Source organism: Labeo rohita, chromosome 22, assembly GCF_022985175.1.
Source record: "Labeo rohita strain BAU-BD-2019 chromosome 22, IGBB_LRoh.1.0, whole genome shotgun sequence".
Taxonomy (NCBI): Eukaryota; Metazoa; Chordata; class Actinopteri; order Cypriniformes; family Cyprinidae; genus Labeo; species Labeo rohita.
The window spans coordinates 59767246-59896543 of record NC_066890.1 but is presented as its reverse complement, the minus strand read 5'-3'; the positions used below and the strand labels follow the sequence as shown (position 1 = coordinate 59896543).

Here is a 129298-nt window from a genome sequence, read left to right as displayed (position 1 = left end):
GTATGCAGTAGAAGCTGAATGAGCAGTGGTTTTGAATGGAGCCCGAAATGCTGCAACAATTGTATTTTATGTGGTGAAGCACCTGAATGTGGTCAAGTGTCTCAGCGGGTCTCGAAACCCTCATAAAAATATGCATTGTAATTTGAATATTTGTACATATATTCGAGTGAAGGAGAAAACAGTGTTGTCTTGGTCTCTGTTGCACACTTAAGACAGTGCCAAACATAATTAGAAACTGGAAATGGATGAAATTACAGAGTTTAGCTGCAATGCTTGAAGTGGATGCAGAATGCATATATTTTTATATAAATGATGTGTCCTGCTCCTATAGTTTTGAGTTAAAAATGCTGGAAGGGTATTTTTATCGAATGTGCTGAAAAATCTATGTGTTCTGACAGGTACTGGCAAGACTAAGTGTCCTGTTTACAATAGGTGATGCAGTTTTGGTTTTTCATTTCAGCATTTTTTTTATTTTTTTTTTCGTCTTGGGGAATTTGATGTGTGGAGAAAGTAAACATGGAAGGGTTTGGTCTTAAATGCATCAGCACATAAGGGTTTGCTGAGTGGTTTATGAATGTACCGTTTCAGTGGTGTGTGAAATAAATTGCTTTTAAAAAGCTTCACTGGAGTCTCCAATTGGATACTGTTGCATATATTACTGGTTTCATTTAATATTAATGGATCCATAAACTCCCCATATGCATCTGAAGTTCTATGGTAGTAAGAGATTCCCATATACATATACAGTGAATATTACCGTATGTACCAAGTGTAAGTTCAAGTGGCCAACTACTGGGCACATGTTCAGGTCACTCCTCGTTAGTATAGTGGTAAGTATCCCCGCCTGTCACGCGGGAGACCGGGGTTCGATTCCCCGACGGGGAGGATGCCAACCTTTTAAAAACCCATTTTATTTTCAATGGGTTTGAGACCAATTTTTTATCAAGCAAGACATAGGTACTTGTGCTACAGCTTAGGAACAAAAAAGCTTTAGTTAGGTTTACGTGGAAAATCAGGACGTTCCTCCACCTGACATCAATGTCGCCCCTGACATAGTGCTCCAGGCGGAAGAGGATTTTTTTCTGAACCCTGAGCATTTGGCCCAGCTGAGTCCTTACTTCCAAGCCTTATTTTTTTGCGGCACTGACAAGATAATCCTTCAAAATTCCCAAAAGTAATAAATATTCAAAGTAATATACTCCACATATAAGTTAGACATGTTCATTTGTCCAACATCTACCCCTTGTGGTTTGTTGCGGTATTGACTTGGACAAAACAAAGAGAAGGTTCTTATGACCAGAGCTTGGGAACTGAGAAAGATTAGTTGAGGAGGATCAGGAAGCTGTTAATGTCGCTCCTGACGTAGTGCTCCAGGTTTCTTTATAAAACGTGAGCCATCGGCCCAGCTGAGTCCCTACTGCTGAGCCTGGATGTCCATGAAAGACATTAGGATCACATTAAGTTGAATGCAGCACAAATGGAGTTCACAAAACATTTTAAAAACCAATGTTATGTGAACCCATGTGTAAGTTCATGAGGCCATCTATTGGGCACATGAACAGCTCACTCCTCGTTAGTATAGTGGTAAGTATCCCCGCCTGTCACGCGGGAGACCGGGGTTCGATTCCCCGACGGGGAGGACTGTAATTTTTTTAAAAATGCACTTCATTTTCAATGGGTTTTTAAGCAAGAAGTTGGCACTTGTTACCAGAACCTAAGCACTGAGAAAGATCAGGATATTGTCAATGTCACTCCTGATGCAGTGCTCCAGATGTAGAAAGAGTTGCTGTTTGTGACCTATGAGCATTTGAACTTCAAACTTCATTATTCTTGTATGCAAACATTGCAATATGCAACTAAATAATGAATGCAAGGTTATACCCAGAGTGTAGGCCATCCTTGTGCAACTGTTTGAAAGATATGTCTGGTTTTAAGAGCCAGTTGACAATAAAGAGATTATAAATCTTCAGTTGTCCAACAGCTACCACTTGTGGTCTCTTGTGGTATTGACTCGACAAATCTTGCACACAGAGAGATGGTCCACACAGCAGAACACAAGATCCAGGGGGCAAGGATCCAAATTCAACTCCTCCCACCTTACATATACCTAAACCTACCCGTCTCCACCCCCGATCCCTAAATCCACCCATCTCCACCCCTAAGATGTGGAACCAACCCCACCCCCTTGTGTAGAGAGGGGCTACTGCACACAGATATTATAAGCCTTGATGTGAAAACTGATGTCAGCCTTTAAGTGTAACTCAATAAACCTAGAAAGATATGAGCTAAACATTTACGAAAGCCTTTCTGTTTGCTTTTTGAAATTTGGTCTCTCTGGCACTTTAACTGAGATATATTTAGCCCTTGTTTTTGTTTGCTCGCTGACCCCATTCCCATGCTGAGTGGGTGACAGGCTAGAGCAAGGATAGAACGGTCACATGACACACTTTAGCAGAGAAGAGTTGGGAGGGGGAGTGCACAGTCATGGCTTGTGCAAAGCAAGACATAGCTACTTATGACCGGAGCTTAGGAACTGAGAAAGATTCAGCTGAGGAAGATCAGGATGCTGTCAATGTCGCTCCTGACGTAGTGCTCCAGGTGTAGGGGGAGTTGTTCTTTGTAAACCGTGAGCGCTTGGCTCAACTAAGTCCCTACTTCCGAGCCTTGTTTTTTGGCGGTGGTCGGGAGAGCACCAAGAAGCACATAGAAATTAAGGGAGTTGGACTGCAGCAGTTCCACATACTGATGGAGTTCACAAAGAACCTGAAGCTGAACTTGGACTGCAAGAACGTCCTTGACATTTTGGAGGCTGCAGACTTTCTCCAGTTGGACAGGGCTCGGTTACTCTGCTGCAAGTTCTTGGAAAGGCAACTACATATTAGTAACTGCTTGGGAATGATGGCCTATGCTTGGCAGCTTGGCTGCCTGAACCTCTACGCTGCAGCAAGGGATGTAGTCTTGACCCACCTACCTGCCTTAGCCTCCGAAAAGGACTTTATGTTCCTTCCGAAGGAGAGCATTGCTGACCTCCTTGCTAGTGACAACTTAAGCATTCCCAAGGAAGACTCGGCTCTTGACGTGGCCCTTCGCTGGGCAACGTTTGACCCAAGTCGGGAAAAGGACTTCATGGAACTGGTGGGTCTGGTTAGGCCTGAGTGCTTAAGTCTTCCCTACATTACTGATCTTCTGTCCAAGATAAACAGTTCAGACCCACGTGCTAAGCTCATTTGTAGACTGAACGATAACTTGCCCAGCAGTTGGACTATGGGCAGGTCCATGCCTAGAGCCCGCTCAAGGGAAACTCTGTTTGTTCTCGGTGGAGCGCATGAGGAAGAGACGCAGCTGCTGTATCAGTTTCACCCCTACAGTGGAAGGTGGCAATCCCATCCACCCCTGCAAAAGAAGTGTCTCACACAGTACTCTGTGGCTGCAGTAGGTAACAACCTATGCATTTTATTCTGCCACAAGTTGTTAGCATAATTCCCTACATGCTTGTCAGGTGTTGCATGCCCTTTCAGGCGTGCCGAATCCGGTCCCTGGAGATCTGCTTGGTTCAGGTGTGTCTGATTAGGATTCAAGCTAAATTTGAAGGTAGATCTCCAGAAAGAGAATTGGGCATTTTGCCTTTGTTGTCTACCAGTCCACACCATCTAAAACAGGGGTGCCCAAACTCGGTCCTGGAGGGCTGGTGTCCTGCAGAGTTTAGCTCCAACTTGCCCTAACACACCTGCCAGGAAGTTTCTAGTATGCCTAGTAAGAGCTTAATTAGCTGGTTCAGGTGTGTCTAATTAGGGTTGGAGCTAAACTCTGCAGGACACCAGCCCTCCAGGACAGAGTTCAGACACCCCAATCTAAAATATTATTTCTTACTCTAAGGGGACAACATAGTAGTGACTGGAGGCTACTTCCGGGACGTGTTATGGTATAGCGTGGACTGGGTGAGCATTTACGAGCATGGCAACAAGCGATGGGTGGATGGCCCAGCGATGCAGAAGTCCAGACACAGCCACTGCTCAGCGGCTCTGGAGTTCCAGCTGTTTGTGTTTGGCGGTAGCATGGACGAGGGGCCTGTGGCCGACGTCGAGAGGCTGGTTTTGGGAGCCGAGGAATGGGACACCGTCAGCCCCATGGTGCAGGCTGTGGAAAGGGCAGCCATTGTCACTTTGGGGACTAGTATTTACATCGCCTGTGGTCTGGATGAGAATGGGGATGTATACAGTGGGATTCAAAGGTACAAGCCGGAGACTGATCAATGGGACGTGGTGTCCTATTCTCCATTCCCACGGTGAGTAAACGGAAATTGTGTCTAATTTGTTTTGAGCCAGGCTTGGGCAATTCTGGCTCTCAAGGTTCAATGCCTTGCAGATTTTAGCTCCAAGCAAATACATAAATGTTTTCAGGATTATTTGAAAATTGTAAGATCATGAGTTTTGCTCGAACCCTAATTAGGAGTTGCCTACCCCTGCTCTCCACAAATAGTCAATCATATATACTTGGTAAACCCAAGTGTACTTCTTTTCCAGTTACGACCTTCTTGCAACTGAGCTCAATGGTGCCCTCTACCTGCTGGGAGGACAGACTCTGCGCTTAGACATCGACACGGACGAGTGGACAGTTCTTCAAGAGGACTGTCTGGACAACAAATTCTTCACAGGCTGTGCCACAGTGAATGGGCAGATTTACATACTGAGTGAGAGGAAGATAAACAAAACGTACCCCAATATGATTCTACTGGACCCTTACATTGACAGTTGCTTGGAAATTGACAATAAAATACCCTGTCCTGTCCCCATTAGAGGTTGCATCACGATGCATGTCAATACTTTCTAAAGCCATAATGTCAACACAAAGTTTTGTGGTGAGCAAAGTCAGCCATAATCATATTCTAAAACATTTTTATTGTTATTCAAAAGGTCACAGAGAAAAATGGTGGATGACTGTGCAACATTAACAGTATTGAAGATTATAAGAATATATCCCTCTTCTGTCATCATTATATAACAGCTACAAAATGTTGCATTAAACTTGGTAAATCCCAATAAAAAGAGGAAAATTCATACAAAAACAATCACAGGTCTTTCATAAGTTAAAACAGTGTAAGACAAACGCACAGGTCAGTTATGGCTACTGTGCAAATAAACTTTCCAGAACCATCTAGAACAACAAAAACACTTTGCCTTTGGCCCTTGGAGCAGATTCAAGAAATCAAGGGCCCTACATAGGCGTCCTCAACTGTTTTCAAGATTTCGAGGCACATGCACTGGTGAGAAATCTCAACTGGTGATTTCTCTTCTTGTAAGGCAATGTGCAACAAGAAGTGGCAACTTACAAACACAACAAGCTCCAGTAGTTCCTTGCAACAGTCTTTCAGTAGCAGAATCACAAAGACGAGAGGACATCTCACCACTAGATGGCGTGCTAAGTCTTTCCTAGTGGTGCACCAGTGCTCATTTTGAAAACAACATCCACTGCAGGAAGTTCACACATTTTCACACAACTTAGAAGACTATCTATACATTTTGTTCTACAAAAGTATTTAAAAAGAACACATTTAAATGAGGGTCTGACTCTTTTTTACATATCACCTTTTCGTAATGAACATCTGTAGCAAATTAGTAGCCTAATTTAAACAGTTCAAAACTTTAATACTTAAAATGTCTGTTTCTATTTTAATGTACGCTAAGTATTCTGAGTTTAAGTGCTACTCAGCCAATGCGCTATACTTAATTAAACTGTAAACAAAGTTGAACCTATTTCAAATATACTCCAATGGTAACGTAATAATACAAGTAGTATTTTTTATTTTACGCAATCTACCGACTACGTTTTTCATCAGCAGCCTGAAATTACAGTAGGACCTTGACAAACGAGATAAGCCAAGAAGGTTGGAGATGATTCAACGTTTAAATACATAAAGTAGCACTACTATCTGGCTTTCGGCATTCTACTATTTATTTTTCGCCTCTGATTTGTTAAATTGTTCAGAACGCAGTTATTAGCCAACGACGCCAATTTCGAGTTAAGGGCACCCTTTTTCTGCTCCCAGCTGCGTTCTTCTTCTCCACCTTCATCTTCTTCATCAGCCTCACTTTCTTCATCGCTCCGTTCATCACGATCCACCTTAAAACAAGTTTTAATACTTAGAAAACAGAGGCGATAACCTCATACATGAACTTACAGCTGAAGATACTCACTTTGCCTAAAAAGACAAATTTGTGAACCATTCGAAGAATCAGCCAAGCCCAGAAGATGTGCAGAGCTTGAAGAACCAGCAACAAGCCGTTCAGGAAATAATAACCAGGGTACGGAGGAAAGACGTCCAACGAATCCACCACAGCTGTGTAGACGATTCTGGAATGTAACCAAAGTATGGTTCATAAGCAACGTTTTGGCTGAACATCTTAATGTATTCATAATCATCTGAAATCAGAATTAAATGAAAAATTAAGGCTAAAGAAGTTATTACCTGCATGGGAAAACCACAAGGCGAGTTACTAGGAATACGGCGGCGAAAACGACAAACAAGGCATCACAGGTTTTTCTCCAACCACCATAATTGAACATCTTGGCAGACTGCAAATCAACAGTCACACATGAGTTATTTATTTATATATTCAGTCAAAATAATGTGTGCTTTTTCTGTTTCAACCTTGTATTTATTAACCCCTGAAGCAAAAAAGAACAAAACAACTTCTAAAATAAATTCCACAAGAGTGAAACTCTCAGAATCTGTTTTTTTTTTTTCCAGTATTTATTTGTTAAAAACTCTCACAATGAAGTCTGATTACCTTGCCTGGACTTTGCGAATGTGAGATCAAAAAGGAGCATAAACAAACAATAAACATAACAAAAAAAAAGGTTTAAATTTCATTTGATTAATGGATAAATGGAAATAAATTTCATTCATTTACAGAAATAAATTTGAATACACAACACGTAACTTCTTTTTTTTTTTAATTTAAATTACATTTTTTACATTTAAATTAAGTTTTTATGAATGTATTTAATTAGACATCCTTTCTGATCATTAAAATTTAATTAAACCCTTAAATTGGAATCCAAAAAAAAAAAATTAATTGGTAAAAAATAAACAGAATAAATGTGTATTTCATAGGGCCCTTAAAATTACATTTTTGTTCAACTTTAAATAAATTGTTCTTAAATGATATAAGTTTCATTATTTTAACTAATTAGTCATGCGTTTTCATTACTAACATTTAATTTAACCATTAAAAATGAGTCCAGAAAGATTAACATTTTATTTGGCAAAAAGATTAATTTAATTAATGGATAAATACATTTCATTCATTTACAGAAAAAAATTTAAATGCACAACACATAATTTCAGAAAAAAAAAAAAAAATTATGTATATATATATATATATATATATATATTATTAATTAATTTATAAAACAATTATAAAATAATTTAAATTTGTCATTTCTTATAAGTATTACATTTCAAATTATTTTTTTAGATTTAAATTATATTACGTTTTTATGTATTTATGTAATTAGACATTTTCTGATCATTAATCTGATCATAAAAAAATTTAAATGCACAACAATTTCTGAAAAAAATGAAAAAATAAATAAATTATATATATATATATATATATATATATAAAACAATAATTTAAAACCAATAATTTAAATAATTAAACTAATTTATATATATATAATTAAATAATAAAATTAATTAAAAATATTTCATTTTTTCATATTTTATAATAATAATATTTTCAAATTAAATTAAGTTTTGATGTATTTACATTAAACATTTACATTTAAATTTAACCATTAAAACAGATTCCATAAAGATAAACATGAAAAAATGATGTCATAATGGAAGCACGCAGAGCGGCCAATCAGATTCTGAGATTTACCTCCAACAGGAAGTCCGAAGAATCGTGGACGAGCATCACCAGGGTTCCCACGCGCACGTAGTTGGCGCAGTACGAGAACGCGATGAGGAAAATGGTGGCGATGTGGTGAATGATCTGCTCTTTGAAGTCCTACACAACCCAAACAAACACGTAAGCATCTTAAGATCTTACGAAGGAAATTTTACATCGAACGAAACTTACTTTGCGCTTTATGTCCACCGATACGCAGAGCAGAAGCGAGAGGTAGAAGGACAACTCCACTATATAATACCAGTACTGAGCTTCAGCTACACCCTGCAGGTGAAATCACAAATTATTTTTATTTCATAATTAACTCAAGTGAAAGGTAAAAAGGTATAAATATGTCAACAGAAATGCTTAATTTTTACAATTCACTTATTACTTAAAACACATGAAACATGAACAGTTTGTATTGTAAGATCATGCAGATGATTCGATATATTTTTCTGGCTCTGGTGAGGTGAGTCATGACTGTTTTGATCAGATGGTGGGGTGCGGCGCTCACTAGTTCCTCCGATTTCTCACTAATCTCGAGTTCCTGGGATTGTTCAGCAGGAAGTGAATGTGTGCGGAGAGCCGTTTGTTACGGACCTGTCTTGGGTATCCGCGCCAGCATTCCCGGTGATCCCAAAACCAAGGAGTCTGGAAAACATCATTTGACAAAAATTATTACATGTGAACGTATATGTTTGAATGTTCCAGTTTTCATGAAGGAAAAATATAATTTAAAAAAATAATAAAAAACATATATTATATTTAAATATTAAGATAAATATTACAATAATATAAGTAATAATAAACACATATTTTAAGATAAATATTAAATATTAAAAAATGTAATATAATATATAATTACACAATTACATATTAATAATTGTATAATTAAAAATATATTAAAATAAATATTTACTTTTTTAAATATTTACCTTTTTACTTAAAAATAAAAATCTATTTTATGAGCCTTCTGACTTAATTACATGTTTATAAATATTTTACTTTAAATAAAATAAACATTTATGCAAAAACATAAATATAATCAAATAATGTTTTTTTTATTTAGGAGTACACATTTTTGTTTTAATACAGGACTGCTCATTTTTGTGTAGTAAGTGTATTAGATATTATTAAGATTTATTAAAAATAAAATTTTATTTTTGATTTATTAATCAAATGTTTTCCTAAAAAGTAATTATTTTTATTATATCCTGATATTTCATTTTGAATAAAATAAATATTAAAGCAAAACAACTGTATCAAAATGAATTATTATTATTATTATTATATTTTTTTTTACTTTGGAGTAACAGGCACATTTTTGTGCTAAATATAGGACTTTCTTAATAAGTGTACTAGATATTAAGAATTAATCTATTACTTAATCTATAATCTAAATATATTTTATAATATTATACCTCTATAAATATTTTATTTAAAAAAACTAAATATTTAAGTAGCATGTTATTATATATAGACATTATTAAGAAATAATAAAAATCTATTATTATCATTATTATTATTATTATTATAAAATCTATTGTCTAATATTATTATAATATTGTTATTATTATTATTATTATTATTATTATGTTTTGTTTTTGGAGTAACATGTACCAATTTTTCATACATAAGACTCTTTTTGTGTGTAAAATATATTAAATAATATAAAGAATTAATAAAAGTGTTATTTACTTTTGTTGTAATTCTACATAAATGTTTTTTATTATTATTATAAAGTCTGATTCTGTTGCAGAGAACAAAATAAAAATAATATATTATATATATAGATTTAATATTATTATATTTTCTGTCCAATTTTATTGTGTTATTTTCAGCAAAAATGTGATTATTTTATTGGCTTGTGTTTTTAAATTTTTAGTAAATTATTGAGTTAAATTAAAAAATCTTACAAAATGATGTTCTATTAATTACTAAAATAGTATATAATTCTTACAAAGCATTTTCGGGTTTTGGCCAAGTACATCCAGAATTTTTGGTTTCGGCCCAGAAAAAAAAAAAAATTAATTATATGAAATGAAATGAAATTAATAAATAAATATATATATAAAATGCTAAAAATATAAACCTTTTTTTTCTGTGAACATCTCAATCTTTGATTACAAATGTGATCATGATGCTGAGGAGAGTATTATGAGAGCGGCTGCAGATACTCACATAAAGGAGCGAGACAAGACCAGCTGAGAAGGCGATGAGATAAAACACAAACCTCCACCTGAGAAACCACACAGAAATGCTCACGTTAATCAAACGCAAACACAATGAATCACAGATGTCTGGCGTGCCCTACTTTTGGCACATTTTAGAGGAAGTACTCGTGTCGACTTACGAGGCTTCGCAAAACTTCCTGGTGTTGCTGGGTCGGTCCTGGTTTCGGCGCTGACGCAGCCACGCCTGGATCTGACGCTGATTGAGACCGCACTGTTTCTCCAGAAGCAGCAAATCATTCTGAACAAACAAACAAACACACACACGGGTAAACTGATCGAGCCCTTCACAAAACAACACGCCTGGGTTTTTTTACCCTGACATACACTAACACAACATGAAGAAAAAAATAGCATTTCTTTGTATACAATTATTTGATGTATCAAATTATTATTTATTTATTTTTATTAATTTTTAAAATTAAATCACTGTACAATTATGACATGAACCGTTATAATGTATATAATTATATATATATATAAATAATCATTTTTATATTTTATTATAATTCATTTATTTATATTTATATTTATTTTACATTTAAAAAAAAATATTTAAACGTAATTTTACATTTTAAAAATTATTTAAACTTAATTATTTGTCTTTTTTTAACTGTTTAATAAACTGTAATAACTATAACCCTGAAAATGTAATGCTAAATGAATGTTACTTGAAGGAAATATTAATCCAATTATAAAAAATAAATATTAACCCTGAAAATGAAATGTCACAAGCTCTTGCTTTAAATCAATATTTATTAAAAAATAAATAAATAAATAGGAAAGCAAACTATTGCTAACTAACGTATAATTATTTAAATGTATTTATGGCTTTTTATAGTAAACGTATCTGATATAATAAAATATAACTACATATATATATAAAGATGATGGAAGAGTCAAGAAGATTTTTAATTATTACTGTAATAATATTATAATAAAATAATGTAAATAATGTAATACATTTAATTAATAATTTTTTTTTTACAAATATTCTAATAATAAAAAATTAATAATGTAAAAGTGTAAATAATGTAATAAAATTAACAAAACATATTGTAATAATAAAAAATGAAATTGTAATAATATTGAAATAATACCTAATAAAAGAGTGTAAATAATGTAATAAAAATGTTTTTTTAAAAAATGGAAAAATGAAAAAAAGATGATGGAAGAATCAAGATCAATTCTAATTAATTTTGTAATAATATTATAATAAAATAGTGTAAATAATGTAATAAATTTTTAAAAATATACTGTAATAATGAAAAAAATTAATATAGAAAAGCCAAAGGAACTTTTATATGTTGTAATAAAATAATAATTGTAAATAATGTAATAAAATTTTAAAAAATATATTGTAATAATGAAGAGTCAAGAAAATTCTAATTAATACTGTAATAATAAAACACTCCAAATAATGTAATGTGTAAAAATATTGTAATGTAAGTAATAAGTATTAATAAAACAGTCCCATTTAATTTAAAAGGGCTATTGTTGTGAATATTTCAGTGCTCAGCAGCTGTCCATGTAGATTTAGTGGTGTGGACGTACAGTATTGAATCACACGTCACAGACGGCTGGTACAGGTGCTCATGTGACTCACTAACCTGGGACGGCTGCTGCTTCTTCTGCAGGTAAAACGCCTCCAGCTTTGGGACGGGCGTGACACGCACCCGAACTCTGTCCCGTACTCCCAACTGCCAGCTGAGCGGCAGCGCCACAACCCTGAACACACACACACACAACGGCTTTGTTATGACAGCGACAGATGTGACTCAACGAGGGTGCGACACACAACACGCGCATCTGACCGAAACCTGACACGTCTGTAACGCAACATCTGTAATCAAGCGCAAGTTGTGAGTCACTTTTTATGAGTAAACATCAAGAAAGAGCCACTTGATAAACAGCTGGCGTTGTAGGGTGCGACATTTACGGCAGGTCTGCACTTGACTCGCTCGTCCGGACCGGCAAAGCAACTTCATAACTGGAGTATGAACGTCAATGTCACATAACCAACTGAAATAACACGACGTTATCAACTGGATGTTTGGTTGACAGGCATAATGCTGCGTAGCTCCGCCCACCACAGAATTTCATTGGTCCAAATTGTGCTTCTTGCGAAGGAGCATTAAATATTAAATATCTTCTGATTGGCTGTCATCGTGTCATGTTGCACAGCAGTTTCATGGCTACTGCATTACACTGCTCTTGGTTAAAAAAAATTGTGATGGAAGAGTCAAGAGAAATTCTAATTAATACTGTAGTAATTTAATAAAATTGTGAAAATAATGTAATAAAATTGTAAAAATACTGTAATAATATTAATATAATACTATAAAAATAAAATATATTTTTAAAAATATGTATTTTAAATATTATTAATAATATTATTACTATAACAACAATAAAAATATATATTGTAATAATGAAAAAGGATGATGGAAGAGTCAAGAATAATTCTAAATAATATGATAATTATGTAATAAAATTTTAAAAAATGTAAAAATTAAAAAAGTTAATGAAGGAGTCAAGAAAATATCTAATTAACATTGTAGTAATAACATTTTTAAAAAATACTGTAATAATGAAAAAAAAAAAAAAAAAAAATATATATATATATATATATATATATATATATATATATTTTTTTTTTTTTTTATATATATATATGTAAATATTTTAAAATATTATTATTATTTAATAATAATTATTATTATTACAACAATAATACAATATACAAATATATATATTGTAATGAAAAAAGATGATGAAGGGTCAAGAGAAATTCAAATTAATATTGTAATAATATTGTAATAAAAATGCGTAAATAATGCAATAAAATAAAAAATACTGTAATAATGAAAAATAATGAAAATACAATTAAAAATAATATTATTAGTATTAAAATTATTATTATTATTAATATTATTAAAACAATAATAATAAACAGTATTGTATATATTAAATATAAATAAACTATAAAAATATATTTTTATATTATAATATACTGTAATATGATAAGATAAACATATCCCTGCAAATGGAAAAAAAGTCACAAGCTTGTGCTTAAATGAAAAAACAAATAAAAAAATTAAAATTAAAAATGAAAGCAAACTAATGCAAAAATAGGATAATAATTTAATTAAAAAAAAAATTATTTAACTACATAATTAATAATGAAAATATGTATGTATATGTATATTGTTTAATTATTTAATATTGGATTTCTATTTCTGCTTTTTATAAATGTGTTGTTGTCATAAATTATATATACATATTTATATAGATAAACAGATACATATAGCTATATTTTTGTGCAGGATAACTTCCTACATCTTTCATTTGATTTGACCATAAAAAATGAACGCAGAATAAACAAACAGCTCTTTAGCAGACAAAATAAACAAGTGCATTGAGTATCCAGTCGCTGCACAAAAACAAAGGCGTCAGTGTAAAAATAGCAGCCCGCCCTGCACCCGTGGTTTTCGTTACAAGGAAATATTGACAACAAAACCATGTGAAAACAATGCTCCACTTTAATTCGGTCAGAGCTGACACACTAAACTAGAGCTTGATATCCTCATTTCAATCATTCCAAGACAAACTGCTGAATAATACATCCAAGCTAAAGTTAGAAAGCGTCTTAAGTGCACTGGAGAGAAATTCATCTCAGGAGAAACCAAACCGCGCATTAGTTATCTAATCCTCTACTGTTTACAGTAACGTCCATCCTGATGGAGCAATTAGAGTTTGCGCCTGTTTATTTTAAAATAATGTGAATATAGATGTAATACTGATATGCACCTTTCGAAAACAAAACGCAGTGCGATGAAACCTAGAGCCAAAGGCAGGGAGATGAGCAGGTCGCGGGGCACGGGATGCCGACCTCCGTCCGCCGTCCCCTCAGCGATGTCTTTCCACGTGACGCCGGGAGGAAGCCAGAAATCCTGCCGCCAAAACCACTGGTTTACAAGTTCCTCTAATCTATAGGAGAAAGTTGGAGAGGACAGATCAACCATCAACAGATAAAACTCAGTCAAAATTCATTCAAAATGTCAATTTTGAGCACTTGCTGTGTGAGAAATATAGCTCTCTGACAGGTGAGTTTAAACAAAATAGATAATATTTTCATAAATGTGTCATTTTAAGTGTAATTTAGGCCCGTGAAAGGGTTAAACGGCCTCAGTTGATTAGCAATGGCAGTTTTCAGGCCGAATATTTACAATAAATCAGACTATACTGCATTGAAATGCTGTATAAATGTCAAATATTAGTCGTAAAACAAAACGTAAACACATTATCTGGTTGATTCATCTATAAAACACTTCAAAAAATTAAAATTACATTTAAAATTTGCAATTCACAGTCAATTTTTGACAACTACCGCGTGAAAATGTCAATTTTGAGCACTTCTAACACAGCCCCATGTGAGAAATACAGCACTCTGACAGGAGAATTTATTTAAAACATATAAAATAGACAATACCATAGACATTACCAATACATGTTTTTTTCTAAGGCCCACGAAATGGTTAAACTGACTCCTCAGAAATTAGCGATCGCAGTTTTCAGGCCGAATATTTACAACAAATCAAGCTAAATGGCAATAAAACTATGTATAGATGTCACATATTAGTCGTAAAACAAAATGTAAACACATAATCTGGCTGATTCATCTATAAACACCTCAAAAAATTAAAATTATATTTACAATTTGCAATTCACAGTCAATTTTTGACAACTACCGCGTTAAAATGTCAATTTTGAGCACTTCTAACAAAGCGCTATGTAAGAAATACAGCACTCTGACAGGAATTTTTATGTAAAACATATAAAATAGACAACATCACCAATAAATGTTTTTTCTTAGGCCTGCGAAAGGGTTAAACAGCCTTCATGATGACATGACTCCTCAGAAATTAGCAATAGCAGTTTTCAGGCCAAATATTTACAACAAATCAAGCTAAATGGCAATAAAACTATGTATAGATGTCACATATTAGTCATAAAACAAAATGTAAACACATTATCTGGCTGATTATTTTATAAAACACATCAAAAAATTATATTTAAAATTTACAATTCACAGTCAATTTTTGACTGAATTTTGAGCACTTCTAACATAGTGCTATGTGAGAAATACAGCACTCTGACAGGTGAATTTATTTAAAACAAATAAAATAAGACAATATTACCAATAAATGTTTTTTTCTAAGGCCCGCGAAAGGGTTAAACAGCCTCCGTGACGTGGCGACTCCTCAGAGATTACCTACTGCAGTTTTCAGAGCGAACATTTACAACAAACCAAGCTAAATGGCAATAAAACTATGCTTTGACACCACATATTAGTCGTAAAACAAAGTGTAAACAAATCAACTGGCTTACTAATTTATAAAACACATAAAAAATTAAAAACTCCAATCATATAATGACAGAATTACAATTTTTAACTGAACTACTGCGTTAAAATGTAAATTTTAAGCACTTCGAACATATAGCAGTATGTGAGAAAACATACAAAATAGACAATATTACCAATAAATGTTTTTTCTTAGGCCCGCGAAAGGGTTAAACAGTCTTCGTGACGTCACGACTCCTCAAAGATTAGCGATCGGAGTTTTCAGAGCAGGCATTTCAGGCTAAATGGCGATAAAACTATGCTTTGACACCACATAGTAGTTGTAAAACAAAATGTAAACAAACAAACTCGCTCATATTTAATCTAGAAAATCGTCAAAAATGTCAAATTATGTTTAAAAAATACCACAATACCACAAACTCACAATGACATATTTGTCAGTTTTGGCTGAGCTGCTGCTTTAAAATGTAGATTTTGAAGACATTCTGACAGGTGTTTTTTTTTTTTTTTTTTTAAACATGGGCCTATATAAAATAAGACAATATTACCAGAAATGTGTTTCTAAAATTAAAAGCCCGCGAAAGGGTTGACACACCTCCGTGACGTGACGAGATAACTCGATTGCAGTTCTCAGGCAGAATATTTACAACAAAGCAGGCTAAATGGCAATAAAACTATGTTTTGACGCCACATATTAGTGGTAAAACAAAATGTAAACAAACCAACGCGCTCATTAATCTTGAAAAGACATAAAAATGTAAAATATAAAACAATACTCACATAATACCCAATACAAACTCATTTTCTAATGACATAATTGTCCATTTTGGCTAAACTACTGCTTCAAAATGTCAATTTTGAGGACTTGCTGTTTATGAAATACAGCACTCTGACAGGTGAGTTTAAATAAAATAAGATAAAACAGATAATATTTCCAGAAATGTGTTTTTTAAAATTTAATGCAGGCCCGCGAAAGGGTTAAACGGCCTCCGTGACATCATCATGACTCCAGTGTGAAAAATACAGCACTCTTACAGGAGAATTTATTTAAAACGTAAACTGACATAATGACATAATTGTCACTTTTGGCTGAACTACTGCTTTAAAATGTTCGTTTTGACAGAAATGTGTTTTCTAAACTTTAATTCATGCCCGCAAAAGGGTTAAGTTAACGTTAACAGGCCTCCCTGACCGCAGTTTTCAGGCAGAATATGTACAACAAATCACGAAATCAGACTAAAACGCAAGAAAATTATTGATAGATGCCAAATATTAGTCATAAAACAAAATGTAAACAAATATGCTCGCTGATAGATTCAGAAAATACGTCAGAAATCGACTAAATCACAAATAATTTGATTTGTGACCATCATTTAAGAATAAGAATGTTCAGTGCATTAAGTTACAAGGAAAAAAATAACGAAAAAATACCGACCTTACACGCCCCCCTCAAAAATAACCTAATTATTATGTCAGCGAAGAATGACTGTACAGTAATATTTACATACATAATGATATCTATAATTTAAAACGTTGTTATTACCTGTCCATGCTTTAGTGGTGGAGAAGCGATGATGGATGTCGATTAAAGCAGGACACAGGCCTCGTCTACGCGTCTTTCTGTTTTTTATTCCCGCTCTTCGTTATAAACATCCAGCATCGCTCAAAATCTAAATGAAAACAAACCCTCGCGTTGATTCTTCCGGCGAATATTCGGAGGAATGCGCACCACCCGCTTCTGATGTCGACATCAACTTACATAAACCACACCAACCTCTGATTTCAAGTCTTTTAAGGGCATCCAAAAGTAAAACAGGTCCTGCATTTATGAAATTATCCCAGAGCCGCGAAAGTCCATGAAAACACCGGAGAAACGGACGCTTTCTGCAGCAGCATCTCCTCCGTCTTTCTCTCCATCAGGGAAACATGTTGTAAGGTGCTTTGCTTTGCACAAACTCCGGTATAGACGCCCCCTATTGACCATAGAATGAACATAAGACATCTATCTATCTTAATAAACTTGTATATCTGTCAGTTGAACATAAATGAGACTAGAATTGTGCGTTATATCAGGTTTCTACATTATTATGAAATCGAAAGTCTCAATGGCACGTATTACTTTCCCATTTTCCTGTTATATGTCTTTGCCAAGAAAAATGACTGACAGGTGTTAAGAAGGTCTGCCAACTTACAATACCATTTTAAAGAGGAATGTACGTCAGTCCCGTCTTTCTGGCTCCTTACAATGAATCTACAGTCTGTTTTCCTGCCAGTGGGGATTTCAAGCGGAACAACCCTTATGTTTATTGATTGTTTTTCACTGATTATTTCAGCGTATTGTGAACAGCACAGAAAAACACTATTTGCACGGATCATTTCTTCTTGTCTATGTTCCATCTAATGACAGTCCTGTAAAATGCATTGTATGTGTTTTGTTTGGCTTTTAACATTAATGTTTCCCCAGACCGCAGCGCATTAAATCTAAACACTAAATATGTGGCTAAAAGCCAATGTATACATTACAAATGTTGAGGACAGGTTTAATGTTGCACATAATATATTCACTGTATGCAAGTTTCCATGATGGCAGCTGTGTTTAGCCTTATAATGCCAATCACTGCATGTTCTCTCTGCTATTCTAAACTTATATATCTGATTTATCAATGTAATGTGAATAAACCAGTCAAAATGGTCTAGAAACTGTGTAGCAACCATCCAAAATACTCTAGCAACACCCTAGCAACCAGTCAAAACAGCCAAGAAATCACTTAGAACCTACCAACCAGCCAAAGCACTTGAGCAACTCCTTAGCAGCTGGCTGAAACACTCGAGAAACTGCCTTGCAACCCACCAGAACCACCTTGAAACGAGCCAAATTACTTTAGCAACTGCCTAGTGACTAATCCAAAGCACTCTAAAAACTGCCTAGCAATGAGCCAGAACACTCTATCGACCAGTCAAAACACCTGAGAAGCCACCTTAAACAACCGAGCAACCAGCCAAAGCACTTTAGACTAGCAACCGTGGAAAATACTTTAACAACTGCCTAGCAACCAGTCAAAAAGTTTTACCAACTGCCCAGCAACCAGCCAAAACATTGAGGCAACTTCTTAGCAACCAGTGATAACACTCTAGCAACACTATTGTAAACAGTTAAAACAACTGAGAAATCACCTAGAACAACTTAGCAACCAGCCAAAGTACTCTCACAAATGCCTAGCGATGAGCCAAAAACCAGTCACTTTAGCAACTGCCTAGTAACCATTTCAAAACACTCTAGAAACTGCCTAGCAACCAGCCAGAATACAGCTATTTAGTAACTGCCAAGTCCTCAATCCAAAACTGTCTAGAAACTGCCTGCAACCAGCCAGAACACTCTTGCAAGTGCCTAGAAACCAGCCAAAAAACAGCCACTTTAACAACTGCCTAGTAACCAATTCAAAACACTCTCAAGTTCCTAGCAACCAGTCAAAACCCAGCTATTTAGCAACTGCCTAGTGATGAATCCAAAACACACAAGCAACTCTCTATTAGCCAGCACAAACACTCACAACAGTGCCTAGCAACCAGCCAAAATCCAGCCATTTAGCAACTGTCTAGTGACCAATCCAAAACATTCTAGAACTTCATAGGAACCAGCCAAAACACTCTAAGTGCCTAGCAACCAGCCACAATCCAGCCATTTAACAACTGCCTATTCTAGTGACCAATCAAAAACACTCTAGAAACTGCCTGGCAACCAGCCAAAACACTCTCGCAAGTGCCTAGCAACCAGCCAAAATGCTCAAAGTGCCTTTAGAAACCAATTCTAAACACTCACAAGTGCATAGCAACCAGCCAGAATCCAGCTATTTAGCAACTGCCTAGTGACCAATCCAAAACACTCTAGAAACTACCTAGCAACCAGCCAAAACACACTAGCAAGTGCTTAGCAACCAGCCAGAAAACAGCCACTTTAGCAACTGCCTAGTAACCAATTCAAATAACTCCTGCAAGTGCCTAGCAGCCAGCCAAAATACAACCATTTAGCAACTCCCTAATGTCCAATTCAAATCACTCTAGAAACTGCCTAGCAATCAACCAAAACACTCTAGCAAGTGCCTAGCAACCAGCCAAAAATAGTCAATTTAGCAACTACCTAGTAACCAATTCAAAACACTCTCACCAGTGCCTAGCAACCAGCCACTTAGCAACTTTAAGGTAGTGACCAATCCAAAACACTCTAGAGAGTGCCTAGCGACCAGCCAAAAACCAGTCACTTTAGCAACTGCCTAGTAACCAATTCAAAACACTCTCACAATTGCCTAGCAACCAGCCATTTAGCAGCTGCCTAGTGACCAATCCAAAACACTCTAGCAACTCCCTAGCAACCAGGCAAAACTCTACCTAGAGCAACAAACCATTCAAAGCACTTTAGCAACTCCTGAGCAACGAGCCAAACTACTCTAGCAACTGCCTAGCAACCAGTCAAAACACTTTAGCAACTTCTCAGCAACCAGCCAACACATTTTAGCAGCTTAGCAACCACTCAGTACACCCTAGCATCTGCTTAGATACATGATAAGCTCTCAGAACCACCTTAAACCTCCAGGTGTGGGTTTGAACAGGCAGATCTGGTTTGTTGGATAGTTCAGTATAGTATAAGCTGTAGGCCTATGCATTATGGAAAGAATGACTTATGAGCTTACAAAAATGAAACGTTTGGTCACTCAGCTTAATAGTACAAAGCAAAAGGGCCTTTCGTGTTTTCTCTTTCTGTCAATTCCACCGCAGTTCAGTTCATGTGTCTGAGCTCTAATTGAGAGAATGAGAGATAAAGCGTGTTACAGAAGTCACGAGTGCTATAAAGCAGGGAGCTGGACGTGTGCCGGACTGAACCTCTAATAGTGCCAGCAATCCGACCCCAGAGGCCAAAGCGCTCGGCTGTGGTCTCCCTCACAGTGCCCTTCTGAGGGCCAACAACAACAGAAGCAGGGCAGCAGGGACCACGGCCAGGGACGCCATATTTCAGTGTAGCGAGGGACAGCGCAGGAGATTTTCCCATGGGATTCACTCGTGAAATCACATTTGACCCAATTTACTTTCCCAGTGCACTACTCATTCAGAACGAGCTGTTTAATTTCACGTGTGGCCCTAGAAACCACCTAGAACAACATGACAACCAGACAAAATACTCTAGCAACTGCTTCAGAAACATTCCAAAACACTCTAGAAACTGCCTAGCAACCAGCTGAACACTCTAGCAACATCCTGGCAACCAACTAAAACACTCTAGCAACTTCCTCGTTAACATTCCAAAACACTCTAGAAACTGCCTAGCAACCACCCAAAACACTCTAGCAACTGCCTGGCAACCAGCCAAAACACTCTACAAACTACCTAGCAACCAGCCAAAACACTCTACCAACATCCTGGCAACCAGCCAAAACACTTCACCAACAACCTGGCACCCAACGAAAACAATAGCAAATCTCCCGTGAACATTCCAAACGACTCTAGAAACTTCCTAGCAACCAGCTGAAACACTCCAGCAACTGCCTGGCAACCAATCAAAAAACACAATAAATAGTTCCTGGGTGGTTCTGGCTGGTTACTAGGTTGTTGCTAGAGTGTTTTAGTTTTAGTTGGTTGCTAGTTTGTTCTTGGGATCCCTGGCTGGTTGCTAGGCAATTGCTAAAATGTTTTAGCTGGTTACTATGTTGTTCCAGGTGGTTTCTAGGTTTTTTTCTTTGTGTGGTTTCTCGACCAATGCATGTTTGACCACAGCAGTTGCTTGGGTGTTTTGGCTATAGTTGTTAGGCAGTTACTATAGTGTTTTGTCTGGTTGCTAGGTGGTTTTTGATGGTTTTTGGGGTGTTCTAGTTCGAGCTGGTTGCTAGGCAGTTACTAACATGTTTTGTGTGGTTGCTAAGTGGTTCTAGATGGTTTCTGGGGTGTTCTGGGTGGATGGTAGGTTGTTCTATGTTGTTTCTGGGATGTGCCCAGCATATTTGACTACTGTAGTTGCTAGGTTGCGCTAGGTGGTTTCTGAAGTTCTCTGGCTAGTTGCTAGGCAGTTGCTAGAGTGTTTCAGCTGGTTACTATGCTGCTCCAGGTGGTTTCTATGGTCTATTTTTCATCTGGTTTCTAGATTGTCTCTAGCATGTTTACCTACAGCAGTTGCTTGAGTGTTCTGGTTAGTTTTTAGGCAGTTACTAGAGTGTTTTATCTGGTTGCTAGGTGGATCTCTAATGTTTTTGGGGTCCTCTAGTTTGAGCTGGCTGCTAGGCAGTTACTAACATGTTTTCTGTGGTTGCTAAGTGGTTCCAGATGGTTCTTGGGGTGTTCCTGGGTGGATGCTAGGTTGTTTCTAGAGTGTTTTGGCTGGTTACTAGGGAGTTGCTACAATGTTTTGGTTGGTTGTTAGGTTGTTGTAGATGGTTGCTGGAGTTCTGTAGCTGGTTGCTAGGCAGTTGCTAAAGTATTTTGGCTGGTTACCAAGTTGTTCTAGGAGGTTTCTTGGGTTTTTGTCTTTTTTAGGCTGTCTAAAGTATTTGATTAAAGTAGTGTTTAGACTGTTTTAGTTGGTTGCTAGGTTGTTCTTGGGATCCTTGGCTGGTTGCTAGGCAGTTGCTAGAGTGTTTTGGCTTATTGTTCTAGGTTGTTTCCAGGGTTTTTTGTCTGGTTTCTAGGATATCTCAAGAATACAGTAGTTGATAGAGTGTTTTGGTTGGTTGCTAGGTTGTTCTAGGTGATTTCTGAAGTTCTCTGGCTAGTTGCTAGGCAGTTGCTAAAGTGTTTTGGGTGGTTACTATGCTGCTCCACATGGTTTCTATGGTCTATTTTTCATCGGGTTTCTAGACCGTCTCAGCATGTTTAACTACAGCAGTTGCTTGAGTGTTCTAGTTGTTAGGCAGCTACTAGAGTGTTTTGTCTGGTTGCTAGGTGGTGCTCAAAGGTTTTTGGGGTGTTCTAGTAAGAGCTGGTTGCAAGGCAGTTACAAACATGTTTTGTGTGGCTGCTAGATGGTTTCTGGGGTGTTCTGGGTGGATGGTAGGTTGTTCTAGGTTGTTTCTAGGATGTTCTGGCTGGTTACTAGGGAGCTGCTAGAGTGTTTTGACTGGTTGCCAAGTTGAAGTAGTTTTGGTTACTAGGTTGTTCCAGGTTGTTTATTTATTTATTTATTTTTGGTCTGGTTAGACTATAGTACTTGCTAGAATGTTTTGGTTGGTTGCTAGGATATTATAGGTGGTTTCTAGGGGGTTTTGACTAATTTCTAGATCTGGATCTAGATCTAGATCTAGACTTGTTAGGCAGTTTCTATAATGTTTTGTCTGGTTGCTAGGTGGTTTTAGGACGGGGATGTTCTAGATCTAGCTGGTTGCTAGGCAGTTACTAACATATTTTGTGTGGTTGCTAGGTGCTTTTGGGAGGTTTCTGGGATAATCTGGGTGGATGATAAGTCTGCTAGAATATTTTGTCTGGTTTCTAGGCCCTTTCTGGAGTGTTGGGCTACAGTAGTTGCTAGAATGTTGGTTTCTGGAGTTCTCTAGCTGGTCGCTGGTGATTAAGTTGTTCTAAGTGGTGTCTGGTTTCGAGGCGTCTCTGAAATGCTTGAAATGCTACAGTTACTGGAGTGTTTTGTATGGTTGCTGGATTGTTCAAAATGGTTTTTGGTTGTAAGTTATTCAAAATTGTTTCTACAGTGTTCTAGCTGGTTTCTAAACAGTTGCTAGAGTGTTTTGGCTAGTTGCTAGGTTGTTCTGGGTGGTTATTAGGGTATTGCTAGATTGTTTTTGGCAGCTTTATCATTTTTAGCTGCTTGTATTTAAATTCATCATTGGACATTAGATTGTTTCAGTATGTTATGCTTAATCAGTTTCATACAGAACATTTTCTTACTTTGCACAGCAAATGCACTACTAAAACAGTGTGAGTAGTGTGGTGTCATGCTTTTCTGAACAAAGCCACAGATTAATTCTTCAGGTCTGCAGGTCTGCTTTAGTGTCAGCAGAGGGCGCAATGTCACATTTGTTAAGTCACGTTTCTTTGTTAGCAGTTGCAATCACAGCATGAAGGGTTTGAAAGACCCTGTTGTTTGGCTGTTTAGGTTATGATGCTAGTTTATAACACAAAAACAAACAATCTTTCCGCCCTGAGCCATGTATGTATCTGTAATGTTATGCCAAAGCAACGTCTCTGATTGTCAGACTTATTTGGTTTGTAGAAAAACAAACAAAGAGACCAAAGAGGAGAAATCGATTTCATATTTTTGGTCTTTTCTCCATCAAGGAATTCGTTTGGACACAGTCTAAACTGATATGACCCAGTCTGTCTTGAATAAAAGGTCTTTCAGACCAGTCCACCCTCTCACGATATTGAGCAAATATTTCCATGTCTTATCCTCTCTGCGGAGGCACCAAATGTCTTGTGGAGGTGTTGAAGAGAAACAGGGACAGGGAGGTGAAGCTAATGGTACTTCTGTGCCAAAAAAATTAACCATACTAAAACAATCCAACGTTCAGTTATTAAATAAGACAAAATGAAAAGCAAAAAACTTAAACACCTCATAGAAACACGCAGAAACCAGTCAAAACATTCTAGCAACTGCCTAACAACCAGCTAGAACAACCTAGCAACCAGACAAAACATAGCAACTGCCTAGCAGCCATCCAAAGCACTCTGCTAAATGCCTACCCAGCTAACAGGGAACATTCTCACAACATTATTTAATGATTTTTAAAAGTTTTATAAATGTTAGGAAAAATGTTTTTACATTTATGAAACTTTCTTATATCCTTCTTAATTTTTACTATATGTTAATCCTGGGAGGAAACGTTCTGAGATCAACATTCTCTGAATGTTATTTGTACTTGATGAACATTCTAAGAAATGTTTTTTTAACCTTTCTAAACATTCTAATCACAACAAGAAAACTGAACATATTAATGTTTTTAGAATAATATAAATAAATGTTCAAATAACGTTTAAAAAATTTTTTAGAAACATTTTAAAGTAATGTTCCCACAAAACTTTTTATAACTTAAATTTGTTTTTTCACTCTTACAGCTGCTTAGCAACCAGCCAGAATACCATATAAACCACCTAGAACAACCTAGCAACTTGCCAGTGAACACTAAAAACCAATTAAGAGTAACCTAGAGTAGTAACAACAGATTGTCATAGAAACCACCTAGCAAGCAATCAGCCTAAAACAGTCTAGTAACCTCCAAGCAACCAGCCAAAACACTTTAGTTACTGTCTGATAACGAGCCAAAATATCATAGCAACTGCCTAGCAACCAGTCAAAACACCCTAGAGACTACTTAGAACAACACAACATCCAACAAAACACTCTAGCAACTCTCTAGCAGCCAGGCAGCTTGCCCTTGAAAGCAGCTAGAACAACACTCTAGCAACCAGCCATGACACCCTAGGAACTGCTTAAAACAATTTACAGTAGCAATCACCCAGAACAACCCAGCAACCCACCAAAACACTCTAGCACCTGCCTAGCAACCACCCAAAATGTTACAGCAATTGCCTAACAACCAGCAACACACCCTAGAGATTATTTAGAACAACACTGCAACCAACAGAACACTCTAGAAACTACCAAGCAAACGGGCAGGATTCCCTAGACACCACCTAGAGCAACCTAGGAAACAACCGGCCTCAAACACTCTAGCAACCAGCCATGACACCCTAGGAACTGCCTAAAACAAATTGCACTAGCAACCACCCAGAACAACCCAGCAACCATTAAAATCACTCTGAAAACTGCCTAGAAACCAGTCAAAACACTCTAGCAACTTCTAAGCAACCAGCCAGAATGCTGTAGAAACCACCTAGAACAGCAAACAGCCAACCAAAAACAGTCTAGCACTCACCTAGCAACCAGCCCAAAAATCTTTAAAACCCGCCAAAACACTCTAGCAACTGCCTAGCAACCAGCCAGAACATGCTTGCAACCAGCCAATACACTTTAGCAACTGCCTAGCAACCAGACAAAATGACTTAGAGACTACTTAGAACAACATATCAACCAATGAAACACTCTAGCCACGTCCTAACAAGCAGCCAGGATGCCCTAGAAACCACCCAGAAGAACCTAGCAAAAAAAAAAAAAAAAAAAAAAACAGCCTAAAACACTCTAGAAACCAACCACAGCATCCTAGGAACTGCCTGAAACATTACAGTAGCAACCACCCAGAACAACCCAGCAATCAGCCAAATGCAACAGCCTCTAGCAACTGCCTGGAAACCAGTCAAAACACTCTATCAACGTCCTAGCAACCAATCAGAATGCCATAGAAACCACCTAGTACAACCTAGCAAGCAACCAGCCAAAAACAGTCTAGCAACCAGCCAAGACACCTTAGAAACAACCTAAAACAAACTGCAGTGGCAACCACCCAGAACAACTGAGCAACCAGTTAAAACACTCTAGAAAAAACAACCCACCAAAGCAACCAACCACAGCACTCTAGCAACTATCTAGCACAACCTAGCAAACAACCAGCCTTAAACACTCTAGCAACCAGCCATAATGCCTTAGGAACCACCTAAAACATTACAGTAGCAACCACCCAAAACAACCCGACAACCAGCCAAATCACTCTAGCAACTGCCTAGCAACCAGCCAGAACAAGCCAGAACCTGTCAAAGCACTTTAGCAACTGCCTATCAATCAGTCAAAACAACTTATAGTGTACTTAGAACAACATAGCAACCAACGAAACACTCTAGCCACTTCCTAACAACAAGCCAGGATGCCCTAGAAACCAACCAGAACAACCTAGAAAACAACCAGCCTAAAACACTCTAGCAACCAACCATAACACCCTAGGAACCGCCTAAAACAATTTACATTAGCAACCACCCAGAACAACCCAGCAACCAAGCATCTAGACAGAAAACCCTAGAAACCAGCCAAAATACCCTAGCAACTGCCTAGCAACCAGCCAAAACATGCTAGAAACAAACTGGAGCATTCTAGCAACCAGCAACCAATGTTATAGCTACAAGTCAGAAACAACTCCAGCAGTTGCTCCGATGTATGACAATCTCTCAACCAGCTCTGGGTTTGAATGAGTGAAACTGGATAATGAGTCACGGGATTTGAGGATAATATCCATTTTCTTTGACCTTTCAAATTCTTTTCAGCTCAAGGGCTGTCTGTTTATGGGTTTAGTTAACAAGTAAACATTAGCACGAATCACATACGTCATATTTACTGTTGAGGCATAATAAAATTTCTGGTGGTCGACCACTTGAAAGTAATTTTCCCTCAGCTAATGTTTGGAAGAATTTACAAGGAACAGTTGTAATTTTGTTACAACAAAACAACAAATATCAGGACACTTTGAAATCCTTATATACAGCAGAGATTTACTGAAACACTGGGAAACAACAGTTCACAAGGCAGGTCAGGTCACTTGTGGCCATCTTCATAGCACCTCTAGACAGCTGTTTTTTATGGGCGTACAGCTCCTAAAAGAGGCAGCAAGACCATGTTTTAATGATACATTTCAAATTAGCAATACAAATTAAGAACAACACTACTATAAATTTAGAAATTCAAAATTGAAAAAAATTCATTTTGTCGCCTAGAAACCTCTGCAACCGCATGCCAACAAGCTAAAACCACTCTAAACACCCTAGTAACTGCATGGCAACACATTAGGACCACTCTAAACACCCTAGTAACCACATAGCAACATGTTAGGATCGCTCTGAATGCCCTAGCAACTGCATAGCAACATGTTAGGAGAGCTCTGAACGCCCTAGTAACTGCATAGCAACATGTTAAGACCACTCTAAATGCCCTAGTACCTACATAGCAACACATTTCAACAACTCCAAACACCCTAGTAACCGCATAGCAACACATTTCAACAACTCCAAACACCCTAGTAACCGCATAGCAACATGTTAAGACCTATTTAAACACCCTAGTAACCACATAGCAATATGCTAAGACAACTCTAAACACCCTAGTAACCACATAGCAACATGTTAAGACCTATTTAAACACCCTAGTAACCACATAGCAATGTGTTAAGACAACTCTTAACACCCTAGTAACAGCATAGCAACATGTTAAAGGAGTCATCAGATGCCCATTTTCCACAAGTTGATATGATTCTTTAGGGTCTTTAGGTGTGACAGCACACCGACAGGTATCTGAGAATGGCTTGATTTGAAAAAGGGAATATTATTTTTACAGATTAATTAAAATCCACTGCATGGATTTTTATCATTATAGGGTAGATTTGTACGTACACCATCACACATTAATGTTCAAACATGTACAAGTGAACTTTGCATCCGATGATCCCTTTAAGACCACTCTGAACACCCTAGTAACCACACAGCTACATGCTAAAACCAAACTGAAAATGGCATAACATCTTAAAACCACTTCAAACACCCTAGCAACCAGATAGCATTTTTTTTTTTTTTTTTTTTATTTTATTTTTTTTTTTGTGTCACTCCTAGTCTGCCCCACATAGCGATTCAGAAACTGGTGTTTCACATGCTGCACGTGCTGTTCAGACATGAAGTGCTCAGGTTTTATTGCAAACGTTCACTGGTTTGGTCATAGCATTTAACCATCAAAAAGGGCCGAGAGATGTAACAACATGCGGTTTCCTGAGTCTTTCATTGTCCTCAGATGATCTCAGGTCTTCTCTGCATGAGATCATTGCTAGTTGTCATTTCATGAATGATTATCATTATCAAAGGCCGGTAATTCTGTTCCAACTGCATCATCTATAAGCACACGTGGGCCTGTGGATAATAGCCACCATGTGTGGAAACGCATTTACGTTATAAGGATGATGCGCAGAAGAATGAATGCAGCTGCTTTCTGGTCAACATAAAATGTATTTCTCCATTAATATGATGAATCAAGACACATCTGTAGAATTTAACGGGGGTTTCAAATTTAAATTCGCATTAAGTAACATTTTTGTTGTTAATAACAGAAATTCACTTCTATATTCTTCTTCACAGCTAGGGGTAATCAACGTTTTAAACACCGTAGTAGCTGCATAGCAACATTCTAAAATCACTTTAAACACACTAGCAACCACATAGCAAAATTCTAAAACCACTATAAACGCCCTAGTAACTGCATAGCAACGAGTTTAAAAACCACCTAGCAACCACATAGCAACATGATAAAACCACTCATAATGTCTCAGCATACACATAGCAACATTTACACTAAAATCACACTAAACACCCTTGTAACTGCATAGCAAAATGTTAAAACCACTAGTACCGAAAGAGCAAAACATTAAACTCTAAAATCTCTAGCAACATTCTAAAATTACACTAAACCTCCTAGTAACCGCATACAACATGCTAAAATCACACTAAATGCCCTAGTAACTGCACAGCAACATGTTAAGACCACCTTAAACACCCAAAAACCACATAGCAGTATTCTAAAACCACTCTAACACCCTAGTAACCACATAACATTCTAAAATCACTATAAACGCCCTAGTAACCCCATAGCAACATGCTAAAACCACTCTAAATGCACTAGTAACTGCATAGCAACATGTCAAAACCACCTAGCAACCACATAGCAACATGGTTAAACCATGCCAAATGCCTCAGCATACGCATAGCAACATTCCAAAATCACACTAAACACTCTAGCAACTGCATAAAAACAAGTTAAAACCTCCTAGCAACCACATGGCAACATGGTAAAACCACTCTTAATGCCCTAGTAACTGCAGGGCAACATGCTAAAACCACACACTAGTAACCACATAGCAACATTCTAAAACCACTATAAATGCCCTAGTAACCGCATAAAAACAAGTTAAAACCTCCTAGCAACCACATGGCAACATGGTAAAACCACTCTTAATGCCCTAGTAACTGCAGGGCAACATGCTAAAACCACACACTAGTAACCACATAGCAACATTCTAAAACCACTATAAATGCCCTAGTAACCGCATAGCAACAAGCTAAAACCACTCTAAACACCCTAGTAACCGCATAGCAACATGTTAAAACCACCTGGCAACTACATAGCAACATGGTAAAACCATGCCAAATGCCTCAGCATATGCATAGCAACATTCCAAAATCACACTAAACACTCTAGCAACTGCATAAAAACAAGTTAAAACCTCCTAGCAACCACATGGCAACATGGTAAAACCACTCTTAATGCCCTAGCAACCACAGAACAACATGGTAAAACCACTCTAAACACACTAGCAACTGCATAGAAACATGCTAAAACCACTCTAAATGCCCTAGTAACCATATAGTAACATTCTAAAACCACTTTAAACACCCTAGCAACCACGTAACAACATGCTAAAACCACTCTAAAGCCCTAGCAACTGCATAGCAACAGTTCTAAGACGACCCTAAATGTAACCCCTCCACCCGGGTCCTACTCACACACCACTCCGAGCGGGTCTCGAACCCGGGTCTCCAGCATGGGAGGCAGACGCACTAACAAGAAGGCTAAAGGCTGCAACCACTAGTGTCAGTCGCTAGTGCATCTCTTGAGATCAGGGGAGTGAGGTTTTATCCGCGCAGCACTTACCCACTGGCCTCCGTTACATAAAAAACCCAAAACCACATAGCGACATTCTAATACCACTCTAAAGCCCTAGCAACTGCATAGCAACAGTCTAAAACCACTGTAAACACACTAGCAACTGCATAAAAACAAGTTAAAACCTCCTAGCAACCACATGGCAACATGGTAAAAACCACTCTTAATGCCCTAGTAACTGCAGGGCAACATGCTAAAACCACACACTAGTAACCACATAGCAACATTCTAAAACCACTATAAATGCCCTAGTAACCGCATAGCAACAAGCTAAAACCACTCTAAACACCCTAGTAACTGCACAGCAACATGTTAAAACCACCTGGCAACTACATAGCAACATGGTAAAACCATGCCAAATGCCTCAGCATATGCATAGCAACATTCCAAAATCACACTAAACACTCTAGCAACTGCATAAAAACAAGTTAAAACCTCCTAGCAACCACATGGCAACATGGTAAAACCACTCTTAATGCCCTAGCAACCACAGAACAACATGGTAAAACCACTCTAAACACACTAGCAACTGCATAGAAACATGCTAAAACCACTCTAAATGCCCTAGTAACCATATAGTAACATTCTAAAACCACTCTAAAGCCCTAGCAACTGCATAGCAACAGTTCTAAGACGACCCTAAATGTAACCCCTCCACCCGGGTCCTACTCACACACCACTCCGAGCGGGTCTCGAACCCGGGTCTCCAGCATGGGAGACAGACGCACTAACAAGAAGGTTAAAGGCTGCAACCACTAGTGTCAGTCGCTAGTGCATCTCTTGAGATCAGGGGAGTGAGGTTTTATCCGCGCAGCACTTACCCACTGGCCTCCGTTACATAAAAAACCCAAAACCACATAGCGACATTCTAATACCACTCTAAAGCCCTAGCAACTGCATAGCAACAGTCTAAAACCACTGTAAACACACTAGCAACTGCATAAAAACAAGTTAAAACCTCCTAGCAACCACATGGCAACATGGTAAAACCACTCTTAATGCCCTAGCAACCACAGGACAACATGGTAAAACCACTCTAAACACACTAGCAACTGCATAGAAACATGCTAAAACCACTCTAAATGCCCTAGTAACCATATAGTAACATTCTAAAACCACTTTAAACACCCTAGCAACCGCGTAACAACATTCTAAAACCCCTTGAAACTGCATAGCAAACATGCTGAAACCACACACTAGCAACCACATAGCAATTTGCTAAAACCACACTAAATGCCCTAGTAACCGCATAACATTCTAGAACCACTCTAAACACCCTAGTAACCACATAGCAACAAGTTAAAACCACCTAGCAACCACATGGCAACATGGTAAAACCACTCTGAATGCCCTAGTAACCGCATGTCAGTATGCTAAAACCACTTTAAATGCTTCAGCATATGCATAGCAACATTCTAAAAATCACACTAAACACCCTAGTAACTGCATAGCAACAATGCTAAAACCACCAATGCCCTAGTAACTGTATAGTAATATTCTAAAACCATTCTAAATGCCCTAGCAACTGCATAGCAACATTCTAAAATAATTCCAAACATACAAGCAATCGTATATATATCAACATGCTAAAACCACACCCTAGTAACAGCATAGTAACATTCTAAAATCATTCTAAAAGCCCTAGCAACCATATAGCAAGATTCTAAAACAATTCTAAACACACTAGAAACTGCATAGCAACATGCTAACACATTAACAACCACTTACCAGTGCGAAAACCACTCAAAATGCCCCCAACCGCTAACATTTGTAGAATTTAGCAGGGATTTCATATTTAAATTCCTATTAGGTACATTGTTGATAACAGAAATTTATCTCTATATTCTTTTGCAAATATATCTTTGTTTAATTCATAGTTGCTAGTTGGAAACTAGTTAGCGATTTCGACAAGGCATTAAAATAATTAAATACATTTCTTAAAATAATAAAATGTAAAATATTTTTCACATCATAAATCTTTGAATTATTTGCAAATAATAATAATAATAAAAATCATGATTTATATGACCTTTTCAGATCTGCAGTTACATTACGAACAGCTGTGCTAACTTCTGTGTGAGGTGAAATGTGGGTTAAGTCAAGTATATTCAGAAATTGCATTTGATAGTTTATTGTGCTACGTTAATTTGGCCTCCCTTGGCTTTCCACAGGGGGTGCATTACCTCAGCTGTTATTGAAAGGTGCTAATCATTTCCTCATTAGTGGGCACACAAAACATTAAGACGCTGCCCTGCAACAAAAGGTCCAACTGCCAACTCGCTAGCTCACAGGCAAACCACAAATTAATGGCATAGCAGCAGGACGCAGCATCTATATCCTGTCCCATCTAACCTGCAACCCCCCACTAATCTTTGCGGATCGTTATGGCTTTCACTAGTTTCCAGAACGTGCCTGGTCGCGGTCAGGAATTCACCTCACTTCACTGGCAGTAAACTGTAAATTTCAAGAGGGCCAAGACTAAAATCAAGAGATGGGATAGGGCGAGGTGACAAACAGCAGAAATCACATTCCTGCTCAGTCATAAAACCAGCCAGCTCATGTAACGTTTATATTTTGTTTATAGATAGAATCTTGTAAATGAGAGAAATAAAGTTGAATTGCGAAATATGAACTCATAAATGCAGCAAAATAATTGAGATTGAAAGTCAGTTACAAGAAGTTGTGACAGTTGCAATTACGAGAAACTGTCACAATAGTGAGAAAAAGTAGCATTTTTAAGATATTAAGTCACAATTGAATTAGAAAATGAGTTGCAACTACAAGAAACGTGAGTCGCAATTGTGAGAAATAAAGTCACAATTACATGAAATAGTCAAAATTCTAAGATAAAAAGTTGCACTTTTAAAATATTAAGTCACAACTGTGAGATAAAAAGTTGCAATTAGAAGCTTTTGAGAAATAAAAGTTGCAGTTATGAGAAATAAAGTGGCAATTATAAGAAATAGCCACAATGTCAAAATAAAAAGTCAATACTGTATAAAAAAAATTGCATTTAGAAAATAAGAAGTCACAATAGTGAGAAATATGTTTAACTTTCTAAATATTACATCACCGTTATGGGTTAAAAGTTGTACTTATGAAATAAAAAGAAATAAGTTGCCGTTATGAGAAATAAAGTTGCATTTATGTGAAACAATCGCAAATACAAGAAAAATGTTGCAATTGTGAATTAACTGTGAGATAAAAAGTTGTAATTTTGAAAATAAGTCGCAACTATGAGAAACAAAAAGTCACAATTGTGAGAAATAAAGTCACAATTACAAAAAATAACCACAATGCTGAGATAAAAGTTGCACTTTTAAAATATTACAATACAGTAGTGGATTGTAAAGTCGCACTTAGAAACTTACGAAGGATAAATGTTGCAGTTATGAGAAATAAAGTTGCATTTACGTGAAACAGTCGCATTGTGAGATAAAAAGTTGCAACTGTGAGAAATAAAGTCACAATTATAAGAAATAGTCATAACTGAGATAAAATGTTTTGATTAGAAAATAAGTCGCAACAAGAGAAAATTTGCAATTGTGAGAAACAGTCACAATTACGTCAAATAGTCACAATGGTGAGATAAAAGTTGCACTTTTAAAATATTACATCACAGTTGTGGGTTAAAAGATTGCAATTACGAAATTAAGAGAAATAAGTTGCCGTTATGAGAAATAAAGTTGCATTTACGTTAAACATTTGCAACATGAGATAAAAAGTGGCAAATCAAAAAAAAATGTTGCAATCGTAAAAATTGTCACACTGGTAAGATAAAAAGTTGCACTTTTTTAAAAAATATTAAGTTACAATGCTGAGATAAAAGTTGCACTTCTGAAATATTACAGTAGTGGAAAAATTACAAAAATTGCAATTAGAAACCTACGAAAATTAAATGTTGCAGTTATGAGAAATAAAGTTGCATTTACTTAAAACAGTCACATTGTGAGATAAAAAAGTTGCAAATACAATTAGAAAAAGTTCCAATTGTGAAAAACACCATTATAAGACATAGTCACATTGTGAGAGAAAAACTTTTTAACTACAAGAACTACAATTAATTAACTACAAGAAATAAAGGTCTTTGCACACTGAGTCCAAAACTTTCATCTGTCATAAAAAAATTCAGATCAGGTTCAATTTTCTGCTTTTTTGCATCCGTAGCAAGCATTTTGCAATGACAAGTCAAAATTGTGAGAGATATCTTGTGATGGTGCAATTATGAGAAGCCACAACTGGCAAAATTACATACAAAAACAAATACATTTACACAAAATACTTATAGAATCACTTTAAACTGTAATATTTAACTACGCATTTCACTACAAAAGTGTTGCCACCACTACGCAGTTTTACACATATGCCATCCAAACTTTCAAACTCATTCAATAGTATTTCTTTCTTTGGAATTCTGTCATTTGAACGCAAGCCACACTTAAACTCAACAGAGCGAGAAGTCTGTTTAGGCATCTGTTTGAAAAATGACTTCTCCATGCCGGCCGAGAGCGAATTTCGCTGAGGAAGAGTGCATTCCACTCCCATCTTAAGTGGCCATGCCCTGCTAAATGTATCCCATGCTGCACTAGGCCTGCTGTGGCTTCCAGAGCCAGCAGAGTGCAATCAAAAGCCAAACTTCAACAACTACCAGATGGCCGAGAGCATGTTTAAATGAGACTTCCCTTTCGCGGACCACACACCTTCTAAAACAATGGTTGTTTTCTTAATGTTGCTAATATTAATGCCGGGAACATGGCGAAAATCTCCCAGAAGAACATGGCACTGTTTAGACATTGCTCTTTTAGTGCTCAGAAGATTTAATGGAAGTCTCAGTTATGTTTCGACTTAAACGCAGTGTGTTCAACCTAAACATACCAAGTACAAACAAGGTCACATGGAAGAACAAACACTGAGAAAGCAGATTCTTTTACATTTCAAACTTGTCTCAGATGGTTCTCCTAAAATTACCTTTTAGGAGATGGAACAGACATGGTAAGAATATAGAGGAATAAAATTAAAGAGAATACCAGCTCAGATCATTTGGCCTAGAGAGAATTTGATGAGAAATGTTGGAGTTCATAATGAGATCTATGCCGTTTGACTGCAGACTTTGTTGAAATTTTGTCTGAAACTCCAGATGAGACACATTTGGCATCTCATCTAGAGGAGAAACATCTGAACAGCATGGGAGTGTCTCAATCACTCTCTATTTCATCTCACTACTCTCAGAATCGCAATATTAAGATCTCATTCTCACACCGCTCACACAAAGGTGAACATATGATGTTCTAACAGTGGCCTAGCACACAATGGAAGGTGATGAACTTCAAAACGATCCCAGCGTGGGGCATCTAACAGCTGGCTGGCTTTACCCGGCAGCAGAGGAACGGATCCACCCCCATCGGCAAACTCCCAAACGTTGACTTCAAAGCAGCCGCCTGGGAGTCCCACAGAGGTGCCGTTCCTCCACGGCCCAGCCTGACAGGATCGCACTTGCTAATGCTAAGCAAACAGACGTTTGACTTTGTCTTTGAGCTGCATCTTATCTTGAGGCCTACAGGATAGTAAAGTCTGGAGAGCTCTTCAAGATCTCAATTTCTCCCAGACGCTGAATGAAAATCCAAATGGAAACTTTGGAGACTTGTTGCAGGAATCTTTTGCACAGGAAGTCAGATGTTCCTTCTGAGAAAAAGATCTCACGTTTCTTCTCTCAAGCTTCATTCAGTATGAGCTGAAACATTTCTCATCAAATTCCTCCAATTACTCTGCCAACTCTTGAGAAGTGTTATGAGCAACAAATCTCTCCTGTAAGAGCCAGTGATTTTTCCCAAACAAAAGGATTATGTATGTGAACAATGTCGAATACAACCACCAAATCTCTGGTTGTATATTCCAGGCTATTTGCAAACTTTATTTCCTTGCGATTGTGCTTGGTGTTCTACGTATGTTTGCACAAGGGTGTTAGTGGGTTTGATGCGCCAGTTTCCTGCATAGTTTTGAGGACACAGGCAAACACAGCTGGCCACCTGATTGACTCTTAGCAAAACTGACCCTTTTACAAAATGCCGCCAAACGTGACCACACAAGTGCAAATCTAGGGGGAGGAAGGGTGGAATGGTTTTTGGACCTATTTTGATATCTATTTTTATTAATGTCGTTCCTAGTGAGTCTAAAAGCTTGGCTCTGAGCAATTGGTATCACTCCAGGCTAGGTGAAAAAGTACAGATTCCTATACTAAAGCAGTAAAAATGTGAATCCACAAGCACTGACCTTTCATTCCTGTGCTGTGAGGTACATGCGTTAAAAACAGCTGCAGGAAACGGCGTAGACCGTGGGTACAGGTAGGATGTTCTGGTTACCGAGTTGTCGAGCATCTGTTCTTCCCGTCCGTAATGATATTCCAGGCTGTCCATCCATTTGTCCAGGGTACACCTGCTTTACTTGATTTTCACACCCATAAAAGAGGCTGTTTGGTGCTGTTTCCACAGCGGTTTGTTGGCTTGAGCTGGAACTAGTCATTTAGGGTCGTTAAGCATTATCTATCAAGGGTGCTATTAGAAACCCTTGAGTTTCAGGTTCATGCTATTGTCCTCGAAAGTACTGGGACCAGTATTTGAACCAAGAAAACCAAGATATAGTACTTACCCCAAAAATTTCAGTCAAGTACTTTCATTGCAAACTTGGGAAAGTTTGAGTTTGAGACCATGTTAAGATCTCTTCTGAAACTCTAGAGGTTTGTCACTAGATTAGCAGGGTATTTTTTCTCAGCAGGAGCAGGAGACTTATGCAAAAGCATCTCTATTTTATCTCACTACCATCTAGGCAAAACATACTCTTTCCTATAGGAGGTTCATACTCTCAGAGCCCAGCTATGCTACTCCCATTAAGGAACTTCCTCCAGTGGCATTATATAACCCACTTAGTTCGCAATATCTCACAGCTTTAGCTTGGTGGGTTGGAAAAGAAACTTCTCCATGTTTGCTTATAAGGGCTCTTTGCATGATTTGTGACGCCGTTTTCACCTCAGCCATGAGGGGGTTTGGTGGCCACTGGCTGGGCCATATTTTCTGGGTCATTTTCAATGTAAACAACCAGCGCTGGAGCGACTGAGATGGGGAACTGCTGTGCAAATAAAATTGAGATCTGGAGCACATCCAGGTTTATTATTGCTGAACTGTGGCTCACTGGTTCTGTCTTTCTCAAAGGCTCAACACCACCCTCAAGAAAGAATTAGATGATATCGCACACAAGTGCGAGGTAGACATAGTTGATGAGCCACTAATATCATTAAATACAAGGTGAGAACTCACAATGCAGAAGCCTTTGACAAAAGCTTCCCAGCAAAGAGTTAACTTCTGCGTAATGGACATAGAAGACACTTACACGCTATCTCTCTGGACTTAAGAGAGGAAATAGGTGAGGATTAGATTCTCAGCAGGACTTTGTGCATGGTCTACAGCAAACTATAGACAAAACATATCAGGGTTCTTCTGTTACACGACTGAAAACCAAAAATGGCCTTACCTGAAACCTGATATCCACTTTTGCTCACAAGTTTGCCCAGGTTTTTGGGACTGCACACTGAGGGTGCTTCTACCACAGCGGGAAACATGCTGACAAAAACGTTTCACAAACAGAACCAGGTGTTTCAAGGCTGAAACGTTGCAAGAACATTGCAGATTTTATGAATTATCACTGGAACACACTTACATGACAAGTTTACAGTCAGGTTAAACCAAAAATGAAGACAAGTCGGTTCCCTGGAGCGCAAGGCGCCCTGTTCACTTGGGCATGGATTTGTGTTATCAAGACGTAGCCACAAAGATCAGCGTTCTCCACTCTTCGTAATTAACCACAGATGTGAAAGTTTCACCCAACGAACCTAGAAGTGCACATCCGATCTGTAAAAGATTAATGACCAAATTAAGTGAGGAGTCAAAGTGGTTTTTCATTCTATGCATGAATGGTGTTTATCTGAATGAGTCTGCGGTTTTTCTGAGGGTGTGGGGTGAGTGGGGATGTGTTTTCTCCGGAGTGGAGATCTGTTGAGATGGACTGTGATAAACCACCGAAGCAGAGAATTTCTAATCAGGACCGGATATTCAGCAACGTCATGACTTTCCACGGATGTTTCTGAAACGGAAGGCAGCTGTCCATGGTTTAGCGAGGTGCGTCTTGAGTAAACTGGCTCAGACGGGCTTCCAAGACGTTGCTGCGTCACGTCTGATGATCTACAACAAATTCAAATGAGCATTAGTGCATATTTAAAGACACAGTACAGCCACATATGCTCAAAATCATCACATACTCACCAGCAGGTTCAAAAGGAAGTATTTTGTAGATATCCAAGTTGCTCTTTCCCAGACAGTGAAAGCAAAGAGAATGGATTCTGTCAAGTCTTACGTAGCATGTGTATATTTGTAGCAAAGTTATTTTTCTTTAATGCCAAAAATCATTAGGATATTAAGTAAAGATCATGTTCCATTAAGATATTTTGTAAATTTCCTACCATAAACATATCAAAACTTAATTGTTGATTAGTTATATGCATTGCTAAGAACTTCACTTGAACAACTTTAAAGGTGATTGTCTCAATATTTAGATTTTTTTGCACCCTCAGATTCCAGATTTTCAAATAGTTGTATCTTGTGCCAAATATTGTCATATCCTAACAAACCATACATCAGTGGAAAGCTTGTTTATTCAGCTTTCAATTTCGAAAAATTGACACTTATGACTGGTTTTGTGGTCCAGGGTCACATTTATTCAAGGACTTATGAAATTATATTATATAAAAATTTTAGTCAAAGTTTGACATCAACAACTAGTAGTGCAACTTTTTTTTATGATTCATAACCTGATGCAAGTCTTAATGCACAGATCTGATATTTTGACCATATCCAATTCTTTGGCACGTCTATTTACATTCACTTTAGACACGACTGGTATCCGATATCTGTGTTTACATTAATTATTACATTTTTAGCATGGACAACAGCTGTCATGGATGTTTTGCTGTACAAAATCTGACTGAATGGATAAAGACCAGAAAATAGCAGTAATTGGGGTCCAAGCATCCGGTGGTGCGAGACAATTTACATCTGATATGGGTTTCATAAGTGGGTGTGGCAAAATGGCTCGATAGCACCACCTATAAAATTGCAACAAAGTGAAATTCAGTAGACACATGTAACACACCAATACCCAAAAAATACCCCGGTACAAAGTCTGAAACCCACACACACACACACAAAAATTATTGAGTCAACTTAAAAGAATTTGTTACCCTGCTGCCTTAAAATTTTAAGTTCAGTCTACTCAAATAAGTTTAGTCAACTTGAAATGTTAAGTTGTACTAAGTCATATCTTAGATATTTGAGTTGACTAAACTAAAAATTTGGTTTGTTAAACTTAAAAGCTAGGCTTGTTACCCAGCTGCCTTAAAATTTTAAGCTGAATCAACTCAAATATAGAAGTTGTCACTTAGTACAACTTAACATTCCAAGTTGACTAAACTTTTTTGAATTGACTGAACTTAAAACTTTAAAGGCAGCCAGGTAACAAATTATTTTAAGTTGACTCAACAAATGTTTTTTTTACAGTGTAGGAAGTCGGTTATTTAGAATTTTCTTTGCAAAGCGTTGTATTTAAACAAACTCTTAGAGATTTAAACAGATCAACACCAAATTTGGTCAGTGTAATCTAAAGCCGTTAGTGATGTTTAATTGCGAAGATATTGAATTTTCGTTGACGGCGTGTTTGTGGCGGCCTGACAAACTTAGATGTTTCGCCATGAAACAGGAAGTTGTTATAATTCAGGCATACGATATCTGATCTGCACCAAAATTTACATGTTTGATAAGAGTCCTGTCCTGAACACATGCCCATGACCACATTCAGTTTTAGTCATAGCGCGACCTGCTGGCAACAGGAAGTGGCCTGTTTGTACTCTAACGAACTTCTCATAGAGATTTATTGACATTAACATTGTATTTGGTCAGTCTAATCTAAAGGCCTTTGCAATGTTAAATTGTGAAGATCTTGAGTTTTCGTTAAAGTGCGTGTCTGTGGCGGCCTGACAAAGTTCGATGTTTCACCGATCTGCACCAAACTTCACACATTCGATAAGAGTCCTGGCCTGAACAAATCTAAAAGCCAATATTCTGTTATAATCGTAGCGCCACCTGCTGGCAACATAAAATGACTTGTTTTATGCTAACTTAAACATGCAATGTCTGATCTGCACCAAACTTCACATTTTTTAAGTAAGAGTCCTGGCCTGAACACATCTAAAGGCCATCATAGCGCCACCTGTTGCCAATAGGATATGTCATATGTTTTTGCACATAATGCATTTGGAAGTGGCCCAGATCAGATACAAAAAAATAAGTTCTTATGTGGATTTTTGGGTTCACATGTGTGCAACAAATTCCGATCTGTCTCACACGTGTGCAAAAAAAATCTGATCTTTTGTGCCAGTGTAAATGCAACCTCATTTTGATGGGTCACTTCTGAATGCACATGTGCAGAAAAACTCACCAAATTGAGGCATTTCAAGAGATAAGTTGCTCAAATGCTTAACAGATTTGCCAGGATTCCTTCCTACCTGCATATACTGTATGATTTGAACTGTTTATCTCTGTTTCAATGTACAAAGTACACAATATAAATACAGCACCACTTAAAATAAGCAATGCATTTGAGCGTTAATGAGTTCAAGTCAAAATACTGTCATAATGTACACATCTTTAGGTTTCACTACGACTGTGTGCAGCAAATTCCTGCCGTTTCTTAGATTCCCATACGACAGAATGTTTTATGCGCGCTCGAGAGTGCAAGACACGGTACATCTGAAATCCATTAGCACGGGGTGCAGTTCACAAGCAGACGCTCCATGCAGCTCTATTGGAATTCCATCTCATTGCCAAATCCCTTTTCTTCCTTTACGCGACATTTCTAGCTTTGCGGAGTTGCCTTCTGGGAACTTTCTACATGTCCCAGTGAGTCTAAAACTCACCCATCTCTGTCTCTTACTCACCTTCAAAGGAATTCGAAGGAAGCAATCTATAAACATCACATTTAACATGCTCTATCAATGCAGGAGCCGTGTGCAATCTCATGTGTGCAATTCCCATTTTAAAGTCTCGAAGGCACGTGATGGTGTTTGGCACCGGTGCACGGTTTTGTTTTCCCTGTTTTATGGGATGACACAGTCTTGCAGGTTGAAAACATCTTGCGTTTGTCCTCCTTTCTGCTTTTGATGTTGTGCATTCTTACCTCAACACATCACTGGAGGTCTACAGCTGCCTCAGAGGAAGGTGAGGTCAGCACTGCTGAAATATATAAAAAAGAACAAGGTGTTTGAAAGAACAAAGCTCTTGTGGTGTAAAAGCACCAGAAATTAGAATGACGTAAGAGCCACTTCCCAAAATAGCGATGAGTTTAGAGCTCCTCTGATGTTTGGGGGAAATGAACAGACTGAAACTCAAGGACTTTATAGGAGATTTAATGGCGGATTCTTTCAACCAATGACCACAAATTTCCTCAGCTCCTCATTTATTCGTCCTTGTGTCGCTCCAAACCCCTTTGGCTTTTGTGGAGCGCAAAATAAGACATTTAGCAGAATATGTTTGCGTTGTTCTTTTCTATACAAGTGAAACTTATACTTAAAGATGCATTAATTTCTACTGTCAAGTCAATTCTTTCACGGTTCTTTTCATGCCAGACCACAGGGATGCAAACAGGGAGCATCTTAAAACTGAGTCACGCTCCACCCTGACCCCTGTGGGTCGCCACCACAAACCCAGATCTGAAAGCAGTCCAAACCTCATTTAGTGACTCAGGGCTTTACAACATCCGTTCCTTGTGTCAAGGCTAAAATGTCAAATTTCTGGGCATCCATTACCTAACAGATATGGAGCTAGACGTGTCTGTCAAAGAAGAAACTCTCAGGAACCTGAAGATATATAGTTTGCACAGAACTAATGTGCATAACGTTCCCCATGTGGCTTGAATCAAACGTCTTTCCAAAATAAATGACAGGGGTGTCTCGCTTCGGCCTCAGTTGTGATGCTCTGAGACGCACCGATAACAGATTTCAGCTGAGATCCTTCTCATATAAGGACGTATAGAAGTATCTAGTTTCCTAAAAGATGAAGCTCACAAAGCTCAAGGGAACTTTTGATATATGAGCTTTACAAAATGGATAGTTTCTCAGTTTCTCGGAATCTACATGATTTTTTCTTTCATTCTTTGATATAAAATTTGCTTATAACGAGGAAAACATCTTGCACAGATATTATACTGAATGCATGCTTTTAAAAGAACTTTCTATCCATCAAAGCATCCTGAAATTAAATGTATCACAATTTCCACAAAAATATGAAGCAGCATAACTGTTTTCAACATTGATAATAATCAGATATGTTTAGAATTATTTCTGAAGAAACATGTGATAGACTGGAGTAATGATGCTGAAAATTCAGCTTTGAATCAGAGGAATAAAATACATTTTAATACATAGCCATATTGAAAGCAGTTATTTGAAATTGCAATAATATTTTACAATATTACTATTTTTACTGTTTTTTTTTATCAAATAAATGCAGCCTTGGTGAGCAGAAGAGACTTTAAAAAACTTTTTCTTTTAAATCTTACCAACCCTAAACTTTTGAACAATACTGTAGATGACAAAGCACAGTAAAAGCAAGCGAACAAGACAAAAACAGCAACAGCAGCATAAATAAGGTTAGCGAACACCAATCCAGTCATTCTATAGCAATAACCACATCATTTATCACACTGCAATGCATGCTGGGAGATCGCGGAATCCTAACAAACTCTCTGTTTAGGCTAGACCACATTTATTTTTGCTCTAACTTCTAACTCTAACGTTTTTCGTCTGTGACTCATAAGGTCTCATATAAAATGTGATTCTTGTTTATACAATGCATTGTGTTGAAAAATTGTGTTCTTTTAAAAAAGGAAGATGGAGATGCAAAGCCGAACCCAATCAAAGCGGCATTGACAGGATTAATGAAGGAGAAAAACGGGGCTCCTCGATGAGACCAGAACAGTATTAAAAACAACTGGATCATCATCTGGTTTATGCAGGATTTGTCATCTCTCATAAACAAACCATCTCTAGGAAAGACTCCAGCCGTAGCACAACACCACCTCGAATCCTCCTTGTGATTATTGCCTCTCTAACAAACAAGCCAACAGAAACACGCATATTTAATTAAAAGCGTTGTTTATAGTATCTTGAGAACATGTACTGAGAAATATTTGGTACGTTTTTTAAATTCTGGCCTCTAAATATGACAAAATAGGAATATGACACACAATTTAAGGAGCTGTTAAAAGAATAGTTCTTCCAAAAAGGAAATTTTGCTAAAAATGTACTCACTCTCAAGCCATCCAAGATGTAAATGAGTTCATTCACCAATGGATGTGAACGGATTCCGTCTGAATGAGAGTCCAAACAGCTGATAAAAACATCACAATAATCCACAAGTAATTCACACCACTCCAGTCCATCAGCTAACATCAAGAAGACAAAAGCTGCACATTTGTAACAAACAAATCCATCAAGACTTTTTTTTTAAACTTCAAACCATTACTTTTGGACAAGATATGAGTCTGTAATGCATAATAATGCTTCCTCCATTAAAAAAGTCTGTCTTTTGTTGTCCTTTCATATCAAAATCCACCCACATATTTGTTTAGAGCTGTTTTGACTTGTAAACAGTGCTTGATCTGTGCAGATTTCTCTCCTGATTTAGACCAGAACACATTTTCACTGGAGGAAGTGTTATTATTTGCTAAAATTTTGAGAGCATTATTAAAGGAATAGTTCATCCAAAAATGGACATTTGCTGAAAATGTACTCACCTTTACACTACCCAAGATGTAAATAGGTTTGTTTCTTAATCATATTTGGAGAAATGTAGCATTACATCACTTGCTCATCAATGGATGTGAATGGGTGCCATCAGAATGAGTGTCCAAACAGCTGATAAAAACAACACAATAATCCACAAGTAATCCACACCACTCCAGTCCATCAGCTAACATCTTGAAAAGCCAAAGGCTGTGTGTTTGTAAGAAACAAATCTATCGTTGAGACGTTTTTAACTTCAACTCATTGCTTCTGGCCAAAATACAAGTCTGTAATCCATATTAATGCTTCCTCCAGTAAAAAAGTCCATCTCTTGTTGTCCTCACATATCAAAATCCATCTGCATATTTGTTTAGAGCTGTTTTGGCTTGTAAACAGTGCTTGATCAGTGCAGACTTCTCTCCTGATTCAGATTTAGACCATCCAAGATAAAGACGAGTTTGTTTCTGCATTAGATTTGGAGAAATGTAGCATTGCATCACTTGCTCACCAATGGATGTGAATGGGTGCCATCAGAATGAGAGTCTAAGTAGCTGATAAAAACATAACGTTAATGAGTTAAAGCAAAAGCTGTGAGAATCCAATTCATCAGTGAGACGTTTTTTAACTTCAACTCATTGCTTCTGGCCAAAATACAAGTCTGTAATTTATAATAATGCTTCCTCCAGTAAAAAAGTCCATCTCTTGTTGTCCTCTCATATCAAAATCCATCATGAAGACTAATTTTTGACCTCTGGCTAAAAAACGAGTCCGTAATCCATAACGGACTTGTATTTTAGCCAGAAGTGATGGTTTGAAGTTAAAAAGGTCTTAATGATGGATTTGTTTCTTACAAACATGCAGTTTTTGGCTTCTCAAGGTGTTAATTGATGGACTGGAGTGGTGTGGATTACATGTGAATTATTGTGTGTTTTTATCAGCTGTTTGGACTCTCATTCTGACCATTCATCCATTCACATCCATTGGTGAGCAAGTGACGTAATGCTACATTTCTCCAAATCTGATGAAGAAACGAACTCATCCACATCTTGGATGGCCTGAGGGTGAGGACATTTTCAACAAATTGACTAATCCTTTAATGTCTAGAGCACAAGATGTTTGCTCCAAACACTATGAGTAAAAGTAACAGTGATGCTTACTAAGCAAGCGCAGCTAATAAGGAAAGTATTACAATAATCGAAAGCAGACCGTGTTTATGATTTTGTAAGTTTGCAATTCCCAGGACAGTCACGAGATTAGTCAGAAAACGCTCGTTCTTCATTGTCTTCCTGGAAAGACTCTGGATGTCGCATCCTCTTTGGGGCGCAAACATACTGTTCAACACACACTGTCAGATGTTGAGGGGGAGTCGAAAGGAAAGGGAAAGTGGGCTCAGCGCACAATGTGGTTCTGTTTAGGGGTGAGCCGCGTGGGTCTCGGAGAAGGACGTCTCTGCCAAGAACATTGCTCCTATCTCATTCCACTGCGCTCGGTCCAAAGACGAGGGGGATCGGAAAACACGCCGCAAATCATTGCTAGCAGTAAAGGCCTATGGACGTATTTTACATGACGTAGGTGATGTACTCAAATGCAGTTACACGCTGATGCTGATTTCTTCAATTAACTTTTACGACATTGGGAACTAACGTATTTTAACCGAATCTCCCACGTTTTTTACTTGCTGGGGGATAAAACAAGCGCAGTAAATGCAAGAGTGATGGAGGACGTTCTTAAAATTGCTTAGACAACAAAGGCATCTATGTTTTTCAAACCTGCTGACGTAATTTCAACAATGTTGTCACTTACATTTGGGTTGCGCTCAGCTGTTTGACCACCCAGGTGGTGCGTCGTCCCAAACAGCCAATTAAAATTTGGCAAGACTGAGTGAGAAAACAAAGCTTTTCATCTTGTTTGGCTAACACGGGATTATTTACCCTTCCAATATGATGACAACGTGTCGAGAGTGAATGATCAGCTTTAGTTTGACTTTTGAGTCATAGCAATGAAGTATGTTTTACTTTAACTGTAAACGTCAATTTTTTTGTCTTTGCATGTGTGTGGAAATAAAGTCTGTGTAAATAATTCTGAATACTATTTCATATGTACAGTTCAACGTTTTCCTCAAATTGTTGTGTTGACATAAATGGTCATGATAAACTGTTGTGTGCAAAAACATGCAAAATAAAATCAACATATAAGACAATGTAAAAGTTTTTCCAGTTTAACTTTTCAACTAAATTGTTGTGAGAAAATGTAAAACAAAAGCATTTTTTTACTATATATATGAAATCAATATAATATATACATATATATGCAGTTTTATGTGGCATTAAAAACATATGTATAAGTTACAACAAAAACTTTTTATTTGCAATTTTATAAACAAGATACTTTTTTTGCAATTTATACTGCCAATAATACATTTACTAATTTAATTTTTGTCTCAGTATATGTTGACTTTACAAAGTTTATTTCTATACCATGTGAAAAAAAGAAAATCATATAAATTTATAGCATTTAGTTGTATTATATATACACACTTTTTTGCTCACCAAGTCTGCTTTTATTTGATCTAAAGTACAGCAAAACAGCAAAATTTCGAAATATTTTACTATTTAAAATAACTATTTTCTATTTGAATATATTTTAAAATGTAATTTATTCCTGTGATCAAAGCTAATTTTTTTGGCATCATTAATCCAGTCTTCAGTGTCACATGATCCTTCAGAAATCATTCTAATATGCTGATTTGCTGTTCAAGTATGTTCCAACGTTTTGTTTTTATTATTATTATAAATATTTTAAATAGTTAAGTATAATTGTTTAATATTATACGTTTTAAGTAATTGTAAGTATAATATTTTGTTTTTTTATCATCAAAAGTGATGATAAACATATTTATTTTATATTTTATATATTTATTTATGTTACAAAACATTTCTATTTCAGATAAATGCTGTTTTTCTGAACTTTATGTTCATTAAACAAATCTGAAAAAATTCTACTCAGCTGTTTTCAACATAATAATTATAATAATATATGTTTTTGAGCAGCAAATCAGAATATTAGAATGATTTCTGAAGGATCATGTGACTGGAGTAATGGTGCTAAAAATTTAGCTTTGAAATCACAGGAATAAATTACATTTTAAAATATATTTAAATAGAAAATGGTTATTTTAAATAGTAAAAATATTTTAAAAATTGTTACTGTTTTTTGCTGTACTTGGGTTCAAATAAATATAGGCTTTACAGTTTCTGCTGTTTATACAGCATTTACATTGTTTTCACTGCTACAAATGTATTAATTGCTATTATTTTTCACATCAGGTAAAAAAAAAAAAAAAAAAAAAAATGTCTCATGATTGTTGTAGCTTTCTTGTGTAGGCCTATCCTGCCTTTTCAAACACAAGCAAATCAGTTAATCAATCCGCCTCATTATTACATCAATCAGTGATTACAAAGAACAATCCAATTGTTTCTACTGCAGGAGACATTTTACAAAAGCTCTAAATCACATACTTAGCTTTTCTCTTTCTTTCACTCTTTCAGTCGTTTAAATAATGGTTGGTTGCATTGCAGGGGGACAGTCAGTGGGTTCAAACCCCCTCCTCTGCGGCTCTTCGACCAAAGCACCTCCCCTCGACCTATCAGGGTAATTCACTTACTTTTTTCTTTCTCACAAGGGCTACAGTGCAGTTTTCCATTCAGGGGAACATATCCCGTGACAATAACGGACTCCTCCAGGCACTCCAAGACATCTGAGGTAATTCTGCTTCAATATGCTGATTATTTACGCACGGTTTATATGCATCAGTTTCAACAAGGCTCGTAATATGCAGCGCGATTTTAACCTAAAATGTGGGAAAAACGAATTTAAGGGCGATCAGGCAGTTGGCTACTTTGTAAAAAACAAACTGAGGAAAAAAAAACTCTTGGTGACGCGAACCGGCGTTTTATTTCCTTGCAGTCTGTTGACCGGCTAACTCAGTTAAAACTCGAAACTATTATTCAGGCTCACGACTGGATAGAAAAAAAAAGTTTAAAGATGAAAACCGTTTGCAAAGTTTAGAAACGCGACAAAAGTAACTTGAAAAGAGATTAAACATTGAGTTAAACTTAAAACAGTCGGTTAAATACAGTTTAAACGATTTACAATTGCAAATATCCATTTGATATTCGTTAAAATACACTAAAACGCAACAAGTACACTTATTATCAACAGAATATTGGAACTCAGTTAATAATATCGCGAAATCTCTCGTAAAGTGTACACAGCAAGCGCGTTTACCTCAGCAAACTCAACTCTTTTTTTCTAACGACTTTTTTTTTTTTTTTCTTCACAAAGGAAACGCTCACGTGCCGTTTTTTTAACGTCATAATTAAGGTACAAGATGTCGAATTGTGTCACCGTGTCTGACGTCATTAAGAGCGGAAAAGCGGACGATGTAATTCATAATGATAAGGCTTCGAAAGATGATTGTTGTCACTGATGTTTTTTTTTTTGTTCGCGCCGCGTTTAGCACCGCCCACCTGAAAACTCCTCAAACTTTCCCTCTCACATTTACCAGAGCTGTCAAATTCAAACGAACTTAACTGAATTCATCATCATTTTCCAATAAAACTACCGCCAAACAGACGCGTTTTAATTTTACATAATAATTTTGTTAGTTAATTTTGCAGATATTCCCATCAAAGCTACATCAAAATGCTTTATCAGGATATTAATGCATGTATGTATACTTTAAAAGATTGCTGTGCTCATTGATGTTTTTTCTTCAATGTTCACATCGCAATCAGACCCGCCCACTTGTAAACTCTTCAAACTTTCCTTCTCAGACTTACTAGACCTGTCATCTTAAGTGGTGTACTGTAATTTAACGAACTTTATTATTGCAATCTTCTCATTTAACCAGCTTTGATGTTGGCAGTATTCATTTAGCGAACGCTTCTATCAAAAACGGCTTACAGTGAAATAAAGGTATATATTATAATCAGCGTAAAATAAAAGTCTTTGTTAAAGAATGTCCTTATTAAGCAGTACGCCCACTTTGCAGAGGTTTAACGCAAATATATCATGCTGAAAAGAAAATCTGTAAAATCTCACTGTTGTTTTGCCACCCCCCTGAAGTTGAAACCAGTTTCTGCCATGGTTTTAAATCTTCGGAGGCCCATTATTTACCCTAAAATCTTATTTTTAATGAGCCATTTGAGGACAAATCTAGGAGTCCAGTCTTGGCCAAGAGCTGGTTATTTCTACAGCGAATGCACACTGAGACAGTCTAAGTGGGCCTGTAAAAGGATGCAAGCTGGCGCTTAAAGAGCCATACGGTTTGCTTGGAATAATACTACACTTTATAAAAAAACTCCATCATCGACCGTGGGCGATTTAATAGCTAAATTTATGAGCGGGCGCATTTGTTCGTATGTTCACTGTATGCGCCAAATAGGCTAACCAGTAAAGGGAATGAAAGTAAAGGTATGCATTTTGTCTTCTCCTTTTTTTAGCCTTCAGCCTGGAGTGCTCTTGGATCACAAGCTTCTGAAGAGCTCATTGGAAAGGAAGAGTTTTATTGCGGGTGAGGCACGTTTAACGACGCTTCAGGAGTCGCACAGCAGGGGCCAATGGGAGTGTGGAAGCTGGCCAAGGTGGTGCTCGGATGGGCCGCGATCTGGTGGGCCGCGGTCCATTCGGCGCAGGCGCAAGGAGATGGAGACATCCAGGCCAGTCGATTCACTGGAAAACCTGAGGGGGAGGTGCAACAGAGGGTCCGTCGGAGAGGCCAGGAGTCCCTCAGGGGGTAAGAGTATTTTCAGTCACGTCCTGCTCCTGTTCTCTGTCAGTTTCATTCTTGAAGTGGACATTCTAATGGTTTCACCATATGAGGCGGAGGGCTTAACTCAAGTTTTATTACCAGCAGTACAGTATATTCATTTGGGGGTTGGTTTATCTCATCCTTATAGGTTGAATTTAAAGCTAGCATTATCTTTAAATGCACTTTTTTAATGCAGTAGATTTATGTTGCAACCTGCTGTGCTTCTTGGGTTAGAGCCAAACTGGGTTGAAACCACGATTGGTCCCTTACAAAGCAACGTATGGGATAGAGCCAGCTGCAGAAGTGTTGTGAATATGCTGTGAAGGAATTTTAAGTACCGAAATGCCTCAGTATGTTGGTCATGACAACAGGACTGTCATTTCCTTCTGATAACTTAAGCTGTTGAAAGATTGTTTGGTTATTGTAAATTTTACGTCTAGAAAAATGCATGGTGTCTCTAGTTGAAAATTGAGGAGTGACTGCATGATAGATATTTTTCTACGCCCTCCAGTGTCTCTTGAACTCAACGTCTCCATTTGTCTCCACAAAGGCAAAGCTGTGTATTTTTTTAATTTTTGGGAAAACAATGGCTGTTTTGTGCCGTCCGGCCCTCATATGTTCTAGGCAGTTGTTCCAATCATCCTCTCATCTGTACTTGCTTATAACTCTCCTGCAAACTGCAACAGGAAATGAGGTATTCTGATTACTCAGGGGGTCTCCAACAAGGGACATTTGTTTTCAAGCTGGAGGTGAGAAAGAACATTTCACAACAGAGATATGTCTCTAATTCTTGGATCCTTATTTAATCAGGAAAGGGTCTTTTGAGTTAAGGTCTGAAACCAGTCTGGCAAGGCCAAACAGACACTTTGAGGACTGTGGTTAACGATCCACTTGAGACTGAAGTTCAGAAACAAAAGGGCCGTTCTGTACGTGCACACCAGTACCAGAAGAAGGAGCCTGTATCGTACTCAAACATTAGTTAACTGAACACTATGGCCAATTTTCCAGGTAAACTAAGAGTGAGTCTCTGATCCGGTCAGTGGAGCAGAACCATGTGGCACCGAGTCAACTGAGAAATGTGCCCTTTTGAGATCACAAGCTAAACACAAACTAACCCAAAGGGATGTAGGGACTTGCACGGCTTCTAGATTGCTTCCCGTCCAACTGTTCCCAAACTTAAAGACCCTTATTACAAATGTTGTAGTCTTAAAGAAAGGTTTTAATCACCACCAAGCACCATTTTTAATCCTATTTAACATACCAACACGGTGTAAGGACGTCCCTTAAGAACACTGATTATAATGAAGTTGCGCGAAAACGTGCATTTGATCTACTGCCGACCAATCAAGCCAAGTTATTCTGGGTCAGACGGTTTAAAAGAGCTGCAGTAGGATTTGCAGCTTACTGGCTCTCCTTGCTAAGCGCAATTTGGCCGTCAGACTTAAGGAGTCTGATCACATTGCATTTAGGGGCCCCTTAAATGAAGGTAAAGTCTGGGCAACTGCTGTAAAAGCAATGGTCCTGGGGTGAGAATATGATTACGTGGTTCTCAATGCCAACCCTGATGAGTTTCGTGCTCAGGGTAGATGTTTTTAGAAGTCTTGCTGGCTTGGCCAGGGTTTCTCTTCATTTGTGTCTCCGAGGCAATGTCAGCTCCACTAGACTCAAAGATGGGCTCCAGTTCTTCCAGAACGCTTTATGTTTGTATCCCTAGACAGACTGAGTTCTTTGTCTTGGATTTATACTCTTTTAACAGTTAGAAGTACATGCCAGTCTAAAGGAAAACAATCCTTCTTGGATCCGAGGAGATTACTACAAGCCAACAATGTTTTGTTGTGGAATTGTTCTTCGTGGAAATACATTTATAAGTTTAAGAACAAAAAATATGGCCTATGGGGCTAACTTATTTTTAAGGGACCCCACAAGAAAAAAACAGAAAAGCGCTGTGTTTTCTTCTCTTTTCAGTGGGGATTGTCATCTAACCAGTGGAAAGGAAGACGTAGATCTGATAAGTGTATCCTTATGTGTGCATAATAGCATGCCCAGAAATTCTTATCGTCTTATCAAATGCGCTCATTGTATTGTACCAAACAAGAAAAAACACAACAGCTAATTGCTTTCTGTTGCTTTTTCCCGATACCATCAATCGCTCCAGATCTCCGAAGTGTCTTGTGGACCAGAAAGTGACAACATTCCCACATGAGACTTGTGCAGTGGGCATTAAAAATCATATGGAGCGACCCCCCCTCCTCCCTCATTGCATTAAAAGTGTGTAAAGTCTAGACAGCAGTGTGATTGGAGTTCATTAGGGTCAAGGGGCTTGAAACAGGCCAAGTTGGACTGGGAAAGGCCGTAGAGATCCAGAGGCTTTACACATGGGATCTTTATAATGTTAAAACAACCATGCCATTAGCCCATTGGCTCTGGAGTTAGAAGCAATCCTGGGGGCTGGGAGCAGATGCCTCTAAGTTGACCCTTAACCTCTTTAGGACTGGTAGCCGGTGGGATGGAGTTCTGCTATCTTTGTCTGCACCCGAGAGCTCCCGTTAAGTTTTTATGACCTCACCGAGAACTGGCCAGAGGCCGTCAAAGCATCCTGATTTCCTATCTCAGTCTTGTCTTGACCTTTCGCCTAACTGGAATTCAGTTTGTGAGGGGATCTCAAAGGTCGTAAAGTTGAGCTGCTTTATCTTGAGATCGTGGCAAAGAATTGCTTGCAAATCTCTTGCCCGAGGACTGGTACCCCTGTAAATGAAAAAGGATTTGACCTAGTGATGTGAAATGAATTGGTCCATCTAGCTGAAGGAGTCATATGGTCTTGGACAAGGTATTTGCCTTGTAGCAAAGAACCCGGTACCAATTTATATCTCTCTTTGAGATGCTGGTTCATATTCAAGTTGTTGGGTTTGGTAAATGTTCTTGATTTAGTAGTGGTAAACAGACCGTGCTGAAGCTAATACGTTTAGTAGTTTGCACATGGATTGCATGATTGCTACACTACTTCATAACCACCCAAAGCAGTATTCCAGCTTGGAGAAGTGCGAACACACTGAAAAGCCTAAAATTTAAGAAAGAGGAGATTTTTGCGTGCAGGGATAACCGTCCTGGCATCATTCTGCAAGAGTTTCAGACTTGATTTTTCAGGCTCCAGTTGAGAAATAAGACTCTCCGGTCCCACATTGCTGATAATTCATCATCTTCTGGCCTAATTTCCGCTGCTGCTTTTGTTTTCAGCGGCCCACCTCCCAACCCCCCAAACTTTTCACTTCCACTTGTTTTCTTTACCTCCCACTGATTCGTGCCCTTTTCCCAGCATTTTCCGTTTTCGTCTTCCAACATCTAGCCCTCTAGTCTTTCTGGCCCTCCACATCTCTCTTAGTTTCTGCTGTTAGCGGTTGTGTCGTCTGGCAATGCGGTTTAAAATCCATCAAAAGATTCAAACTACAGCTGGTCGTTCCCAGGTGACTGACATTTGTAAACATAGTGACTTGTAGAGGAAAGGAATTTATGTGTGCGCGCATAGGAAGACAGATGTACCTTGTGGTTTTTTCAAAGGTCCATTTACGGCAGACTTAACTTGGTGCTGATAGAAATAAAACTGTTTTCGCAGTAAGGGTCCATAGTTGATGGAGATCCTAAGGGCTTGTTGGAAAGAAATGACACGTTCTGAGGGCGTATTGCCTCCAAGCTGTCAATTACCAGTTGGAAGCCCTGGACCAAGTCATATACACTAAACAGTGAGCCCCAAAACATGGCACTGGGTTTGTTCGTACTTAGAGAAAATCTGAACTTTGGACTTGGTCCTGTCATTAATCACACAAATTATGACTAAGACAGACACTTTTCATTGGAACCCACTGTCGTAACCCACTGAGAAAGCTGCCAAAAAAAACAGCTCATGGATGAGTGCATTTGGGAACGTAAGGGTAGCTTTAGTAAATATTTCTGTCTCAGGAAGTTTAGTTATGGTCTTACTCAAAACAAACCCTTTTCATGTTGTTTCCCTGGAAAGTCCTTCGGGGCCATTGTATGTATTGAGCCATATTTATTGCAAAGGGTCAGGAGGTCTTGAGACTGTAGATATTTCATTCTGTCCTATGTTTCTGAGAAACGTTCATGAATAATGTCTCCGTTGTTTCAGGCCCAACGTATGCGGTTCCCGCTTCCACTCCTATTGTTGTCCGGGATGGAAAACGCTTCCTGGAGGGAACCAGTGTATAGTTCGTAAGTATCTGCAATGTTTGTTTTTAAAGTTGCATGCTGAAGATACCACAGTACACCAAAGTTAGCATTTAGCCTTAGGCTATTTATCTTGCTCAAAGGTACATCAGGGGGAAATCAGCCACTCCCAAATTCATGAATTGCTCTTTCTGGGGTTTGACCCCAAGAACTTTAACCACAACACAACTCCCAAGAGATTAATGCTTGGGCCTAAGACCCAAGCTATGTTCAGAACCTGATACTAGCGTACTGCACAGTATGTTTGGAAAACTTCAAAATGCCTTTGCTAAACACTTCTCATGAATATTTTTGTCTCTCCAGCCATCTGTAGGAACTCGTGTGGGGATGGCTTTTGCTCGAGGCCTAACATGTGTACCTGCTCCAGTGGTCATCTTGCCCCTAGCTGTGGTGCGGCCGCAGGTGAGTTCAGTCATTTGGGTTTCATTTTGTCAGCCACATTAGTAGCAAACGCCCTGGGCTGTATGAAAAACACATTTTGACTAGTTCATGGTTTCTTTTTTGGCTCATCGTTTTTGGCCATTTTGGTGCTTTCATTCATAGGCATAGTTTGGATATGAAAATGACTTCTAGCAACATTTGGAGCATGTGTGCTAACCGCTAAAGCACAGTTCTGACTTTAGATGTGTTTTTTTTTATAATTCTCTCTTCCCTGCTTGCTTCCTTTGTGGTTGAAGGGCTTGTCATAATTTTGAACTTTTCCTTGACATTTCCAGCAATTTATTAGCTTGAGAGTTGAAATTGAGCAGAGATACAGCCGGCTGGAAATACTGTGAAATCGCTCTGACAATGTATAGTGTTTCGTTCCTTTGAATCATTAGCTAATGTCAAGTCAGGAGTGTTTTCTGTTGAGATATGTTAAATTTGAGACCACATGTCCGCCGGTGAAACCTTGCACCGGGCATTTTTTTTATGAGTTTCTTAGAAAAACGTGATTGATTTTGTTTAGAGGGCGCTGGGAGAAGTAATGACCACTGGATGAGGTGTCTAGCATTAGCGCAGGTTTCTCTTACTGCACTTGCTCTCTGCCAGCGACGTCCAGCCGTTTCTCAGTGAATGCCCGGAATATGCGGTCATAGACAAATAAACCCAAATGCACCAAACCATAGGGTTTGGTCTCGTAAGCTGTAAAACCAGAGTCAATTTATTCGGCAATGAGAAATTGACCATCTAACTCGGCTGCCAGTCACTGTTTGAAAGCAAAAGCTAAACATACGCTTTTACTCTGTTTTGGCAGCCTCATGAGATTTGCGAGATCGGTAATGCTGTCATTACGCCTACCAGACCGCGTACCGTCTGCAGTGGTTGGGAGCGGCCACATTTATGAGTCAGTTATGAATCTGCAATTACTCCATAAATAACAAGCTGCGACACGGATGTTAGCTGTAGCCTTTAGCGTCCAAATACTGCAGCTGTGTTCAAGATACTGTAACCCAACCTCCTTTTCTTCATCATTAAAATCAATTTTTTATGTTTGGCCATCAGCAGTGTTATTTTAGTATCATTAATATACTGTTAAAGTATTTATACATCTTATCCAATTTAGTTAAACTTTTAGTAATTTTGTTCTGCTTTAGTAATTTAACTTGTTAACAAGTGTTAGTTAGTTAACTAGTTAACTACATTAGTTAACAAGACCTAACAATGAAAAATACTAATTTTAGTTCATGTTCATTACAACATTCATTTATACACTATGAAAGTAAAAAGTTGTATCTTAATATTTTTAATGGAACTGAGGTGACATAAACTAACTATGAATAGTTGTATTTTTATTAACTAATGTTAACAAAGATTAATAAACTCTTTAACATATGAATTTCTCATTGTTAATGCATTAACTAATGTTAGTTAATCCATTAACTGATGTTAACTTTATTGCAATTTGTTACCAATATGTCTCTATAGTTTTTCTAGATTTTAGTTTTAGTTGTTTTAGTACTTCAACTTAAACAAAAATTAAAATAAATAAAATGAGTTGAAATAAAATTAGCTAAATTTTTGTTGTTATTTTAGTACTTAAATTAAACAAAAAGAAATAGAAATGTTCCCTTGGCAAATAACTAAAATAAAAATAAGTTTTGTTTTAGGTATTTTAGTACTTTAACTGAATAGAAAATTAGAAATGTTTCTAATTGTAAACTAACTGAACGAAAAAGTTTAAGTTTTGTTTGAGTTATTTTAAACTTTAATAAGTTTTGTTTTAGGTATTTTAGTACTTCATCTTAAACAAAAGTTAGAAATGTTTCTATTTTAAACTAACTGAAATAAAAAGTTTAAGTTTTAGTTCCCTTGGCAAATAACTAAAATAAAAATAAGTTTTGTTTTAGGTATTTTAGTACTTTAACTGAATAGAAAATTAGAAATGTTTCTAATTGTAAACTAACTGAACGAAAAAGTTTAAGTTTTGTTTGAGTTATTTTAAACTTTACAAAAATTAGAAATGTTGCATTGGGAAATAACTAAAATAAAAATAAGTTTAAGTTTTGTTTTAGGTATTTTAGTACTTCATCTTAAACAAAAGTTAGAAATGTTTCTATTTTAAACTAACTGAAATAAAAAGTTTAAGTTTTAGTTCTCAAACTTAACCAAAATTAGAAATGTTGCAAATAACATGTAATAAGTTTAAGTTTTGTTTGAGGTATTTTAATACTTCACCTTAAATGAAAATTAGAAATGTTTCTAATTTTAAAATAACTGAAATAATAAGTTTAAGTTTTGTTTGAGTTATATTAGTTCTTAAACTTAAAAATTAGAAATGTTTCTAACTTTACCTGAAATAAAATTTCATGTTTTGTTTTAGTTATTTTAGTTCTTATACATAACCAAAATTAGAAATGCTGCCTTGGCAAATAACTAAAATAAAAATAAGTTTAAATTTTGTTTTAGGCATTTTAGTACTTAATCTTAAACAAAAATGATAAATGTTTCTATTTTAAACTAACTGAAAGAAAAAGACTAAGTTTTGTTTGAGTTATTTTAGTTCTTAAACTTAACAATTAGAAATGTTGCCTTTGCAAATAACATCTAAAATAAAAATAAGTTTAAGTTTTGTTTTAGGTATTTTATTTCAGGTAGTTTAAAATTTAAGATTTATTTTAGTTATTAAACATAACCAAAACTAGAAATGTTGCGATGGAAAACAACTAAACTAAAAATAAGTTCTTAAACTTAAAAATCAGAAATGTTGTCTGGGAAAATAACTAAAGTAAAAATAAGTTTGTTTTGTTGTAGGTTTTTTAGTACATCATCTTAAACAAAAACTAGAAATGTTTCAAATTTTAAACTTTAGTTGAAAGTTCAAGTTTAAGTTTTGTTTATTTTAGTTCTTAAACTTAAAAATTAGAAATGTTTATAACTTAAATGAAAAGTTACATTTTTGTTTTAGTTATTTTAGTTCTTAAACTTAAACAAATTTGAAATGTTGCCTTAGCAGACAACATCTAAAATAAAAATAATTTAAAGTTTTGTTTTAGGTATTTTATTTCAGGTAGTTTAAAATTTAAGATTTATTTTAGTTATTTTAGTTATTAAACATAACCAAAACTAGAAACGCTGCCTTGGAAAATAACAAAAAATAAAAAAAAGTTCTGAAACTTAACAAAAATCAGAAATGTTGTCTTGGAAAATAACTAAAGTAAAAATAAGTTTAAGTTTTGTTTTAGGTTTTTTAGTACATCATCTTAAAAAAAAAACTAGAAATGTTTCTAAACAAGAAATTTTAAACTTTAGTTTAAAGTTCAAGTTTAAGTTTTGTTTATTTTAGTTCTGAAACTTAAAAATTAGAAATGTTTGTTAAATGAGAAGTTAAAGTTTTGTTTTAGTTATTTTAGCTCTTAAACGTAACGAAAAATAGAAGTGTTACCTTGGCAAATAACTAAAATAAAAATAAGTTTAAATTTTGTTTTAGACATTTTAGTACTTAATCTTAAACAAAAATGAGAAATGTTTCTATTTTAAACTAACTGAAAGAAAAAGTTTAAGTTTTGTTTGAGTTATTTTAGTTCTTAAACTTAACGATAATTAGAAATGTTGCCTTAGCAAACAACATCTAAAATAAAAATAAGTTTAAGTTTTGTTTTAGGTATTTTATTTCAGGTAGTTTAAAATTTAGGCTTTGTTTGAGTTATTTTAGTTCTTAAACTTAATAAAAATTACAAATGTTACCTTGTCAACTAAATATGTTTATAGTTAACATTTATATTTAATTTATTTCAGTCAATGTTTATTCTATTTCAAGTAATGAAAAAGTTATTTCATAATTTTAGTTTTATATAACGATAATAACCCTGGCTGACAGCTCTTAAATCGATTTATAATAGAACGCAGAACTAGAACTAGCGCTCGCTGCTATAATTCGAGAAGCTATTCATTTTCATCTTAAACCACATGATGTCTCGCTGGTGAACCTGACGCTGACAGGCCACGGATCTCCACTCCACACCACGCCGCAAGAAAGAAACGGCCATAAAGGACCTCTGTTTCTCGGCCTCGCTCATGTTTCCTGCCGTCAGCGTAGCTTGTAAAAAACTGACAGACGTGACGGCTGCAGACAGAGGTGCATTGTGGGGTGGCAGGCCTTGGGGAGCCCCGTTTTGCGTTCGTGTGTGTGTCTCAGCACGTGCTGCTCACTTAGCATGGGTCAGCGAGCGAACCACCTGTAGGGGGCCGTCAGCAGGTCTAGCCAGTGAAGTCATTTCCTGCGCTTTAGGAAAACACGACCCATGCTCAAACATTTACAGGCATTGCTGTTGAAAGCATGCCATCAGTGAAAAAAACAGAAAGTGCTCATGTTTGATCTCCATCCAACAGCATTTTTCATGTGAAATCAGACAAAAACAGCCAAATTTTTACTAAAAAAAACCTTTTCAGCCTTTACATTTTGTTTTGGTTCCTGCTTTTTTACATTACTTTAAAAGGATTAGATCATGGCAGGCAAAGATAAAAAGGAATTAATGAAGAACTGTTACATATTTCTTTGTCTGGAATAAGTAGTAGCTTGACTTATATTTGGGCTGCAGCAAAATGGCACGCTGCCTTTGTTTAGACAGAACGAAACAGTTTGGCGAGAGCACAGATTTGATGCAACCGTTGGGGAACATCTATCTTTTTAAAAACTCTGTGCGAGTCCCATCAGAGATGATTCATTCTGCTGATGTCATCTAAATGCAATTTTAAATTGCCATGGTTTCATATACAAACTCTACTGAACTCTACTGAACTCTATTGAAAGTCTCGCTAAGTGATTCGTTCTGGGCCAAGAGAATTTCCACATTGTGAAAAATCACTGGAAAATTAATCTACTCATCCAAAAAAACGTCTGGTAGAAAATCAGGATGAAAATAGGCTTTCGTTGGCCAAGTCACTAGGAATTTGAAATGGCGGTTGCTAATATTGGAAAGACAACAAAAAAGTTAAACAATTAAAAAATTTTTTTTTTTTTTTTGCATGAACCTTCATTTCCATTAAACGGTGTAAAAATTGAATGCAAGAACTGAAATGAAGAGTAAAAATGTTTCACACACTGCTTTGCATGAAATAAAGACATTTGAATGCATAAAAACATATTTTTAAATCAGAAAATTATTGATTCAAAGAAAGATTATTGGATCCTATTTTGGTCTTTCTACTACACAGTGAGCAACTTGCTATTTCTTTGTAATTCTTTGTGATATTTACTAGCAAGTGCTGAGTGTTTAAAACAAAATCCCACAGCATTTTTTTAGTGCAATTCATCACAGTGGCAACAATATTCTTAGTGTACAAGGCCAAGTTTACTAGAAAGCAGTTCCTGGAATAAATCAAAGATTTTTTTTGTAGTAAAAGAATGTTTCTGATTGTATTTTTCCCAGAAAACGGGGTCACTTTTAGCTGCGTGCATGGTTCATTGTTATACTGAGCACAACTGAGCGCTCCAGACGAATTATAATCACCTCTCTTGTCTCTGTACAGTCCAGTCCTGCAGCGTCAGATGCATGAATGGAGGGGTCTGTAATGAAGATGCCTGCTCGTGTCAGAAGGGCTACACAGGAACTCACTGTGGACAGCGTAAGTGGATTTTTCTTTTAACCACATACCTGCCCAGACGCACACAACAATAGATGATTTCACAAGAGTTCGGCTTACAGACACAAAAGATTTCAGAATCCATTTAAATCCAACTAAATATTTGTATTTACTGATCTTTAGAACTTCTAAAGAAACATCAAGAACTTTCCAAACATTCCATAAAGCAACTCGAAAACTGCATTTTTTTCTAATTGTAGGATAAAATGTAAGAAATTCTTTCATTTCACCAATTTTGCTTTCTGTAGCTGTGTGTGAGAGCGGATGTCAAAATGGTGGCCGTTGTATTGGACCCAACAGATGTGCTTGTGTCTACGGTTTTACTGGGCCACAGTGCGAGAGAGGTAAGCCATCCAAAGTTCATATTTTCTCAAGTCCTAATTGTGTTGACGTCTGTGAAGATGTGCGGTTTGTTTACCGTCTCAGGCCTGCTTCAGGAATGTGGTAACACTGTGTCCATGTGACCCAGAAACGCTCCGAAGGATAATTTACAGTACTTTAGTTTTGAGGCGGTGCGCTTCCCCCTTCACCGTAGCTGGTGTGAAATTAATTCTACAGTTTACATTGTGGCCACGTCTCTCAGAGCAGGAGCACTGAGGAAATCTGGAGCGAAAAAAGGACGAAAGCCTCCCTCACGTGTGCACGAGACGCTCTATCAGAGGTGAAACCCTTGGCTGGAGTTATGAGAAAATGACAGACTGAAAGGACCGTAAAGGCAGTTCCCATCAGGCCGTGTGAATTGTGGGAGAGAAGCGCCCCAGGCACACTAGACCGAATACCTAAGCCCTTTTTCGGTACCCCACCCTCCTGCGTCTGGTTCTGTGTGTGACCCCACCCCTTCAAGAAGCCCCTGTAGGCCGGTTCCCTTTGAAAACCCAACGCAGGGAGGTGGAAAAGTTTGGGAGACATCTGGCAGTAGATAAAGTAGGGTGGAAATGACAAGGGAACGTTTCTATGTGGAGCCGTAGACTTTTCTGACAAGAAAGGGTGGTGGTGGGGGGTGTTCTCTGAGAAATGGAGACCCCAGCTGTGTATACACAGCCAGGCCTGAACTAGTACAAACAATCTCTTCACACGGAGAGTGCCGTCCACGGGACACCAGCTGCCCCCCGGCAGCTCCTTTCTGGGCCACCCGATCAGATCCATTCAGTCCAGACTTTCGTCTCCGAAATGCCCCAGACTCACCCTCAAGGTCCTTGCTTGTAGATTGTAAAAACGTCACACTAAGCAATCATTTCACAGTTAAAGAGAAGAGATAGACTCTTTATTTAGCCTGTCTCAGGCACTCCTGTTTATCATCAACCGATTGGATTTCACACAGTTGATGAATTTCCAAAGGATGATGCAGGCCTGATGTTAGTCTCTCTATTTGGTTCTTCCAAAAAGAGCCAGAACCGGCTTCCAAGAAAGAGGTAATAACAAAGAAACTGGATCCTGAAAAATCTGAAGCACAATAGTTGGCTCGTGCTTTTAGAAAGTCAGTCATCTGCAGAAGAGTTCTGCGAACATAATGCAAGCTCAGCTGTGAGTCGGCACGGTTTATAGAGGGAGTTAAACGAGTTAACGGTAAGAATGGTGTTAGCCCCATCTAATTCGTTTTCTGTTTAGCCACGTGTGCTCTGCGTTATCGCTTACTGAGGCCCACACCGAAGAAAGCTATCCGTAATATTCATTCACAGTTGAGAGTTTACTTCGCTCAGGGTCATGGGCCACTAGTCCATTTTGGTTGCATCAATTACCACTGTTTTGGCACAGATGCCATTGGTTTTTGTGATTTTAGAGAAAAAGGGTTTTCCGAGCAATGAAACGTGACTAATCCTCTTGTAACCATTCCTCCTGAATGAAAGGACTGAGGCTCACTGGACTCATTGTGGACTGACTCATTTGGGAGTCATAAAACTGTTGAAACCTTGGCTTGTTGGATGTGTACGACGGAGATAAGATGTGAAGAGATTGCCGGTCTTATTTAGCTGTACTGTAAATCACTAAGCAGTAAAAGAATTTGTTGGTCCGTCCAAAAATCTTCAAAGCATTTCACAGGAATGCTTGTGGGTCTAATGTTTCCTTTCCATCCCCCTTTTCTCTTCAGGCCTACGTGAATGAACTTCTGCTTCTCCCCGAGTGAAAACGCATTTCTTATCTTGGTGTGTACTCTGATTAAACCAAAATAGGTCACAACAAAGCAAACAACTATTCCCAGTCATGGACTCTCGAGCACGTTTTTGGCCGCGCTTGAGGTTTCCACCTGCAGTTGGTCCCTGCGGCTTAGCGTTCCAGACTAGATTAACTTCCCTCTGGCTGATTTTTCATTTCTTAGAAGGCCTTTCATGACAGTCTACTCCTTTTCGGTCCATTTGCATTAAGAATGATAAAAACAGGCCAAGCCGTTGGAGTGTGAAGAAAGCTGGAATTCCTCCTGCCAAATTATGCTGCCGCTCAATCCTTGGACAAGTGTGAATGCCACACATCAGCGACCTTGTGAGGCATCGTTTTTCCCCATCTTGCCTCATGATTCATGATAATGTACGCTGCTGAATAGTTGCCAGAAGTCACTGGCAGGGAAACACTGTGGTGACTAAACGGAAAGTAGAGGTGAGTGAGCGTTTGGCAGGATAGGGTGTAGGTGAATGGTTTTGATCTGACAAGCCACTCGAGCTGTAATCAAGGCGAAATTACTTCCGAATGTTGTCTGCATCACAGACACATCCCCCCTTCTCTGGAATATGAGTCTGCTTGCTTCTGGGAAGCAAGGTCTGTTCATTGCTGCCAAGTTTGCCAACATGACATTGAGGTTAACCGGTTACCCTTGCAGATCTCTTGCTACAAGATTGCGATCTTGCATATTAAAGCCCACAAAGGAGTCCAGTCTTTAGCTTGGACCTACCGTGTTACGCTGCATTTATTCTTCTGGCCGTGTATGCGTACAAATGGTTCTGTGCAAAAATTGGCTGGTTCAAACAACATGACGACTTCCGAATGATGTTGGCTAGAGCCTTCAGACTCCCGGGCTCCAGTTTCATTGCAGATCAAAAGGTTGTTAAGAAAGACCTGAGCAGCTTCAAGGATGTTCTTATGGCAGACGTTTTTTAGTACTTTCTTCATTATTGTCCACGCAGAGCAACTTGTGATATCCTTGTAATTCTCGGTGTAGTGACTGTATGACTACTTATATGTCCGGGAAAAGTAGTCTACCCTTCGACAAGTCAGTACTAGTTCACCAACTAGTGGCACTAGTTTAGGGGTCACCAAACTTGGTCCTGGAGGGTTGGTGTCCTGCGGAGTTTAGCTTCAACTTGCCTCAACACACGTGCCTGGAAGTTTCAAGTATACCTAGCAAGACCTTGATTAGCTAGTTCAGGTGTGTTTGATTAGAGTTGGAGCTAAACTCCACAGGACACCAGCCCTCCAGGATGAAATTTGGTGACCCCTGCACTATTCAGTTGCGCAAGCTACCTCAAAGCAGAAGTCACAAGGTTGTTTTTGCTTATAGACACTCCATTTTTTAGCACTGAATTTGTTTGCTCCCAACATGGGAAAGGACCAAATCCATAAATTAAGAAGATCTTGACTTTATAGATATGGCCCAGACGGCTTTACCCATATGAATATCATCACTCACAGTACGAGTCAAAGCAGCAATATAGAGAGGCTGATGAATTGGAGTACTGGATACGCATGGACACATCTGGGGCTTAGCTTGTCCCACCGTAGTCCGACCAGGCACAATTAATCAGTCCCACATGTGCATAGGATGCTCGCAGTGGGTCGCCTCAACTTGGAGAGGACCTGCATTCCTGGACTCAAATCGTCCAGGAAGAACGGTCAGGTCAGGGGAGCGCAGGAGGGACGAGGAGAAGGGACAGCGAAGGGATTTGAAGACACGTGAGGGGGAAATCTTCATAGTCCTTCTTCCTTTTTTTGTCTTCTCCTCATGACCTACTTTCTTAGTGCCATTTCCCTCCCTCTTGGGTATGGATATATGATTTAGCTTTTGTTTCGCCTGCAATATTATGAAGGATATGGAAAGATTTGTTCATTTCTTTGAGGAATGACTAGGGTTAGGAACTCATTCATATCCCGCCAGAGTAAACGGACTCCCCAAACAAATGCAGGATCTCGTTCAATTACGTTTTCAAAACATCTCTAGCGAAGACTTGGACGATGCAGTACCACACAGCTGGGCATTTGTTTGAGTTTTATTAAACAGAAATAACTGCATCCTGAAATGCTCAGTTTGTTTCGGTGCCGAATGGGTTTGTTTGATGCTCAAAACATCGTTAAAGTGATTAAACCCTCTCAAATGGCAACCAGCACTAAGGAAGTCAAAGCTCGTGGCCAAATCTCCAACTGTCAAAACAGTGCTTAGTACCACCATTCCACATTTCCACCTCAGCCAAAAACAAGATGGTTTGTAATGGAAATTGCCATTATTGATGCAACCCAGCAATTACTTCGCGATTATCTGGTTATCCTATTATAAGACCGTGAAAGACAATCCCTGTCAGAGCATTCCCAGACCGACCTCCATTGTGGAAATGATTGGTAAACAGCTGCGTGATGGAGAAGATGAATCTCCTGCTTTCTTTATCCATGAATGAGATCTCTTGTGGTAGTAATTTCTTGGTTGCGTGTCATAATGTTTGTTAGCGCTTGTCTGGTCATATTATAGAAAGGTTTTGTCAGCCTTGGCGGTCTTGGCTGGTTTATCCTAGTTTGACAACTGGCCAGCTAGCCAAATAACTGCGACCAAACCAGACCAACCCTGACCAGTGGAAACCAGCATAAACCAGTTTAAGCTGTTTTGAGATTGTATCAAGCAATGTCCCAATGTTTTATTCCTGTACTTACTGAACTTCTCTAACGCTCTTCATCTTTCCATTATCAGACTACCGGACCGGGCCTTGCTTCACACAAGTCAACAACCAGATGTGCCAAGGTCAGCTGAGCGGCATCGTGTGCACCAAGACGCTGTGTTGCGCCACCATCGGGCGAGCGTGGGGTCACCCATGTGAGATGTGCCCTGCCCAACCCCACCCTTGCAGAAGAGGTTTCATCCCAAACATCCGCACCGGTGCTTGCCAAGGTAAGAATGAGCGTTCCTGAACAAATAGCTCTATCCTTCTCATCTGGCTCACATGTTTGTTAAATTCTTGCCCTAATGACCAGCCTGACGTGGCAGATGATACTAAGAGAGGTCATGGCCTGTTTATGGTACACCACACCAGTCCCTGTTCAAGAGGACACTATCCCTATTGTGTTTCTTAGTAGAGTCAAACATTTAGATGACTTCCATTTGGAGGGTTTTAAATGGGATTACATAATGGCTTGTCACATTTATTTGTAATTATGGGCATACTGTTTGGACATCTTGTTTGATTTTCAGGGACACAGTTGGACTTGATTTAATTCTGTTCTCAAGGCCTGTTACACATTCTAAACTTATTCGATTAGGCCATGAATATTCAGTGGATGAGGTTACTATAGCACGATTAACACAACTGGCTTTTTTCAGTCAGCTACAATTTTTCCTTTGCAATAGGGGCAAGCAAAACTCATCAGATATTTTAATGGGAATCATGTATCATTTTGCAGAATCTAGTATATTTATGTCACTACATTCAGTCCGGTCTTTTGCTTTAACGCTGTAGATTCTGCAATGTTTTATATAATATTTAATAGGTCTAGTTTTAGCTGAGAATAACGATGAAAATAACCAGCTCTTACAGTCCAGTTGCTTCGAGCCAAAATACCAAATGCCACCCTGATTTCACACATCATCTCAAAGACGACCCCTCCCAATGATTAGAAACGTCTCCCTTTGACTTAAGATATTCTTTTCCTCCCTTCAATATACAACATAAGAGACAGCTCCAAGTCTGGCCTGGATTTGCCCAAAGACGGAGTGCTTTTGCAAAAGTCTGTCTGGATGAAGTACAAAGCACACACATGTGCACATTCGGGCGGGGGATTTGCGTACCGCGCAGCGAGCTTTCCAGAGTCTTTTTGTGTTTGATGGCATTTAATGGAAGAAGTTATTTTAGGTTTATATTAGTAGACAGAACCAGTGATTTGGTGCTTATTGGATACAGGTTGAAGGCCTGCGGACTGCAGTTTGGCAGCGGATGTGCGTATCAACGCAAAGAGACAGATAAATGCAGTGTTAGCCAGATATGTCAGCGCCGTCCAACCCGAGATCGAAGATGTGTCATGAAGTCCGCGTTCAGACAATGGAAACATGCCCAGACTGTGAGCTAACAAAGAAGATACGTGTTTTTGACTTTCTCGAAGATATGAAATCAGCGACGAGAGATCCTTAAAGTGATCAAAACCCATAATGAGTCTCCAATTAAGAGCTTTAGCTGCTGCTGTTAGAGTAGAAATTAGTATTTCCATTCTGAACAAAGGTTTTCTTTTGCAGCTCGGATTCTGCTAGGATTTCCATGCGCTGTCATGGAAAATAAAATTTCAGTGCTTTGTTTGCCACATAAACAGGCTAGAAATTAAACTTATGTCTAAAAGTTGTTTAAACTACAGATACAGGCCGAATGTGTTTTCTCATGCTCTTCTCTTCATTTTATTAGATGTGGACGAGTGTCAGGCCGTCCCAGGACTATGTGCTGGAGGAAACTGCATTAACACCGTGGGCTCTTACGAGTGCAAATGTCCCGCGGGTCACCGGCAAAGTGAGACCAACCAGAAGTGCGAAGGTACGTCACTTACTGTACCAAGTCCAAACCACACAAGCTGTCAGAAAGCGGCAGGAGAATGATCTCAGTCCTGTTCGTAACTCGTAATTGGAAAAAAAGTTGAATCACACACTTGGCGTTGTCTGCGACATTGCAAGCTTTCCAGGTTGTTGATATGCATGAAATGTTGACGTCAGATCTGAGGATCCACTGAGTATTGCCTGGATTCAGCCTACATGAGGGTTTAGCCACTGTTCATATTCCTGGTTTAACCAGTTGACTGTTTTCCTCATTGGGTCCATCTTTAATAGTAGGTAGAGCTGCTTGGGTGGAATTTAAGCAATGCCGAGTGAAAACAAACAGGCGTGTTGTAAAGCGGGGGTTTGCGGTTCTTGGATCCAAGCCTGCCCTTTAGGAGGATTGAGATAAAACTTAAATAGAGAGATAAGAGAGGGGGAGATAGTGGATCACAGCTATTATATGCCAGATGGGTGAGGTTATTTCTTATCTACCATTTCAATTTAGCATGCTGTTTTGGCATTACTATACTGTATTGCCAAATGGTGCATAATGCAAGGAAAGTAACAACAGCGCACATGGAGAAAATGGGCAGTATTAACAAATAAATTATAATAATAGGTGTAAAATAAAGTGAAAATTTTTATAAATGTATTCTTGAAAATACAACTGAACAGTAAATAAAATAAATAATTCTTAAGTATTTCATTTTTTTTGTATTGATTAATTTGTTACATGCTTGTCGTTTTGTCTTTTACTTTTATTTAGCTTTAATTCTATATTTGTTCTATATATTTTAATATACAAGTCTGCATATTTTAAATCTATATTCTTAATTTATTTATGTTTACTAGATTTCTTAATTTATTTCACTAAGGCAACTTTTCTAATTTAAGTTTCATTTTTTCATCAAGTATTTATTATTTTATTTCAGCTAAAATAAAATAAATATTTTATTTATTGAAATATTTGATTTTATTTTACACTATTGCTCTATTTTATAAAATACATTTATTGAAAATGTTACATTTTATTTTACACTATTTATTACAGCTTGCATTTCACTTTTCCAGGCAGTCTTTTAATGAAAAGAGTCCTACCTAAAGTAAATGGCATTACTCACAGGTTGTTTTTATCATAGCTCCATTAATGTAATGGAGACTTGATTTATGTTTCAACTTCAACTCAGATGTTTGTCATAAAATTCCTGAGTAGGAATACTAGACACAAATGAGTTGTTGACCTACAGTAACAGTACAGGGCTATAAAAAATGAGAGACACTTTATTTTCTCATAGATGCATCTGTGAAGTGAGAAGCTTGAGTAAAAGTGTCCATTTACTCCCAGATTAATATTATTTTGTGTCTAGGAGAAACAACTGAGGTATTAAAAAGATCTCATTTCTGCTTTATCTTTCTTGCAAGTTTCTAGATTTTCATTTTTTGTCCAAAACTGTAAGTAAAGAGTTAAGTATGCAAACCGATAGAATTCGACACACTTCAAGTAAGCCAGACGGAGGGAATCCCAACCCTTGAGGTTATTAGTTTAACTCAGAATCACATTTTGACCCTGAATGACAAGGCCATGACTAAAATTAAGGTTTGGAGAAGAAGCAGACCTCCGTCTGCAGTCTTCTTCCTCAAGCAAACGAGAGAGAAACGTCTGTAAATTAGACACTCGAGTGATCACTAAAACACCCTGAACTTTGAGTCTGAACGGCTGGAGTTGGCTGGAAAAGTGCTGCTCTGTTTCTTTGAAGCCATGTGGAGGGTGGAAAAAAAACCCAGGTGGTAGTTCTGTGGGGTGAGGAGGGGCACTTAATTACAAGACAATGGCGTGGTGGAAAAAGTCTTGCCCCAGGCGAGGAGGTAAGGCATGAGGCATACCTTGCAATGCTTACTGGGCACTTTTTGACTCTAAAAAGTGACGAAACTTACAGAAGCCAGGAGCTTATTTCAGAGAAAGTAGCTTCAGAAAGTTGAAAATATAATGCTATACATATAAAGGTTCCTGCAGGACTTTAGGTTTAGCGAACCTTCTTATATTTTGTGATTTAGGGTTCTTGACTTGTCATAAGTTCCTGAGATGAGAAGATACACTTCTTTGGAGATTTTTAATGTTGTATTATAAGTCTAAAGATAGTTTTAGTTTATCATCCATTCCATTATAAGAACTTCAAAGGTTCTTCTAAGTTCTTGCAATGTCATAGAAGAACCTTTTTTAGGTTCTTGTGATGCTGTAGAAGAACCTTTTAAGTTCTTAGGTGATTGAAGAACCTTTTTGTAACATCATATAAACCTAAAAATGGTCTTTTATGACATCATAAGAATGTAGATGTATCTTTTTAAGTTCTTAAAAAGAACCTTTTTGTGATATCATAAGAACCTTTTAAGTTCTTAAAATATCATAAAATGGTTCTTTTAAACAGGTTTGTCTGAGTTCTTATGATGTCATTGAAGAACCTTTTTAAGTTCTTATAATATCATAAAATGTTCTCCTATGAATTAGGAAGTTATAAAGGTTCTTCTAAGTTCTTACGATGTCATAGGAAAACTTTAAAAAGACCTTAAAAATATTAATGGAATTAGAAGAACTTAAAAAGGTTCTTTAAGAACATCATAAAAACTAAATGAAATGTATGATATCATTCTTTAATTGTATGTTAAGAATTTTCTTGTATGTTAAGAAGGTTCTTCTGTGAAAGACAAACAGAAAAAGCTTTTTAAAGTTCTTAAGTCATAAGAACCTTGTTATGATTTCTTAAAATGGTTTTACAAGAACTTAAAAAGGTTCTTTAATGACATACTGACAACTTAGAAGAACTTTGATATCTCAAGAAATTGAAGCACTTTAAGGCATTATAAGAACTTTAAAAGGTTCTTCATTTCAGAACATTTTAAGTTTTGTCATATAAAAACCTTTTTTATGATTTCATAAGAAAATGTTCTTTTTGATGCCTTTATAATAACTCAAAAAGGTTTTCTAAGTTCTTATAATGTCATAGAAGAACCTTTTTATGATATAACTGAAAAATAGTTGTTGGCAATATAAGAACTTAAATGTTCTCATCAAGCTGTAAAACCTTTTTAGAACCAAAGCAGTTTCTTAAGTCATAAGAACCTTTTTATGATTTCCTAAACAGTTCTCTAATGGCTTTATAAGAACTTAAAAAGGTTCTTCAATGAAATGAGAATTTCTTATATCATAAGAAACTGAATTATTTAAACTGCATTATAAGAAGTTTAAAAGATTATTCTGTGACACTGTAAAAACTTAGAAACACATTAGTTCTGTCATATAAAAACCTTTTTATGATTTCTTAAGAAAAAGTTATTTTTGATGCCATTATAATAACTTAAAAATATTTTCTAAATTCTAACAATGCCATAGAAGAAACTTTAAGTTCTTGTGACATAAAATAAACTTTTTATGACATAACTGAAAAAAAGTTGTTGGCAATATAAGAACTTAGATGTTCTTACCAAGCTGTAAAACCCTTTTAGAACTATTTTTTAAAAAGCATTTTGAGTCAAGTTACTTTTTGCAAGTCAAGAAACCCAAATTGTGGGGATGTGTTGTCATAAATATGACATTTTTCTGTTTTTTACCTCACTATTCATCTTTTTTAAAAGTTTGACTAAACATAACCATTTGATCAGAGAAACAACTGCATCTGCAACGCATAACCCAAAGTAACACTCTCCTAACCTATGAATGCACAAACACACACTCCAGCAGTCATTTGTGGAGATGGCAGACGTTTCCCTCCTAATACAGCTTCACGTCCGCCCTGAGTAAAGTCTAGTCTCGCTTTTGGGGCTCCACTGACGAGCGGGTTTGTTTTGCCGAGGTTTTTATGACTTCAGCAGGGCCGTTTTTTTAGCTGCTGTGGCACACCATGACTCCCGGTTTCCACACACACATCAAACACGTAATCGCTCATCATGCTTTTCCCACATCCCGCCTCAATCTCATGCGACAAACCCGACACACAACGTCCACATATAATTTTACTAAATAAATGTAATTGCACGTGTGTATAAATATAAGAACGACACGCAATAAAAGGCAAGCAAACTCTTTACCATCTGTCGAGTTTCGCTTTGAGTTCGCACCCGTAGTTGCACTACGTTACCATAAGGAGGTGGATGATGCCAAACTGCAGTTTAAGAGCATAAATGAGATCTCTTGGTTTTCTCAGTTGTTGCCTCTATTGTAGAGTTTGGTTCATACCGTTTTGTTTCTACTTTACTTTCTGATGCATCTGCTTCTTGAAATGTTTTACAAATGCAATAAATGCATCATTGTGTTGTATTTTAGATATCGACGAATGTGCAACTATATCAGGAGTGTGTGACGGCGGGGAATGTACCAACACTGCCGGCAGCTATGTGTGCACCTGTCCGCGGGGATACATCACCAGCGCAGACGGCTCCAGATGTGTCGGTGAGACTCTTATATCTACACACGCAAACACACAGGAACACCCACGCATGTTCCCATGACCTTACACTCCTGAGCCGCATCTGAGCTATGCTTCATTTTGCTTGTGTGACTCATAGAATGGACTGTGCGGTCAACCGATTCAAGCCTGGGCAAGTGTGCTTGTGTGTAAATAGGCCTGTATGTTTGACTGGAAACAGGACAGAACTGTTGTTTTAAAGTGTAAATAAACCTGGATGAGTTATCAAGGTATTTGCTGAGGTCAAATGTGTAACTTCTACACCACTAGTGGCGCCAAACGGAATTGAAATTTGTTAACACCTTTCTTTTTTATTTATTTCTGTTGCTAACAAATTTAAAATAGTTCATTTGTTTTATCAAAAGATGGCTAAAACAATTTCTGTAGCATCATATAAACTTAAAAATGTTCTTTAGTGACATCATAAGAACTTAAAGTTTTGAATGGGTTACTTGTACGTTCATGTTTTTGTTAAAATCTTACATTTTTTTACATTTCTGTTGTTAGCAAACTTAAAATAGTCCGTTTTAAGAAAAAAAAAATGCTAAAAGTTCTTTTGTAGCACCGTATAAACTTAAAAAGATTCTTTGATGACATCATAAGAACTTAGAATCTTTTGAATTTGAATTGTAAGAACTTAGAAACTTTTAAAGTTTTGAATCAGTTAAATTATGTTTTTTTTTAACATCTTGCTAATTTAAAAAAAAAATTGTTTCTAGCAAACTTAAAATAGTTAATCCATTTTAACAAAAGATAGCTAAAAGTTCTTCTGTAGCACATTACAAACTTAAAAAGGTTCTTCAGTGACATTGTAAAACAAAACATTTTAAAGTTTTGAATCAGTTCCATGTATGTTTTTTTTGTTAACATCTTACAAAATTTTTTAAAACATGTTACTGCTAGTAATATTAAAATAGTTAATCCGTTTTAGCTAAAGATGACTAAAAGTTCTTAAGTAGCATCATATAAACTTACAAAGGTTCTTCACTGACATTGTAAAAACTTAGAAAGTTTTTAATCAGTTAAATTTAAGTTAATGCTTTTTTTAACATCTTGCTAATTTGAAAAAAAAAAAAGTTGTTTCTAGCAAACTTAAAATAGTTAATCCATTTCAACAAAAGATAGCTAGAAGTTCTTCCGTAACATACAAACTTAAAAAGATTCTTCTATGACATCATAAGAATTTGAATTTTTGATCTTTTGAATTGTGTCCTTGTACATTTGTTTTTTTAAGTTGTTGTTGATTTTGTTTTTTTGTTTTTTATTTCTGTTGCTAACAAATTTAAAATAGTTAATCTGTTCTAGCAAAAGGTGGCTAAAAGTCAAGTATAAACTTTATAAAAATACATCATAAAAACGTATAGTTGTGAATGGGAGTCCATTTTTTGAAAAAGATGGCTCAAAGTTCTTCTGTTCTTCTGTAGCATCATATAATCTTAAAAGTTTCTGCTATGACATCATAAGAACTTTTTAAGTTTTGAATTGTTTACTCTAGTGTCAGAATTTACCTGCGGTGCTTTTTGTCAACATTGTTTTTGTCCCTAGAAAACCTAAAATTGTCAGTCTGTTTTGGCATAAAATAGCAAAATGTTCTTCTGTAGTATTCTGTGATATAATTAGAACTTAGAAGAACCTTCTAATTTTTCATCATAAGAATTTCATCATAAGAATTTAATTAGAACTTAAATAAGAACATAAAACCTAATTTATTTACTTAAAATATTTAAATTATAAAACCGTTTAAAATCACAAGAAGTTAAAAAAGCCTATAAGAATTTGATTAAGGAATTTAATAAAAACTTTAAATGTTCTGTTATGGCATCTGGCTGTAAAACCCTTTTAGAAACTTGATTGCGTTTGTGAAGCAGCTATCATGAACCTCAGTGTTGCATGGTTCAGTGCATTTCTGAATAACACTGACACAAAAATTTTGCTGAAGGACATTGTTCTGTGCAGGATATGCCTGCGTTGGTCTGACATCTCTTGGATAAAAGAGGTCATACACATGCTCATTTTACAATGATTGTCTGTTTTCATGATTATCTTATAATGATTGCTGTTTTCAATAAGAGAAAAATATTTGTTTTCATAATGAAATCTTTTTATGAAAACATTATAGAAAACACATGGAGAAGAAATTTCTGCATGAATTGGCATGTTTGTGAAGCCAATTTTGGTTTTACAAATAATTTACCCGGGAATTTATTTGGTTCATTTGATAAATACAACAATTTACATACAAATAAAAATCGTTAAAGTAAAAGATATCATATTGATGCTCATCTTACAATTATTGCTGTTTTCAATCAGAAAAAAAAAAAAAAAAAAATTCATAATCTTTCATCAAAACATTTTGGGAAACACATGGAGAACAATTTCGCAATAAACTGGCTTTACAAAAAAAGTTTGGTTTTACAAATAATTTACCTGGAAATTTGTTTGGTTCATTTCATAAATGCAACAAATGACGTTTTTTTCTGTTGATGTCATAGAGTTTGAGACTTTAGTTTAATTATGGAGAGAGTTTGTTGGTTTCTTTTGGCTTTTAGCGAACAGGTCTTGCACAGTCTCATCCGGTCTCCGGGGGTTGATTCGCCAGAGGACAACGGTGAATCCGTTAATCCATTTTAGCGAAAAATGGCTAAAAGTTCTTCTGTAGAATCATTTAAACTTAAAAAGTGTCTATGACATCATAAGAACCTAAAGTTTTTATCAGTTCCATGTACATTCATGTTTTTGTTAACACCTTGCTATTTTTTTAATTTCTGTTGCTAACAAACTTAAAATAGTTCATTTGTTTTATCAAAAGATGGCTAAAACAATTTCTGTAGCATCATATAAACTTAAAAATGTTCTTTAGTGACATCATAAGAACTTAAAAGTTTTGAATGTGTTACTTGTACGTTCATGTTTTTATTAAAATCTTACTTTTTTTTTTTTTACATTTCTGTTGTTAGAAAATTTAAAATAGTCTGTTTTAAGAAAAAATTGCTAAAAGTTCTTTTGTAGCACCGTATAAACTTAAACAGATTCTTTGATTACATCATAAGAACTTAGAATCTTTTGAATTTGAATTGTAAGAACTTAGAAACTTTTACAAATAATTTACCTGGAAATTTGTTTGGTTCATTTCATAAATGCAACAATTTATGTTTTTTTCTGTTGATGTCATAGAGTTTGAGACTTTAGTTTAATTATGGAGAAAGTTTGTTGGTTTCTTTTGGCTTTTAGCAAACAGGTCTTGCACAGTCTCATCCGGTCTCCGGGGGTTCATTCGCCAGAGGACAACGGTGAAAACAGAGTCACATGGATGCTATTTCCTCCTGCTAACATTCCAGTACAGTGAGGCAGAGGCATTGTTGACTCTGGCATTGCCTCTGTCTTTTCTCTTCACTGTCCGTCTCTCTCACTCCCTGTGTATGTCTCTTTTTATACACGTCGTCTTGAGTTTCTCACTCCCGCCACCCCATATGTCTTTCGTAACCCCGTGATCCATCGGGTCCCCGGGTGCGAATGAAGAAATGTGAGCTATAGGCCCTGGATGACGCGTTGACGTGGCCTTCGGTTGTTCCCAGAAACCTGTGTGAATTTACGGCAAACGTTTTCTGTAATCGTGCAGTGGTGGAGAATGCGGGCAGCATGTGTATTTTTCTACATGTTGACATACATAAAGACTCTAGAAAGCCCGAATGGTATTTGGAGCATGATGTCGTGGGAGAATGTTTGAAAGTTGACATAAAATCAAAATTGACTTTCGTAATTGTGTGCAGTTTATGAGTGCATGTTATTCTAGAGCTCTAAAGGCCAAGCAAGCTATTAGTAACCAACAAGCAGCTATTTAGACATTGTTTTAGGCCAGAAACCAAAGGCGACGCAAACGTTTTGTGGTATCTTTGCGTTTCCCCCCGGCTGGTGCTTTGTATCGCACAGAACCAGACCGTAGGGAGTCATTTAGCCTGATGCTAATCAGCGTTAATGCACCGCCGGGCCCCATACGAACACGAAAAATCTCTCTTTGAGGCTCGAGAGAAGGTCTGGTTCCAATTGAGGCTAGCATTCCCATCACCACGCTTGCGAAACCCACCCTGCCCCCCTCAGACCCGGGTCGATCCCAAGAGGTTGTAGTTTGGGAGTGTGGCCTGCAACCTCCAGATGAAGGGTTTCTTATGTCCAATGTAATTGGCTGAGATTACTCCACATGGACTTGATTTATGGCAGAGTGCTGGCTCATTAGCCGAGTTAATCGACTCTCACACGCTAATGTCGCAGTGTACGCACCCTATTGCAAGCAGGCCCCTCTGTTGACCTTGACTGAGCAAAACGTCCCATCTCAACCCTGAACCTTGTATGCTTTCGGTCCTCCAGTGGCCTTCCCAGGCACCCACCTCATAAATTAACTTCTTGCTAGGGGACCGTGTAAAGGGCATGCATGGACCTGACTGCCTGCGAGGAGCGTATGTGGTATTTGGAGTTAAAAAATTGTGTAAATGTCATCACCTTTGGCAATTCGAGTCAAAAAGGAGAATTAAAATCATATTTGATGTTATTTCCAGATCATTTGTCACTTTTGAAAAGTCAAGTTGAGTGCATTGCATTGTGGGATACTGTTGTTTTATACTGCTTACTTTGACGAAATTCACATTTTTTATAGTATGCATACTATGCAAAAACAGTATCTGTTTCTGATACCTCTCTCGTTCTGTCTCACAGATCATCGGGTCGGTACGTGTTTCTCGTCGTTGGCGAACGGCCGCTGTGCGAGCGAACTGTCCGGTCAGTACACCAAGATGCAGTGCTGCTGCGACACAGGCCGCTGCTGGGCCCTCGGACACATCCCGGAGATGTGCCCCGTTAGAGGATCCGGTGAGTAGGCAAATGCTAATTGTTAGCATTTTGGTTGAGTTTACTAAATTTTTGCTGTTACTGTTGCTAATGCTCAAAATTTAAACTTTGTCAATGCTTTTTAAAGTTTTTAACCCATGTATGTTAGCTTTGAGGCTAATGTATGTATGCTAGCATACTCCTAAAAGATATTTAATGTATATATGCATTTAAAATGAGCTTTTTAATACTTTTTTTGAAGTTTTTAATCCATGTCAGTTAGCTTTGAGACTAACGTCTGTAGGCTAGCATGTTCCTTAAAGATATTTAGTGTATACACACATTTAAAATGAGCTTTTTAGAACTTTTTAAAACTTTTGTGAAGTTTTTAAATCCATGCCCGTTAGCTTTGAGGCTAATATCTGTATGCTAACATACTCCAATTAGCATAAATACACATTTTAAATAGGCTTTTTAAAACTTTTTAGAGCTTTTTTTTTTATTTATAGTCTGTGTTAGCTTTGAAGCTAACATCTGTACGCTAGCATGTTCCTACAAGATATTTAACATAAATGCACATTTAAAATGAGCTTTTTAGAACTTCTTTGAAGTTTTTAGTCCACGTTTGTTAGCTTTGAAGCTAACATCTGTATGTTAACATACCCCTAAAAGATATTTAGCAGATATACACATTTAAATTAGTTTTTTGAAGTTTTTATTCCATGTTTGTTAGAATTGAGGCTAACATCTGTATGTTAAAATACTCCTAACAGATATTTAGGTGTAGAGCTTTTTTTTTTTTTAAAGCTTTTTTTAAAGCTTTTTTGAAGGTTTTAGAGCATTTTTGAAGGTTTTAGTCCATGTCTGTTCAGTTTTAGGCTAACATCTGTATGCTAGCATACTTTCACAAGATAAATACACATTTAAAATAGGCTTTTTAGAACTTCTTTGATGTTTTTAGTCCACATCTGTTAGCTTTGAGGTTAACATCTGTATCCTAGCATACGCGCACAAGACAGTTAGCATAAACACACATTTTAAGTAGGGTTTTAAAAAAAGGCTTTTTAAAACTTTTTAAAGCTTTTTTGAAGTTTGTAGTCCACGTCTGTTAGCTTTGAGGCTAACATCTGTATGTCAGTATGCTTACAAGATACTTAGCATAAATACGCATTTTAGCTTTTTTAACTTTTTTGTCTTTTTTAACTTGTTTCTTTGAGGCTACCATATGTATGCTAGCATGCTCCTAAATATATCTAACTTATATACATGTTTAAATGAGCTTTTTAGAACTTGAAGTTATTTTTTGTCGATGTCTGTTAGCTTTGAGACTAATGTTTGTTTGCTAACATACTCCCAAAAGATATTTAGCATATAAACAAAGACACATTTAAAATTAGCTTTTTAAAAGACACATTTAAAATTAGCTTTTTAAAACACTACAACTTTTTTGACATTTTTAGTCCATGTCTGTTAGCTTTGAGGCTAACATCTGTATGCTAGCATACCCCTGAAAGAAATTTAGCATAAATACACATTTAAAATTAGCTTTTTACAACTTTTTTGAAGTTTTTAGTTTACATCTGTTAGCTTTGAGGTTAGCATCTGTTTGCTAACATACTCCTTAAAGATATTTAACAAATACGTGCATTTAAAAAATTTATTATTTTTTAGAACTTTTAAAAAGTTTTAATCCATGTCTGTTATTTTTAAGACTAACATCAGTATGTTAACATTCCTTTTAAAGACATTTAGCATATAGACACATCAAAAAAATAGGTTTTTAGAATGTTTTACAACTTTTTTGAAGCAGCCATATGCTAGCATAGTCCTAAAGGATATTTAGCATATATACACATAAATTAGCATCTTAGAATATTTTAGAACTTAGAACTTAGATATCTGATAGCATAGAGACTAATATCTGTATGCATGAATACAAATTTAAAAGAGCTTTAAATAACTTTTTTGACATTTTTACTCCATGTTTGTTAGCTTTTAGGCTAACATCTATATGTTAACACACCCCTAAAAGATATTTAGCATATAGACACATTTAAAATGAGCTTTTTAAAATGTTTTACAACTTTAGTTGAAGTTTTAAGTCCATGTTTGTTAGCTTTGAGGCTAACATATGTATGCTAGCATACTTCTAAATATATCCAACCTATATACATGTTTAAATGAGCTTTTCTCAAACTTTTTTTTAATGTTTTTTTTTGTCGATGTCTGTTAGCTTTGAGGCTAATGTCTGTATGCTAACATACTCCCAAAAGATATTTAGCATACAAACACATTTAAAATTAGCTTTTTAGAACTTCTTTTAAATTTTTTAGTCTATGTTTGTTAGCTTTGAAGCTAACATCTGTATGCCAGCTTACCCCTGAAAGAATGAATGAGCTTTTTACAACTTTTTTTTGAAGTTTTTAGTTTACATCTGTTAGCTTTGAGGTTAGCATTGGTTTGCTAACATACTCCTTAAAGATATTTAACAAATATGTGCATTTAAAAGCTTTTTAGCTTTTTAGAACTTTACAAACAAACTTTTAATCCATGTCTGTTTAAGGTTAACATCTGTATGTTAGCATACCTTTTAAAGACATTTAGCATATAGACACGTGTAAAAATAGTTTTTTTAGAATGTTTTACAACTTATTTGAAGTTTTTAATCCATGTCTGTTAGCTTTAAGGCTAGCAGCCATATGCTAGCATAGTCCTAAAAGATATTTAGCATATATACACATAAATTAGCATCTTAGAATATTTTAGAACTTAGAACTTTGTAGATATCTGATAGCATTAAGGCTAATATCTATGCTAGCATTGTCCTAAAACAAATTTGTATTCATGTTAAATATAAAATGATGTTTTTACTCCATGTTGGTTAGATTTGAGGCTAACATGTATGCTAGCATACCCCTTAAAGAGATTTAGCATAAATACACATTTAAAATGAGCTTTTTATAACTTTAAGTTTTTAGTTTACATCTGTTAGATTTGAGGTTAACATCTTAAAGAGATTTAGCATATACTGTATACACATTTAAAATGAGCTTTTTCTAACTTTTCTGAAGCTTTTGCTTCTGACTAGCAATAGTGAGAAGCATACTTCATGGCTGTAATGAAAGCTAAAAACTATTAGCAGCAAATACGTCAACACAGAAAGAAAACAGTGCATTTCATGCCATCTTTTGTGGTATTTCAATGTAATTCTGAACTGCACAGATATTAAAGTACATTATGATCCTGTCATGATACGTTAAAATGAGTGTTGACTCTTCTCGTACTCTATTACAACAACAACATCATTTCAAAGGAGGAATTTCTTTAGATGTGTGAGCGTTTGACCTTTATGTAGTGCTTTTTGAGGAATCGCTCCAGACACGCTGTACCTCACCACAAAATCACGATAAATACATGTCAGGTTAACAGAGCGATCATCTCGGAGGATAATAAAACACTCTCTTTCATTCCCACGTCTTCACACCCACGTGTTTTACGCTCTTCCCTCCTATTTAACACCGTCATGTGTCTTCCGCAGGAATGCATGAGTTAAGCGGTTGCCAAATCCTCAGCCAACTCCTCGATTTTTCTGCTTTCACTCAGTGCACAGAAAAACATATATATATATATAAAATAAATGAATGAATAAACACAATTTTTTGCTTTTGTAAAATAATCCATTGTTCATTTGTAGATGAATACAGGCGACTGTGCATCCAGAGGCTTCCGTTTGCCACCGGTAACAGTGGCGGCATCATCCACGACGGCAATGGCGGTCTGAACATCGGCAGCTACGGCAAAGGTCCCTCACAGAATGGAAACGGCGGTGGCTACATTTATGGCGGCGAGCACGGAATCGGAAACGGAAATGGTGGCAACGGCGGCCCAAAGATTCAGATCAGTGAGTTGAGGTTGCCAGTTTTTCTCTTTAACTAACCGTCCAAAGTTCAAAGAACTAAAGTGTGTTTTAATATTTGTGCTCAGGCCAACTGAATGAGACGACGATCGACGTGTGCAAACATTTCACCAACCTGTGCCTGAACGGCCGCTGCATTCCCACACCGACCAGCTACCGCTGCGAATGCAACATGGGATACCGGCAGGACGTGCGCGGGGAATGCATCGGTAAACCTGTGCATTGATCTTTTCATGAATGTTTACATGATCTGAAATGTCTTCTGCTGCCACCTGTAGGTGGTTTGCTTGATTTCCACAGGCCTAAGGGTTATAAAAAGCAGATTCTGTCAATATTTGAACACAAATGGTCTCTCACACATCTGCTTTCTACTTTCAGATGTAGACGAGTGCATCAGTAACCCATGTGTGAATGGAGACTGCGTCAACACACAAGGATCGTATCACTGCAAATGTCACGAGGGATATCAGGGAACTCCCACCAAACAGGCCTGCATTGGTTTGTGGCATGATATCATTTTATTTTATGCCAAAAACATTACTTTAGTTCCTCAATTTAGAGCTAGAACATGTTTTTACACCACCACTGTTACATTCAAAATACTTTACGGCTAAAAAAGCAGCTTTAAAGGAGAAAATATAATTCTATTACATGATTTACAGTCATTTTCTCCGTGCCTAGAATATTATTTAATTTATATTGTTTTTAATTTATTTCCTTGTTATTTTTAAGGCAACTTTTTGCTTAAAATACAAAAAAATGCTTAGATTTTAACTGAAATTCCATATGAAATTCCATTATATTTTATAAATTTAAATCGTATATGTATATATATTATTTATATTGATTATATTTAAGCTATATGTATATATTTATATTATTTATATGTCAGATTTTATTTATTTGTTTTATTTTTAGTCATTTTAATACTTAACTTAAAAAAAACTATTTTGGTCAACATTTATATCAAATATAATTATTTAGATGTATATATTAAATATAAATATTATTTTTAATTTATATATTTATAAAAATATATTTATAATATATAAAGTCAGCACAACTTCACAAGGCCTAGCGCCCTCTGGTGGAAAGCTGTAACTAATCTGCTCTTGTTGCTGCAGACATTGACGAGTGTATCGTTAACGGAGTTATGTGCCGTAACGGACGCTGCGTGAACACGGATGGAAGTTTCCAGTGCATCTGTAACGCTGGCTTTGAAATCAGTCCTGATGGGAAGAACTGCGTCGGTAAGCATTTAAACTGTGACTTTAACAAACTCTGGACTGCCTAATTGTTGTATTTTTCATGTTTTGTTTTTAAATTTTACACAAAATTAGATGCTTCACCTGTTTGCTTGTTGATTATTCGGTTGTACATTTTAGAACAGCATTTACATGTTTAACAAAATTGTTTTATAAATCACTTTCGAGTTTCGGGTGTGTGGAGGGTGTCAGAAGGTCAACATAAATGTTTTTAATTAATAATTTTGATGAATAGTGTTAGCTCAAGAACACAGTTGAATATCCACCAATTGTCTTATAGTGTACTTTCAGAAACACTGAGCATTTTCATGTCTTCCAGATCATGATGAATGTGCCACCACCAACATGTGCCTCAACGGCATGTGCATAAACGAAGACGGAAGCTTCAAATGTATCTGCAAACCTGGATTTGCATTGGCGCCCAATGGACGCTACTGCACTGGTGAGCATTTCTGGGATTATTAAACCCAAAAACGATATACTAATTTAATAATAAAAGTCTTCTGAATACATATGATAGTTTTGTGTGAGAAACGGGTGCTACATTGCTAAAATCTCATTTCCAATTGCACATTTTTCCAAGTTTGACATCACATCTGACGTGACACGTCTTGAGATGTCTTTGCTTCTCGCATCTGGTGACCATTCGGATCAGTGTAGTCTTTAATGTCAAAAATATAAGTTGTTTTCTCTGAAAACTCATCTCATTTGCATTTGCGTATATTTACATGTCATTGAGGCGTTTGATGTCAATCGTAAAGTCACAAGACGCAAAGACATTTGACGTCACTGACAAAACATATCAAGCTAGTTTTCATATCAGTGACATCAAATGTATTCAGTTGTCACGTTTGTGACCATCTGTTATTTATTCATTATTCGTTAAAGTCTGACAGGCATCGAGGAACATTTGAACATTTTCAGAGGTTTATGCACAAAACACATGCTAAATTGCTAAAATCAAATTTTCAATTGTGCATTTTTGCAAGTTCAACATCAAATCTGACGTGACACATCTTGAAATGTCTTTGGTTCTCGCATCCGTTGAACATTCAAGTCAATTTGCATGTTTGGTGTCAATCGTAAAGTCACAAAACGCAATAACTAGTGACATTTGACGTCATTGACAAGACACATCAAGCTAGTTTTTGTATCAGTGACGTCTTTGGTTTTCACGTTTGGTGATCGTTAGATTTAGCGGCTAAGCGCGGCTAAGCGCGGCTAAAGTAAACAAGATCGTCATTCCACAGAGAGAAGAGAGGGGTGGGGTGAGCAGAGCTCATTTGCATTTAAAGGAACAACCCCTTAGAATGAGATGATTTTTGCAGAGCTCATTTTGACAAGGTAAAAAGGGTGTTGTTTTACAAAACCATTGAGAATTTTTTAATTTCTAGGGTTTTTTCAAGATTGACGTCTAATCTGATGCCGCACACGTCTTTGGTTCTTGCAGCCGATGTCATTTGTAAATGAATTCTTTTTTGACCCAAATTTTAGTTATTCTCAGAAAACGTTTCAGTCTTTTTTGCATTTGCATATATTTGCACATTGTTGGCACATGTTAGACATCAATCATGAACAGTCGCACAATTCAAACCAATGACATTTCATATGATTTATCTCAATCCTGATGCCTCAAGACATATCATGCTAGTTTCATGTCAGTGATGGTCTTCAGTTCGTTATTTTTCAATAATAGTTTACAATATATTTTCATTCGTTAAACTCATTTCTCATTTGTGTTTGTGTATATTTGTATATCACAAATGTGCACCACATTTGACATAAATTGTCTCCTCTTCAAATGTAATAAGTTGTTGCTTCTTGTGACCATCATTGACGTATTATTCTCTAACGACTTGCGCTATTTCCTCCTCCGTGTCGTTCTGACAGACATCGACGAATGCCAGACCTCGGGCATCTGTATGAACGGCCGCTGCGTGAACACCGAGGGCTCTTTCCGCTGCGAGTGCCCGCCAGGACTAGCCATCGATGTGGACGGCCGCGTCTGCGTGGACACCCACATGCGCACCACCTGCTACGGCGCAATAAAAATGGGCACATGTTCGCGTCCGTTCCCCAGGGCGGTGACAAAGTCGGAATGCTGCTGCGCCAACCCAGAACACGGCTTCGGAGAACCCTGCCAACCCTGCCCCGCGTTCAACTCCGGTAAACCGCAACAATATGCCTTCCAGTCGCGAACGATACTTTAATATTAACGCAATGTTGTGTGTTAGCAAGGTGGCTAACGTTGTTTGTTGTTCGCAGCTGAGTTTCAGGCAGTGTGCAGCAGCGGACCTGGAATCACCGCAGATGGACGAGGTAAGTCTGTTTGCGCTAATGCGCTAATCGCGTTAGCGAATGCTAAATGCTAACTGCATTCGGTATCTTCGTAGACATCAACGAATGCGCTTTGGATCCGGACATCTGTCAAAACGGGATCTGCGAGAACTTGCGCGGAAGCTACCGTTGCATCTGTAACATCGGTTATGAATCTGACGCTAGCGGCAAAAATTGTGTGGGTGAGTTGCGTTACGTCTTAATTACGTAACTTTTTTACTATATACTGTAGCAATACATAACTTCTACTATGTTTTATATACAAAACACTTTAGTACAACACTTGCTTTGAAACCTAAGAGGAATAGTTGTGTTTGATTAATTTTCGGTAACTTTTTACGCATTTTTCAGACATTAACGAGTGTTTGGTGAATCGGTTGTTGTGCGACAACGGCATGTGTAGAAACACGCCAGGAAGTTACACTTGCACCTGCCCCAAAGGATTCTCCTTTAAGGCCGATTCGGAGACTTGCGAAGGTTTCCTTACGAATATTTTTTTTCATTAATGATCTATATTTATACATTGTATACATTGTATATTTCCTTCTTACCTTTCGTAGACGTCAACGAATGCGACTCCAACCCTTGCATTAACGGCGTGTGCCGCAACATAGCCGGTTCATTCAGTTGCGAATGTTCCCATGGTAGCAAGCTGGACTCCACCAACACCATCTGCGTAGGTAAGTACAAAAAGTCGTTTTGAGCAAACAGAAGTGTTTCCATGGTAACCGTGACGTCTCTGATTGGTGGATCTCTTATGGATCGTTTAGTGGCTATTAAATGTCTTTTTAAAATTGCAATGAAAGGTTTGCCAAGAGTGCAACCAAACGCTACTTGAGAGACTTTATTACGCAACGTTAGCATAGTGATCTTTGTCAATTTTATTTCATCTTTAGAGGTCACTAGACAGCAGTCTGCTACTTTTGTTCATTTCTATCTAGGTGGTTTTCATTCTTTGTCTGAAACCGAACACCATTTGATTGAAATTAATGGAGTATGAAGGCTATAGGTCACACGTTGTGCTTTTAACATGAATGCCCACTGCGATCCCATCCCGCTAGATATCCGAGTTGGTTTTTATATATCTGCAGAAATGCATCCACTCTCCGCAGGGGAGCCGCTCTAAAATGTCACAACGTCCTTTTGTCATCGTCACGCTTTTTGGTTGTCTTTCACGTATTTGCTCCATGCAGACAGCATGAAAGGAACCTGCTGGCTAAACATCCAGGACGGCCGCTGTGAGGTGAATATCAACGGGGCCACGCTAAAGTCAGAGTGTTGCTCTACGCTCGGGGCGGCCTGGGGAAGCCCATGTGAACGCTGTGAAATTGGTTAGTTCATATACCAAAAGCAAAAATATATATATATATACACACACATTTAATATATACATTTATTTTGTTACCCAAAACTTTCACATTAATCTTTTATTAAATGAATAATCAATAAATGTATACATAAATTGTTTATATGTTAGAAATGACTTTAAAAATGTAACCAAATTAGCCTTAAAATAAATCCTTTTTTTGGTTGCCTTTTTTATCATTAAAAAAATTACATTTTACATAATTGAATTCAATTTTTATATATAAAATATATATGTATATATACACATTTTGCCAATTTGTGTATACTTTATATTATTTGAATACATTTTTTATTTAATTCAGTAAAAGATTAAATAAAAAAATCTAAGTAATTAAATGTATCATTATTTGATTTATATTTTAAATAACTGTAATTTAAGATATTTTATATTAATTGTTAATTTGTATTTATTTATATTAATTACATTAATATTATAATTATTTAAAAAACAATTATATTTATGTTTTGTAATTGTAATTATATTTAAATAATAAATGTATTTTTATACATTTTGCCAATTTGTATATAATTTATATTAATTAAATTCATCTTTATTTAATTGAATAAAAGATTACTGTGAAACTTGTGTAACAAATAATTATGTCAATGTATTATCATTTGATATATATTTAAATATATTTTTTTAGATATTTAAGTTATTAATTTGTATTTATTTATATGAATTAAACTAAATTAAATTAATTTCATTTATTAATTTAATTTCAATTATTTTATACTTAAATAATTGTATTTATCAAAATCTCAATTATATTTAAATAATAATTAGAATTTGTACGCATTTAATTATATCTATTTATTATTATTTAAATTTCTATTATATTAATTGAATTAATATCTAATTTATTAAAAAGATTAATGTTAAAGTTTTAATATGTCTGAATTTGTATTTTTTATTATTAATTTTTTCATTAAAATTTTTTTTATTTTTTAATTTAATTAAGCCAAAATGTGTCTTTAAAGCAAATATTGGTTTATTTAACTGGAAAAAAATTTAATTAACCAATATTTCCTTTAAAGATGGAATCTTAGAAACACACTCTCATACACAGAGTATCTCACAAGTTTTTGACCTGTATTTTCTACAGATCCAGCCTGTTCGAAAGGTTTCGCACGCAAGAAGGGACTTGTGTGTGAAGGTACGTGCTACCCACAATTCTTTGCTGGATTAACCATATTATCTCTCTAGTGCACTGCATGACGATGCATCACCTTTCTGCTCCATCTTTAGATATTAATGAGTGCGAGGTGTTTCCCGGCATTTGCACAAATGGCCGCTGTGTGAACACTCAGGGCTCGTTCCGATGCGAGTGTCCGGAGGGACTTACCCTGGACGGAGCCGGACGGACGTGTGTTGGTATGAAAACATATTTGTTAACCATCCTTTCTCAAATTATTTATTGCTTTAGCTGATTTATTGGTTGCAGACAGGATAATACATCAACATAAATATGGTTTTAAACTATCAACTTGATTTATGACTTATAAGGGAAAACTGATCGAAAACAAACCTGTTTTTTTGTAACTGAAAACATGTGTGGACTTAACCCCGGTCATTTAAAGCGGTTTGTGTCCTGTAGATATCCGAAGCGAGCAGTGTTACATGAAATGGGACGAGGACGAGTGCGTGGAGCCATTACCGGGCCGCTATCGCGTGGATATGTGTTGCTGTACAGTGGGAGCGGCGTGGGGCGTGGACTGTGAGGCCTGTCCCAAACCAAACACACCCGAATTCAAAACCATCTGCCCACGGGGACCCGGAATTGCCAACCGAGGAGACATCCTGACAGGACGACCCTTCTACAAAGGTGGAGTCTGTCTGTTTTTATTCATAGAGATGAGTCAATATGATACTGATAATGTTGTTGTTTTATGATACCAATAATTGTTGTTTTGATTGATATCCGATATTGTACATCTATAGTGATTGCAACATTTGAAAACAAAAGTGGAAAGTCAGAGATGTCTGTTATTTATTCATAAGGGGTAACAGCTATAGAAAATTTGACCGATATGATGCAGATAATTATGTTGTTTTGGCCGATAACCGATATTGGTCAATATTATACATCTATAGTATTTACAACATTTGAAATCAAAGGTGGAGCATCAGAGCCGTCTGTCATTTACTCATAGGGATGAGAGGATATACAAGTTTCGACTGATATGATACCGATAATTATGTTGTTTTGGCCGATAACCGATATTGGCCGATATTATACATCTATAGTGTTTACAGCATTTGCAAACAAAGGTGCAGCATCAGAGCAGTCTGTTATTTGTTTATAGAGATGAGCGGATATAGAAATTTTGACCGATACGATACCGATAATTGTTGTTTTGATCGATATCCGATATTGTACATCTATAGTGATTACAACATTTAAAAACAAAGGTGGAGCGTCAGAGCTGTCTGTTATTTATTCGTAGGGGGTAACGGATATAGAAAATTTGACAGATATGATACCGATAATTATGTTGTTTTGGCCGATAACCAATACTGGCTTATATTATACATGCAGAGTGTTTACAACATTTGAAATCAAAGGTGGAGCGTCAGCGCTGTCTGTCATTTATTCATAGGGTAGTTGGATATTGAAAATGTTGGCCCGATATTATACATCTATAATGTTTACAACATTTTAAAACATTGTTAGAAACAAAAGTTTGCTGATATTAAGGTCTTATTATATTAAATAAATTTTAAATTGATTTTAAAGCTAAATAAAATTGTAATAAATGTAATCATTTATAACATTATAATTATTATTTAAATATTGAAATAAATAAATGTTCTGTTCCCGTTAAAATTTTCATTAATCTTTGTTATTAATTTAAATCTAAATTAAATTACAATAAAAAAGTATTACCAGATTACAAAAACACTCACATATCCAGAAAGTCAGATTTCTGGTAGTTCCTTTAGAGTTTTTGTTCTGTGTGTTGAATAATGAGTTGATGAGCCTGTTTTTTCCCCCTCTGTAGATGTGAACGAATGTAAGGTGTTCAAAGGCCTGTGCACTCACGGGACGTGCCGAAACACCATCGGGAGCTTCAAATGCCGCTGCGACAGCGGTTTCGCCCTCACCATGGAGGAGAGGAACTGCACAGGTCAACATCTGCATCAGTAACTTCATCTGAAATCAAACACAACACACATTTCAATGCATTTCTCACATTATTCCTGTCACTCCCGCAGATATTGATGAGTGCACCATCTCTCCGGACCTGTGCGGACACGGCGTCTGCGTCAACACGCCCGGCAGCTTCGAGTGCGAGTGTTTCGACGGCTACGAGAGCGGCTTCATGATGATGAAGAACTGCATGGGTGAGACTCGAACCCTGGACGTTTTCCTCAGCCTCTGAAAGCCGCAGCGTCTGAGTCTCTTTGTCTTTCTGTCCCGCAGACATCGACGAGTGCGAGCGGGACCCTCTGCTGTGCCGCGGCGGCACGTGTCTCAACACAGAGGGCAGTTATGAGTGCGACTGTCCTCCAGGACACCAGCTGAGCACTGAAGCCTCTGCCTGTGAAGGTACAAACCCACTCAGATTTACTTTAGTGGTGCAAACTTTAAACTGAATATTAGTGTGTGTAGGTGTGTGATCAAATTTAGATTTGAACACATTCCATTTATCATATGCAATACATAAAATAAATATTAATTTCATTTATACAAATAAAATTATATAATAAATTGTATTTAACCAATAAATAAATATTATTAGTATTATTTTTTATATATATTTGTATATATATAAAAATGGTATATGCAAAAACATACTCTATATATGAAATTCAAAATTAAAGTATAATTTTACTTTATTTTAATAATTGATCTAGTTTATTTAATAAGTTCAGTTCATTTATTAATTTAGTAATATGTGTTATTTTACCAATGTATTAATATTTATTAAAAACAAATATACGTTTTTAATAAATAAATAATTATTTCTAAAAAATTGTTATTATTTCTATTATTATTGTTATTATTAGTATTATTACAGAATAAACATGTACATACATATATCAAACAAACAATAAATAAAAAAAAACTACTGATATTATTATTATTTTAATAAAATGGATATATATTTGCATAGTAAAATTTGTTTAATGTAATCACGGATTCAATTCATATTTTATTCATTTATTAATATTTCATATTTTTTGTACAATTAATTAATATGCATTTAAAATAATTGTATTTTTAATGTATTTATAATACCTTATAAATGTATGCCTATTATTATTATTATTATTATTATTATTATTAATATTTAAAGACAGTGGAAATAAACTTGTAAATTAAAATTTGAGTACAGTACAATGTATTGTATATATTACTTGACCTTATTTTTATAATACTACTATAATTAATCTTATGATCTTGTGATAATTAATATTACAATTTTTTTCTTTATCAATTCTTTAATATTTAATTAAAATAACTGTGTTCACAAATTTTATTTAATTCATAATTTTATTATTACAGAAATTGTATTTAGAAATACGTCATACATATTAATAGTATTAATAATTAATAATAATAATAATAATAATAATACAATAAGTATTATTATTATTATTTCATTTTACTTAATTTTAATTTCAATTTATTAATCCATTTTAAATATGTTTTTAAAAAATATTTAAATAAACTGTATTTAATTCATAATTTTTACGGAAATAGTAAAAATCCATCACATGTATCAATTATTATTATTATTCTTTAAATACAATGGAGATAAACTTTTATATTAAAATTTGAGTACAGTACAGTGTATTGTACATATTATATGACCTTATTTATATAATATTATTATAATTAATCTAATTAATATCATCATTTTGTCTATCAATTCATTAATATTTAATTAAAATAATTGGTGTTCACAAATTTTATTTAATTCATAATTTTATTATTACAGAAATAGTATTTAGAAATGCATCATACATATTAATATTATTAATAAATAATAATTATTATTATTAATAATAATAATTAAATAAGTACTATTATTATTATCTCATTTGACTTATTTTATATATTTTTTAAAAACTCTATTTTTAAATGTATTTATAATACCTATACCTTTATTTATTTTAAATGAATATTTAAATACATTGTATTTAATTCATAATTTTTACAGAAATAGTAAAAATCCATCATATGTATTAATACTACTAATAAATAATCATTAAATATATTTTATTTATATTATTATTATTATTATAAAAATGATTGAAATATAAAAGTAATTATATTATAGACAGTTACAAATGTAATTTAATTTCATTTAATAAGCTTTTGAAGTTAAATTGTTTTGTTTTGTTTTCCCCCAGATGTGAACGAGTGTGAGCTCAGCGATAACCTGTGCAGGAACGGTCATTGTGTGAACATGGTGGGCACGTATCAGTGCTCCTGCGACACGGGATACCAGGTGACGCCCGACAGACAGGGCTGCGTGGGTGAGCGAACCTCCAACAAGACCAACATGCATGATTTAGTCTCAAAAACACTTCATATGCTGTCTTTGGTCAGAAAATCAATCTAACATAACTGTAAATGTGCGTTTTCTCATTTTCACAGATATCGACGAGTGCACCATCATGAACGGCGGCTGCGATACTCACTGTACCAACTCCGAGGGCAGCTACGAATGCAGCTGTAGTGAAGGTTATGCGCTCATGCCCGACCTCAGGACCTGCGCCGGTAAAACACACACTCACACACACACACACACACACAACACACACACACAAATAACAGTGGCTTTCAGACTGACCCCTGTCTCTTCCCGTAGACATTGATGAATGTGAAGACACACCAGACATCTGTGACGGCGGTCAGTGTACGAACATCCCTGGAGAATATCGCTGCCTCTGCTACGACGGTTTCATGGCCTCCATGGACATGCGCACCTGCATCGGTGAGATAAACGTGACTATATATCAACTCGCATATGCATTTGTGTTTATATTACTTTTAAATATTTTTATATATAATTTACTTTTGTTAAAATAATTTTATAGTTATCTTAATTTATTTCATGATTTTTTTTTTAAATACTTATTTGGTTTGTGCCGTTTAAATAATAAAAATAAGTAGTAAATTGTTTAATTTAGTCATTCTAATATATTAATTCTTAGTAACCTTGATTTAATTAATGATGATATGTTTATTATTTTGTGTTTGTGTCAGTTAAATGATAAAAATAAGCTATTTAATTTTAATTAAATATTTTAGCATTCATTTTATTATTTGGTAACCTTATGAATTTATTTTGATCAATTATCTTAATTTGTTTAAATATTAAAAAGGTGTGGAAGTAACAAAGTTATGTACTTTATTTGTATTACTTTCAATATATATATATATATATTTTTTTTTTAATTAAATAATAAGTTTATATAAAATTTTAAGGTGTAGTAGCCTTGATTTTTATTATTATTATTATTATTATTATTATTTGTATTAATTATTCTATTAGTTTTTTTACTTTTAGATATATAACTTCAATGTTTAGTATCCTTATTTTTTATGAATTATTCAATTTGTTTGTCATTTTATTTTTTATCTGTATGTTTGTATTATTTTCTTTTTTAACTGTTATGTAATTTATTAAGAACTCACTTTTTAAGGTAATAATTACCTTATTTATTTTGAATTTGTAGTGACCTTGATTTATTTTATACTCTATTTTAATTATTTTTTTTTACCCTTTTATGATAAAAATACTAATAAACTTTTAATTAAATCATTGTATAATTTTAATGTTTAGTAACCTTGATTTATTTTCTAAATTGTTATTAATTATTCAATGTGTTTACCATTTTATTTATTTTGTATGTTTTTCCATAATTTAATTTAGCCTTAATTTAATTTAAATTTTTTATTAATTATTTTATTGTTTCTTTACCCTTATGTAATAAAAATAATAATTTACTTTTAAATAAATCATGCAGTAATTTGAATCTGGTTCCCTTGATTTATTATTTTACTTTTTTTTTTAATTATTTATTCAAATTGTTGATTGTTTTGTTTATTTGTATGTTTGTGTTACTTGCCTTTTAATCTTTCTTATATTTTATGAAATAATAATTAACTTTTAATGTAATAATTTGGCTTAATTTGAATATAAAGCAACTATGACTTATTTTATTAATTATTTTAATTAATTAATTATTTTATTGTGTTTTTACCCTCATATAATAAAAACAATAATTTACTTTTAATTAATTCATTAATTTTAGTGTTTAGTCCCCTTGATTTATTTTATACATTTTTATTAATTATTTATTTAATTTGTTTGCCATGTTTGTTTATTAATATTTGTGTTATTTAATATTTAATAATTTAATTTAATAATTTGATATTTGATATATATTTTTTATTATTATTATTTAGTTTTAAATAATAAAAACTAATGGTTTAGTTTTAGTTAAATAATTTTATATTATTTAATTTTACATTTATTTTAATTTTTGCATTATTTTTTTTATTTGCAATTTTTCATATATATATATATATATATTTAGTATTAATACTGTAATGTCTCTTCTATGTTCATATTATGTCCTAATTTTATCATTTTCTTCATTTATTCATCCAGATGTGAACGAATGCGATCTGAATCCCAACATCTGTTTGCACGGCGACTGTGAAAACACGAAAGGCTCGTTCATCTGCCACTGTCAGCTGGGATACTTTGTCAAGAAGGGTTCGACCGGCTGCACAGGTACGACAAAAACCAGATCAGACCAGACTAGACCAGCTCCAGGAGCTCAGGCCGGTTTTGGCACACGCAAGCCGCTCTAACGCGTTTGTTTTCGTGTCAGATATCGACGAGTGTGAGATCGGCGCTCATAACTGCGACATGCACGCCGCCTGCGTCAACGTTCCCGGCAGCTTCAAGTGCCGCTGCCGCGACGGCTGGGAGGGCGACGGGATCAAATGCGTCGGTGAGTGGACGATTAATGACAGCTAATGATCGTCAGGTTGAACGTTAAGAGTCGTGGATGTGGTTTGAGGTTGTTTTTGCGTGGCTGCAGATGTGGACGAGTGCTTGACGGAAGAACACAACTGTAACCCCAACGCCGAGTGCATGAACACGCCGGGATCGTACCGATGCTCCTGTAAGGAGGGATTCAACGGAGACGGATTCACCTGCTCCGGTACAGACACACACAAACACACCATCATTTTACATTTTTTATTAAATGTTTAACAACCATTGTTTTCTTAAGTTATTTTATTTGTTTGTTTGTGTAATAATTATAATTAAAAAAAAAACTATCTTTACTTATAAAGTAATGTAAAAGTAATCTATTACTATAAGTAATATTTTAATTAATTTGACCTTTTTTTTGTTCTAATTGTTATTTATTTTATGTATTTATTTCTATATCTTATGTGTTTAATTTACTTTTAATTATTAATAAAACATAGTTTCCATTTAATTAAATAATTTTATATGATATAATTTTAATATTTTTACTAATTTCTTGCAATATACTTTAAATTATAAAAAATGATTATTTACTAAATATTAAAATTACATTAATATATTTACAGTAAACAAATTACACATTTGTCACTTTACTTAATTATACCTTATTGTAACTCCATAATTATAATTACTTAATTGCAAGTAATAGCTCCAGTTATTTATAAATGTAATAAATTATATAAATGTATTTTATTTTTTTTTTTTTACTATTAACATTTCAGTTTGTGCTTTGTTTTTATGATTTATTCTGTTTGCTTGTGTAATATAAATTAAAAAATAATTATGTAATTATTTACTAAATATTAAATGAAACATATTTACAAACAAATTTTCTAATTGTATTTTTAAAATATATATTTTTTATTTTAATAATATTAACTTTTGACAGTTTTATGCTTTTGTATTGTTTTATTGATATTTTGTATGATTTTTTTTAAAAGAAAAAATGTGTTTTCATTTTTTAATTAATATTAACAATAATGTTTATAATAAATAATAATTTAATTGCCATCAGAGAAACAGTATTTGTAGATAAAAAAAAATATATATATATATATATATATATATTTTTTTGTTAATTTATTTACATTTTTTATATTTTTTTTTATTAACATTTGTCAATTTTATGGTAATTGCTAATTTAACTGTCATTGCAGAAACAGTATTTATAGATAAGAAGAACTACATTTTTATATATATAGATAGGTGTAGATATAGACAAATATATATATATTTCATGTTCATTTATTTACATTTTTAATATTCTTTATTAAATTTAATTATATTAACATTTGTCAGTTTTATGCTTTTTTCAGTTTTATTAATATTTTTATATGATTTTTTTTAAATAATAAATATTTGTTGTTAATATGAACATTTATCAGTTCTAGATTTAATACATAAATGTTATTTATCAATTTGTTTATAATCATTTATAACTGAACTGTCATTGTAGTATTTCGAGTAGATTTAGTAGATTTTTAATCGATTTAACCTAGATTTATTTTGGGAATTGATTTTTTTAATAAATTAATTCATTTATTTGTTTGTGTAGCTTCCTTTTAATTTAATACATTTTTTGTTTTACTTTTGATTCATGTTAATTTAATGTTAATAATAAATACATGCAGAAACCTTAATTTTCTGTGAAGATTCTTCTGAACTGAATAAATGTTACTTTTTTTTTTTTTATCTGATCAATTTTTCCGTATTTTCTCTTGTATATTTTTATTTTATGTGTTTAGTAATGATTATATTTATTAATATTTATTGATTATTTTGTATGTTTGTGTTATTTCCTATTTTATCTTCCTTGTAATATTTATCTATTTATTTCAAATCTTATTTGCTTTGATCTCTGATCGTAAGTTTGTTTGTCCAGCATCATTTCAGCTCTAAAACGACTCATAAATGACTCAGCTGTTGTTTGTTTGTGTGTGTTTCTGCAGACATGGACGAGTGTGCTGACAACGTGAATCTGTGTGAGAACGGTCAGTGTCTGAACGCTCCGGGCGGATATCGCTGCGAGTGTGAGATGGGCTTCACACCCACCGAAGACAGCAAGGCCTGCCAGGGTAAAAACACACACACACTTACACACAGTGACACAAAGAAACACTCATATTAAAACACACACTGACTGAATCTATTCTCTGTGTGTGTGTGTGTGTGTTGTCTGTCAGACATCGACGAGTGTAACTTCCAGAACATCTGTGTGTTCGGATCGTGTCAGAATCTGCCGGGAATGTTCCGATGTGTTTGCGACTACGGATACGAGCTGGACCGCAGCGGAGGAAACTGCACAGGTGACACAAACACACACACCTGAATCAGCAAACACTACATGAGAGCGTAGCCTAAAATTTGAGTGTTGTGGCCACAAGATTGTATTTTTGTAGTTTATTTTAATATTTAGTTTTTTGTAATTTACTCTCAAATCATAAATGAGGTTTAGTTACATCATTTTATATTAAAAATTAAATATTTATTTTAATTTAAGTGAAAAATAAATCAAATATGTTTTTTGTGTGTGTGTGTGTGTGTGCGTAATTTTACTTTAGACGGTACTTCATCATTACTTTATGTTTTTAATTTATATGTTTGTGTTACTTCCTTTTTATCTTTCTTGTAATTTATGAAGTATTAATTTACTTTTAACTTAATCATTTGACATTATTTAAAAATTAATGTGTAGTAACGTTTTACATTTTATACATTTACTTATATTATTATTTGTAGTTAAATCATTTTATATTAATATTTGAATGAAATATACAACATTTATATTCATATTTTATTAGTTAAATTCATTTTCTTTTATTGAATTTTCTTGTTTGGTGACCTTGATTTATTTAATTAATATATTATTTTATTTGGTGGTGTGATTTGCCATTTAATAATAGTAATAATAATAATAATACACATTTAAATAAATAATTGTATATTAAAAGTTAAATTACTTATTTTATCAAGTTATTTATAATACATGTATTTTTGTATTTAATAAATGTGTAGTAACCTTAATTTATGTTATACGTTTTAAAGATTTCATTAAATTAAATTAATTGTATTTAAATTATTTAGTATTAATATTGGAATAAAATACTTTTACTTTTTACTTACTTACTTTTATATTAATATTTTTAATAGTTAAATTAATTTTTTTCTAATTAATTTTACTTTTATTTATTTATTTATTTTTTTGATGTTGTTCAGTAACTTGATTTATGTAATTAATATATTATTTTATTTGTTGGTGTGATTTAATAATAGTAATAATAATAACAATAATAATAATAATAGTAATAAACGTTTAAGTAATTGTATATAAATATTTAAATTATTTATATGCATTTATTTTTGTATTTAATAATAAAAATAATTAAAGTATATAATGTTTAATTAATTGTACACTATTTTGTCATTGTAGACATGTAAATGTATTAGCAAACATCTACAAAGCCTTCATTTTGCATAATTTTTGTTTGTTTCGTTTTACTTTTAATAAAAAAATAAAAATTATTAACTGCAATAATTAATTTTTAACAAATGTTTAGTAACTTTTAATGAACTACTTTATTTTAATTAAATAATTAATCATTTAAAAAATAATTAAATAATAATTTTATTTTTAATGTAACGATTGTACATTTATGGACTTTTAATGTTTCTCAGTTTATTCATTTTAAATATTTTTTATACATTTAGTTGTGTAATTTACTTTTAATAACAGTAAAACTAATAAAATATTAATTTATTCAATTTAAATGTTAATGAATTTAGTTGTTTAACTTAATGAACTGTTTTATTTTAATTAAATAATTAATAGTTAATAAAAATCATTATGCTATTAAATTTACTTTATTTTAATTTATAGTTCAGTTCATAGCAATATTGTAAAAAGTTATTTTATTATTTTTAATTTAATAATTACAACATTAATGACATTTTTGTGTTTATCAGTTTATTCATTTTACATTTTTCTAATTATTTCATTTTTATATTATTCATTATTATTCATATTTAAATTTATATTTAAAAAGTTGTTTTATTTTTAATATAATTCAATGTATTAATTAAATTTAAAATGCACATTTTTTTAGCTACTTTTTATGATTTTTAATTTGAATTTCCTTTTAATATAATACTAAAACAAATTCAGTGTTTTACCTGAATTTAAAGAAATGTGACATCATTTGATGTTAATAATTTTCATGAAGACGTATGTCAGCAAGACTTTACGTCAGCTTTGTCTCACAATATCTCCGTCTCACTTTCTCAGACATTAACGAGTGTTTCGACCCCGTGAACTGCATCAACGGCGTGTGTGTGAATCTGCCCGGCAGCTACCTGTGCAACTGTCCGCCCGACTTCGAGCTGAACCCGTCCGGCGTGGGCTGCGTCGGTACTGAACCCGTCCCACTTCACTGTCCCACTTGAATCACCACAGCAGTAAATCTAACGGTTGTCTCTCTCCTGGTTGTCCGTCAGACACACGCGTGGGGAACTGCTTCCTGGACACGCTGGACCGCGGCGACGGCGGGATCTCCTGCAGCGCTGAGATCGGGGTGGGCGTCACCCGCGCCTCCTGCTGCTGCTCGCTGGGTGGAGCCTGGGGAAACCCCTGCGAACTCTGCCCGGCCATCAACTCCAGTACGAACAACACACACACACACACACATCAGTGTTTATGCTTTTAATACAATGAAACTTGGATTCTGATTTCTGAGTCAAATGATGCTGATTTTTGTAATGGCCAATCATGAAATATAGAAAACGGTGTGGTACATAGCAAATATGACGACTATATAGAGATACAGATATCGTATATAGACATGTACATAAAGAAAAACGCCTATAACAATGAATTCATAGAATAAAACAATGTTAATAAACATCAAATCATGTAAAGTGAGATAATAGTAAATTGTACATTTAATTTGAATAATTTTTTATGAATTTATGGCATTTTAATTAAATAACTTTTAGTTAGGTAATTTTATATTAAACGTATATTGTTCTATATTTTAATTATACATGTTATATTATTATACTTTTTAGATATATTTATTGCATATATTAATATATCAATAAATTCACTTATTTTAATGCTTGTTTTAAGAATAAAAAATAATTTAGTTCAGTAGAATTTAGTAATTTTATTCATTTTTATTTCGCTCAATAATTAACTAAATGTTTGTTTATTATTATATATTATTCAATATAAATTCTATGATATATAAATGATATATTATTATTATAATTATAATTATTAATTATTCTTAATAAAATGTAACTTTTTTCTCATTTTAATGGTTAGTAACCTTGATTTGTAATTAACCTTGAATTTATGTCATAAAACATTATGTCAAATAAATTAAGGTGGCAAATATATAATATATAGCATATATATAATAATTAAATTAATTTACTTTTAATAAAATGTAACTTTTTTACATTTTGATGTTTAGAAACTGATTTATTTGTTATTTTTAGCTCATAAAATAAATCAAGTAAAATAAATGGACTACTTTCAATCTCTTAATAATTAAATTAATTTATTATTACCAAAATTTTATATATATATATATATGTAATGTATAAATGTATATAAATATATAAGAATATTACTATTTAAATTATGTGTTAACTTTTAAATATTATTTTAAGAATATATTTTAATTAATTTTATTTATTTTATTTCTATATAATTAACAAACATATTTTTTTACTATTATATCTTATTATAAACTCTGTAACATTATACAAATAAATACTCTGAATATAAAATAATGTATACATTATCAATAAATAATCAGTTATCGATTCATGTAATTTGTATTTTACATGATGTAAAAATACATATCATAATGTTTTATAAAATTAAATTATTAAATTAAGATTGCATAAAATTATCATTCATTATATATTTTATATTATTATTTAAATATTTACATTAAATGTATTTGAAAAATATGAATATATTAATAAGTACTTTTTAACATTTATTTTAATGTATTTCTACTACTTTTTATTCATATTTTATTTGATAAATTAACAAAACGTGTTATAAATTTTATAATATTTTAATAATTATAATTTTATATAATATCATATCATATAATATAATATTTAGCCTCAGTAAAACCACCTAAAACTATTTCTCTTTATAATTAACAAAAATATTTATATTTATATAATATTTATTAATAATTATATATAAGCCATGTATTATTTATTCTAATTATAATTAATAAAGTATAGTATTTTATGTACAAATAACGAAACATTGTACAAATATATATATATATATATATATATACGTTTTATAAACATCGTAATATTTTCTAAAATTAAATTATATTTTATTTTCTTGTAGAGTGTAACTAAAATACGAGTAATATACCGATATATCGGTAAATATTTAGCTATTTAGCATCAATAAAAACACCTAAAACTTCAGTTTACGCTATTTAGTGTGTCATTACTGTCATTTAATAGTGATTTGTAAATGTATATTGTTATGATAAATGCTGTCAGTCGTTCTGCTGTCTAAATATCGGTACGAGCATCAGTCATTTAACACACTCATTTTTCCACAAGCACAAACTGATTGTATTTATGATGAATTGTGTGTCTCCTCACAGCCGAGTACAAGACGCTGTGTCCCGGAGGAGAGGGTTTCCGGCCCAATCCCATCACTGTCATCCTGGAGGGTAAGAGCGAATCCCCAACGTAATGCCTGCGCTCTGTGTGTCTAATGACGCCTGTGTTAATAATGTGTGTCTCTTTTCCGCACGCAGACATCGACGAGTGTCAGGAGCTGCCGGGTCTGTGTCAGGGGGGAAACTGCGTCAACACCTTCGGCAGCTTCCAGTGCGAGTGTCCCGCCGGATACTACCTCAACGAGGAGACCCGCATCTGCGAAGGTTTGAACCGATAACAGCCACAGAGATATGATGCACTCATACTTTATGATTGATTTGATTTTTAATTAGATAGAACAATACATTATTTTTTTTATTTTTTTTTTGTCACTTTTAACCAAATAATAATTACATTATATTATTTATATAGTATAAATAATATATATATTTTATTTATATAATTTACATTTATATTTCAATCATTTGATTTACTTTTAATTAAACAATTTTACATTTATTGAATTAATGTTCAGTAACCTTGATGTATTTTATGACTTACTTTACTAATAATTTATAATTGTGCGTCATTGTAATTAAATAAAATAATTAACTTAATTCATTTTATAATAAATATATATAAGAATTTTAATGTATCTTTCAACTCTTATTTTAATTTAATTTTAGTACTTTTAATTAAATAATAATTACATTAATTGCTTAATTTCAATAAAATGTTTATATTAAATTGATATATTGTTATTTTTCATTGATGTTAATATTTTAATCATTAAAGTAATTTACTTTTACTTACATTTTACATTTATTGAATTTAAATGTTCAGTAACTTTGATTTATTTCATGAATATGTGTTTTACTGAATTATTTAATTAAATCCATTTATGTTTATAAAAGTATTTTGACTTATGTCAATTGATATTACTATTTTAATAATTAATAATTAACAATTTATTTTTAATGAAACCATTTTACATGTATTGTATTTAAATTTTTAGTAAACATAATCTATTTTATTAATTTATTTTAAAAAAATTTCACTTGTACTTCTAGTTAAATAAAATATTAGTTTTAATAATTAAATTTTTTACATTATGTAATTTTATATTCCATTTTAAATTTTTATTTATGAATGTATTTTTATGAATTTGCGTAATTTACTTTAAATGAAATAATTAAGAGCATATAACTGATTTTTAATTAATTTGACATAATCATTTAATAATTGTAATAAAGTCATGTAGATGTGTTGATTTCAGCAAACATCTACAAAATTGACAAGACCGAAGGAGTTTTTTTGAGTGAATACTGATATTTTATATTTTTTGCTGTTTTCTCTCAGATATTGATGAATGTACGGCTCACATTGGCATCTGCGGTCCGGGAACCTGCTACAACACGCTGGGAAACTACACGTGCGTCTGTCCGCCCGAATACATGCAGGTCAACGGAGGAAACAACTGCATGGGTAAGAGACGCTCGTCCAGTGCTTTAGGACTAAACGAATCGTTTCTGGAGCTCATCCGTGTGTTTTTCTACAGATATGAGAAAGAGCGTGTGCTATCGCAACTTCAACGACACCTGCGAGAACGAGCTTTCCTTCAACATGACCAAGAAGATGTGCTGCTGCGCCTACAACGTGGGCAAAGCCTGGAACAGACCCTGCGAGGCCTGTCCCACACCGGCCACATGTGAGTGTCTCTCGCATGATATTTACTTTAATTAGCTTTTGTGATCTGAGTTACAATTATTTTTCAGAAAATTATTGGAAAAATATCTATAGATGAAGGTGGAGGCGGCGTGGTATAATATTTGAGGAGAAATCGTTGAGAAAATACACTGGCGTTAGTATGCATTGCATTATTGCATTAATATTTAAATATACATCAATTAGTTGGGCCTTGGTTTCTGACTGTGTGCAGTTTACACTCCATTTGCATTGCAGTTGCATTTGCAAAATAAAATAAATTAAATTAAATTGTTTAAACTGAACTGCATTGCATAAAAAAAAAACATATATATATTAAATGTGTTGCATTACATTAAATAAAAAATATAAATACATATGGTTTCTGAAGGTGTAGCATTCAAATTTAGGCTACTTTTTCATTGCATAAAATAAAATTTAATTGAATTAAATAAAACAGTATAAAATAAAATGCACTGCATTGCATAAAATTAAAAATAAATATATTTAATAAAATAAAATAGTATAAAATAGAAAGCACTGCACTGCATGAAATAAAAAATAAATATGTTGCATAAAATAAAATAATATAAAATAAATACATTGCATAAAAAAAATAGTATAAAATAGAATGCACAGCATTGCATGAAATAAAAAATGAATACATTGCATTTAATAAAATAATATAAAATAAATGCATACAATAAAAAAGTATGTCGCGTAAAATAAAATAAAATGTACTGCATTGCATGAAATAAAAAAATAAATATATTGCATAAAATAAAAATATATATATATTGCATAAAATAAAATAAAATAAAAATAATGCATAAAATAAATTGGTATAAAATAAATATATTGTATAAAATAGAATGGTATAAAATAGAATGCACAGCACTGCATAAAGTAAAAAATAAATATATGGCATAAAATAAAATGGTATAAAATAGAGTGCACTGCACTGCATGAAATAAAAAAAATACATATATATTGCATAAAATAAAAATGGTATAAAATAAAATAAAATAAAATAAAATGCACTGCAATGCATAAAATTACTTAGCCTTGCCTAAAATGCATTTAAATAATATAAAATAGGTTTCATTGCGTAAAATAAAAAAAATAAAAATGCATAAAATAAATATATAAGCAGTCATTAGCAGTCTAAGCTTCTGACCAATTTTGTGTTTTGTAAAATAAAATAAAATAAAGTAAACTAAAATTAAAATCAAATAAAATTCATTGCATAACATAAAATCCTATATGTAAAAAATAAATATATAAATAAAAATAATTCTGGCATTCAAAGTCAGCATAAAATAAAATAAAATGTCTATCATAAAAAAAAAACTTTTTTTTAAGCTGTAGCATTAAATTGAGTCTTTACACTGATTATATTGTGAGTGATTTGTGTTTGTGTCTCCTGCAGCCGAGTACCAGCTGTTGTGTGGAAATCAGGCTCCCGGTTTCATCATTGACATTCTCACTGGAAAACCCATCGGTGAGTCGTTCAAACATCTCACTTCATCAACACGAGGCTCTGCGCGAACGCTTTCATACGAACGGCACGTTTATATTCCCCTCAGATATCGACGAGTGCCGCGAGATCACGGGAATCTGCGCGAACGGCGTCTGCATCAACCAGATCGGCAGTTTCCGCTGCGAGTGTCCCATGGGCTTCAGCTACAACAACATCCTGCTCATATGTGAAGGTACTGATACACCACTTCCTTTATATTAATGATTCTTGTCATATTTCTTGACTGACGCCGTCTGTTCGTCACAGATATCGACGAGTGCAACAGCGGTGATAACCTGTGCCAGCGTAACGCCAACTGCATCAACATCCCCGGCAGCTACCGCTGCGAATGTTCGGCCGGATTCAAGCTTTCACCCAGCGGGGCCTGCGTCGGTGAGTCCAGATACGGGTTTTCATTGTGTTCATTAGTTATTTGTGAAAAGAAATAAATTAATAAAAAAATGTATGGCAGTCAAATATATATATATATATATATACACATACACTACCGTTCAAAAGTTTGGGGTCAGTAAGACTTGTAATAGTCTTTAAAGTAGTCTCTTATGCTCATCAAGGCTGCATTTATTTGATTAAAAATATAGAAAAAAAACAATAATATTGCAAAATGTTTTTACAATATAAAATATTTTTATGTAATTTTTTTTTTCAGGATTCTTTCATGAATAACAAGTTTAAAAAGTACAGTGTTTATTCAAAATATAAATATTTTATAACAATGTAAATTATTTATTATTAACTTTTAATAAACTTTTAATTATTAACTTAATACATCCTTGGTGAATAAAAGTATTAATTTCTTAAAAAAAAAAAAAAAAAAATAAAAATGTACTGACCCCAAACTTTTGAACAGTAGTGTGTATATATATATATATATAAATAATAATGTTTTTTTATTTCATTTTATTGAAGTTGAGACTGAATTTAAAAGCCACACTTCAAACGACCAAACCAATGACTGCTAAAATCATTTATATGTATTGTTTTATTTATTTTTCTTTTTTTAGTATTTTATTTTATTTTATTCAGATAGACCCCGAATTTATTTATTAATTCATTCATTCATTTATTTTTGGTGTTTTATTTTATGCAAATAGAGTTTGAATGACACACCTTCAAAAATGAACCCATGAACTAATGATTTTTATTCTTTCTTTCTTTCTTTCTTTCTTTCTTTATATATATAATGACTATTATTATTTCATTTTATTTTATGCAAATAAAAATGCCAAAAAAAGAAAAAAACAATTAATCGAATGACTGCTTAAATTATATTATTTACGTATTTTTTTAATTAATTTTACTTTTATTGTATTATTTTATTTTATTCAGTTTGAAAATATTTAACTTGAAGGTCATCCCTTAAAATCAACCCAACATATTACTGCTAAAAATATTTTTTATTTTTTAATTTAATTTTATTTTATTTTATGAAAACACCCATAATGATTGCTTAAATTGTTTTTATTTTAATTACTGATAAATTATTTACATTTGTTTTAGTTTATTTTATTTTGGATTTTATTTTAAACAAATGGAGATTAAATGACACCCATCTTCAATTATTATTTTATTTTATTTTGGCTAGTGCTACAATTATTTGTATTTATTATAGCACCCATCTAACGACTGCTTAAATTATTATTGTTATTTTTTTATTTTGTTCTGTTTTGTTTTATTTTATTGTAATGTGGTCTGAATTTAACTTACACACCTTCAAAAACCAGTGCAACGAATGACTGCTTAAATGATTTATATTTATTATTTTATTTTTTATAACTATTTTACTTCCCTTTTAGTAAAACAATTTCTTTTGTGGAACACTTTTATTTTTATACTCCCTTGCTCAAAACTTTCCTAAAATCTGTTTTTTTTTTTTTTTTTTTCTTTTAAATCATCAACATTTTTATCAGGTTTATTATAAATCGGACTAAAAAGCGGACTGTATTTGCGTCGTTCTTGTGTGTTTGCTCAGATCGTAACGAATGTCAGGAGATCCCGAACGTGTGCAGTCACGGCGAGTGCATCGACACTCAGGGCAGCTTCCGCTGTCTGTGCCACAACGGCTTCAAGACCACGCCGGACCAGACCATGTGCATGGGTGAGTGTCTGCGAACAGTTTTGACGTGTCAGATGCTTTGATGGAGTCTCGCGTGTGATCGGCTGAATCTCGTCGTCTCTTACAGATATCGATGAGTGCGACCGACAGCCGTGTGGAAACGGCACCTGTAAGAACACCGTGGGCTCCTACAACTGCCTGTGCTTCCCCGGCTTCGAACTCACGCACAACAACGACTGCATGGGTAAGAAAACACCGCCACTACAACTACAACTTTACAGTTTTAAAATTGATTTGAAACTTTTTCTAATGATTTGAACAATTTAAACTCTTAAAATACATAAATTAACCATTTAATACAATAAATAAATGTATATTTTATCAGCATTAAACACTAAAATGTTTTCTTTCATTTAATCACAATTAACCTTTACAATTTAAAACATTTATTTAAAACTGTGTGATTTTTACTATTTAAACTTTAAGTAATTAACCATTTAATATTGTAAAGAAATTTTATACTATCAGCAGTAACCACTAACATGTTTCATTTCATTTAAATTAAACTTTGCAATTAAAAAATATATATTTTAGAATTTTACGTATTTTATATATTTTTAAAATGTGATTTTAACCATTTCAACGCTTTAAATACAGTTAACTATTTAATGTTGTAAATAAAGTTGCACATTGTCAGAAGTAAATGCTAAAATGTTTCCTTTCCTTTTTTTATTAAAAAATATGAACATAAAACATACACAATTAAATACCTTTAAAATATGAACAGATTTGCATATTTTTGTCAATTGTAAAATTTCATTTTAATTAAAGGAAAGGAACATATTAGTGTTTACTGTTGATAATATGGGAATTTATTTACAATATTAAATTGTTAATAATGTTTTAAATAAATGCTGTAAAAGTAAAAAAAAGTAAAGTTTTTAGTGCTGATAATACAGAACTTTCTTTATAATATTAAGCTGTTAATTACTTACAATAGTTTACATGGTTAAAATTACATCATAAAAAGTTTAAAATACATTTACATACAACTTTACAAGTTGTAAAGTTGTAAAGTTTTATTTTGATTAAAAGGAAAGGAAACATTTTAGTGTTTACTGATGATAATGAACATTTCTATACAATATCAAATTGTTAATTACTTAAAAGAGCTTAAATGATTAAAGTCACACATACAAAAAGTAAACATCTACTTTATTTACAATATTAAATAGTAAACTGTATTTAAAGAGTTAAAATGGTTAAAATCTCAAACTTTACAATGCATTTTTAAACTGCAAAAATTTCATTTTAGTTAAAGGAAAGGAAACATTTTAGTGTTAAATGTTGATGATAATGAATATTTCTATACAATATCAAATTGTTAATTACTTAAAAGAGCTTAAATGGTTAAAATCATGCTAAAATATTTTAAAGAAATTATAAAATTGTAAAGTTTTTTTTTTTTTTTTTATTAAAGGAAACATATTAGTGTTTACTGTTAATAATATGGAAATTTCTTTACAATACCAAATTGGTAATTACTTAAAAGAGCTTAAATAGTTAAAATCATCCTAAAAAGTTTTAAATAAATTATAAAATTGTTAAGTTTCATTTTGATTAAAGGAAACATTTTAGTGTTTAATGTTAATGATATGACAATTTTTATACAATATTAAATTGTTAATTACTTAAGAGATTAAAATCATGCTAAAATGTTGTAAATAAATGTTACAATTGTAAAGTTTAATTCTGGCTAAAGGAAAGGAAACATTTTAGTTTTTACTGCTGATAATATGGAAGTTTTTTACAATATTAAACTGTTAATTACTTGAAAGAGTTTAAATGATTAAAGTCACACAAAAAAGGAATTGAAATACAATTAAATTAAATAGTAAACTGTATTTAAAGAGTTAAAATGGTTAAAATCTCAAAGTTTACAATACATTTTTAAACCGTAAAGTTTCGTTTTGGTTAAAGGAAAGGGAGCATTTTAGTGTTTACTGTTGATAATATGGAAATTTCTTTACAATACCAAATTGGTAATTACTTAAAAGAGCTTAAATAGTTAAAATCATCCTAAAAAGTTTTAAATAAATTATAAAATTGTAAAATTTCATTTTTGATTAAAAGAAAACATTTTAGTGTTTATCGCTGATAATATGGACATTTCTTTACAATATTAAATTGTTCATTACTTAAAAGTGTTTAAAGGCTTAAAATCAGGTTTTAAATAAATGTTAAAACTGGAAAATTTTGATTAAGTAATATAGACCCCGCAGATGTTCCAACTTTTATTATTGTTTTAATGTGATCTTTAAACCTTTCCATTGATCGTTTAAAAAAAGGTTATTTAACATTTTTTTAGATAAGGTTCTTATTTTATAAAATGTAATAATTAAAGTCTGATTTACAGTTTATTTCATGAAATAAATGCACGTGCATTTTGTCTTTTTGTCTTGTAGCTGAAGTTGCAAAATATCTCAGAAATATTTGTTATTGATTCTGTGGGTTGAATGCCAAACTGTGTGTCCGTTTATGCTCTCCTAATGAAATCAGAGGCAGTTTGTGACGTGAAGGGTTAATGTTGTGTTGTGTTTGTGTTCAGATATCGACGAGTGCAGCGTTCACGCCAGTCAGGTTTGCAGAAACGGCCAGTGCATCAACAGCTTGGGCTCGTTCAGGTGTCTGTGTCTGGACGGATATAACCTGACGCCGGAGGGCAAGAACTGCGTCGGTGAGACTCAAACTTCATTAACCAGCTCATATAGATCATCAATACACTCCTGAACCGCAGTGACGCTTTACAGTCCTCACTATAGATCCACGAAACCTCACTATTGACCTACAAGAGAGCGTTCAGCAGAATCCATAGCATTGATCAGGAGAGTGCACATCTACAGGGAAAACACATCTTGTGTTTGTAACCCATAGACCAAAGTGTAGTTTGACTAAATAAGAGTAATCACACTCCAGAGTTTCAAATAAAAGTCCCCATGCATATTGTTTTTGTTACCAATATACTTACATTTACAAATATATTTTACTAATTATACATTAATCATATTTTAATGTTTCCATTTATAACAATTTTTAATTCTGATAAAGTAGCATTTAAAAGTAAATTCTAGATGTTCTACATGCATTTGTTCAAATCTGCAACTTAATATTTCATAGATTTTATAAAATAATTTAATAATTTTTTTTAGGATTTAATATTATATATATATATATATATATATATGATTATATAGTATAAGTATGATTATAAAATATATATATATAGTATAAGTATGATTTTTTTAGATAATGTATTTTTTGTTGTATGTAGTGTAAATTTATAAATAAAAATAAATATTGATAAATATTGACTTTTGTAAAAAACTGTAAATTAAATTTTAGTTTAAGCTTTAATATTTTAATGCAGTTTCATATATTAAGAAATTGTTACACTTTTTTTAGAATTTTAATACAATTTTATTTAAAATTTTATAAGATTTATAAAATTTTATTATTTGTATTTCATTTGATTTAATTTAATTAATTTTTGTTTAGTTTAATTTAATTTTTAAATTTAATTTAATTTAAATTAATTAATCTTTTATTAAAAAGTAAATTAAATTTTAGTTTAAGCTTTAATATTTTAATGCAGTTGTTTCATATATTAAGAAATTGTTATACTTTTTTAGAATTTTATTACAATTGTATTTAAAATTTGTAATATTCATTTGATTTAATTAACTTTGATTAATTAGTTTATTTTATTTAATTAATTTGTTTAGTTTAATATAATATTTAATTTAATTTTTAATTAAATGTTTAATTTCATTTTTTAATTTAATTTAATTAAACTTGTAAAAACTGATTTTTAATTTTTTATACTTATAGTATAATTTTTATACTTATAGTATAAATTGTTATACTTAAAAGTATAAAAAGTTATACTTTTTTTTAGAATTTTATTACAGTTGTATTTAAAATGAGAAAGAAAAATTTGATTTAATTTAATTTCATTAATTAGTTTAGTTTAATTAATTTTAGTTTAATTTATTTTTAGTTTACTTTTTTATTTAATTCAACTTTTGAGAAAAAAAAAAAAAGTAAATTAAATTTTAGTTTAAGTTTTAATATTTTAATGCAGTTGTTTTATATATTATAAAATTTTTATACAATTTCTTACAATTTGTATTAAAATTTTATAAGAATTTGTAATATTCATTTGATTTAATTTAATGAATTAGTTCAGTTTAATTTAATTTTAGTTTAGCAGTTTAGTTGCTGTAAATTAGCTCTGATTAGCATGTATAACAGTTGTCTACAGTTTGAGAGTGGATAAACATCATATAATGTGGCGTTTGTGTGTGTCAGATATCAACGAGTGCGTGACGCTGCCGGGCGCCTGTCAGCCGGGAACCTGTCAGAATCTGGACGGCTCGTTCCGCTGCATCTGTCCGCCCGGATACGAGGTGCAGAACGACAAGTGTGTGGGTAAGAGACGCTTCTCACCACAACTCAGCATTAACACCTTCATATTTACACACCTGTGACCCGCCCCGTCCTCCGTTTTGTCCCGCACAGATATCAACGAGTGCAACGTGGAGCCCAACATCTGTCAGTTCGGCACGTGCAAAAACACCCCGGGCAGCTTCCAGTGCATCTGTCAGCCCGGATTCGTGCTGTCCGACAACGGACGCCGCTGCTTCGGTGAGAATGAACATTTTATCATATGAAACTGCTGTTTATCTATCATTTATCAAACAGTTGAATAAGTATTAAGGAGTATTTCTCACATGAATGTGTTTTTGTGGTCAGACACGCGCGAGAGCTTCTGTTTCACACGTTTCGAAGCGGGCAAATGCTCCGTCCCCAAACCCCTCAACACCACCAAAGCCAAGTGCTGCTGCAGTCTGCTGCCGGGCGAGGGATGGGGCGACCCCTGCGAACTGTGCCCGCGAGAGACCGAGGGTACGACGCCGCAAACACACACTGATGATTTAATACCACTGATTATTATTGATGTCCAACAGAACGAAACTACAGTCATGTTCTCTAGAAGGAAACATTATAATACAATTAAATGGAGAAAAATGTAATAAAAATATAATAAAAGTCAGCATTATAAGGAATATATATAGATAAAAGATGTCTTCAGATGTTTTTATGTAAAGACACACACATTACAAAGTTAAGAAACGTAGTAGTTTTATTTAATAAAGTAAAATACTGTATGTATATAATTCATAGAATTTAATAAAATAGTTTTAGAATTAGTAAATCATTCTAATTTTTAAAAATACATTTTAGTAATAAAACTTTTTTTTATTTAAATTACCTTTTAATTTAAACTAATATTTTGATAGTTGTTTCATGTAAATTGTTAAATTTCTTAACATTTTATTACATTTTATTATTAAAATTTAATAATTTCTAAATGTTCATTTGATCATTTAATTTAACAAAAATAATACTTTCATGAAAATTTAAGAAAACATAATTTAGTAAAAATGTTTTATTTAATAGCAAAGTTCTAATTTTAATAAATTTTAGTCATTTTAATTTCGATCATTTCATTTAACAAAAAACTGTAATACAATTGTTTCATACAGTAATAAATAGTTATACATTTTATTAGAATTTATAATTAAAATTCTGTTAAATTTAATTACAATTTTATAATCATTTCTAATATTCATTTGATTGTTTGCTTTAACAAAAATAATACTTTTATGAAAATTTAACAAAACAAATCATTTAGCAAATATTTTAATGAAAATTTAAGAAAACAAATAATTTTGTAAAAAATATTTTATTTAAGAACAAAGTTCTAATTTTAATAAATTTGAGTCATTTTAATTTTGATCATTTAATTTAACAAAAAACTGTAATACTTTAATACAGTTTTTTTGTACAGTAATAAATAGTTATACATTTTATTAGAATTTATTACAGTTTTGTTAAATTTTATTAAACTTATAAGAATTTCTAATATTCATCTGATTGTTTAATTAACAAAAACAATATGTTCATGAAAATTTAACAAAAATAATTTAGTAAATGTTTTATATAAATAAATACATTTCAGTAATTTTTAATTTTGATAATTTAATTTAAAAAAATTATATTACTTTAATACAGTTGTTTTGTATAATTAATAAAATGTTATACATTTATAGATTTTTATTAAAAATTTGTTACGTTTTGTTATAACAATTTTATAAGAATTTCTAATATTTATTTGATCATTTAATTTAACAAAAATCAAACTTTTATGAAAACTTTGCAAAAAAAGAATTAATAAAAATGTTTTATATAAATAACAATATTTAATATTTATAAACAACATAGTTGCAATGTTAAGAAATTTTAGTCATTTTAATTTTGATCTTTTATTTTAACAACAAAAATTAATACTTTAATACAGTTGCTTCATATATTAATAAATTATTATACATTTTATTAGAATTGTATTTTTATTATAATTTTGTTAAAGTTTATTATCAAAATTTGTTTCATTTAACAAAAATACATGGAAATTTAACTCAAAAAATAATTGAATAAAAAATAACAAAGTTCTAATTTTAATACATTTTAATCATTTTAATTTTTGATCATTCAATTTAACATAAACATGTAATGCTTTAATATAAATGAACCAAAGTATTAAATAAAAATAGTAATTTGGTCATTTTTTGAATTATTTATTATTTTTTAGTTGAATTATTTAATACAAATGTATAATTTAACAGAAAGCTGAATAACTTAATACAACTTTTTTTTATAATTAATGAGTTATTTTATAACAAAATGTAGTAATACTACTTTTGATGATTTAATATAACAAAGAAAAATAATTTAATGAAAATTAGAGTCATTTGAAATAAATGTTTTATACAATTTAGTAATATTTTAGTATGTCAACTACAATTTAATTCAATAATTCAATTTATGAGAAATCAGCCCCCTCATGTCTCCATATGACGTCAGAATTTGAGAGTAATTTCGTGGTGTTTTTCTCCTGCAGCTGCGTTTCACACGTTGTGTCCCTACGGTCACGAGGCCGTCCCGCGCCCCGAAGGACGTGAGGGTGAGAAAAACAGTTAAACTCTGTCAACTAAAGCACGTTTCCTTCCCACAATCCCCTGTTGTAACGTCCCGTGTGCCTCCGCAGACATGAACGAGTGCGTGGAGAACCCGGGCATCTGCGGAAACGGCCTGTGCATCAACACGGACGGCTCGTTCCGCTGCGAGTGTCCCTTCGGATACAACCTCGACTACACCGGCGTCAACTGCGTGGGTGAGTTCAAGCTAAAACTACTTTCCATCTCGGTTAACCTGAACTCATCGTTTTGGCTCGTCCCGATGACTGCCGGAAGGTTGTGGGCTCAAGTCCCTTAGTTTACAACATCAGGAAAGTGAAGTATCAAGCAAAACTAGTTGTGTAAGTGTGTTATTAACTGCACCTCTCTTGGTCTGGTGGTCGGACAGATACGGACGAGTGCTCGATCGGAAACCCCTGTGGAAACGGGACGTGCTCAAACGTTCCTGGTGGTTTCGAGTGTTCCTGTCAGGAGGGATTCGAACCCGGACCCATGATGACCTGCGAAGGTACGGACACAATATAAGCTACACTGTGTTTTACAATATATGTGAATAATGAACTAATGTTAATATCATTGAACATTTAATAAAAAATGTATTATCTAATTTAAAATAAAAATTATTTGACAATAAAATCGAGAATTTTTTTTTTTGACAAATTCATAAAAATATTAAATAATTTTATAAAGATATTTATATAATTTAATAAATTAAATTTATATATAACAATAATATAAATATTATTTAAGTATATTTATAAGAATTTTATACAATTTTATTTTGATCATTAAAATTTGTTCATATTTAATAAATATTCTACATTTTATAAAAATGTAATTTAACACAAAAAATACAATAATTATAAGTAATACATTTGTAATAATTAAGACAATTTATAATGACTTTCGTGATTTTAATGTATGTGTGAGTTTGTGTACATTTAATAAGAATATGGACTCGTTTTATTTAATTTATTTCGCGTTACTAATTTTATTTTTGATCATAAATAAAAATAAATAAATAAATAAAAAAAAGTATTCTATACAATAATAAATTGTTTAAAATTTTTCACATAATTGAGATTTTAATATTTTAGATTTTAATGTATGTGTGTTTGTGTAAATTAAATAAAAATATTGAATCATGTGGTTTTATATCATTTACATTTTATAAAGACAATTTTATAAGAAGTATATTTATAATAATAATAACAATATAAGAAACATTTAATAATAATAATATATAAATTATATTTTATAAGATTTAATAAGATTTTTATTTAATTACATTTCATTTTGATTATTGAAAATTGTTTTTAAAATTGTAAAAAAAAAAAAAATTGAAACTTTTCAAAATACAATTTTGAAAATTTTATTTAAAATCTAGTCATTTTAATTTAGATGACTGAATTTAACAATAAATAAAAAATTTAATAAAACGTTTGTATAAAAATAAATATTTTAATATTTTGTAATAACATATATATATATATATATACCAGATTAATTTATTAAAGAAACATAATTGTGAAGATATACAACTTAGTTTTTTGTTTTAAATAACATTTTGCTTTTAAGGATTATATATATATATATATATGTAAAATAAACTAATCTTGATGTTTATCCCATGCTACATGGCTAGTAGTGGTTGTTTTCTCTAAGGATGTGTGTGTTTGTCTTTATTGTGTGTGTTCAGACATCAACGAGTGCGCTGTGAATCCGCTGCTCTGTGCTTTCCGCTGCGTCAACACCTTCGGCTCGTACGAGTGCATGTGCCCGACGGGATACGTGCTGCGCGACGACAACAGGATGTGCCGAGGTCAGTCTGTCTGATCCACAACAACATCATCATCATCATCAACACACACACACACACACACACACACACGAGCACAGGTGACATTGGGTAAATCTGTCTGTCCGTCCGCAGACCAGGACGAGTGTGCGGAGGGTCTGGACGACTGCGCCTCCAGAGGAATGGCCTGCAAAAACCAGATCGGCACCTTCATGTGCATCTGTCCGCCCGGCATGACGCGCCGTCCCGACGGAGAGGGATGCATGGGTGAGAAACCAGTGTGTGTTTGCTGTCTGTACGCGTGAATGTGTGTGTGACACAGCAAAGACGAGCTCTAAAGATAGAAAGACGCCTCTGTGTCATCGTCAGAAAAATATACATGCTGATTAAAGCAAAAGATCTATGATTTTCAGTTGGTGAATGAGAAAAAAACATCTAGAAACCAGAATATTACACAAAAAGTAATAGTGACGGCAATTTTTGCACGAGCAAACACTCACATTTTCTTTAGAAAAGGTAAAAATATGGCTTGTTTTGTATTCGCATTCACATTTTTATTTATTTATAATGATCAAATAATATTAACAATAATAATAATACTTTAGCATTTTATGCTAAATTTGTATAAAATTATAAATGTATAATATATACTATTTGTTTATTAATAGTAATAATAATGACTTAATATTATTGATATTTTATATAAATATTTTTAAATTAGTATTTCGTAAAACTATTTACTAGCCTATTTTTTGAATTATTAAAGTATTATTATATAAATATTAATAAAAATCCATGGTAAAAATTGACCCTAGTAAATAGTTTGATTTAAAAAATATATATATACTTACTAGAGTCACTTTACGCCAATTCATAATAATATTGCACAAAATATTGATTTATTATTTAATAAACATTATGTAAAATTAATACAAAATTATACAATATATTAAATAATATTTTTGTTTTGCTTTTTGTATAATAATAATAATAATAATAATAATAATAATAATAATAATAATATAGTATTTTATGCAATATTAATGTAAGTTGGAGTGCCTAAAATGTTTTACTAGGGTACATTTTAATATGATTTTTCTATTTTGTCCAGTTATATTTTCTAGTGTAAATTTTTAAAATGCATTTTAAAAACTTTTCTATAATAATATTAATAATATTAATAATAATAATAATAATTAAATTGTATGCAAAATTAACAAAATATACACATGCAACATTTATATAATAATAAACAATATTAATAAGTAAATTTTTATGCAAATTAACAAAACAAATAAACACATACAATATTTATATAGAATTATGATAATATAATAGTAGGAATAATAATAATAATAATAATAATAATATTTAAAACTGTATGCAAAACTTAAAAATAAACTATATTTATATTTTATATAATAATAATAATAACTATTATTATTATTTCATATTTTATACAGTATTAATATATAAATTAAAAGCAAATAAATATTTTTAATAATAATAACAACAACAACAACAACAACAACAACATTTAAAATGTTATGCAAAATTAACAAAATAAACACATTTTATATCACAATAATAATAATACTAACAACAACAAAAACAATATTTAACATTTTATGCAAACTTAAAACACACATTCAATATTTATTTTATATAATAATAACAATACTTATTAATATTTTATGCAATATTAATCTAAAAATAAATTAAAATAAAATAAATAAATAATAAGTATAAGAAGAATATTTAATACTTTATATAGTTTTTATTTTTGTTAATATTTAGTCCAATATTAGGCAACTAAAATGTGTATAATATGTGCTTATGATGCTGTTTCTGTCTGTCTTGTTGCATAAGTCATGTCATATCATCCGTTTCTCTCTCGTCCTCTGCGTGTGACTCTGGCAGATCTGAACGAGTGTCGCAGCAAGCCAGGAATCTGCAAGAACGGCCGCTGCGTCAATACGGTGGGCAGCTACCGCTGCGAATGTAACGAGGGTTTCGAGCCGAGCTCCACGGGCACTGAGTGCATCGGTAAGAGCCAGCAGCCAATCGGAACGCGGCTGAAAGAGCCAGCAGCCAATCAGAACGCTGCTGATGATGACCCGTCACATACGGGGACACGTGTGCATGAACAGCATGAAACTGAAAACTAAAACTGAATCAAATCCCCAGTTTTCAGCCTAATGTCAGTTTTACATTAGACTAAGATTGTTCATGTGGTCTAACTCGCCTGTTGTGGTTGTCAGACAACAGAAAGGGCTTCTGTTTCACGGAGGTCCTGCAGACGATGTGCCAGCAGTCGTCCACCAACCGAAACACCGTCACGAAGTCTGAGTGCTGCTGTAACGGCGGCCGCGGCTGGGGCTCGCTGTGTGAACTTTGTCCTCTGCCCGGCACCGTCCAGTACAAGAAGATGTGTCCGCTCGGACCCGGATACACCACTGACGGCAGAGGTTAGACATCGCAGCACTTAGGAATGACTTTGAGGAGATTTCACTGAGCAACAGCTGAGAAAATCAATGTTTTTAGACCAATTCAATGATGCATAAACTTAAAAATATTTATATTAAATTATTTTGGATTATTTATTTTTATTTTTGAATACATTTATAAATGTATTTATTAAATATCAATTAAGAAAATATGCGTTACTTTTCATATTTGTTTATAATTAACAATGTTTACATTATTGAATATTTTAAAATAATTTTATTATAATAAATTATTATCATAATAGCTCTTGGACAAATTTTATCAAATATTAATTTGATATTTTCAATTTAATATTCAAATTTTCCCCCCAAAAAATGGGATATTTCAATATATTTAACAATATATTTGAAATATTTTTATATGTATAGTCATGTTTTTATTAAGAATTTTAATTCATTTATGGATATTTTAAATACATTTAATTATTTTATATTAGATGTCAGTATTTTGTCTTTACATTTTTTTTTTTTCATTTTTATTATAGTGAATTGTTTTTGGACAATTTATACAAAAAGTGTAACTATTTGGTTTGGATTTAAAATATAAATTCAGAAAATATTTTTACATTTTTTTATATTTATAATTATGAATGCTTAAATTAATGCATTTTTAAAATAATTTTCTTTAAAATAAATTATAATAATTTTTGACAAATTATACAAAAAGTGTAACCATTTCTTTACTGGTAATGTACGTGGTAAATATTTTAACGTATGTTAATGTTTTTCATATTTTTAAATTTATGTATGGATATTTGGAATAATTATTTATGTGTTAATAGTTTGCAATATTTTAATGTGTTTTATAAATATACACATTTACAAAATATTTATTCATTTTTATATTTAGAATTATAAATGTTTACAGTAATGCTTTTTAAAATAATTTTCTTTTAATAAATTATTTATCATTATAATCATTTTGGACAAATTTTACAAGAAGTGTAACCATTTCTTTACTGGATGTAATGCATTTTTTAAAATCATTTTTATTATTTTTAATTATTATTTTAAATTATGTATCATAATATGTTTTTATTAGTATCAGATTTTTATTAGTATTTATAGTTCAAATTAATTTCTGAATATTTTAAATATATTTATTTATTTCTATTAAATGTTAAAATATTTTTCATATATAATAAATATATACATTTAGATTTTTTTTTTTTTTTACTATTTTTTCATTTGTAATTATGGATGTTTACATGAATTAATTTTTAGAACAATTTTATTTTATTGAATTATTTATCATAATAATAATAATTTGGACAAATTATACAAAAAGCGCAACCATTTCTTTGGTAGATTTGGATATGGATATATATTAACCAGTAATATTTACCAAATATATGTAAATATATATTTTAATATATATAATCATGTTTTTAGTAATACTTAAAATTTGTACTGTTTTTAAAATAACAAGTGCTATAGATGTTTATTGAAATTCAGGAAATGCATACTTGGATATTTGTACCATATCTACTGTATTTTTGCAGACATCAACGAGTGTGAGGTGATGCCTAACTTGTGTAAGAACGGCCAGTGCATCAACAGCGTCGGCTCCTTCCGCTGCCATTGCAACGTGGGTTACACCAATGACTTTACCGGCACTTCCTGCATTGGTACGTTCTCCTCACTCACCGTAACCCTTATTTAAAACAAATAAAGTGCAATACTGTTCCAAAAGCTTATTTTGATGCAATACTCAATGCTTTTCAATTAGATATGGACGAGTGCTCTCAGTCGCCCAAACCGTGTAACTTCCTGTGCAAAAACACCGAAGGCAGTTACCTGTGCTCGTGTCCCAGAGGATACATCCTACAGCCTGATGGGAAGACCTGCAAAGGTTAGTTCATAATTAATGGGTACATTTTTCCATGCTGAGACATGATAATCCATCCCAATGATCAACCCACTGAGCTGATTTATAAAATTGCTTATTTCATCTCAGATTTGGACGAGTGCTCAACCAAGCAACACAACTGTCAGTTCCTATGCGTCAACACGATCGGTGGCTTCACCTGTAAATGCCCTTCGGGCTTCACACAGCACCAGACGGCATGCATAGGTGAGTGATATGAACTCAAACCGCCTGCTAACATACCTAGCCTGGAGTCTAAATAATTGAGCGAGTCATTTGGAGCTAAAATTGCCTCCATGCTTCATCTCGTAGACAACAACGAATGCAGCAATCAGCCGAACGTATGCGGCTCCCGCGCCTCCTGCCTCAACACCCCCGGCAGCTTCAACTGCGAGTGTCAGAAGGGCTTCTCTTTGGATGCCACCGGAATCAACTGTGATGGTTGGTTTCCCATGGTTTTCCAGTACTGATCTTGCTAAGGCGCATGCTTTGGGGCCTACATAGTAGATTGTTGAAGTGACTATATCTCAGATATAGTGGATCTCAATACCACCAATATCAGTTTATTCCAATTTTGTTTTTTTGGTTACTTGCAGATGTCGATGAATGTGGAGGTAACCACCGGTGCCAACACGGTTGCCAGAACATGCTGGGAGGATATCGGTGTGGATGCCCGCAGGGATACGTTCAGCACTACCAGTGGAACCAGTGTGTGGGTAAGTATTTCTACAAGAATAAAAAATGTTTTTTCAGTTGGGCAGTTGTTCTAATTCCTGCGTCTTCCTTCCACCCAGATGAGAACGAATGCGCTGGAAACCAAGTCTGTGGGTCGGCGTCTTGCTATAATACTCTGGGCAGCTATAAGTGCGTGTGCCCCTCAGGTTTCGACTTTGAGGCCTCTGCTGGCGGATGCCAGGATGTTAATGAATGCGCACTGAACAATAACCCCTGCAGCTATGGATGCTCTAACACAGATGGCGGATACTTATGTGGATGTCCCGGAGGCTTCTACCGAGCAGGACAAGGGTGAGTATTTAGGCTAGCCTGTTTTTATTTGACCATTGGATTACCAGAGTTTATGCCACAAGTGTGCATTCCTGCTCCTGGGGGACCACTTTCTGTCAGAGTTCAGCTCTGGCTTTCTCCAGCACACCTACCCAGATGTTTCTAGTAATACTGAAGAACTTCACTAGCTAGTTCAGGAGCTAAAGTGGCCATCCAGGAGCAGGACTGGGCACCCAAATAGTTTGAACATATTGTACACTATATAGCATGAAGGGCAACTTGGTGATTGGAAAGGGATGTTTACATACCTTTGCCATGTAACATAGAACCATACACTTGCCTGAAACGTCAAGGCCCTGTCCTAAATTCTACTCATGTCCTTTGTCCAGGTTCATGTTTTGGTGGCGCATTCCTACGTAGATTGTTAAGCAGTAGTCTACTGTGGCGTTTGCACCAGCATGTGTTTATTACTCTGTCATACTCTACAGTCTTGTGGACTCCTTGGACCTATGCAAGCGAAGGACGCAAGTCCAAATGAAGTGCACAATTTGGGGCAAGGCCTAAACCAGGGGTGTCCATTCCTGGTTTAGAGGGCCATTGTCCTGCAGAGGTTAGCTCCAGCTCTAATCAAATGCACCTGAAAAATCTATCCTAGGTCTTCAGGAATACAAGTTTGTTTGATTTGGGATGGAGCTAAAGTGTAGCTAAAGTCTGTAAAGTGGCCATTTAGGACCAAAGCTGGAAATCCCTGCAATATAGCCAAAGTATGTGCAGATCCAAATGTACTTGTTGAGCATTCAAAGTCATTGGCAAGACTTACTGTTAGATGTTAGAATATGACCGCAGGATTTGCTTCCAGTCAGACAAATCAGCATCAGTTCCATTACTGAACTTTGTGAGGAGATTAACTCGTAGTTGAAAAGCAGGAGTCTCCAAACTCTGCCCTGGAGGGCCGGTGTCCTTCAGAGTTTAGCTCCAACTTGCCTCGGAAGTTGCCTGGAAGTTTCTAGCATATCTATTAAGACCTTGATTAGTTGGTTCAGGTTTAATTAGGGTTGGAGCTAAACTACAGGGCAAAGTTTGTAGACCCCAGTTCTAAAGTGTATAAAAGGGTTCAGGTCTTTCCTTGGTGATGGGAAAGGGATGTCTACATACCTTTGGCATGTACTGTAGAACCATAAACTTGCTGGAAACTTCAAGGCCCTGTTCTAAATTCCACTTATATCCCTTGTCCGAGTTAGTGACACACTCCTGAACAGATTGTCATGCATTCTGTTGTGGAGTCTGCACCAGCATGGGCTCAACGAGGGAACAAAAACCTTTCTGAGTCCTAAAATCGGATGCTCCAAACTCAGGGGTCTCCAAACTTGGTCCGGTGCCACAGAGTTTAACTCCAACCCTACTCAAACACACACTAATCACAATTTAATTATGCATGATAGATACTTTCAGGCAGGTGTGTTGAGGCAAGTTAGAGGTAAACTCTGCAGGACACCCGCCCTCTGGGACCGAGTTTGGAGACCCCTGCTCTATAGTCTTGTGGACTCCATAGACCAGAGGTCACCAAACTTGATCCTGGAGGACCGGTGTCCTGCAGAGTTTAGCTTTAACTTGCCTCAACACACCTGCTTGGAAGTTTCATGTAGACCTTGATTAGCTAGTTCAGGTGTGTTTAATTAGAGTTGGAGCTAAACTCTGCAGGACACCTGCAAGCAAGCAAAGACAGCAAGTCCACATTAGATACACAAATTGGGGCAAGACCTAAACCAGGGGTGTCCAATCCTGCTCCTCAAGGGCCACTGTCTTGCAGAGTTTAGCTTCAACCGTAATTAAACCAACTAAGGTTATCAAGGCCTTCAGGATTACTAGAACAGTGGTTCTCAACCACGTTCCTAGAGGCCCCCCAACACTGCACATTTTGCATCTCTCCTTTGTCTGACACACCCAATTCAGGTCGTGGAGTCTCTGCTAATGAGCTAATAAGCTGAATCAGGTGTGTCTGATTAAGGAGACATGGAAAGCATCCAGTATTAGGGTGCCTTCAGGAACTTGGTTGGGAACCATTGTACTAGAAGCTTCCAGGCAAGTACACTGAGACAAAGTGGAGCTAGACACTACAGCAGGGGTCTCCTGCAGAGTTTAACTCCAACCTCAATCAAACACACCTGAAGAAGCTAATCAAGGTCTTCAGGCTTGCTTTGCCATTACAGGCAAGTGTGTTGGAACTGAAGTCTGCAAGGACTGTAGCTCTCCAAGAGCAGGGTTGCATATCACTGCTCTATCGGCTGTTGGCCCTCCAAAACCAGGTTTTGGAAATCCCTTGCCTGAACTAAATAATTACAAAGAATGTATTAAGGTTTTACTATTTTGGTTTCTAGGCACTGCATCACAGGAGCGGGCTTCCCGGGTCAGTTTGCCTCAGAAGGCGTGGATGACGAAGAAGCATTGTCACCAGAAGCCTGCTATGAATGCAAGATCAACGGTGACCTTGGAAAGAAAGGACGCCATAGGCGTAATGCTGGTGATAATGAGCTCAAGGTACTTTTGAGTACTGTCTGTCTCTCTATAGTTGTGTTGTTATCAATATTGCTAACCCTGACCTTACTGACTGTTCTGTCCTGCCCTCAGGAGACGGTGAGCATGGCCAGCATGGATGTTCAGACATCCATCCCCATGAACCTGAGTCTGGCGCAGCTGCAAAACAAGGAACCCCTACTCGAGTTGCTTCCAGCCCTGGAGCCGCTTGAGCACCACGTGCGCTACGTCATAACGCACGGAAACCAGGGCGAACACTTCCGCATCTTAGAACGTCGCGACGGCAAGAGCGTTTTGCGGCTGGGCCGGAAGCCACCCCCTCCAGGTTTGTACCGCCTGGAGATCGCCAGCTTGCGTCTGTTCGGTCCGCGCAAACTTCAGCAAATGGAGGACCAGCACGACAGCGACTACTTGCTGGGCGAGATCGGCGATGCACTGCGCATCAAGCTGCACATCCACCTGCACTGAGACTGACCCTTGACCCCGTGCCCTTCACTGCAGGGCGTTGGCTCTGAGAGACTATGTCCATTTACCGCCATGTTTTGGGTTTGTTTTTATTTGCCGTCCTTTCACGTCAGCCCCTAATGATTCCACCAGGTTGGGTGGAATATGTACATATACCACCTTAAACTAGCATCAGCACCCACCAGAGGGACAATCAGAAATATCAGCTGTAAGGACGATTTAATTTTAGTACAACTGTTACAGTTGTAAACTGTCAAAATTATCATAAAATGACATTTCAGTCTTTAGTGCACATAAAAACGTTGCATTATAGATGAAGAAAAATATAATGACCTTTCACTCATCTCGATATCTCAGTGCAAACTGGGGTCAAAGTTTATTCCATTCAGTATTTAGAGTCATTTGTCAAGTATTGTACTGTTTTTGAAGAAAAAAGGTCACACAAAGGACTGCAACAAGTTTTCAGGTTTAAACAAGAGTCGAGGGTTCAGATTAGAGACTGAAACACGTCTTTTTACATACGATTTCTGGAGTGTTTGCATGTGCTGCCACATCACTTTACCTCATTTTACACACATACACAAGAACACACACATATGTACGTACGGCAGTTAGGACAGGAGTGGTGCTAAATGCTCAAAATTTGCACTGGGCCTCCTCTGCGTGTTTAATCAGGGAATTTCCATTCCAAAAATGGCAACGACTGTCCGTGGGGTTTTCGAATATGCATGCGATGTTGCACAAACTTGGCATTCGCATTTGAACCATTTTCTTCTCCATGCTTGTGTGCTCTCGTCGGCGTATTTGACAAAGGCGCGCTTCGCAAACAGAGCACATACGAATGGAGAACTGGAAGCCTTAGAGGCCATTTTTCCGATTGCAGCTGGAGACGTGCAGTCTCAGTGGTACACAAGGATTGTTTGGCAAGCCGTTCTCCAAAACACTCCAGATTTTTAACCTTCAAGTGTGGGAACGACCAACCGACCCTCGTTTCTTAGTTTGTCAGTTATGGCGAGCCAACCAGGTGCTAAGATTCCAACTTCCGCTGTACTACGAACTGATTTGTGGATCGCAAACGTGACATTTTCAAAGGTCTTTTGTGTGTTTTATTTCGTGTGTGATTGTCTTTTGTACTGTCTCAATGCTGAAAAATCAATACTATCAAAGCTTGTTGAAAATTTAAATTGTATATTTTAAAGTGAAATGTAGATTTTGTTTGTATTTCTTCTTCTTCTTCTTTTGTACTCTTGAGCATCAAGACTGCCAAACCAAATATTTACTTGTAAACGTTAGCTAAATAGCCTTTACGAGCTGTTGACTTTGTTTTTCCTCGGAATGATCACAGCATCTCTAATTTACTGTCACTGAGCACTATGTGACAGACGTCACTGTTTACATGAGCTCATCCATCGATCATCTAAATGAATAATACTGTAGTTTATTGCAACGACCGGCAACATTGGCCTGTTTTCAAGGGCTGTAAACAAAGTAATTTTGGTGCTAGAACGACAAAACTGTTTCTTGAACATCACAGTAACTGCACTGTACGACAGCCTGAGCTATATTTATGCATAACCATTTGTCTAACATGGGAACTTTGTATACGTTCATATCTTTTGTTTTTGTTGATGCCACTACATGTAAAAGAGCGAATGTGCGTGACTGTACTGTATGTCAGAAACCAGCAGCAAACTTGAAACGGTCATCAAGCTAGTGTTGAGTTACGAACTTCAGACCAAAGAAAGTGGACCGGGTGGCTCAGGATGTCGTCAAATCCCATTGATGAGGGCGTCCGTATGAATGTTTTGAGCCATAAAGATCCACGACAGACAAACCTGAGCACCCCGTACACTGCTAACGAGTAATTCCAAATGCATTCTTTTTATATCATTTTCGATCATCTGTCAGATCCAAGCGATCCGCACAATGTTTGTGAACATCTGTACGAAACAACAAATGGCAATAAAACAACATGGGTTATATTTTTAAACCTCTGTCTTTCTGTTCTGTGCGCGAAGGCCATTTTTAGCCCCGTTAAAGAGATTTAGCGAGCGCATCCGAGCGGAAATGGCTTATTGATCTCAGAGGGGTGGCCACTTCAGTACACTCCGTCCTGAAGATACTGGAAGCCTTAAGTGAATAAACCCAGTTTTATTTCAGACAAAAAGGAATTAGGAAAATATCCAATCTACTTACAAAACTCACAAAGCAATGCAAGCTCCTCCGTTTCTTGGCATATCAACACCGCACATCCGTCCAAATGAGAGCTACAAATTCGAGACGACACATTAGCAAAAAGGGAACTCCAAATCTGAGTCGGGATATAAAAATAAAGCTTTCGGTCGTTTCTAAACCTCTCTTAGATCACAACGGTTTCAGAGAGCTTGGCAGATTAGCAAACAGACAACCACTGACATGAACACTTTTGAGATATGAGAACGTATGGCTTATATACACATAGTCAAAGGACAGGAAAGAGTCAGACGGCAATAATACAAGGACTGACACTCAGTTCAAAAGTCTTAAAGGGATTTTTGCTCCAAATCCAGAACATCCTCAGAAATGTATAAAGCACAGAGTTTAGGACGGGTCTGTCGAAGGCAGCAGGTATGTCGGACATCCGTGGGCTTTCCAGCAACGCTGAAGTGTTCCTTAAAGATGTAGTTTGCGCAAAATTACCATGCTGAATAGACAAAAATCATACTGAATGGGCCATAATTAGGGTAGGCGGCTTATTTCATTGCACGTAAATGAAAAACAAGGCTGTGAGGGCAGCAATGACTAAGCAGAACACAGTGCAAGTTGCTTTCAGAACCATTTTGTATGTAACTTGTCAAATTCAATGCAACATTTTAATGACAGTTAAAACCATGTGTTGCATTCAATGCAACAAATAATGCAAAGTGACAATTTAAAATTTTTAACAGTGTAAATTGTTTAAAACCATTTGTTGAGTTGAATGCAAAAATGAACTTTAAACAATTTAGCAACACTTTTCGTGATTTTTATGGTATGAATTATTCGTTAAAACCATTTGTTGCAATTAATACAACAATGAACATATAGCGACAATTTAACATCAGTTTAGTGATTTTTACAATATAATTTTTTCTTTAAATCCATTTGTTGAGTTGAATGCAAAAATGAACTTTAAACAATTTAGCAACACTTTTAGTGATTTTTATGGTATGAATTATTCGTTAAAACCATTTGTTGCAATTAATACAACAATTAATATATAGCGACAATTTATCATCAGTTTAGTGAATTTTACGGTGTAATTGTTTGATAAACTCATTTGTTGCAATTACTACAACAGTTCATGTAAAGTGACAATTTAACGACAGTTTAGTGATTTTTACAGTATAAATTTAATTAAAACCATTTGTTGCATAAGTGCAACAATTAACGTAAACCAACAGTTTAGGGATGATTTTGTTTTACGGTGTAAACTGTTTAATACCACTTTTTGAATTAAATGCAAAAATTAATGTTAAAAGACAATTTACCGACAGTTTAATGATTTTTATGTTCTAGATTGTTTTTTTTAAAGCCATTTAGTTAATTGCAGTTAATACAACAATTAGCATAAAGTGACAATTTAACGACAGTTCAGTGATTTTAAATTTCATTCAAAAAATTTGTTGCATTCAGTGCAACAATTAACATAAAACAAGTTAGCAACAGTTTAGTGATTTGTTTTATGGTGTAAACTGTTTAAAACCACTTGATGAATTAAACGCAAAAATGAATGTTAAGCTACAGCTTAGTGATTTTTATGGTATAAATAGTTCGTTAAAAACATTTGTTGCAATTAATACAACAATTAAGTAAAGTGACAATTTACCAACAGTTTCGTGATTTTTTTAATAATGTAAACTGTTTAAAATCACGATAAAAAAAAATGCAGTTTAACAGTTTAGTGATTTCTATGGTCTAAATTGTTCGTTAGTGCTATTTCATTTTCATTCAGTGCAACCATTAATGTAAAACGACAATATAGCAACAGTTTCGAAATTTTTTTTATGATGCAAACAGTTTTAAACTACTTGTTGGATAAAACGCAAAAGTTAACCTTACGCGACAATTTAGCGAGAGCGATTTTTACCATATAAATTGTTCGTTAAAACCATTTGTTGCAATTAATACAACAATTAACATAAATTGACAATTTAACGACAGTTTTATTTTTATCTGTAAATTGTTTGTTAAAACCATTTGTTGCAATTAATTCAACAATTAACATATAGTGACAATTTAATGACCGTTTAGTGTTTTTATGGTATGAATTTTATTAAAACCATTTGTTGCATTCAGTGCATTTAGCGTCAGTTTAGTGATTTTAATGGAATGAACTGTTCGTTAAAACCATTTGTTGCAATTAATACTACAATTGAAGTAACGTGACAATTCACCAACAGTTTTATGATTTTTTTTACAGTGTAAACTGTTTAAAATCACGATGAATAAAATGCAAAAATGAACATTAAATGTCAATTTAGCGACAGTTAAGTGATTTTTACGTTATAAATTTCATTAAAACCATTTGTTGCAATCAATACAACAATTAATGTAAAGTGAAAATTTAATGACCGTTTAGTGTTATGGTATGAATTTCATTAAAACCATATGTTGCATTCAGCGCATTTAGCGTCAGTTTAGTGATTTTAATGCTATAAACTGTTTGTTAAAATCATTTGCTGCAATTAATACAACAGTTAATGTAAAAGTGACAATTTAGCGACAGTTTAGTGATTTTTTTTTACAGTGTAAACTGTTTAAAACCACTTGTTAAATTAGATGCAATAATGAACATTAAGTGACAATTTTGCAACAATTTAGAGATTTTTACGATATAAACTGTTCGTTAAAACTATTTGTTGCAATCAATACAATTAACGTAAAGTGGCAATTTAACGACAGTTTAGTTTGTGTAAATTGTTTGTTACAACCATTTGTTGCAATTAATTCAACAATTAACACGAAGTGACAATTTAATGACCGTTTAGTGTTATGGTATGAATTTCATTAAAACCATTTGTTGCATTCAGTGCATTTAGCGTCAGTTTAGTGATTTTAACGGTATAAATTGTTCGTTAAAACCATTTGTTGCAATTAATACAACAATTAAAGTAAAAGTGACAATTTAGCGACAGTTTAGTGATTTTTTTTACAGTGTAAACTTTAAAACCCACTTGTTAAATGCAAAAATGAACATTAAGTGAAGATTTTGCAACAATTCAGAGATTTTTACGATATGAATTGTAAGTTAAAACCATTTGTTGCAATTAATACAACAACTAACGTAAAGTGACAATTTAATGACCGTTTAGTGTTTTTATGGTATGAATTTTATTAAAACCATTTGTTGCATTCAGTGCATTTAGCATCAGTTTAGTGATTTTAACGTTATAAATTGTTCGTTAAAACCATTTGTTGCAATTAATACAACAATTAACGTAAAGTGACAATTTAACGATTTTTACAGTATACATTTTTTTGTTAAACCTATTTGTTGAACGTAACGGTTTAAACTGTTTGTTGTCATGTCATCATCTACTTTTGTTAACACAAACTATAACACATATTTTACGATTTTTTAAATTTTCGTCCACCGCAACATTTTCGATAAGCCATATGTCCAGTGATTCACTGGCTGAACAACTGACATCAATTCCTAGCAACAATCAATTACTGCCATCTATTCATCACAGCCTCGATTTCAGTTGCGTTAAATATGCGCCATCTACGTAGGTCCATTCAAAAACGCCATGTTTTTTACAATTTAGATATATCTACAGTAACAATGACGTATGTACAGTAGCCGAAGTGTAATAACAGTTCACAGTGAGCATCATGTCGGGCACCTTGAACTGTCGACTTCATACGTTTATTCGTTGTAGACCTTGTAGACCGTCCTGAGGAAGTAGCTACAGCGGAAAAAACAGACGACCCTGTTAATTCTGAAAATATGGCGTTCGTTACATTTACGCACTTACGTCCAAAGCGAATTTCACGGTATACATGGCATGTTCCCTGATGATGGTTTTAGCGCAATGAGCTACAGGGTCGGCTAAGGCAGGTGGCGTCTTTCGGTCACGTGACTACACCAGGGCGTAGTCGAACTGGCCCCGCTCGAAGCCCTCCTTATGATCAGTCCAAGACGAAGCGGGCATTCGGCTGTAGGGGTCCAGCAAGATCCGGAAGCAACGCACCAACAGGAAAATCAAAAACAGCATGAGGAGACCCACGAACGCGAAGGCCGTCCTTTGCTCGGCGTCGCCGCCAAGAGGCGGGCTGCTGGGGAGCCCGGCGAACGACGGCCCCGGCGAGAGCAGCTCATAGTCCAATGTGGACACATCGCTCATCCTCCAGGGAGGGCGACGACAGAACTTGCAAGCTGTCGTGAGGGTGGGTCGCACGGAGAGATTGGCCAGATTGGTGCGGCGACCGCGGTGTGGACGAATGAGGCCAAAGTCGACACTTCTGACCGCGTGACGGACACGCAAAGTGACACAAGTGGAGCAAGAGAGGTCAAAACCACAGGCCTCTTTATTCTAGACCTGTCAAATCGGATCTGACCCGCAAGCGGCACGGCGTGAGCCAATGGGACGTGACACGACAGGCTGCCACAGCGGATAAAAACAGCAACGCGTTCGTTTCTTTTGGCTGCGGGGATGAGGCTAATTGGTTCCAGATGGGACACGGTTTGCAGGTGTTGTCCCCACGTTGGGTGCCAGTTTACGGATCGCCCCGCGGCAAGTATCCCATTTCTGGCTTGAGCTGAATGCGTCAGACGGCGACGATCGGACGCCTAATTTGATCAGATCGATACGCGAACCTGGGAAAGCCAGTTGGGCTCCAGTAGGTGTGCATTAGGTGATGAGTCAGAGATGATCTGTTCCTTCCCGCTGGTGTTTTCGTATACAGAACTGCTTGTGAGGTTGGTAGTATTGATCGAGTGGGGCTAATGTCTGGTACAGTGTGGATTTCAGGGCCAGAATGGGATGTAGGTGGACAGCACAGAGTCAGAAATGACGCCTTCGGTACTTCACCCTGTAAACACAAAACATACACATTAGCATTTAATCAGTTTAGATGCATGAC

The 129298-nt window shown here is 34.7% G+C and overlaps 4 protein-coding genes, 1 long non-coding RNA gene and 2 other non-coding genes across 7 annotated transcripts; 4 read left to right on the top strand and 3 right to left on the bottom strand.

Moving 5' to 3' along the window:
- The first annotated feature begins 813 nt into the window (after positions 1–813).
- On the top strand, positions 814–885 carry trnad-guc (transfer RNA aspartic acid (anticodon GUC)). Its single transcript has one exon. It is a non-coding gene; the product is annotated as a tRNA-Asp (tRNA).
- Positions 886–1567: 682 nt separating this feature from the next.
- On the top strand, positions 1568–1639 carry trnad-guc (transfer RNA aspartic acid (anticodon GUC)). The gene has a single exon. It is a non-coding gene; the product is annotated as a tRNA-Asp (tRNA).
- A 680-nt stretch (positions 1640–2319) lies between these two features.
- LOC127153688 (kelch-like protein 23) lies at positions 2320–4845 on the top strand. Its single transcript, XM_051094920.1, has 3 exons — positions 2320–3436; positions 3877–4285; positions 4524–4845. The coding sequence occupies exons 1-3, from the start codon at positions 2746–2748 to the stop codon at positions 4828–4830; spliced, it is 1407 nt and encodes a 468-aa protein (XP_050950877.1). The 5' UTR covers positions 2320–2745; the 3' UTR covers positions 4831–4845.
- A 33-nt stretch (positions 4846–4878) lies between these two features.
- On the bottom strand, positions 4879–17592 carry cers4a (ceramide synthase 4a). The gene is made up of 11 exons (XM_051094922.1): positions 17038–17592; positions 13940–14119; positions 11740–11857; positions 10252–10370; positions 10080–10137; positions 8499–8549; positions 8088–8180; positions 7887–8015; positions 6467–6573; positions 6195–6351; positions 4879–6120 (listed from the first exon to the last, which is right to left on the bottom strand). The coding sequence occupies exons 1-11, from the start codon at positions 17043–17045 to the stop codon at positions 5926–5928; spliced, it is 1215 nt and encodes a 404-aa protein (XP_050950879.1). The 5' UTR covers positions 17046–17592; the 3' UTR covers positions 4879–5925.
- A 20019-nt stretch (positions 17593–37611) lies between these two features.
- On the bottom strand, positions 37612–39358 carry LOC127153694 (uncharacterized). The gene is made up of 3 exons (XR_007825315.1): positions 38385–39358; positions 37783–38303; positions 37612–37685 (listed from the first exon to the last, which is right to left on the bottom strand). It is a non-coding gene; the product is annotated as an uncharacterized LOC127153694 (long non-coding RNA).
- Positions 39359–45461: 6103 nt separating this feature from the next.
- Positions 45462–124198, top strand: fbn2b (fibrillin 2b). The gene is made up of 66 exons (XM_051094911.1): positions 45462–45522; positions 47637–47716; positions 49459–49751; positions 53908–53990; positions 54309–54407; positions 59958–60053; positions 60320–60415; positions 64957–65154; positions 66653–66778; positions 71096–71221; positions 75948–76100; positions 79753–79959; positions 80043–80183; positions 80353–80472; positions 81099–81224; positions 81559–81681; positions 83130–83405; positions 83505–83558; positions 83633–83758; positions 83928–84053; positions 84137–84256; positions 84770–84907; positions 86051–86101; positions 86194–86319; positions 86543–86770; positions 87948–88073; positions 88162–88290; positions 88370–88495; positions 90307–90432; positions 90554–90676; positions 90768–90893; positions 92577–92702; positions 92803–92925; positions 93016–93138; positions 94922–95047; positions 95156–95278; positions 97255–97377; positions 97464–97625; positions 99620–99688; positions 99776–99901; positions 100977–101102; positions 101176–101325; positions 102751–102822; positions 102908–103033; positions 103108–103233; positions 104834–104959; positions 105045–105161; positions 107526–107654; positions 109286–109405; positions 109496–109621; positions 109730–109882; positions 111939–112001; positions 112086–112211; positions 112403–112522; positions 113714–113836; positions 113948–114079; positions 115733–115858; positions 116074–116280; positions 117822–117947; positions 118049–118171; positions 118277–118393; positions 118499–118627; positions 118783–118902; positions 118981–119212; positions 121570–121729; positions 121820–124198. Exons 3-66 carry the CDS (start codon positions 49576–49578, stop codon positions 122192–122194), a joined length of 8622 nt encoding a protein of 2873 aa, XP_050950868.1. The 5' UTR covers positions 45462–45522; positions 47637–47716; positions 49459–49575; the 3' UTR covers positions 122195–124198.
- Positions 124199–124327: 129 nt separating this feature from the next.
- Positions 124328–128603, bottom strand: LOC127153693 (cortexin-1-like). Its single transcript, XM_051094923.1, has one exon. It carries the CDS (start codon positions 128557–128559, stop codon positions 128296–128298), a length of 264 nt encoding a protein of 87 aa, XP_050950880.1. The 5' UTR covers positions 128560–128603; the 3' UTR covers positions 124328–128295.
- Between the last annotated feature and the right edge of the window lie 695 nt (positions 128604–129298).

Excerpts from the sequence above, each read along its gene's own strand:
- LOC127153688 (XM_051094920.1), top strand. The coding sequence starts at position 2,746 with ATGGAGTTCACAAAGAACCTGAAGCTGAACTTGGACTGCAAGAACGTC. Across the intron at positions 3,437-3,876 it reads GTACTCTGTGGCTGCAGTAG|GGGACAACATAGTAGTGACT; the intron begins GTAACAACCTAT and ends TCTTACTCTAAG. Across the intron at positions 4,286-4,523 it reads TCCTATTCTCCATTCCCACG|TTACGACCTTCTTGCAACTG; the intron begins GTGAGTAAACGG and ends CTTCTTTTCCAG.
- cers4a (XM_051094922.1), bottom strand. Across the intron at positions 8,550-10,079 it reads GTCTTGTCTCGCTCCTTTAT|ACTCCTTGGTTTTGGGATCA; the intron begins GTGAGTATCTGC and ends GATGTTTTCCAG. Across the intron at positions 8,016-8,087 it reads CGGTGGACATAAAGCGCAAA|GACTTCAAAGAGCAGATCAT; the intron begins GTAAGTTTCGTT and ends TGGGTTGTGTAG.
- fbn2b (XM_051094911.1), top strand. The coding sequence starts at position 49,576 with ATGGGAGTGTGGAAGCTGGCCAAGGTGGTGCTCGGATGGGCCGCGATC. Across the intron at positions 79,960-80,042 it reads CGGCCCAAAGATTCAGATCA|GCCAACTGAATGAGACGACG; the intron begins GTGAGTTGAGGT and ends ATTTGTGCTCAG. Across the intron at positions 93,139-94,921 it reads AGACGGATTCACCTGCTCCG|ACATGGACGAGTGTGCTGAC; the intron begins GTACAGACACAC and ends GTGTTTCTGCAG.
- LOC127153693 (XM_051094923.1), bottom strand. The coding sequence starts at position 128,559 with ATGAGCGATGTGTCCACATTGGACTATGAGCTGCTCTCGCCGGGGCCG.